This window comes from Salvelinus alpinus, chromosome 3 (assembly GCF_045679555.1).
Source record: "Salvelinus alpinus chromosome 3, SLU_Salpinus.1, whole genome shotgun sequence".
Taxonomy (NCBI): Eukaryota; Metazoa; Chordata; class Actinopteri; order Salmoniformes; family Salmonidae; genus Salvelinus; species Salvelinus alpinus.
Window position 1 is genome coordinate 46,892,436 of NC_092088.1, and position 143,650 is coordinate 47,036,085.

The 143,650-nt window shown below is 43.0% G+C and overlaps 8 protein-coding genes across 14 annotated transcripts in view; 3 read left to right on the plus strand and 5 right to left on the minus strand.

Annotated features, from left to right (window-relative positions):
* Window positions 1–7,317: 7,317 nt before the first annotated feature.
* LOC139570830 (sphingolipid delta(4)-desaturase DES1-like) lies at window positions 7,318–17,257 on the minus strand. Its single transcript, XM_071393040.1, has 3 exons — window positions 16,991–17,257; window positions 11,356–12,098; window positions 7,318–9,658 (listed from the first exon to the last, which is right to left on the minus strand). The coding sequence occupies exons 1-3, from the start codon at window positions 17,070–17,072 to the stop codon at window positions 9,512–9,514; spliced, it is 972 nt and encodes a 323-aa protein (XP_071249141.1). The 5' UTR covers window positions 17,073–17,257; the 3' UTR covers window positions 7,318–9,511.
* A 6,546-nt stretch (window positions 17,258–23,803) lies between these two features.
* LOC139570831 (F-box only protein 28-like) lies at window positions 23,804–37,839 on the minus strand. Of its 3 annotated transcripts, XM_071393044.1 has the most exons (6): window positions 37,461–37,635; window positions 36,531–36,577; window positions 33,560–33,669; window positions 27,044–27,182; window positions 26,457–26,652; window positions 23,804–26,287 (listed from the first exon to the last, which is right to left on the minus strand). In XM_071393044.1, the coding sequence occupies exons 3-6, from the start codon at window positions 33,655–33,657 to the stop codon at window positions 25,788–25,790; spliced, it is 933 nt and encodes a 310-aa protein (XP_071249145.1). In that variant the 5' UTR covers window positions 33,658–33,669; window positions 36,531–36,577; window positions 37,461–37,635; the 3' UTR covers window positions 23,804–25,787. The 3 variants fall into 3 exon arrangements, with proteins under 3 accessions (XP_071249145.1, XP_071249143.1, XP_071249144.1); XM_071393042.1 differs by lacking the exon at window positions 36,531–36,577 and having other exon boundaries at window positions 37,461–37,839; XM_071393043.1 differs by lacking the exons at window positions 36,531–36,577; window positions 37,461–37,635 and adding an exon at window positions 36,316–36,465.
* Window positions 37,840–39,214: 1,375 nt separating this feature from the next.
* LOC139570832 (DNA-directed RNA polymerases I and III subunit RPAC1-like) lies at window positions 39,215–44,326 on the minus strand. The gene is made up of 9 exons (XM_071393045.1): window positions 44,007–44,326; window positions 43,653–43,724; window positions 43,430–43,537; window positions 43,177–43,309; window positions 42,933–43,052; window positions 42,309–42,461; window positions 41,825–41,974; window positions 41,599–41,715; window positions 39,215–39,665 (listed from the first exon to the last, which is right to left on the minus strand). The coding sequence occupies exons 1-9, from the start codon at window positions 44,094–44,096 to the stop codon at window positions 39,547–39,549; spliced, it is 1,062 nt and encodes a 353-aa protein (XP_071249146.1). The 5' UTR covers window positions 44,097–44,326; the 3' UTR covers window positions 39,215–39,546.
* Window positions 44,327–44,481: 155 nt separating this feature from the next.
* On the plus strand, window positions 44,482–45,708 carry LOC139570833 (dual specificity protein phosphatase 13A-like). Its single transcript, XM_071393046.1, has 3 exons — window positions 44,482–44,835; window positions 45,055–45,269; window positions 45,380–45,708. The coding sequence occupies exons 1-3, from the start codon at window positions 44,612–44,614 to the stop codon at window positions 45,577–45,579; spliced, it is 639 nt and encodes a 212-aa protein (XP_071249147.1). The 5' UTR covers window positions 44,482–44,611; the 3' UTR covers window positions 45,580–45,708.
* A 9,990-nt stretch (window positions 45,709–55,698) lies between these two features.
* Window positions 55,699–77,453, minus strand: LOC139570838 (GRIN2-like protein). 3 transcript variants are annotated; one of them, XM_071393068.1, is made up of 3 exons: window positions 77,292–77,453; window positions 60,958–61,559; window positions 55,699–58,938 (listed from the first exon to the last, which is right to left on the minus strand). In XM_071393068.1, the coding sequence occupies exon 3, from the start codon at window positions 58,744–58,746 to the stop codon at window positions 57,451–57,453; it is 1,296 nt and encodes a 431-aa protein (XP_071249169.1). In that variant the 5' UTR covers window positions 58,747–58,938; window positions 60,958–61,559; window positions 77,292–77,453; the 3' UTR covers window positions 55,699–57,450. The 3 variants fall into 3 exon arrangements, with proteins under 3 accessions (XP_071249169.1, XP_071249167.1, XP_071249168.1); XM_071393066.1 differs by having other exon boundaries at window positions 55,699–59,049; XM_071393067.1 differs by lacking the exon at window positions 77,292–77,453 and having other exon boundaries at window positions 55,699–59,049; window positions 60,958–61,665.
* Window positions 77,454–82,972: 5,519 nt separating this feature from the next.
* On the minus strand, window positions 82,973–106,738 carry LOC139570834 (rap1 GTPase-GDP dissociation stimulator 1-like). 3 transcript variants are annotated; one of them, XM_071393048.1, is made up of 14 exons: window positions 106,583–106,738; window positions 104,418–104,522; window positions 102,423–102,545; window positions 101,211–101,336; window positions 100,833–100,961; window positions 100,505–100,630; window positions 100,217–100,360; window positions 88,909–89,040; window positions 88,547–88,681; window positions 88,113–88,238; window positions 85,935–86,074; window positions 85,686–85,812; window positions 84,736–84,864; window positions 82,973–84,556 (listed from the first exon to the last, which is right to left on the minus strand). In XM_071393048.1, exons 1-14 carry the CDS (start codon window positions 106,593–106,595, stop codon window positions 84,429–84,431), a joined length of 1,683 nt encoding a protein of 560 aa, XP_071249149.1. In that variant the 5' UTR covers window positions 106,596–106,738; the 3' UTR covers window positions 82,973–84,428. The 3 variants fall into 3 exon arrangements, with proteins under 3 accessions (XP_071249149.1, XP_071249148.1, XP_071249150.1); XM_071393047.1 differs by having other exon boundaries at window positions 84,295–84,556; window positions 104,322–104,522; window positions 106,583–106,724; XM_071393049.1 differs by lacking the exon at window positions 102,423–102,545 and having other exon boundaries at window positions 84,295–84,556; window positions 106,583–106,724.
* A 19,310-nt stretch (window positions 106,739–126,048) lies between these two features.
* On the plus strand, window positions 126,049–132,778 carry LOC139569738 (small ribosomal subunit protein mS37-like). Its single transcript, XM_071391120.1, has 3 exons — window positions 126,049–126,185; window positions 132,070–132,184; window positions 132,686–132,778. The coding sequence occupies exons 1-3, from the start codon at window positions 126,049–126,051 to the stop codon at window positions 132,776–132,778; spliced, it is 345 nt and encodes a 114-aa protein (XP_071247221.1).
* Window positions 132,779–138,975: 6,197 nt separating this feature from the next.
* LOC139570835 (neurotrypsin-like) overlaps window positions 138,976–143,650 on the plus strand; it is a 19,569-nt gene continuing 14,894 nt past the window's right edge. Inside the window, exons 1-2 of the mRNA XM_071393050.1 lie at window positions 138,976–139,414; window positions 141,729–141,771. Coding sequence (XP_071249151.1) covers window positions 139,337–139,414; window positions 141,729–141,771 — 121 coding nt within the window. The 5' untranslated portion in view covers window positions 138,976–139,336. The remainder of the gene's footprint in view (window positions 139,415–141,728; window positions 141,772–143,650) is intronic.

Here is a 143,650-nt window from a genome sequence, read left to right on the forward strand (position 1 = left end):
TTGCCCAAAAGTCTTTAGGCCAACCTATAGAAAAACAAACAATAAACAACTAGGCATCCCTGCCCAGTCTGGCAAGAGTGTCCCGAAGGGTGTTTAGCATCCCCAGTGGTTCTGCAAACACAGAGAGGGTATTCTCTACTGCTGGCCTGCTCTCCAGGCACCATCACGTGCCTGAAGCTGTACTCTGGCCAAACTCATGTTACTAAAAATGAATTCACAGGCACTTTAGACTGATTTTTTGTTTAATTTGTATTTAATTCTAAGTAAGTCACAGCCTATATGCGCAATTTATAAACTATAATGATTTAATACAACTAAATGTTGTTTAAATGCTGAGCGCTTTATGTCCCAGCCAGTCTACTGTGTCGCACTCGCAAATGCTTCAGAATGTATTTCTTTGTAGGCTATAGTTTTGAAACAATTTAAATAATATAACCTAAATAATAATGTTCGATCCTTCTTCGGCTACCTGTCTGGCTCCTGACCTATTTAGTGTTTATTTTGCTGTTTAATATAGCCCATATAGTCACCTTTTCCTGTTTATTAAAATACCTTTCATTCAAATCATATGGTTTGGTTGTAATACTTCAAAACCAAATGGTAGGTCAACGTAGTCACAAAAATAGATGGGTGTTGGTTAAATTGTAATTTTAATGAATGGAGCTAATTTGGAGCGGCAGTTTTGTTTTCTTTTTGATCGAGGAGCGTTTTTTAGCTGAGCGGTTAGAAAGGACGTGTGCAAGCATGTCTTTCCGACCGCTCACATACTCTGACGCCAACAGCATCATTAAGTTTGCAGATGACACAACGGTGGTAGGACTGATCACCGACAACGATGAGACCGCCTATAGGGAGGAGATGGCAGTGTGGTGCCAGGACAACAACCTCTCCCTCAATGTGGGCAAGAAAAAGGAGTATATCGTGGACTATAGGAAACAGAGGGCCGAACACGCCCCCATTCACATCGATGGCGATGGGCCCTTAGATCCTCAAAAAGTCTACAGCTGCACCATTGAGAGCATCTTGTCTGGCTGCATCACCACTTCATATGGCAATTTCTAAACAACCAACTGCAAGGCTCTGCAGAGGGTAGTGCGTACGGCTCAGTTCATCACTGGGGCCGAACTCCCTGCCATCCAGGACCTCTTTACCAGGCGGTGTCAGAGGAAAGCATTAAAAATTGTCAAAGACTCCTGCCACCCAAGTCATTGAGTGTTCTCTCTCCTACCGCATGTCAAGTGGTACCGGAGTGTTGAGTCTGGTACCAAAAGGCACCTGAACAGCTTCTACCCCCAAACCATGAGACTCAACAGTTAATCAAATGGCTACCTGGACAATTTACATTTACCTCCTTTAATATTTATTTACAGTTGAAGTCGGATGTTTACATACACCTTAGCCAAATACATTTCAACTCAGTTTTTCACAATTCCTGACTTAATCCTTGTTAAAATTCCCTGTCTTAGGTCAGTTAGGATCACCACTTTATTTTAAGAATGTGAAATGTCAGAATAATAGTAGAGAGAATGATTTATTTCTTATTTCTTTCATCACATTCCCAGTGGGTCAGAAGTTTACATATACTAAATTAGTATTTGGTAGCATTGCCTTTAAATTGTTTAACTTGGGTCAAACGTTTCGGGTAGCCTTCCACAAGCTTCCCACAATACATTTTCTATAGGATTGAGGTCTGGGCTTTGTAATGGCCACTCCAATACCATGACTTTGTTATCCTTAAGCCATTTTTCCACAACTTTGGAAGTATGCCTGGGGTCATTGTACATTTGGAAGACCCATTTGCAACCAAGCTTTAACTTCCTGACTGATGTCTTGAGATGTTGCTTCAATATATCCACATAGTTTTCCTACCTCATGATGCCATCTATTTTGTGAAGTGCACCAGTCCCTCCTGCAGCAATGCACCGCCACAACATGATGCTGCCACCCCCGTGCTTCAAGGTTGGGATGGTGTTCTTCGGCTTGCAAGCATCCCCCTTTGTCCTCCAAACACAACAATGGTCATTATGGCCAAACAGTTCTATTTTTGTTTCATCAGACCAGAGGACATTTCTCCAAAAAGTACGATCTTTGTCCACATGTGCAGTTGCAAATCGTAGTCTGGTCTTTTTATGGCGGTTTTGGAGCAGTGGCTTCCTGGCTGAGCGGCAGGTTATGTCAATGTGGGACTAGTTTTACTGTGGATATAGATACTTTTGTACCTGTTTCCTCCAGCATCTTCACAAGGTCCTTTGCTGTTGTTCTGGGATAAAAAAAAAAATCGCACCAAAGTACGTTCATCTCTTGGAGATAGATAGCGTCTCCTTCCTGAGCGGTATGACGGCTGCGTGGTCCCATGGTGTTTATACTTGCGTACTATTGTTTGTACAGATAAACGTGGTACCATCAGGCTTTTGGAAATTGCTCCCAAGGATGAACCAGACTTGTGGAGGTCTACAATTGTTTTTCTGAGTTCTTGGCTGATTTCTTTTGATTTTCCCATGTCAAGCAGAGGCACTGAATTTGAAGGTAGGCCTTGAAATACATCCACAGGTACACCTCCAATTGACTCAAATTATGTCAATTAGCCTATCAGAAGCCTCTAAAGCTATGACATAATTTTCTGGAATTTTCCAAGTTGTTTAAAGGCACAGTCAACTTAGTGTATGTAAACTTCTGACCCACTGGAATTATAAGTGAAATAATCTGTCTGTAAACAATTGTTAGAAGAATTACTTGTGTCATGCACAAAGTAGATGTCCTAACCGACTTGCCAAAACTATAGTTTGTTAACAAGACATTTGTGGAGTGGTTGATAAAAAAGTTTTAATGACTCCAACCTAAGTGTATGTAAACTTCCAACTTCACTGTATCTTGCACTCCAACATACAGTGCATTCGGAAAGTATTCAGACCCCTTCCCTTTTTCCACATTCTGTTTTCCTCATCAGTCTACACACAATACCCTATACTGACAAAGTGAAAACAGGTTTTTAGAAATGTTTGCAAATGTATATTTAAAAAAATAAATGGAAATACCTAATCTACATAAGTATTCAGACCCTTTGCTATGAGACTCGAAATTGAGCTCAGGTGCATCCTGTTTCCATTGATAAGTCGCTCTGGATAAGAGCGTCTGCTAAATTACTTAAATGTAAATGTAAAATTGATCATCCTTGAGATGTTTCTACAACTTGGAGCCCACCTGTGGTAAATTCAATTGATTGGCCATGATTTGGAAAGGCACACACCTGTCTATATAAAAGTTCCCACAGTTGACAGTGCAAGTCAGAGCAAAAACCAAGCCATGAGGTTGAAGGAATTGTCCATAGAGCTCCGAGACAGGATTGTGTGGAGGCACAAATCTGGGGAAGGGTACCAAAAAATGCCTGCAGCATTGAAGGTCCCCAAGAACACAGTGGCCTCCGTCATTCTTAAATGGAAGAAGTTTGGAACCACCAAGACTCTTCCTAGAGCTGGCCGCCCGGCCAAACTGAGCAATTGGGGGAGAAGGGCCTTTGTCAGGGAGGTGACCAAGAACCCGATGGTCATTTTGACAGAGCTCCAGTGTTCCTCTGTGGAGATGGGAGAACCTTCCAGAAGGACAACCATCTCTGCAGCACTCCACCAATCAGGCCTTGATGGTAGAGTGGCCAGACGGAAGCCACACCTAAGTAAAAAGCACATGAGCCCACTTGGAGTTTGCCAAAAGGTACCTAAAGGACTCTCTGACCATGAGAAACAAAATTCTATGGCTGATGAAACTAAGATACCAAGATTGAACTCTTTTGCCTGAATGCCAAGCGTCACGTCTGGAGGAAACTTGGCACCATCTCTACGGTGAAGCATGGTGGTGGCAACATCATGCTGTGGGGATGTTTTTCAGTGGCAGGGACTGGGAGACTGGTCAGAATTGAGGGAAAGATGAACGGAGCAAAGTACAGAGAGATCCTTGATGAAAACCTCAGACTGGGGCAAGGTCCACCTTCCAACAGGACAACGACACAGCCAAGACAATGCAGGTGTGGCTTTAGGACAAGTCTCTGAATGTACTTGAGTGTCCCAGCCAGAGCTCGGATTGAACATCTCTGGAGAGAACTGAAAATAGCTGTGCTGCAACGCTCACTATCCAACCTGACAGGGCTTGAGAGGATCTGCAGAAAATAATGGGAGAAACTCCCCAAATACAGGTGTGCCAAGCTTGTAGCCTCATACCCAAGACTCGAGGCTGTAATTGCTGCCAAAGGTGCTTGAACAAAGTACAGAGTAAAGGGTCTGAATACTTTGGTAAATGTAATATAATTTTTTTTATATTTAATACATTTGCTTTGTCATTATGGGGTATTGTGTGTAGATTGATGAGGGGGAAAAAACTAATACATTTTAGAATAAGGCTGTAACGTAACAAGTCAAGGGGTCTGAATACTTTCCGAATGCACTGTGTGCACACGCACGCACGCACACGCACACACACACACAAGTCGCTGGTAGACTGTTTATTATACAGTATATCCCGATTGCCTAGTCACTTTAACCCCTAACCACATACGGTATTACCTCTTACCACTGCACATTGACTCAGTACTGGTACTCCTTGTATATAGCCTATTTATTGTTCCTTTTTATTTAGCAAACATTTTTCCTTACTTTTCTGACTGTGCACTGTTGGGAATGCACTCGTGGGTAAACATTTCACTGTAAAGTCTACACCTGTTGTATTTGGCACATGTGACCAATACAATTTTATATGAAAGTGAAAATCTGAGGCCAGCACCTGGACCTAACCCAATATAAAAAAATGGTTGTAGGCTACAGTCAGAGACGGCGGAAAGATTTTATGGCAGGGGGTACAGTATTTCTATGCCTGATTTAGATAGGCCATGTTTTTGCTCCTCATTTCTGACATTTTGGTAGGCTATTTGTTCGTCAACTTGTCGATAATTAAATGAACAAAAATATAAATGCAACATCTAGAGTGTTGGTCCCATGTTTCATGAGCTGAAATAAAAGATCCCAGAAATGTTCCATACGCACAAAAAGATTTTCTCACAAATTAGTTTACATCCATGTTAGTGAGCATTTTTCCTTTGCCAAGATAATCCATCCACCTGACAGGTGTGGCATATCAAGAAGCTGATTAAATGGCATGATCATTACACAGGTGCACCTTGTGCTGGGGACAATAAAAGGGCACTCTAAAATGTGCAGTTTTATCGCACAGCACAATGCCACAGATGTCTCAAATGTACCTGTTAATTGAAATGCATTCCAGGTGACTACCTCATGAAGCTGGTTGAGAGAATGCCAAGAGTGTGCAAAGATATCATCAAGGCAAAGGGTGGCTACTTTGAAGAATCTCAAATATAATTTGATTTGTTTTAACACTTTTCTGGTTACTACATGATTCCATGTGTTATTTTATAGTTTTGATGTCTTCACTATTATTCTACAATGTAGAAAATAGTAAAAATAAAGAAAAACCTTTGAACAAACCTACTCATTCAAACCTTTGTCTGGTACTGTAGAACGACGTGTACGACAGTGTGTTCCAGTTCCCACCAATATCTAGCAACTTTGCACAGCCATTGAAGAGGAGTGGGACAACATTCCACAGGCCACAATCAACAGCCTGATCAACTCTATGCGAAGGAGATGTGTCATGCAGCATGAGGCAAATGGCAGTCACACCAGATCCTGACTGCTTTTCTGATCCACGCCCCTACCTTTTTTAAAGGTATCTGTGACCAACAGATGCATATCTATATTCCTAGTCATGTGAAATCCATAGATTAGGGCCCAATTAATTTATTTCAATTGACTGATTTCCTTATATGAACTGTAACTCAGTAAAATCTTTTAAATTGTTCCATGTTGTGTTTATATTTTTGTTCAGTGTAGATGTTGCCCTAGAAGACTAAATAAACCATTGTTCACCAGAATAATGTCATAACTCAATAGAATCCGTAAAGATCTCGGTCATCTCTGCTTCTTCCGTAGAGCAAAGACGTTTAGGGACCGGGGAGAAAATGCAATGGGCCTAACTAAAAAAAACTGCAAAGATTTTCTGTGCAACATTTCCAAATAACATCAGTTTGACCAGTTGTAAGGAAATAGAAAGCTGTAAAACCAACCCAACATATTTCTGATAAGATTTCAGTTCGACTTAGATGCATATTTTATGTCATTGAAATACTATCAGCTTTTATGATGCTGATAAAGATAGAAAGTCTGTGGAGGTGCTAACTGCGCATTCTCTCAAGATGCTGAAAGAAAGAAATTATATTTCTCCACTCAAGATAGGTCTGTGGAGGTGCTAACTGCACATTCTCTCAAGATGCTGAAAGAAATTATATTTCTCCACTCCTGTTCTCTAGTCAAAATTGTACCAACATTTGGTGTACTATTTTACTGCAAGAAATGCTTAATTCTGCAAGAGTTAATATTATGGCTATGTGAGAGGTTTTAGACCTAGTCAGTGTCCAGATTTCAGTTCCCATTTAACCCATCTCAACAGTTGGCTACAGTTCCCTTGACGTGCCATAGGCCTATTTAAAGTCCCAGTCTAGTGACATTTGAATTTGTAAAGCGCCTTACAATCACACATAACATAAAAGGCACTGCTATCATCCTCTTTTACCACTTCACCAAATCTTTTCCCAACATTAATCGTCTTTATTTTTTACTCTTATTGAATTAAACTCCCAAACTCCCAATTTTTGCCTCTGTGGATCTATTTTTCTGCCCATTCCCAAAAGCATTTGGCATGTAAGCTATTTGGCAAGCTTACAGTGAAGCCCTAATGCTTAGGCTGCCAGATAGCCTAAAATGATTAAATAAAAACCTAAAATGATTAAATAAAAACCTCAATGTACCTTATAGATCTTATGGATATAAATTGTACAAGAATGATACATGTAAGGTATTGTTTTCTCTTTATTCAACCCGCCCTTCATCCACACAATATTTAATTACCCTAAACCCGCTGATATAACCGTAGGGATCGGCATCACTAGCGTACATGTCTCCCACACTCCCGCTGTAAGAAGTGTGGGAGACATCTCTTACAGACAGATTTGAATCTAGATCCATCTCTTTACACGACACAAGTATCTCGCCTGGACCAAGTTTGCGTCGTCAAAGTAGTGTAGTGTAAAGAGGCCCTTAATCAGGTGTTAAATGAGGTGAAAGGGAGATGGTGTTAGTCCTACTCCAATTACCAGTACAGCTCTAGCCTATATACCCAATAGATCTGACCTGCTACTCCATCTTATGACAGGACCTTATGGCTTAAAAATAAAGGAGAGCCGCACACTCTAGGAGCTCAGATGCAAACTTTTTATTACCAACGTTGCGGACCTTATGGCTGCCCAGCAAAAAGGATGACAATCAGACAAAACTCAATAATGCAAAAGGCATGTGTTACATAATGAGGGTGGAATCATGACTCCTCCCTTCCCATAGCGCTGAGGAGTATTCTACATTAAAGAACATGCTTGATTTAAGAAGATAAAGACTACTTTATATAATTCTTTCACCCTTAATCCAATAAGCCCAACTGTGAAATGGCCTCATGAGGTGCTATCCAGCATGAGATCAGCTTGTGTTTAATACAGATGTAGATGTAACAAACAGCTCCTTTACCCTGTTTTAGAAGCCATTGAATCCCAAATCAACCCCTAGCCACATCTATTTTAGATAAGTATAGGGGGTGGATTCAATCCGTATAGTGGAAGATCTGCGTTAAATATGTAAAGGTAATTTACGATTGAGCCGACATGAGGCGTCTACCATGAATGCAGTCTCTGCCAACACGGGAACATGGCCTTTAAAGATACATCTTCCATATTAGTTCTGCGGTACAGATTGAATCCAGCCCTAAGTCTACTCAATACTGCAAATCTCCCTCCAAGCCAATCAGATGGCAAGATGGAGCTATTACCATACTGCTAAGGTTCATTCCAGATCTACATGGAGTGTCTAGGGTTAAGGGTCAATTTGGGATTCAGCACCACTGTCAGCAAGCTTCCATTCTACTTTGGACAATATTCATCCACATCATGGTTTGCATAATGTGATGCATCAATTGGGTTTCACTCCCTCATTGGTAGCTACTTTAAAGTTAAACATTTGAGTGGCTTTCAGACTCTATAATTAAGGGGGCATTGCTCTGTTCTTGAGGTCAATCACTGCTAAAGAAAGCCATTTTGTTTTCTCTCACATTAATTAGGCTACTTACGGCATTGCATACTGCTTTGAAAAATGTTAAAGGTCACAATTGGAAATAATCAGACTTTCAGAATGAAGTGAAAGTGTATTATAAAAAAAAATTATAATATGAAAGCATACAGTATATGAACAAAAGGACATTTGGTTTAAATAAATTTGGCCTTCGATTGGGTTTCCATAAGAAACTCAATATAGCTATTGTCAAAAGACTTCACTAGTCTAAAATCTAAATTAGCTTTAACACGCATTATATTTCTAAGATTGAGTATTAATTATAGAAGGGGAACCCGTAAAATAAGTCCGGAAAAGTTGATGTTTGGAGCGTATACAAGCTCATCAGACAAAATATGAATGATTCTTCTCCATCACAGTAATTTACACATTTAAGGCCGCATTTGGTCTTTCCGTTAAAGCTCAACTAAACAAAACAAAGACAGCGTTTGACCTTGGCTGAGATTCAAATCTGCATTGTCTCCAACCCACGATCGATTGAATCCCGGCCCTCGTCTTACCTAACCTTGCTATGAACCATCTTTCTCCCCATTGTATCAAAAACGACATTTAGCGAAGAGCAAATGAACTTGGTGCTTCAGGCTATGTGGATCAGTTATTGGACTGAGGTGTTGGCAAAAGCACAAAACAAAATGGCACTTGGATCAAAATGAGCTAAACTAAAGCTCAGAACATAAGACAATATGTCCACACACACAGTCATGTGCTAAGTGCCGTCTACATGGAATGAAAGGGACCTTTTACGATTGAGTGAGGAGAGAAAACTAACTATCCACAGCAAATGCAGATCAGTAGCATTGAAATGGGTAACTGTATATTGCTATACAGACTCTTTCAAGAGACTAAATAAAACCGGAGTGATCATATAATAAACTATAAAAAACAGGATCTAATATATTCAACACATGCAGAAACCAGTGCAAAACCCAAATCTAAAGATGTCAATTATACATATAAATTAATTCTGGAATAAAATTTGACTGGAAAAAATTGTCCGCATTACAAGTTTCTAAAATGACCACAAGTGCAAAAAAATAGGTGAAATGACAACTGTAATTGTGTGTAATGACTAGTTGAACAAATTATTTTGTTTGTAAGGACTGACTTTGAACAAATTTTTACATACATGTCGCACATGTCCTGTCCACACATTCTCTTCACATTCAGTGCAAATGTGTATTAATATGCAAAAGCTGTAAAAAGTCTTGGTGGCGAGTTGGGGCTGGTGTCAGGTGCGTCAGTGTCGTTTTGTTCGAGAGTAGGAGAGCGGGAAGGATTTATTCCTGCTTGACATCTCCCTTCAGCCTCCTCTTCACACGAGAATAGGGGCTGAGCTGGTCGTCCATAATGAAGTCATACAGGACCTTCACCCACGATGTGTAGTGGGGCAAGTCATCATAGTACTCTGATGCTATTTTCTTCACCTAGGTTTAGCGGAAGAAAAAAACATTAGTCTAGTTTGCTACAATCAAAGATGATTATAACTAACCCAAGATAGGACATACGTTGTTGACATTGGGAACCAATTATACACAGTGGTCAGAACAAACAAGGAGGTGGGCAGAGCCAAGCACAAGCTAGCGAGATCCTGGCATGTTTTAACATGTATTTGCATATTTCCATTAGGGAACACATATTTCCATAAGTGCACACAGGCACATTTGCCTACTCAGAAGTGCAATAACTAAATTCACCCTTGCACTCCTTCTAAACAATATAATTTTTTTATACTTTGGCAAAGGGTCAATTCTACAAAACTTAGTGCACTCATAACAGATTCTTGTTTAGGGAACCAAAAACTGTAAGAGATTGGATGTTTAATCGATGATCAAATAAGCAGAACGTTAGCCCAGCTTCATCTTCCCCCTCTGCCTGCCACTGGACTTCCACTCATCACCATATTTGGTAGGGCTATGACAATACCAGTATCTCATTATTTTTTCCATGTCAAAAAAGATAACACAAAACAGGCTAAACTTTTTGATAATTTAAAAACCTGCTGTATGTAAAATATTGTATGCTAAAGCTTTTTTTTTTTTTTAATCTAGAAACGCAACATAATGTTTGTTTCCAACATTACGACTTTCCTAAAAAAGTTTCCTTGACACAAACGAGCGCCGCAATACTAGTATCGTCCCGGCCCTAATATTAGGTGTTGCGTGGAAGTTCTAACCGGAATCTTCAGGTTTTTCCCCCATGTGACATATCTGGGACTCCCCTTTCACCTCTCTGTACCAATCAGGTGCACTACAACAGATAAAGCGAAATCGCAGCAGTCCTGAATCATATAAGAATACTCATGATGCAACACCTTTCCCCATAAACCAACATGTAGACATTCTTTGCACAACGGTGTATCATCCTTTAAATCATTTACGTCTCCAAACACAGAATGTTCTGCGAAATAGAGCTTACGGTCAAAGTCTTCCTGTGTCTGAGGGAGTCAAATGCTTTTCTTATGAATGAGCCCGGACACAGTCTGCCTAAACATATTTGGAGGAATATGGTTGTATCTAAAAATATATATTTTTTAAAAGTATTACCCTCGTGTTGTATTACTTATCCTGTTTCATCGCGATAAGCAAGCAAATGCAAATAGTAAGTAAATAAAGATAATTATTAGCATTTCATTAGCAGGGTTTTTTTCTGAATCAAAAAGGGGCTTAGGTGGTAGGCGTGGCAATGGGTCAGCCAGTCGGCAGAGTTTAATTTTAGAGAAAAGTTTAGGGGCCCCCCATCTTGGCAGTGTTGAGAAATTGGGATTTTTAAGCAAATTTCCTGCAATTATACTAATTTCTCCTTGGAGCCGAGAGAAAATGTTGCAGTTTTATAGCTAATTTCCTACAATTCAATGCATTTTGCCATGGCTAATGCTGTGTCCTTTTGCTGAAACATAACAAAATCAATACTGCTAAATTGTTTTTGGAATTTTTAATTCTCCCTGACTGTCTAGCTTTTATTTTGGTGATTGTCAAAGATTATATTATTTAAAATATATAGGTCAATTATCTTTTCTACATACTTTATATATGTTTACTGGATGACAACAGTTATAATGCTACATTGGTTCCTCTTCCCTTTCCATACAGTCACCCCCCAATGTTGTTTTCAACATCCATACCATAGGTAGCCTACGTCCTGGGATGCTGGGGAAGTCGTGGTGCTCGTTGTGGTAGCCCACATTGAAGGTGAGCAGGTTGAGGGAGCCATAGTAGGAGTAGGTCTCATGGCCCTTGAGAAACATGTAGTGCTCGGCGATAAAGTGTCCAGAGATGGGGTGCAGGCCCATTCCCAGCAAGGAGCCCGCCATCATGTAGACCACAGGCTTGGCTCCACACAGCCAGTAGAGCGCCACATTGAAGGACAGCTGCACGGCCACGTTGGCCAGCTCCAGGCCGGTGATGGGCTTGGGGTTGATGCAGAGAGGGCGAATGGCGTAGAACAGAGGCTGGAGGATGATCCAGACAAATTTGCGGAAGCGTGTGCAGAAGAACCAGCCCTCAAAATCAGATGGGATGTCTACGTCTATACCGTCTCCTCCCAGGTAGCGGTGGTGGTCCAGGTGGTAGCGCTTAAAGGAGGCCGAATACGGCAGCCCAATGGGCAGGTTGGCAAACATGGCGAACCAGCGGTTCCACATGGCCCTGTTGTTGCCAAATGCTGTGTTGTGGGAAATCTCATGGATGGCCAGGGTCATAGAGTGGTTGATGCAGCTGCCAAAGGCATAAGTCCAGAACAGGACCCATTTCCAGTCTAGGTCTTTGACCAGGTAGAATGCTATGAACTGGATGATTACCATCATGCAAACAATCCACTTCAGCCTGGGATCAGGCCCCATTAGTGTCTTTATTTCTGGGTACTTCGCTGTTAGAGAAGAGAAAGAATACAAGTTTGGTTCATTTTCAAATTTGGCAAAGCACTAATCAAGACTTCATAAAACACTCATAAAACTACTTCAGTCAAATGGACCCTTAAAACCCAGACAGGGCAGGCCCAGAGATCCAAAACTGTCAACTACAAAACACAATTTTTAAAAGGTGCCTGCAGGAAGTCTGGCAAATGCAATTCAAAAATACACCAATTATACCAGTATCTTATTTGGCTAGCAGCCACACCAGGATATGAGACCACAATGATACAAGTACTTTCAAAGAATAAGGGCAATGCAAACAAGGTTACCAAATCCACCCTCCACTTGCAAATAAAGCTTATTGTCACAACTTACAATTTTGTGACAATGAAGTCATGTCATTGAGAATTAATCTTATCACTCCTGACTAAAAAGTAACCTAATGTGCACAAAGGGTGGTTTCAGATTAGGCCTACAACAACTAGGGCCCAGACGATGATTGACAAAAGCAAAGCACTGAGGGTATGGATTACTACAGCAGTGGTTACCAAACTGTTGGGTGAGCGGTCCACCCCCCACAAAAAAAAAAAAAGACCTGAAATACATTTAAATACATTTGAGAACAAACTATACAGGAGGTCAAGACTTGGACATGGGTGGTTACAGAGGGCAGAGGGTTTTAGATGCAGGCCTATTAGTTTACACCACATAACAGGTAAAGGGAAGCAACACCAAACATAAACTGACTTATCCTTATTGCCTTGATTTCACAGCTGATGGAGAATGGGTGAAATGTAGAACTTGAAGAACTCTCCACAAACACCAGTTTGAAAGGTTTTGGACAAAAACACATACATGTGAGTTATGTACAAAGGGAAATAGGGAAACCTTTTCAGCAGGTAGGGAGAAGTCATTTTAACGATGCATATGGTGATACTTCCTAATCCAACCACAATTTCTGGGACCTAAACAACATCACCAGCTTGTAGTAGCCTACTTTAAAACATTTTTTATTTTATTTATTTTTTTATGTTTAAGTGTTGGTAGCGCCTACTACTGTGGACAAAAGGTAAGATTATTTTGTGTGTATGTGTTGGCCTAGCCTACATTATCACATGGATTTATTTAACTAGGCAATAAACTACAAAGTGAAAGACGGGCCATGCTGACCTTGAGTTTACTGTGTTACTTTATAATGGATGTGTGGACAGACAGGACTTGTGTGGATGGACTGTTCAGCCTACTCACTGCAGTGCTTCTTGATTAATGAACTTTCAACTTCGTAACAATGGGGGATGGTGGTGTTTATCAAGGCAATGATATAACTAGTGATGGGGAGAAAAACTTGACAGTTACACATTGGGATATTATTTTTCACGATATATATCGTATCGTTTTGACAGGTTGTACCTGCACCAAAACTTCTCCTTCATAGCTTCTTTTCCATCTTTTTAAATAGGGACATCATTTCTTTTCAGCACTTATTTCCATGACTGTTCAAAACTTGTTTTCTCATGGCTCTCGCGTGTCCATCTGGTGAGCAATATGTTTGGAACATCAAATCGCAATAAAAATCACAGTATCGAACTGCAATACACATTGAATCATGAGAATTGCAATACATTTCGTATCGGCTCCTAAGTATAGTGCTAATATCATATTGTGAGGTCCCTGGCAATTCCCAGCCCTAGTTATAACCAAATCCTACTCAACAATTTAAGTAACATTGTTGGATTTCTGGGCAGTGTCCCATCACAGGGTAACACACTTCGGTTGGTTTCCTCAGTAGTACTGAATGATAAGGATGATAAAGGCTGACAGAGAGGATAAACTCAGGTGGAAGGAGGTGGGCTGGCTAGCTGACAATAGTCCAGTGATCCTATCTAATTTCACTTATCACTTTGTGGAGTGATCAAATTAATAATTTGATTTTGGTGTGATGTCTGGACTAATTATTCTAAAGGTCAGCTTTACCACTTCTGGGAACTTACAATTTCTCTGGGATGAGAGAATCTGTGAGAAGTCTTAGAATTCAGAGAAGTCTCCAACACATAACAGCGCCACCTTTGCATAATGGTTTTCAAAATATTTACCTTACTTGCTGACCACGTCGCCCGCGTTGCGTGTGCGAGCGTTGCAAAATAAATGTAGACATGCATCTTATTCAATCATTTCATCCAAACTGCTTGCGCACGTCAACGAGCGTCTGCGTAGCCAGGCACTGAAATAGAATTTGGTTCTATTTTTGATGCTTGATGCACTGCAAGTCCCATCTCTCCCATCTCCTCATTGGTTTTTAGGAGCATATACCCACATGGGTGTTTGAAAGATGAACTGAGGTCCACACGCCAGTCCAGTTGGTGGTGGTAATGCACCTTAAAGTTGGTTGCCAATCGCCATATGAAGTCCACAGAAGAAGACTGAAGGAGAGATACTAGAAACTAAGTAAGATTCCCCTTTTATCTGTGGATTAATTACTGGAGTAGAGAACACACGATTGTGTGTGACTGAAAATTCTAAAAAGATACAGAAAAAAGGACCGTGTCCATTTCAGGTCAAATAACACCCCAATGTTTATATCCAAGGACAAATTAGCTAGCAACAGCAAGCTACCTAGCTAAATGGCCATGAATGTTTCATGCGTTTCGACCTGTCTGCAAATTAATACAGTTGTTTCAGAGTTCGTTTTGATATTTCAACCTGTGTGTCCTTATCGCGTCTGGTGTGGATGGACAAAAGCAACATGTGCGCGATGGTGCACGCCCCATCTCGTTAGGGCCATTTTTACCAGTGCCAGGAAGCACAGTTTAATTTTCACTATTAAGAAACCATACTGTTCCCGACAAAAGTTAGACTTAACCTAGTCCCCATTAATACAATACGTTGAGAGCCTGTCTTTTACTTAGTGTAACTTGCATATTTTGGTGAGCTGTTCTAGTGGCCATTTGTGCTGATAAGAACCAGCACAATCAGAACTTGTCCTCCCCCCATTGTTTTTGTTTCTATTACTTTTAGTTTCTTTCCTATTTAATTTACTTTTATAGATGCCTTGGTGGGTGGGTGGAGGGTGGGAGTGGAAGAATGAGCTGTTGGGGGTTGTACTGTTTTTGTTGTTATATCTGAAAATCTAGAAATAAAGTTGTAAATAGTAATTTTTTTTAAATCAGTGTTTTTATTCATATTTCAAGAGTACTTATGTTTTTTTTTTTTGTTTAATAGGCTACTTAGAAAGAGAGGCCATGATGATTGCAGTTAAGTCTAGGGGACAAGTCCATGCAAAGAAATGCCACTTCCTGTGTAGGCTACATTGTTCTGTGTTGCGTCAAGGGGCTGTGTGGTGGGAGAAGCCTGAGGCATGTGTGATCACTGATCATGTGATTAATATAAGCCTTTACATGCTTGATTCAATGTGATGAGCTCAGAAAGGGTCTAAATACCTTACATGGGCTGTCCTACAGTAAACTACACTGAGATAAAAAGTTAAAAGCAATCACCAGACTGAAATACTAGCCCGTAGCCACCCTGTTTCTATGATGGAAACTATCAGTGTCCCTCTGTGCCTCCTGGTGCTGCTGTACTCCCAGGGCATACAATGAATTATTCAGACAGGATATGTTAACTTTTTCAATGAGTTCTTTATGACATCAACAGAGCCCGAAGTCAGCACAAAGGGATGTTTTACAAGTCAGCAATCAAGTTTCAAAATACAGTAATACTGCTGGTATAATGCACTTAGCATCATATGAAATATAGCCAGTATGAAATACTGTATTTTTGTATTTCTAAAGTTATTGAAAACTTGATTGCTGACATGCAAAACATGTTGGGACTATATCAACATTGGACCCTCAGAAAGCCCACTCAACCCCAATCATCCATGACAAGACCATGCATACAAAAGACCACCTAGTGCTCATTACAGGTGTCCTCTTCGCCTCAAAAGAAGGCCACAGTAATTATGGCCAAGGGACTACAGGTACCACACCCACAAGGCTTTGGCTGCCACACTAGCCCTAGAGATCAGCTGTGCCAGTGCCTCTGGCTTACCTCTAGCTACAGTACTTTTGTAATTGTACATGCTGCCGCCGCCCCTTTGTTCTCAGTTACAGTTGTGTCACTCCAATCCCATGACAATGTTCAATGGGCGAGTTGGCAAACAATAATACATATCATTATTTGTAACTAGCCAACTAGTTTCATGATTTTATCATTTACTAGCTTACGCCAACGGTATTTTTATCCTGAATCTTTTCCATCGTGTAATCTCCAAATAGCTTAACGTTACAGGCTGACTAGTTAACTGTTCACTTTCAGGGAGTGGCGCAGTCAGTGAGTCTAGGGCCCGGGTCATGGCAGGGACTTTGTTGTAACGGTTTCCAGTTTGTGCTTAATTGGAGAAATGGCTAACTAGGCAATATTTAGCAAAACCACACCTGTACACAGAAAAATTCACACCGAATAATTGGCCTGGCTAGCTAACGTTAGACGACGAAAAATGTTAGCTACTTGTTGGCAACAGTTATTGTTGAAACTAGATCAGCTGCTAGCTAACACTCCTCTCCCTGTCTGGCTAACAAGGTAAGTAACTAGCCAATGTTCGCTAACTAGCTAATTTACTAACGCTAACTAATTAGCTAACCATGAATCCGTGGCTGCAATGACCTACTGCTAGCTACATAGCTAGCATACACAGAAGAAGAGGGTTGCCGTTAGTTACTTGTAGTTAGTAGCCAGCTAGCTGTGATGCAAGACAAGATAAACATGAGCTAAATGATTGATTCATGAGCTTGCTAAGCGAACAACATGTGGTTTCTACATTAGCAAGTTAGATATCAGGTCTAGTTGTTTAAAAAATACACAAGCTAATGTTAGCTTCTAACGTTACTGGGGTGTGGGGATTGCTCACCCAAAATGTCTTTCCTCCTGTCGGCATGTGGCTGATCTGTATAAACCCATTCGTAATCCTCACGAGCGACACGGTTGCCCATATCTTTTTGTTGGTGTAAGTAACAGAAAACGAACGTCTCAAAACATTTGCTTTACTAAAAGTGTCAAATTGACTCCCTGGTTACCTAACGGACTCACACCACCCTCTCCGGCCCTGTGGGACTGCGCAGTAATGACGATTGGTCGTTCGCGAATGAACGGCTCTTTTTGGTGAACGTCGGGAACCGAATCGCATCTGTGAATGACTCACTGAAAAGACTCCGAATGCAGATCACGCAGTGCGCCGTTCTTCTTCTTTGAGAGTGGTTTGGCGGATCGCATCCAACTTTTAAGATGCATACACCGCCACCTACTGTACTGGAGTGTGAGGCCAGTCACGGCCTACCTACATTCAATTATCTTCATTAGTCCTGTTCCTCTAAGAAGGCAAAATAGAGCCCTAGACACCACTTCCTACCCCAACCCTGTCCAGCCTCCTAACCCTTTCACACAATCTCTCCCTCTACATCATACAGCGCAGTGCACGGTTTCTGGTCATTTAGCCTATTTGATTGAGGGCTGGGACTTGCTTGCCTGCCCACTTTTTCTTTCTTTCAATAAAAAATTCAGTTTACACGCCTCCAACTTGAGAAGGGTGCAATTGGGTCGCCTTTGAGAGGCGGGTGGAGAAGAGGACCGGGGGAAGGTTGTTTAATTGGAGAGTCGGAAAGTTGCAGCGAGTAGTGCGGATGAAATGGAGGAAATTCAGAAAAAGTTGGTGAAGCAAAAGCTGTGCTGTAATGTGAATAATATGTGTGTCAGTTCTGATGGTATGGGAGGATGAGGGGCAAGGACTGGAATGGTCAGTAGTGGAAAGACATAGGAGGAAGAAGAGAGATCATAATACAGAAAGCAATGGAGCGTCTAGTAAAGAAAGCATAAAGAGGGCCAATGTAGGAAGCAAGAGTAATAATGTGTTGGAGTAGAAAGTGGTGATTGTATTTGAGTCCACAGGGCCTCATTTACACCCTATCCGACTAACCAACGCTGTAGAGAAAGAGGTAGATGAAGTCAAATTAGCTTGGTTCATTGGAAATGGTAGATTGCTCATATGTTGTAGTAGCCAGGCTCAGCAAGAGAAGATTCTGAAAATGGAAAAGCTTAATGGGAAGAAGATTAAAAGCCATGTCCCTGGTGCTTACACTAGATTGAGGGGAGTCATCACTGGGGTCCCAATATCTATGTCCACAGTAGATATTAAAGAAAATTTGAAGGGAGGAAGAATGATGATATCATAGAAGAAGAAGGGTGTAATTGCGGGATCAGAAGTGTCCGGTGTGAGAGCGGCAGGTTGAAGTGGTCAGAGTAGTGCAGAAGGTGTCGTATGCCGAGTCAGTGAAGAAAGTAGAGGATGGTTCAAGCATGAGGGATCCTGAGATGATCCCAATGAGTAGGAGATTTGTGCATTGTCATGCTGGAGGGTCATGTCAGGATGAGCCTGCAGGAAGGGTACTACATGAGGGAGGAGGATGTCTTCCCTGTAACGCACAGCATTGAGATTGCCTGCAATGACAACAAGCTCAGTCCGATGATGCTGTGACACACCGCCCCAGACCATGACGGACCCTCCACCTCCAAATAGATCCCGCTCTAGAGCACTGGCCTTGGTGTAACGCTCATTCCGTCAATGATAAACGCAAATCCGACTATCACCCCTGGTGAGACAAAACCGCAACTCGTCAGTGAAGAGCACTTTTTGCCAGTCCTGTCTGGTCCAGCAACGGTGGGTTTGTGCCCATAGCCGACGTTGTTGCCGGTGATGTTACAACAGGCCTACAAGCCCTCAGTCCAGCCTCTTTCAGCTTATTGCGGACAGTCTGAACACTGATGGAGGGATTGTGCGTTCCTGGTGTAACTCAGGCAGTTGTTGTTGCCTTCCTGTACCTGTCCCGCAGGTGTGATGTTCAGATGTACCGATCCTGTGCAGGTGTTGTTACACTTGGTCTGCCACTTCGAGGATGATCAGCTGTCCGTCCTGTCTCCCTGTAGCGCTGTCTTAGGCGTCTCACAGTACAGACATTGCAATGTATTGCCCTGGCTACATCTGCAGTCCTCATGCCTCCTTGCAGCATGGCTAAGGCACGTTCACGCACATGAGCAAGGACCCTGGGCATCTTTCTTTTGGTGTTTTTCAGAGTCAGTAGAAAGGCCTCTTTAGTGTCCTAAGTTTTCATAACTGTGACCTTAATTGCCTACTGTCTGTAAGCTGTTAGTGTCTTAACGACCGTTCCACAGGTGCATGTTCATTAATTGTTTATGGTTCATTGAACAAGCATGGGAAACAGTGTTTAAACCCTTTACAACGAAGATCTGTGAAGTTATTTGGATTTTTACAAATGATCGTTTTAAGACAGGGTCCTGAAAAAGGGACGTTTCTTTTCTTGCTGAGTTTATATATATGTATGTGTGTGTATACACTGAGTATACAAAACATGAAAAACACTTGCTCTTTCCATGACAGACTGATGAAAGATATGATCCCTTATCGATGTCAATGGCCTACGCACAATGTCCAAGTGGAATTATGTTTTTACAAATGAATAAAAAATGAAAAGCTGAAATGTCTTGAGTCAATAAGTATTCCATTCCTTTGTTATGGCAAGCCTAAATAAGTTCAAAACATTTGCTTAACAAGTCACAATAAGTTGCATGGACTCACTGTGTGCAAAACTAGTGTTTAACAGGATTTTTGAATAACTACCTCACCTCTGTACCACACATATACAATTATCTGTAATGGACCTCAGTCGAGCAGTAAATTTCAAACACAGATTCAACCACAAAGACCATGGAGATTTTCCAATGCCTCGTAAAGAAGAGCACTGATTGGTAGATGGATAAAAAATAAATATGCAGACATTCAATATTCATTTGAGCATGGTGAAGTTATTAATTACACTTTGGATGGTGTATCAATGCACCCAGTCACTACAAATATACAGGCGTCCTTCCCATGAGGCCAATGGTGACTTTAAAACAATTACAGAGTTTAATGGCTGTGACAGGAGAAAACTGAGGATGGATCAACAACATTGTAGTTACTCCACAATACTAACCAAATTAAAGAGGGAAAAGAAGGAACCCTGTACAGAATAAAATATTCCAAAACATGCATCCTGTTTGCAACAAGGCACTAAAGTAGTACTGCAAAAAATATGGCAAGACAGTGGGAGATGAATTCATCTTTCAGCAGAACAATAACCTAAAACACAAGGCCAAATCTACACTGGAGATGCTTACCAAGAAGACAGTGAGTGGCCGAGTTACAGTTTTGACTTAAATATACTTGAACATCTATGGTAAGACCTGAAAATGTTTGTCTAGCAATGATCAACAACCAATTTGACAGATCTTGAAGAATTTTGAAAAGACTAATGGGCTAATGTTGCACAGTCCAGGTATGGAAAACGCTTAGACGTACCTAGAAAAACTCACAGCTGTAATTGCTGACAGAGGTGCTTCTACAAAGTATTGACTCAGGGGTCAATGTACATTGGTAATTTTTATTTATTTAATCTTTATTTAACTAGGCAAGTCAGTTCAGAACAAATTCTTATTTACAATGACGGCCTATCCCAGACGATGCTGGGGCAATTGTGCGCTGCACTATGGGACTCCCAATTGCTGTCAGATGTGATACAGCCTGGATTCGAACCAGGGACTGTAGTGACACCTCTTTCACTGAGATGCAGTTTCTTAGACCGCTGCGCAACTCGGTAAATGCAATATTTCTGTAATAATTTTCAATATATTTGCTAAAATTTATAGAAACATGTTTTCACTTTGTCATTAAGGGGTATTGCGTGTAGATCAAATCAAATCAAAGTTTATTTGTCACGTGCGTCGAATACAACAGGTGTAGACCTTACAGTGAAATGCTTACTTACAGGCTCTAACCAATAGTGCAAAAAAAGGTATTAGGTGAACAATAGGTATGGGTGATGGGTGAGAAAAATATATATTTAATCAATTTTGAATTCAGGCTGTAACACAACAAAATGTGGAATAAGTCAAGGGGTATGAGCACAGTATATAGTCTTGTGAGTGTGCATCGAGTCAGTGCAAGATAGGGTCAGTGCAGATAGTCCATTTAATTACCTATTTAGTATCTTATGGCTATTTAGCCATCTTATTTCTTGTGGGTAGAAGCTGTCTTGGAGTCTTTTGTTCCGAAAGCCGATGCTCTGGTACCGTTTTTGCTGGACGGAACAGTCTATGGCTTGGGTGGCTGGAGTCTTTCTCTGTCACCGCCTGATATTGAGGTCCTGGATGGCTGGGAGCTTGGCTCCAGTGACTGGGCTGTACACACCACCTTCTGTAGCGCTTTGCGGTCGAAGGCGGTACATTTTCTATACCAAGCTGTGATGCAGCCAGTCAAGATGCTGTTGATGGTGCAGCTGTAGAACTTTGTGGATCTGAGTGCTAGTGGTTGGCCTGATTACTAACAACGACGAGACAGCCTACAGTGAGGAGGTTAGAGCCCTGGCAAAATGGTGCCAGGAAAAGAACCTCTCCCTCAATGTCAACAAAACAAAGGAGCTTATCGTGGACTACAGGAGACAGAAGAGAGCATGCCCCCTTCCTCATTGCCAGGGCCACAGTGGATAGGGTCAGAAGCTTCAAGTTCATACAGCACCTGGTGTCAAAGGAAGGCCATGAAGATCATTAAGGAATCCGAGCCACGGACTGTTCACTTGGCTACTGTCCGACAGATGGAGTCAGTACAGGTGCATCAGTGCCAAGACCGAGACTAAAAAACTGCTTCTATTACCAGGCCATCAGACAGTTGAACAGCCATCACTAGCCATGTACCAGGTGATGAACACTCACTCACTCAAACATACACACAAGCTATCACACACACACCTTACACTAACGAACACACACACACAACCAACACTGCTCATAATATTTCTACTACTGTACATTGTATTTTAGTTACACTGTTTATACACACTGCATATTTATTCTTGACATGCCTCACTCGAATACGTATAGATTGCATTTGATTACTGCTACAATGCTATTTGGGTTGATAATCAGATTAGTTTTGCCGTTCTTGATTTCTTGTTTGACATTTTACTGCATTGTTAGGAGCTAGTAACATAAGCATTTTCCTGCAGCCGTTATAACACCTGCCAAACTGTGTACGAAATCAATAACTTTGATTTGATTTTAAGTTCCAAACCTCTGCCAATAGAGCTCGCCAGTTTGTCAGTTAACATGACCTTTATTAATTATGAAGCGTTTTTGTAATTTTCTGACTACATAAATGCTTCAAAATTCACAAGTGATGTTAGCTGATGATTATCTCAGAACAAATGTTTAAGATCTAAGCCTGTTTACTAGACTTTATTTTTTACCGTTTAGCCAAAAACCATACAAAAACTTCATTCATTTCCCCATTGGCTTTGTCCAACGAAGTTAGTGTCATTACTATTGCGGTCTTTAACAGCAAATTTCCCCTCCTCACTCACAGTCCTAGCTAAATTATTTGCTTGAGAAATAGCCCGTTGCCAAGAAGCAATTTTTTTTGCATTTTAATTGAAAACAATCACAGTAAGGTACTTTGTTAGCCAGAAATCATAAATATATATTTTGTAGGCTGCATTGAACATTTAAAGTATGCCAAAATGGTGGCAATAGCGTTTTATTTTTTATTACAACAATTGAATAGTGGTCGATACAAATGTTTAAACCTAGCGCAAGTAAATACAGAATGATGAATTCACAAAATGCTCACAGCATGCATCACATAAGTGAATATAAAAACTAATATGCACTGCAGTGGCTAGCTGCTGTTCTTAATGATCATGTTCTTCTTCCGGACGTAATCCAGTCTGCCATCGAAGGACTCACTTTTGCAGTATGGAAGCAACATTTCCTGTTTTATCCAAAAGGAAACTGAGGATACATGTGACCAAATATAATTAAGATACCGGTAAGCAAATACCTACAGGGTTGCTAAACCAACATACAGCATTTGTTCTTATCGCAATGTAAATTCCTTCGAATTCTGTAACAGGAACTTGCTCTGGCATGTAAATTAATCTATGTCGCTGTTACACCAGGCTCTATAGTAGTTGCACTGCAGAGTTTAAAATAGCAAAGTGCAGAAGACCATGTCCTCTTGAAACAATCCACTGATCAGCTACGGTAAAAAGGTTAAACATTGGCATTCTAATACAGACAAAGTATGTATTATGAAAGCTAATCTGTTAAACAATAAATACATAATCAGCCAAGGCATTTCAAGTTTTGTGAAATTGTTCCTCAATCATACCCACAGCAGGACAGACATCTCCTTTCATGCAGTCTTTTGTATTGATGAAACTGTTCTGAAGTTCAGCTGAGTCACTGTTGGGAGGGAGGGTACAGTAATGACTGACTTGAGTTCCACCTGTTGCAGTGGGCTTGTATGTGGGGTTCTAACTCATTTTCAGAGCATGGCATATATGGTGCAGGACTACCCAGGTAAGAGTTTAGTACCTGTAGATAATATCTGATCAGACGTGGAATGGAAACAAGCCAGACCAATACATCAAGTAAAAGGCCTGATACGAGATCTCATACTACAGCTACCTTTTATGAAAAGGTTTTGGATAGGAGGAGCCATACTGGAGGAATAGGTCACACATGTTCCGCATATGGATCAGGCTTGGTCATGTATTGTCAAATTTTACAGTAAAAAAAAAAAAAAAGTTATGCAAAACTATTCAAACACACACCGATATCTCAATATGTTAACATCTTTTAATGCGTCATTTGTACTTGTAACGGTAAAGTGCGCAACCCATACAGTTTGGCCAATTTACACTCTTATACATACATTATAATCCACAATCTACACTTAAAGTACATGAAGTTTACAGTACACTCATTTCTAAACTGCAGTCTCAAATTAAGCCACTAGATAACATTGTTTCCTGCCCTGCCCAGTCTGTTTAGAATACACGCTTGAGTCCACTCAGTTGTGAACTGCGTTTCCCAGTATGCCACACAGAGATTTCATGCCACAAGTAGTTGAGGTCATTTTTACATTTCCAGCCGCATTATGGGCTCAAGCTGAAAAGAGAACTGTGTGCTGAGATCTTGAAATGGGAAGGGTGCTGTTGTGCAAGAGTGTTTATAGCAAATCAGGGAGAATCCTAAGACTTAAAAACCTTGTCACTTTTAGTAGAACGCCTTCCACAATGTATCTTCAGTAGGTCTTACATTGGTAGACAGACTACTGTAGTTGCACGACAGTCATTTGGCAAATCTGAATATTTCTTGAACAGATGAACTTTGTGTTACATGGGACTAAACTTTGTGTACAAAGACAGCGTAACAATAAGATCAGTAGGTCTAGATGACAACTGACTAAATACACTGGAGTGGAGACATTTTCTAAATGGCAAATTTATCTTTGACCTCAGAATTACCAGTCTGGTCAATCAATACAGAGGGTCATTTCTACCTCGTCGATAAAGCTTGATTAATCTTCCCCAAAAACAGCAGATACTTGACTGCATATAAATCCCATTTTACACAGACTAGTATTTGATCAATGACAAGCATTGGCAAAACGTATAGATAACGGTGGAGCAGAAATACTCTAGCCCTGAAGGAAGATTTCATGGTGTCCGAGAACTATTTTCAGAAATGATTGATCTCTGAAAACTATAAGTCTTTAGTGGGATCCTATAGCTGTCCTTCCATTGCTGAATGTAAAGACTCCCTTAATTTCCCCAGGCACCATGGCTTTAGACGCGCCCTTGGCTACATGATAAATAGCCACATTAGCCTGCCTGTCTTCAACGCAACATGGAGTGCCAGACTGCATCTTCATGTGGAACACAGAAATGCATTTAAAATCAATTGTGTCATTTCACTAATGCTAGCTGAACACTGTTCCATTACAACAGGAACCCTCAAACTGTCCTTTTCATGAAGATGTGTGATCTCCCAAGACCTGGCTAAAATAAACACATTTCTATTTTTTGGAAATAAGAGACTAACTTCCTTTAATTTTATTGCGCCACATTTGGGATATAATCCTCTCGATGCAGGAATCAAATACTTTAAATTTAGCCCTTCTCAGAAAATGAAGAATATTGCGCAAGGATATTTTTCAAGCAATCCCACCTGGCCAACAGACAGAACAATAAGAAAATGACATCTTAAAACTAAGTGGTATTTGCATCAATAAGAACAAAATTGTCTCAGAGGCAGAATTTAAACATCCTTTATCCTGAGTGGTCTCGTCTAGCCAATATTTCAAATGCATTTTTAACCAACCAAAGTCAACCTCTTCAGTAGTTAAGCGATGCATATTAGAAAGCTCTCATTACTTCTTGCCTCACTGCAAAGACTCTCTACCAACTAGGAGCCAACAACCTAATGTGGATTGACTTTTGTTGATGGACAAGAAAGAGTGAACACCAAAATTGGTGTTTGACTTTTCAAACTAACCCTAACCTTGTCAACTAGTGTGCAAATTCTTAGTGGCTTTAAGAGTCAGTGGTTAAACTGTGGAGACTACTGGCACTCTTGCCAAAATATGCTGGCCAAATCAGCATGACAAAGGGAACTCAACGCAAGGGAAACAGAGCAACTCCGGACTCCTTTACCATGACCCCCCCCTCTCCTAAAGACATTCCAAACAATGAAAATTAAAATAAATGTCACAGGACATGGTGGGATGTGCAATCAGGCAAAACAAAAAACATTGTGTCCTATTTCTTGCTGCGCAGGCGTTTGGACTGGCGCGGGAGGTCTGAGCTCTTCCTGGTGCGTTTCAAGGGCGGGCTACCCATCATCTCCACCGCTGCGGCCATGGCACTGGATGCCGTGGCGACGGCAGCAGAAGACGTCGTGGCGACGGCAGAAGAGCCCGTCAAGGAAGAAGCTGCTGTGGTGGAGGCGGCTACGGCCGGCCTGGAACCTCCCCCCACCGCACTGTCCATCAGTTCCCTGAGCTTGTGCTCCAGCTCAGCCAGCCGGGCGTTCTGCTCCCCGATAACCTGAGTCTGCTCCAGCAGCTTCTGCTCCTGGTCCTGCAGCTGCTTTTGCTGCTCCAGCTGCTTGACGCGCACCTCCTGATTCTCCCGCCGCAGCACCGTCATAGACGCCCCGTTCACCTTTACCTGCTGCTGCACCTTGGTCATCTCAGAGCGTGACGGTGTGTTCTTGGCCAGCAGGGACATGGTGGTCAGGGAGGTGGAGGGGCCAGCCACTGGGGTAGGCAGAGAGAATAGGGAGGGTGATGATCTTAGGTTCAATCTTAAATGGGTAGCGAAGTTGAACAATAAATATCGTCATGTTAAATTGTATTCATATTAAGTAACATGGGCATCTGTAGAATCTTTATTGGCCATAGAAAGATCAGTGTAGTTGTCCATTACCTGGGGCAGATCCGATGAGGCGACCTGACAGGTCAGCCCCGGGAAGCCTCTTTTTCAGGATGGGGACGATCTTCTCATCAAAGTACTCCATGGCCATGGAAGAGATGTCCCGCAGCTCTTGCAGCACCTCATGAGCCCGCTGGGGCGCACGTGTAGAGTTCACATAGCGCAGCACACGGTAGATCTCATCAATCACCTCAGGGAAAGACACAGTCACATGCCGGGAACCTTAAGCTTAGAATAAATTGTACGCCTGGGCATAGAATGTTAAGAATCTGATCCTGGTGTGTGTGTGTAATGTTGTTGAGGCCAAGACTATCCAAGTTAATGGAAGTAGCTAGCATGTTCATTTTGGGATGGAACTGGTCTTCCACTTTAAAAAAAATTATGCTTTGATCATTTAATCAAATAATTTTTCTAAACTATAGTCAATCTAAGAACAGGAGTGCCATCTTGTGGCCAAACGGGAGAAGCTCTAAAGTTGGTCGATGTAAAAGAACACCATTAAAAAAAAGAAATTAGGATCTAATGTACAGATGTGGCAGGTCGTTAGTGGGTGGTAGGTTAAAGAGGATGAATCTAGGCACCTTGCCAGGGATGAAGCAGCAAAGACCGGAGTCCACATATTTCATGAAGGTCATGTTGAGTAGCGAGAGGCGCGTTTCTACAGCAGCCAGGATGTCAGCGTGACGGGCCAGTGAGTGGTTCCTCCGCTCCGACTCCCGCCTGCCACAAGACAAAGCACAAAATATATTTTATCCCCAATTTCGTGGTTTTCAATTCCAATTACAGTCTTGTCTCATCGCTGCAACTCCCGTACGGACTCAGGAAAGGCGCAGGTCGAGAGACGTGCGCCCTCTGAAACACAAACCAATCAAGCCGCGCTGCTTCTTGACACAATGCCCACTTAACCTGGAAGCCAGCTAGAGGAAGCGCCATATACCTGGCAACCGTGTCAGCATGCCCAGAGCCTGGATTCGAACCCAGAAGCTCGTGGCACAGCTAGCACTGCAGTACGTTAGACCACTGCGCCACTCGGGAGGCCTAAGCACACCAAATATATACATTGGACAAGATGACAGAACTTTATGATACAAGTAACATTATCACGATTGAATGCAAACTTGAGGGATCATCAAAAAGTGAAGTTGCTGAATGGTTTGGAATAAAAGTATAGCCATAGAAAAAAATTGCCTCGATGCATGAGGTAAATCACTTTTGTAATGCACTGGTGGTGCTGCTGACACTGGGGTGAGTAGGCTATCATTTTAGGCTAGTCATGCACAAGTTTATGGTCAAATTATTCATTTAATCTAATTATCCACAATGCATCTTTCTTATTGTAACAAGGAAAACATGGACCTCCTTCCATGAACGATTCGATCTAGAATTGCAACGCTCCAATACGTTTTAGTTTAAAGTGATTCATTTTGAGTAGGGGCACAAATTGATATATATATTTAAAAAAGTGTCAATAAAGATGATTTTCCATTTAATTTAATTAATATCTGCTGCTGAGGGGGGATCTCAGAAGCTGGGCCTCTGAGCTGGATCTGTCTGAGAGGACTTTATGCCAAGTAGCCCTCTGCTAGTGTGCACGCGCGTCTGTCAATGTTGTGTGTGGGCACTTGAGCCATTGGGCAGACTGAGCTCCACCCGACTATCAGATTAGGGGTGTGGGAAATTTGATTTATCTTTTTTGAAAGTCAGAAATCACTCACACCCATTGATTAACTTAATTTGTTGAGCTAGCACCATGTCAATATTTATATTTAGAAAGCATGGAATTTAGCCCATTAGGCAGGATTAGGAGTTCACCTACGGCGGCAGATTAACGAGGGCGGCATTGTCAAAGCTTAACTGACCAAGACACACCAACATCAAAACCTCACATAATTATGCCCAAAAACAGTAACAAGCTCTTGGCTTGCATTAGCAAATGGCTTAGAGATAATAATAAGCTATCTCTGCACTTAGGGAAAACTGAAGCAATTATTTTTGGATCCAGACCTAGATAATTGTGTAGGTCGTCTGAAATCAGAGTGGAGTTGGGGGGTGAGGCGCTGACTACTAAAACCTCTGTTAGCTACTTGGGATGTATCCTAGATGGAAGCTTGGGAGGTGTGAGCATGGCCAATAAGGTGCTAGGGAAGGTTAATGCCAGGACTAAGTTTTTGGCTAGAAAGTCCAAGCTGCTTGATAAGGACTCCATGAAAGTGCTAGCTACTGCCCTCATTTAATGTCATTTTGACTATGCTAGTATTTCCTGGTTTGGGGGCTTATCTAAACTTATGAATGGGAAGCTCCAGATAGCCCAGAATAAGCTGATCATGGTAGTATTGAAGGTGAGTCCACGTACTCACATAGGCAGGAGCTGCTTTCAGCAACTAAACTGGCTGCCTGTTGAGGCTAGGGTGTTCCAGATTTGACTAGGTTTGGTTTACAGGAGTATTTATGGTCCTGCGCCCAGATATCTAAATGATTACTTTCCTTGTGTTAGGGATGCACACAATCACAGCACCAGATCAGGTGATGCTGATGTGTGCTTACACAGGTTCAGGAGTAATTCTGGGAAAGGTACTTTCTTGTATACTGGAGCCTCAGAATGGAATGAGTTGCCTCTGCCCATAAAAACAACATCCTCTCTGGGCAGCTTTAAAAATAAAGTAAAAATATGTTTGATGTCTTCTATGCCCATATGAATAACCCCTATGATGTAACTGGAATGATGAGATAGTTGTTCTTCTGTTTTTGTTTTATTATTTCACTGCCATACTGTGTTCGATCTTGTCTCAAGAGGACCACAATGGAAATAAGTCTTTATTGTGTGTTATCCTCAATGATTTTATACATGTGCATGTATGGCTTTTTCAAGGTGTGCTTGTTTTAAAAAAATTGGTCAAATTAATAAACTAAACCTTAACCTGTGGAATATGGTATTTTTAGGCGAGCGCTGATGCCGAACCTGTGATATGCATTTCCCGCTCTGTAAACACATTGCAAATAGTCTCAGGATAACCCCTGATAAAGTTAAGTAGCTGATATTCAGAGCTCAAATAGGCAAATTGATTAGTCACAGGAATCAGGACTAATAAAGCCAATGAAACTGCCTGTTTTACAAACAGTAGGGCTGCCACATTGATGGGCATTTCTAAAATTCCATTGCAGCAGACACTGTAGGCCACACCCCAGTAAGCATGGACCGATGCCAACATTTTTTGGACGTATTGTTTTTGGTCCCATTGTATTTTTGTGCAGTCGGGACCAGCGTTAAACCAAATCACCATCATTAAACCAAGTCTGTTTGGTCCAGTCCAGCCTTGATTTGGCCCCAACTTTGATGTCCATGTTAAATGCAGATTTGGTGCGGTCTGATCAGCCTTGATTTGTAGGCACCTTTTTTAAAATTGAGTTTTTATTGATGTAGTGCTGTCCTTGAGCTATTGTCTATTAAATGTTCTGTATTATGTAATGTTGGTCGGCACAAGAAAAGCTCTCCATAATATTCCAAACCATTCGCTTTCGAGACTGGGGTAAAATCCAAAGCTGCATTATATTAAATTGGCCATTTTGATACCCTAAGCAAGGCAAATAAATTGATGCCCTCCTATAACCCACAAATCTAGAGTAGACCCAGTAATCAAAAATTTTGAAAAGTTGTCTAAAATCCCTATGTCCCCAGACATTGAAGTTATATTCAACTTTCATTCAGAACCTAAGTCTCTTATAGACGTCTATTTTTGGACCAAATCAAGGCCGGTCCAGTCAAAATCATGGACGTCTGATTGGTTCAGATTTATTCCAGACCAAAAATCTACATCCGTAGACATTGAAATTTGGTATTTTATTAGGATCCCATTAGATGTTGCAAAAGCAGCAGCTACTCTTCCTGGTGTCCACAAAACATGACATAATACAGAGCATTAACAGCTCAAAAGACAGAACTACAAAAAATGTAGCATGTAGCCTACAAATCAAGGCCGGTCCGACCGCACCAAATCTGAACCTAACATGGACATCAAAGTTGGGGCCAAATTAAGGCTGGTCCTGAATGGTCCAAACAGACATCTAATTGGTTCAAGGCCGATCCGGACCAGCCTCTCGAAAGCGAATGGTTTAGACCGTTTGGAATTTTACAGAGAGCGAGCTTCTCTCGTGCCGACCAATGAATGCGAAACATTGGCCGTTACCAATTTATTTTTTGTGAACTCCGCCTTTATTGCTCCTGTATGAGCAAACAAAAACACTAAACGCGCACACTACATACCTTTTCTGCGATTTATTTGATTCATTCTTCTTTCACTTGATCTATTCAGCTCTCCAGAGATCAACCAAGTGCTATTCACCATTTCATTTTTAAACCTCCATTCTAGCATATTTCCATCTACATGCTTTTATTTAGGTTTCTATGCAAACTACAGTCCCAGTCAAAAGTTGACACCTACTTATTCAAAGGTTTTTCTTTATTTTTACTATTTTCTACATTGTAGAATAGTTAAGAATGAAATAACAAATGGAATCATGTAGTAACCAAGTGTTAAAATATATTTTAGATTCCTCAAAGTAGCCACCCTTTGCACACTTGGCATTCTCTCAACCAGCTTCACCTGGAATGCTTTTCCAACAGTGTTGAAGGAGTTCCCACATATGCTGAGCACTTGTTGGTGCTTTTCCTTTACTCTGCGCTCCAACTCATCCCAAACCATCTCAATTGAGTTGAGGTGGGGTGATTGTGGAGGCCAGGTCATCTGATGCAGCACTCCATCACTCCTTCTTGGTCAAATATCCCTTACACAGCCTGGAGGTGTGTTGAGTCATTGTTTGTTGAAAAACAAATGATAGTTCCACTAAGCGCAAACATGCGGAGATCATCTGTTCACCAACTCTGTCTCAAAGACACGACAAAAATCTCAAATTTTGACCAAAAGGACAGATTTCCACCGGTCTAATGTCCATTGCTCGTGTTTCTTGGCCCAAGCAAGTCGTCTTCTTATTGGTGTCCTTTAGTAGGAGTTTTTTGCAGCAATTCGACCATGAAGGCCTGATTCATGCAGTCTCCTCTGAACAGTTGATGTTGAGATGGGTCTGTTACTTGAACTCTGTGAAGCATTTATTTGGGCTGCAATTTCAGAGGCAGTCAAGCCAAATGAACTTACCCTCTGCAGCAGAGGTAACTCTGGGTCTTCCTTTCCTGTGGCGGTCCTCACGAGCCGGTTTGATCATAGAGCTTGATGGTTTTAGCAACTGCACTTGAAGAAACTTTGAAAGTTCTTGAAATGTTCCGGATTGACTGACCTTCATGTCTTAAAGTAATGATGGTCTGTCATTTCTCTTTGCTTATTTGAGCTGTTCTTGCCATAATATGGACTTGGTATTTTACCAAATAGGGCTATTTTCTGTATACCACCCCTACCTTGTCACAACACAACTGATTGGCTCAAACGCATTGAGGAAAGAAATTCCACAAATTAGCTTTTAACAAGGCACACCTGTTAATTGAAATGCATTCCAGGTGACTTCCTCATGAAGCTGGTTGTGAGAATGCCAAGAGTGTGCAAAGCTGTGATCAAGGCAAAAGGTGTCTACTTTGAAGAAACTAAATTAAAATATATTTTGATTTGTTTAACACATGATTCCAAGTGTCATTTCATAGTTGTCTTCACTATTATTCTACAATGTAGAAAACAGTAAAATTAATTAAAAACCCTCAAATGAGTAGGTGTCCAAACTTGACTGGCACTGTATATTCCCTCATATACAGTGCCAGTCAAGTTTGGACACCTACTCATTTGAGGGTTTTTCATTTTTAAGCCTGCAGCTAGTTACTTGAAAATGAGACAAAACATGATTCAACAATTGAATTCACTAAGAGAAAACACAAATGGACATTTAAAATAGCTGGCTAAGGGGCCTCCCGGGTGGCGCAGTGGTCTAAGGCACTGCATCGCTGTGCCTTAGACCACTTAAATCACTTAGCTGTGCCAAATTCTGGATTCTGGGTTCGAGCCCAGGCTCTGTCGCAGCCGGCCGCGACCGGGAGGTCCATGGGGCGACACACAATTGGCCCAGGGTCGTCCAGGTTAGGGAGGGTTTGGCCGGCAGGGATATCCTTGTCTCATCGCGAACTAGCGACTCCTGTTGCGGGCCAGGCGCAGTGCACGCCGACCAGGTCACCAGGTATTTCCTCCGACACATTGGTGCGGCTTGCTTCCGGGTTGGATGTGCATTGTGTCAAGAAGCAGTGCGGTTTGGTTGGGTCTTCCGGGTTGGATGTGCATTGTGTCAAGAAGCAGTGCGGTTTGGTTGGGTCTTCCGGGTTGGATGTGCATTGTGTCAAGAAGCAGTGCGGCTTGGTTGGGTTGTGTTTCGGAGGATGCATGGCTCTCGACCTTCGCCTCTCCCGAGTCCGTACGGGAGTTGCAGCGATGAGACAAGACTAACTAGTCAATCACCACCTTCCGGAGACACCTGAAACCCCACCTCTTTAAGGAATACCTAGGATAGGATAAAGTAATCCTTCTACCCCCCCCCCCCCCTTAAAAGAGTTAGATGCACTATTGTAAAGTGGTTGTTCCACTGGATATCATAAGGTGAATGCACCAATTTGTAAGTCGCTCTGGATAAGAGCGTCTGCTAAATGACTTAAATGTAAATGTAACTACTACCAATTGGATACCACAAAATTGGGGAGAGTGTTGGGGAGAAATTGGGGAGGAAAAAAGGGTTAAAAAAATAAATAAATAGGTGGCTAGTCTAATATCGGCTAGCTTTTTTTAATTAGCAAAATGAGTAAAGCAAGCTCAGTTTAGTTGAGCTTAGTTGATTTATAAAATATGGTGTTTATAGCTTAGTTGATTTATAAAATATGGTGTTTATATGGAAAAATACACATTTTAAGATGTTTACCAATCAATTGGTCGAAAGAACAAGACTGCCCTAGTTCCTACAGAGCTCAAGCACTTCTGATTTAATTTCCTGAATTGCAATAGACCAACTTTTACTCATTGATTTGCTACTGGACATAGGCCAAGCAAAAACATGTATATTCAAATAGCATACACATCAAATACTATAGAATTCCCTCCAGTGGTGTTGAGACTGACCTTGGAAGCTGGGCTTTAACCTGCCTCTGGCACAGGCTGTGGTAACGCTCCACCTTGAGGAAGCCTTGGTTCAGCATGCGCTGATTGATCATGTCCATGCGCTTGCATACCTGGGAAAAGAACAGAGTCGGGAAGGTATGGTTGAGGAGCATGTCTTTTACCGTTCCTCCAACATCTCCATGACCTTGCATGACACATACAGCCTGTGATACTCAAACTAAAGTGACAGTTTGCACTGCAGGGTGCACCAGTGGGGTGATGGTACGGCCACAAAGTTCCTAAACCCAGAAACAACGTCGCAAGACTTCCGGGAATGCTTGCGAAACAGACCCAGGTGTGAGAAATCTGGCCGTGTTCGAGAGCATCAAAACCGTGATGAATCATGAGTAAATTGTGACTGACTTACAAATAACGAGTCGTTATTTATGACGCAAGGTGATTTGTAGATCAGTCAGCAGTCACCTGCACTGTCGGGTGCAATGTTGAACAAGCCCAATGAGTAGTTCATTCTAAATCGAAAAAGTCAATCTAGATTCCAGCCAATGTTATTACTCTAACCTGGTGAAAGTGACATACTGACACGTTAAAAACTGTCGAAAGAGTGCACAGCCTGCACAGGTGCAGTTCGGCGCAAGACGACCATTAGAAACATGTCATCAGGTCTACACATGAGCCTAGCTAGCCAATGTCGCCATGACATCGACTACAAGTGTGATCGGGGATTTCTATTTGAGAAGCAGTTTCTGCCCGTCATACTGTACTGTCTTCAGTATACTCATACTAAGAATTCATTCCCCTTGACCACGCCCACAAATTGGGGAAAAGAAAAAAGAGCTAACTTCGTTATGGATTTTTTGTTATACAGAAATAACAAAACATGCCGAAAAGCTGCTGTGTTGTTCAATGTACATGTAACCAGGTCAAAAATGCTGCAATACACCCATGTAGGGAAATCGAGCATGTGAGAAGAGCCATATGGCTTCAGGCTATTCAGCATGGGAGAGTGGGAAATGTGCGGACCCGGTGTCTAAGTAGGCTGCACGTAGGCGTAGCCATGCGTGTGGAAATAAATACAAACATCACAGGTAAGACTTAACTTGTTTAGTATAGTCCGTTTGTAACACCACTCTACGTGTAGCTGAATAATCTATTTATTTGCGTTGGCCTTTGCTAGCCCACCTGGTCTCAGACTACACGTAACATAGTAAATGTAAATCCGGGACACTCAAATGAGTTTAATGTTACATTTGATATGGTTGGAAATGTATCATATACACACATCAAATGTAACATTAAACACACATACATGACAGGTTACTTAAGGCAAAAAAACAAAAGTAGGGCGGATGGGTGAGCATATAAACATCTAGCAACCAAAAGGTTGCATGTTTGAATCTCACCACAGACAACTTTAGCATGTCAACTAACCCTGTCCCTAACCCAACTAGCGTTAGCCACCACAAATTCCAATTTAACACTTTGTACGAAATGGATGATTGACATCCATAAATGAATACATAGCATACACTAATTGGAGTGTCCCGTATTTACAATCACATCTACCTGAGTCCAGTTGGGCTAGCTTAATGTTGAGTAGCTAGCACTCACATGGCTGCTCGCAGTCATGAAAAGGGGCATAAGGGAAGCCCTTATGCAATGTTTTAAAGTACTCTTAAGACATGTACTTTTCTTTAATGTAGTTTTGTAATGACTGAACCAAGCAGACAAGAAAAATTGCATTTGAACCTAGGTAACCACAGGTTGTGTTCCCACAGATGTGCGGGGCAGTGACCTATCTAAAGGCTAGGAAAACGAGTGTGCTTGCATACTCTTAAGAAATCTGACATTAATTTTGACGGTTTTGCCAAGGAGATGATAGTCACGCAATTTTACATCTAACAATGATAAAATGTGCATGAAAATGTTGTCATCTTTTGTTAAATGAAAGACCATTGAAGAATCCCTAAAGTAGACTGAACTTTGGCTGGCCTGAAAGTGGAACTGGCAGCTTTTTAACTACTTTGCAGATATGAAAGCGATATAAAACTCCCAGTTGATGCTACGAAACCAAATTTATAAACAGGTTCTATTTGACTCAACATTCCAAGACGTACACTAAGGCATTTTTGGTAGAATAGTTGGATGCAGTTCAATGCATGATTAATATAATTCCCCCAATTCATTTCTTGGTAGTCCCAAAAATATTGCTATTAGGTTGTAAATCACAGCTGGCCTGGTACATTGTTTGCTGCCTCCATTCAGGATGCACTGTTTCAGTTTCAATGACTCAATATCGCAGACAAAAACAGACAAATGTAACTAAGGCTGGGAATGTCACTACAATCAAACTAGCAAGGGCAATGATCACAAGTCAGTCATAACATGGCTAATAGGCTAGCTACCCATTTATGTAGCAAGCTTAAAACACAGAGACTAACGTTAGCTAGCTGCTAGGAGGATGTCATTGAGTGACCCCCCCCCCATATCTCATTTTCGGTGGCTATACACAGTTAAAGACGCTGGGGTCATTTGGTTTGCTAGCAAGAACTTGAAAGATTTATCCAGTTAGCATCTCTTGTGTTGGCAAATTTACTCTGGCTGTCTATGCCAATTTTAGAGCATTCCTCTGTGTGCCAGAGTGCAGAATAACTGATGAATTTACACAACACCTGCTGAATATGACCGGGGTCAGTAAGCTTCTTGCTCTGGCTAGCATTAGTTGTTGATCTTGTGCATAATTGAGGGAGAGAGCCTACCTTTTCATGGTTTGAGCAATAGGACTGCAAAGTTACCAAATGTAAGAACTCGTGGTATTGACATCTGCAGAAATCCATTCAGGTGTATTTGTGGCTTTTGGTGAATTCGTTCTATAGACCTAAAGTCATGCTGTTACAACTGCCTGTAAACACAGACCAGTTCAAAGTGAATGATGGCAAGCCTGTGGCAATTTCTTGTTTGCATAAAGACCTACTGTAGCTCTGATTGGCTATGGTGCACCGGTCTGCGTAGACTCCAGTCCTGGAGGAGACAGATGTTTGTATTTACTGCAGTGTCTATTAAATTGTCCAAACACATGGCCGCTTTCACACTATTATTACGATAACATTTTCACAAATGCCTTAGTAGACAATTCGCAAACATTGTACAAATTACCATATCTAAGTGAACATGTGTCAGGTATGTGTCATTACTGGGGGTGTATATGAACAGATTTGAATAAGATTTCATGTTGCTATAATGCTGTCAGTTCCACTTTAAAGCCGACTGGGACTCTACAATGGCCAGATCGAAAAGGGTTGAGGTAGAGCTGAAATAGCCTACTACTCCTCCCCAACACACACAAACATCTAGATGTCAATTGGCCTATTGCACCACTGTAAATTAAAGGGAAGTCTTACTGTACTTGGTGGAAAGCAGAAATAAAACCCAACTTTGAATGTTTAGCAAGCCAATTCAGTGTAGACATTTAGAATTACAGATTTTTTGCTAAATCTTGACAAACATACTAAGTAACTAGATAACGCATTTACTTTAGGTAGAAAAGTAGAGATTTAAACAAAACAGCCATTTGTTTGTTTGAATTTGACATGTTTGTCATGAGTTCCAGCCAGGACAGGGCCCTAGCTGGCTAAAGCAACTGGAAATGCAATTGAAATAAAAGCCGATGCAAATAAACTAAACTAGCTTAACTAGTTGTCTATATGTTGGTACCCTTAGCTATTATTATTATTAAAAGTGGGAAAGACATCCACATTTAACATATAAACAGTGACTTATCGAAAGTTAAACACACTAGTACTACTACTACTAGCTTTCGTTAAATAGCTAACGTTGGCAGGAGCTAGATTAGCCAGACGCTGCATTGGTATTTGCTTCATGGTTTGTTTTTGTTTTCTCTCACCAAGCGTAGGAGACTGATTTCGTCGTAAGACAGGAAATTGAGAATAGTCTCAATCGCTACAATGGGAAGTCCTAAGAGCGGGTTGTTCTGGTGTGGTTGATCCGGTGGTGGTGTAGACAATCTCGGTAACGCCGAGTCGCAATCCAGGGCTCCAAAACCTCCCTCGACTCTTTCTACCACGGCAGCCATCTTCAATTGCTAGATAGGGGGAAATGACGTTTCATAGGGAACATTCTCTGAACAACGCTCGAAAACGTCTCGCAAGACTGTACACAACTATTTCAATTCACTTGAGTAAACAAAGTAGCAAGATTTTGCATTAACCCACTCGTCCCTACAAACAGCTGTGTCCAGCCCTGGGCTATAGTGTCACAATTATAATGTACCTACCCTTCGTTCAATCTGATTTACACTTTAGTCATCTCATTGGCTACAACTGATATTGTTCAAGAAGCAATAATCAAGCTGCGTTACCCAATCTTTTTTCTGTATCTAGGTTGTGAAAATCTGCAAAAGTAATGAAAGCCTGCTGACAACAAAAGCTCATATGGACTAGCGCATGTCATATCTACACTGCAAAAAATACAGTTGTTTTACTATTGCTCCTTAATTATTTGTTATATTTCTATATTTTTTCTTCTTAAAACTGCATTGTTGGTTAAGGGCTTGTAAGTAAGCATTTCACTGTAAGGTCTACTACACCTGTTGTATTCTTCGCATGTGACAAATAACATTTGATTTGATAAACGCAACATTTAAAGTGTTGGTCCCATGTTTCATGAGCTGAAATAAAACATCCCAGAAATGTTCCATATGCACAAAAAGCTTGTTTCTCTAAAATGTTGTGCACACATTTGTTTACATCCCTGTTAGTGAGCATTTCTCTTTTGCCAAGATAATCCATCCACCTGACAGACAGGTGTGGTATATAAAGAATCTGATTAAACGGCTTGATCATTACACACAAAAAAAGCCACTCAAATGTGCAGTTTTGACACACAACACAATGATACAGATGTTTTGAGGGAGTGCGCATTTGGCATGCAGGAATGTCCACCAGAGCTGTTGCTAGAAAATGTAATGTTAATTTCTCTACCATAAGCCTCCTCCAACATCGTTTTAGAGAATTTGGCAGTAGGTCCAACCGGCCGCACAACCACATTGTGTGCGGTTTGCTGATGTCAACGTTGTGAACAGTGTCCCATTGTGGCGGTGGGGTTATACTATGGGCAAGCATAATCTACGGACGAGCACAATTGCATTTTATCGATGGCAATTTGAATGCACAAAAATACCGTGACCCATTGAGGCCCATTTTGTTTAAGGTACCTGTGACCCACAGATGCAAATCTGTATTCCCAGTCATGTGAAATCCATAGATAAGGCCTACGGAATTTATTTAAATTGACAGATTTCCTCATATGAACTGTAACTCAGTGAATTCCATGAAATTGTTGCACGTTGCGTTTATATTTTTGTTCAGTATAGGTTCAAGATATTGTACCTTTAAATAACAAACTCACTGTGGAATAGCACTGGAGGGGGGAACGTATAGGCAGGTAGCCTAGCACTTAAGAGCGCAGGGCCAGTAACCGAAAGTTCGCTGGTTCAACTTCCCAAGCCGACTAGGTAAAAAAATAAAAATCTGTCAATGTTCCCTTGGGCAAGGCACTTAACCCCAATTGGTCCTGTAATTGATCTAGATAAGAGCATCCGTAAAATCTAAAGTATGCACAGATGTTGCAACATCAGTATTTAGAGTAATATGCTTTACCTTTATTGTTTCATGAAACAAGTTCATACAGAACACAACACATAACTGTGCACCTGGCTGAGAAGAGCCAATCCCGCCATTGACAAATTAGTTCTAAATCCCTCTTCATTCAGGAAAGACCTCAACCTATTTTTCTTGTATACCCAAAAGGACAAAATAAAAAATAAAAGAAATCCTCAGGATTCACACATTGTTCTGCTATTCCAACTGGTGTTGTATTCTACTGTCCAAAGCATGTTGCACACCGGCTCATCACACACATATATCCAACCCCTGTAGTGGGTATTTACATCTGGTCCAACTTAATAGCTCTTATTCCATCTCTGTGGAATCGAGTTCACTGAGGAATCTCTGACACTTGGTCATGAGAACTTTGATGGCCTCTGTGACCAGGACATCAGGTGCCAGGATGCCAGTGGATTCTACAGAAACTGTATGGGAAAGAGGAAAGACAGGATTGATGACAGTGTTCATGCACAGAATGCCAAACTATACTAAACGAACAAAGTACTAGAATCACTTGAGGAAAAACAATTAGCTTCTACAGTGCAAAACAATATGGGCCACTACAACAAAATATTGAACAGGGAAAAAAATATAGCTATGCTAATGATCGGTCTTCTGATAGATGGAAAGGCTTTCCCAAAAACCTTCAATTAAATGTTAACTAGCTACAAAGTAACCTATTCCTATCTACCTGGCAGAATGCTATCATTATTATTTGCATCAATCCAGTGGGCATTTGTTTTGCAAATGCCCACTGAGCTACAAAAAAGGACTGATTGTGTGAAAACCTAAAATAAAAATGTAACAAAACTTAAAGCCTTAATTCCCCCAACCCCCTTCCCACAACCCTTGCAAAAATATTCTAGTGAAAACACTATGGGCTATGTACTAAACTTAGCAAAAAAAGAAACGTCCTCTAACGTTCAACTGCATTTATTTTCAGCAAACCTAACATGTGTAAATATTTGTATGAACATAAGATTCAACAACAGACATAAACTGAACAAGTTCCACAGACATGTGACTAACAGAAATCGAATAATGTGTGTCCCCGAACAAAAAGGGGGGGGGGGTCAAAATCAAATTTAACAGTCAGTGTCTGGTGTGGCCACCAGCTGCATTAAGTACTGAAGTGCATCTCCTCCTCATGGACTGCACCAGATTTGCCAGTTCTTGCTCTGAGATGTTACCCCACTCTTCCACCAAGGCACCTGCAAGTTCCCAGACATTTTTTGGGGGGGAATGGCCCTAGCCCTCACACTCAGATCCAACAGGTCCCAGACGCGCTCAATGGGATTGAGATCCGGGCTCGTTGCTGGCCATGGCAGAACACTGACATTCCTGTCTTGCAGGAAATCACGCACAGAACGAGCAATATGGCTGGTGACATTGTCATGCTGGAGGGTCATGTCAGGATGAGCCTGCAGGAAGGGTACCACATGAGGGAGGAGGATGTCTTCCCTGTAACCCACACCGTCCCAGACCATGACAGACCCTCCACCTCCAAATCGATCCCGCTCCAGAGTACAGGCCACGGTGTAACGCTCATTCCTTCGACGATAAACGTGAATCCGACCATCACCCTGGTGAGACAAAACTGCGACTTGTCAGTGAAGAGCACTTTTTGCCGGTAATGTCTGGTAAGGACCTGCCTTACAACAGGCCTACAAGCCCTCAGTCCAGCCTCTCTCAGCCTATTGCGGACAGTCTGAGCACTGGAGGGATTGTGCTTTCCTGGTGTAACTCGGGCAGTTGTTGTTGCCATCCTGTACCTATCCCGCAGGTGTGATGTACCGATCCTGTGCAGGTGTTGTTACATGTGGTCTGCCACTGCGAGGCAGACCACATGTATTAGCTGTCCGTCCTGTATCCCTGTAGCGCTGTCTTAGGCATCTCACAGTACGGACATTGCAATGTATTGCCCTGGCCACATCTGCAGTCCTCATGCCCCCTTGCAGCATGCCTAAGGCACGTTCACGCAGATGAGCAAGGACCCTGGGCATCTTTCTTTTGGTGTTTTTCAGAGTCAGTAGAAAGGCCTCTTCAGTGTCCTAAGTTTTCATAACTGTGACCTTAATTGCCTACCGTCTGTAAGCTGTTAGTGTCTTAACGACCGTTCCACAGGTGCATGTTCATTAATTGTTTATGGTTCATTGAACAAGCATGGGAAACAGGGCTTACACCCTTTACAATGAAGACCTGTGAAGTTATTTGGATTTTTACAAATTATCTTTGAAAGACAGGGTCCTGAAAAAGGGACGTTTGTTTTTATGCTGAGTTTACTAGACATTATGACTGTACATTTCACAAATTCACGAAACAGCAACATAGTCATTTCTAAATTCACTGGATACCTACAGATAAAATGGTCCCGCACTCTTGCAAGTTTCACAGCATTCTTGAGGTCGTCATGTCGGAGAACCTCCCTACTGCAGGTATCTAAGCGGCTGTTCACCACCTTGGCAACAACCTTTCCTGAGACGGACAGAGAATTAACTACATGGAACCTAAATAGCTACAGTAAAAGTACAATTTCAGTATGTGCAAAGGACAAGGCTTCAAAATGTTATAGCTACTGTTTTACCCCCATGGTTCTCCACTTCAATGACTCCAGGTGAGAAGCAGCGTTTTAGTCGCTCCGCTTTCTCCCCCTCCACTGTTTCCATTAGTGTGATCTCAGGAAGGAGTCTGTAACTGGCTGTAGCCACAGGTGAAAACTTGGCGTGGTCTTGACCTGGAAACATAGAGCATAGGATTAAGCCATCAGAACAGCTAAGAAAGATCACTAACTTCAACAGAATATGACGGAGATCTGTAGCGACAGGCAATGGTGTAGCGAGGGTAAATTAACGTAAAGTATTTTTATTTGGACGAGTGTTTACCCACCCATTGCTAAAAATGCATTGAAAATACAGGGAGCATCAACTTATTCAGACAAATATCAGCATTTACCCACGTTATTTAAATTGTATACTACATCACTGGTTACAGGGCTTGAGAAAGGTTAAACTGTAGTGAGATTGCCATTGTGCAGACATTATAACATTTTGCAGAGAAAGTCCTCTCACCAATGCCTTTCACACAGTGCATGACTATATCCAGCTCCTGTCCAGGCCGGAGCTGCGCCAGAAGGATGTCCCCATGTACTGGACCGATGTTGGCATCTGCAAACACATCAGCTTGGTTCCCAATAGGGGCCCACTTCATGTCCTTAGAGTACACTGAGGAAAAACATTATAAAAAAACGTAATACAATTCTACTCATTTTACCATGGGACAGAGACATTTTTGCAGTTTTAAAGCAAATCTCCTACACTTCTACAAATTTTTCCATGACTTATGCCATGTTGAGAGTGACTAAAATCAATAGAGGCCCCCTGAAGGTCAGGGGCCCTGGGCACGTGCCCTGCATGCCTGGTCGGTATTCAACAACGATTACGACAAGTTTAGATAACTGGCTAGACTAACTTAACAATCTAAAAATTGTTAGCTGACATGGCTAATTGAGTGACTGTCAGTGACTGACATAAAAACTACTGACACACAACCAAATTTCAAACTTGCACCATGTGCATTCTACTATTCTAACTCTCAACAGTAAGTTGAGACTCCCACCGACTTCCTAATGGGGCCCCTGAGCGTCCAGTGACCACTTATGCTTGGAGCTGGCCCTAGTCCACGGCCTTACCTACCCATGTGATTCAAGTAAAGTTCCCGGGGGTCAGCGGAGTCTTTGGTGGCTCTGGGGTTCCTGGTGCATTTGATCTTCAGTTGAAGTTGAATTGTGTCGATTTCTGTGCCTTCCTCGTCCCCTGAGAAAAGCACAAATGCCTTAAAACTGATGTAGTTGGCAGTGACCCTCTACAAGACAAGTCTTGGAACTTTCTGTTAACATTGTCAGAGGAAGGGGAGACAAGGTATGCAGCATAAATGTACCTGCGTTTCTGTACTCGAACAGTCGTGGGTCAGCCTTGATAGGGATCAAGCCCAGCCTGTGGGCAAGGATCTCATCCTGAATGATAGATGTGTTGTTGTAAATAAGCACCTTCTCGACAGCCATAGTGGGGACCTAGGAGAGGGCGGATTAATACACGTCATGTTGCTATGTACCATATAAAAACATAATAAACATGGACACCACTAATTATTATATATTTTTATTGTCAGGGCGCATTTGAGTAGTAGCTACCTCTGCTAGCAATATCCTTCGAAAGGCATTGGCGAGAGCAGCATCTATGCCCACCATGTCGAACTCCAGAAAAGTCTCATCCATTTGCACCACGTCGATTCTGAAATTCTGCAATATATACATAATATTGACGTAAAGGGTATTTTTGGCATTCCACTCAACAGACCTGAATGTAAAATTAGACCAGCATGATAATAGTTAGCTAACTAGCTAAGTTAGATACCTTTTGAAATTTCTGCAAGTTCCATGTGTCATCGTAGCCTGGATAATTGCCAGGGTAATCTGTTGTATGAACCTGGAAACATTTGAACAGTTTTAAAGTACTTATACGTCGCAGATCAACTCATGTATTGGCGTATTAAACACAGTACATATATTTCATGACAAATATGCTGTGTGCGAACTGTGTTGTTTTTTCTACCGTACTAACGTTAGCTAGCTAACGCGTTAGCTGCACATTATGTTTAGCCAGCAAATGTTGGCTACCCGTTAATTCCAATAAGATCTGCACATATATTTCAGACACAAGCAGTATCTTAATTTATCTGATTTTATTGTATAATCTTAAATCACTTACATTTTTTATATCAAATTCACCTAATATCACTCTATCCCGAATTTCATCCACGTTGCTCATGGTCGCTGCCATTTTAGCCAATGTTTTCATTGACGTCACAAGCTTCGCTCTACTTATTGTGGCGCTCTCAAGCGTCAGATAAAATGAAAACTGACAACAAAGACAAAAAGGAAAACTAGTTATCAGTATATTTGCTGACAAACCTAAATGCGTTTTAGACTGTCACTCTTCATTCAAGAACCCCGAAATGGGTGGATCTGTGAATCATGCTGTATGCTGCTGTATGCAGCCAGAGATGTAGTAGGGTTGTAATAGCATTCTTCCTTTTTTCAACCCTGCAGACATTTAAGCCATTGGGCTTCAATGTCCACTAGAGGGGGTATAAAGTTGGAGTTATACATTTTGTCAACACCGCTAACTGTTCCATCTGTTCATGTCAGTCACTTGCTGTCATAACGCAAGCTTGAAAACTCTTCCTACCTGGCACACCAGGCAAGCAAAAACAAGTGTGCCTAGTGAGAGTTTGCAGTACAGAGGCAATGGTCTGTTTATGTTCGAGACCTGTATGAGCTGAGGACTGTCACTGTTTATGTTTCGGCTTTACAATGGCCAGTGAGGGAGTTTCAAGTACAGTGTCCAGCAAGACAGGTGAGCTACTGGGTTGTGTGTCAGGTGTCTCAGGCTCATGTGACTCTGGGCAGAGGTGTGAATGTGAGCCAGATATGTGTGAGCCTCCATCTCTGGAGGAGCTGGAAGAGGTGCTACATTCAGCCCAGAGCTCCTGTAGGCATGGAGACGAGGTGTGGCCCAACCTATACCTGGGGGATATGTGAGTACACCTGCTTTTCCAGTCGTAATTACACAGACACACACATGTGCATGCACACACCTATACTTACACATCACGTATGTTTGGAGATGGTGTGTTGTTGTGTGTCTCAGCTACATGTCTCATGATATGTATGGGCTGAATCAGTATGTTCTGTTGGCGTGTGTGTGCGTGATGGTGCGTGTTATTGTGGTGATATCTCTACGTTGTTTCTCCTAGGTATATGTCTCATAACAAGTATGAGCTGTGGAGGTTGGGCATCACTCATGTTCTGAATGCAGCCCATGGTAAGATGTGTTGTAAAGGCAGTGATGATTACTACGGTACCACAGTCAGCTATTACGGTGTTCCTGCCAATGACCTACCCACCTTTGACCTCTCACCTTTCTTTTACCCTGCTGCTCAGTACATCCACCAGGCATTAAAGTCAGGAGGTAAGCCACGACCCATACAGTGCGCTGGTGTGTGTGTTGTCTGTGTGTGAGTGTGTGCGTGAGTGTGAGTGACTGATGCGTGACTGTATATATGTTATTGTCTTCCCTAGGCAAGGTGTTAGTGCACTGTGCTGTAGGAGTGAGTCGGTCGGCTGCGTTGGTCCTAGCCTTCCTCATGATCCATCATCATCATCCTCTGCTGGCAGCCATCCGGCTGGTGCAGCAAAAACGATGGGTGTTCCCCAACAGAGGATTCCTAATGCAGCTTATTAACCTGGACTACACTCTTCACAGAGAGAGAAGGGACTGAATACACACACACCAGACCTGGGATAACTATAGTTTTGAATGTTATTTGTGGAAAGTAACTATACCTGTGACTATAGATCCCAAAATGACTACTTTTTAAATACAGATCTCAGAAAGTAACCACTTATTTTTTTAACGATTGGATGCCTTTAACTAATGGTAGGGTTGTATCTGGAACATAAACTATTGGATTAGCTACCTTCAACTAAAGGCATGGCTGTATCAGGAAATGCATGTTGCAGATAGAAATAGAATGAATAGAGCAAACACAATTTCCTATACTATTCAAATCTATCTTGCAGTCGATCATATTTGATGTACATAATGCATTTATATCTGAACATTCTGTACATTTCCAATCTCCTGAACAGGCCCCAGGTGTAGAAAATCAAGTCAAACCAATGATATTTTGTACAGATAAGTATAAATAAGTTGTGATGCTCAACTACATATCCTCTGGCGTGTTGATGTTAATGTGTTGATGTTCTCTTTATCCATAGACAGAATGATTTTGCAGTGCATGGTGATCAAACAGGTTTCCTGTTATATTCAGAGGTGTAGGGAGGGGGAAGTTTATGAATAAAAAAAAATTGTAATTATACAGATATTATACAAAACATGCACACAACAGTATTCATACCTTGTTTTAGTTTTTTAGAGTGTATGACTCTTTAAAACAGAACTGGAACGGTCAAAAGCTGTAATTAATTTTATGATAGCAGAAAATACTTCAGAGAAATTCAAAGCCATTTGTAAACATTGCAAACGGGAAGTTGGATGCTCAGAAAAAACTATTTTGAACCTCTTTGTCCATCTGAGAGTTCTTGTTTCAAACACACACTACACAACATATCCCCGAAATATATAATATGTAGTGTGCAACTCTTTGTATTTAAAAAAAAATATCAAACACACACTATCTTTAAAGGGATAGTTTACTCAGAATACAAATGAACATGATTTTCAACCTAGCTTGTCTGTAGTTGATTCAAGAAGGCAGTTTAGGGATATTTAGTTCCCTTAGACAATTAACTGACTTATTTTAGCAGTTACTGTTAGCATTCTCAGTAACATTAAATGATCATACTAGATATTTACACCAGTCGCCAACTCATCGATCTTCAAGTCATTATTAGTCGATCACTAAACATTTCGTTTTTTATTCGCGGTGCAATTGATTTAGAAGCCCTGCGCACCGGGTAAACAAAGTGTTCCCATTTTGAACAATTTAATTTGTCTGAAAAACAAACTCCGCCTTTCCCAGGGGACAGGGGCATCTGTGGATCGTGCGAATGTGCCTACTGCGCTGGCCAATCGGATAGCTCAAATCACCGTACCTACAGCGCTTCCAAGACCTCCGCCACAGCATATATTGATATTAGCCTACGTAAGATTTAATAACTTTTAAAACCATGGCCACTGAGAGACTGTCAAAGAATACAGCAAATAGCTGCTGTTTTTACGAATGAGTTCATGATTAACTTTTTATTCAGCACTGTCAACACTATTACAAAACATAAAATGCGCTTGAGTGGCCTAGCCAAGTGTATCGACAGCCCTGCGTTTTTATTATTATTAGCAGCTCGTAATGTCTATTTTAATATGAGGAATATTTAACTTTCTCTGGTCATAGGAACAACATGAATTTGTGCATGGCAGATGCGGTGCGACTAGAGTTTCGCCATCAGGTGGGAAACAGATGCAGCATTCAAAACAACTCGGAACTGGGAACTCGGAAATCTCTGGCTTCCGAATTCAGTGTATTCAAGACAACTGGGAACTTGAAAAAAACGAGCTCCAACTGGGATTTTTTTTGAACGGTCATCCAACTCGGAATTCCAAATCAGGAACTCGGGCATCTTTCTAGAGCTTCAACTTTCCGACCTGAAGATCTATGACGTTATGATTTGACATCGGTTTTTTTTCTTCAGAGTTCCCAGTTGTCCCAGCACCATTACCACAAGATGCTTGTACCATCAGTCCAGTAAAATAAAAAAGCGAATTATTTAAATTAATGCTCAGCAGTAACTCTCAAGCTCTACACCCACCGATCTATTTTGTTATCAAAGATTGAGTTTTGAAATAGCCTGTAATATGGTCTGAGAATAACATTATTGTCAGGCCAGACATATAGCCAATATGCTGTGATAATGTAGCAGGCCTACTGCCCAGCCTCTTTCCTACAGAACAGTTTTTATTAGGTTAATGTAAAAAAAAATGTAAGTCATGCTTAAAAAAAACTGAGTGGTAGATCTCGGCTTGATTTTTTACTGAGGAAGTGATCTTGACTCAGAAAAGGTTGGTGACCACTGATTTAGACTAATTAAACAAACTGTTGTAGTTTATGTTTCTTCATCAAATATTTGGCAGCCATCAAATATATATATTTTTGTTTTCAAATAACTTGCATATGTTCAAATACCTTCAAATATTATTTGTTTTTCTGAGAGATATTCAAAATACTTTCAAATATGATTTGTTTTTCTGAAACATGTATTTGAATGCCAAAGGAAATGATTTGTTTTTCTGAAACATGTATTTGAATGCCAAAGGAAATAATTACTTTTTGTGTATTTAACTAATAATTGCCTATATTCAACTGCCTTGAGTATTTTTAAAGTTGGTATTTTCAAATAAACTACAAATACAACAATTGTCTTCCCAGGTCTGACACACACGCTCGTTCTGATATGTCTTAATTTCTTATTTTTTTTTGGGGGGGGAGGGTTATGTGTGTATTATTATTGTATTGCTGCATTTTTTATTTTATTTTATTTTTATTTCACCTTTATTTAACCAGGTAGGCTAGTTGAGAACAAGTTCTCATTTGCAACTGCGACCTGGCCAAGATAAAGCATAGCAGTGTGAACAGACAACACATAGTTACACATGGAGTAAACAATAAACAAGTCAATAACATGGTAGAAAAAAAGAGAATCTATATACAATGTGTGCAAAAGGCATGAGGTAGGCAATAAATCGAATAATTACAATTTAGCAGATTAACACTGGAGTGATAAATCATCAGATGATCATGTGCAAGAAGAGATACTGGTGTGCAAAAGAGCAGAAAAGTAAATAAATAAAAGCAGTATGGGGGGTGAGGTAGGTAAATTGGGTGGGTAGTTTACAGATGGACTATGTACAGCTGCAGCGATCGGTTAGCTGCTCGGATAGCAGATTTTTAAAGTTGTTGAGGGAGATAAAAGTCTCCAACTTCAGAGATTTTTGCAATTCGTTCCAGTCGCAGGCAGCAGAGAACTGGAAGGAAAGGCGTCCAAATGAGGTTTTGGCTTTAGGGATGATCAGTGAGATACATCTGCTGGAGCGCGTGCTGCGGGTGGGTGTAGCCATCGTGACCAGTGAACTGAGATAAGGCGGCACTTTACCTAGCATAGCCTTGTAGATGACCTGGAGCCAGTGGGTCTGACGACGAACATGTAGCGAGGGCCAGCCGACTAGGGCATACAGGTCGCAGTGGTGGGTCGTATAAGGTGCATTGTTGGAGCTAGAAACATAAGTATTTCGCTGCACCTGCAATAACATCTGCAAAACTGTGTACGCAACCAATACATTTTGACACACACACATGATAAACACGCATACACAGTACACACACACACCCCTCCATTCCTCCCTCCTGTCATCTGGTGACCTCAGCTGTGACATAATGCCTGTTACATGACTCTCTTTCTTTCTCTGCTCTTTCTCTCTCTCTTTCCCCTTCTCTCTCCATTTCCATCTCTCATTTATCAACCCTGTATTGTAACCCTCTCTCTCTGATGGATACAGTGCCTTCGGAATGTATTCAGACCCCTTGACTTTTTCCACATTTTGTTACGTTACAGCCTTTTTCTAAAATATATTACATTTAAAAAATCTATCTACATACAATACCCCATAATGACAAATCGAAAACAGGCTTTTATAAATTTTAGCAAATTTATACATAAATAAAAAAATAAAAAAATGTATTTACATAAGTATTCAGACCCTTTGGTATGAGACTCGAAATTGAGCTCAGGTGCATCCTGTTTCCTTTGATCATCCTTGAGATCTTTCTACAACTTGATTGGAGTCTCCTTTGGTAAATTCAATTGATTGGAAATGATTTGGAAAGGCACACACCTGTCTATATAATGTCACACAGTTGACAGTGCAGTTCAGAGCAAAAACCAAGTCACGAGGTCAAAGGAATTGTCCGTAGAACTCCGAGACAGGATTGTGTTGAGGCACAGATCTGGGGAAGGGTACCAAAACATTTCTGCAGCATTGAAGGTCCTCTAGAACATAGTTGCCTCCATCATTCTTAAATGAAAGATGTTTGGAACCACGAAGACTCTTCCTAGAGATGGCCGCCCAGCCAAACTGAGCAATCGGGGGAGAAGGGCCTCGGTTAGGGAGGTGACGAAGAACCCGATGGTCACTCTGACAGAGCTCCAGAGTTCATCTGTGGAGGTGGGAGAACCTTCCAGAAGGACAACCATCTCTGCAGTACTCCACCAATCAGGCCTTTGTGGTAGAGTGGCCAGACGGAAGCCACTCCTCAGTAAAAGAAAGGCACATGACAATCAATGCTCACTGTCATGTTGAGCTGTGACTTGTGCAGCTGAGCGTTGTCTCCTGGGAATCTATCAGTTGAAACATTAATAATGAGATTACACAATTTAAAAGGTACTTTTTTCTCTCAGATTGGTATCTATTATATTATATTAGGAACTATAAATCCTTTACATTATGAATAGTGTCATCTGTCTAGTAAATTCTGGAGGATGCTTTCATCACTGGTGAGGAGGTATAGAATTGCAGAATGCTAAAAATGGAAGCTAACTGCAGGGGTGTGTGTGTGCGTGTGTGTGTGTGAATGCGTGCGTGCGTGCGTGTGCATGTGCGTGTGTGTGAATGAAGAGGAGCAGACCCGGTAAGAGGAGGGACTGTGCTGCCTGTTAAAGGTAAGTTGACTTGGATCAGATGGGAAATAGGTTTTGTTTGATTGTTGTTGACCAGACTGTTTTCTGCTCCGCTTAGGTTTATCTGTCTCTGTAACTAACACACACCTCCTCTCCAGACGGTGTCAGTATGTCTCTAAAGAAGCGGTGCTATGAACCTCCATCTGTCTCTGAGCTGCTGGAGTTCCTGTTAGTCCACTGACGGACCACAAGCCATCCCTTTCTCCTCTCATCCCTCGCTTCTCTCACCTCATCCCTATCTTCTCTTATCCATCTATCCATCTCACACACACACACACACACACACACACACACACACACACACACACACACACACACACACACACACACACACACACACACACACACACACACACACACACACACACACACACACACACACACACACACACACACACACACACACACACACACACACAAGGCAAGGTGTTTGTTCACTGTGCCATGGACATCCAATGTTCTGGCCCTGGGGTATCTGATGGTCTACAAGAGCCTTTCTCTATCTGAACAGATCCATCGGACCAAACTCTGGCTTCCTGGAGCAACTCATACAGCTGGACCTCCTCAGGCAGCAGAGGACAGAGACAGAAACATGAATGAGAACACACATACACACACACACACCATTCTGTATACATCTGGCCCTTCTTTAAACACTGTGTTAACAAACCTCCAAACGAGCTTCAACACCATACAACACTCCTTCCGTGGCTTCCAACTGCTCTTAAACGCTAGTAAAACTAAATGCATGCTTTTCAACCGATCGCTGCCCGCACCTGCCCGCCCGACTAGCATCACTACTCTGGACGGTTCTGACTTAGAATATGTGGACAACTACAAATACCTAGGTGTCTGGCTAGACTGTAAACTCTCCTTCCAGACTCATATTAAACATCTCTAATCCAAAATTAAATCTAGAATCGGCTTCCTATTTCGCAACAAAGCCTGCTTCACTCACGCCGCCAAACATACCCTCGTAAAACTGACTATCCTACTGATCCTCGACTTCGGCGATGTCATGTACAAAATAGCCTCCAACACTCTACTCAGCAAACTATATGCAGTCTATCACAGTGCCATCATTTTTGTCACCAAAGCCCCATAAACTACCCACCACAGCGACCTGTATGATCTCGTTGGCTGGCCCTCGCTACATATTCGTCGCCAGACCCACTGGCTCCAGGTCATCTATGTCTTTGCTAGGTAAAGCTCCACCTTATCTCAGCTCACTGTTCACGATAACAACACACACCCGTAGCACACGCTCCAGCAGGTATATCTCGCTGGTCATCCCCAAAGCCAACACCTCCTTTGGGTGCCTTTCCTTCCAGTTCTCTACTGCCAATGACTGGAACGAATTGCAAAAGCAGCTAACAGATCGCTGCAGCTGTACATAGTCCATCTGTAAATAGCCCATCCAATCTACCTACCTCATCCCCATATTGTTTTTATTTACTTTTTGCTCTTTTGCACACCAGTACTTCTACTTGCACATCATCATCTGCACATCTATCACTCCAGTGTTAATTTGTTAAATTGTAATTACTTCGCTACTATGGCCTATTCATTGCCTTACCTTCTCACGCCATTTGCACACACTGTATATAGACTTTTTTCAATTGTGTTATTGACTGTACACTTGTTTATTCCATGTGTAACTCTCTGTTGTTGTTTGTGTCGCACTGCTTTGCTTTATCTTGGCCAGGTCGCAGCTGTAAATGAGAACTTGTTCTCAACTGGCCTACCTGGTTGAATAAAGGTGAAATGTTTTTTTCATTAAACACACCTTGCAGTTTTATTTAAAGGGGCAATCTCCATTAGTACATACGTTTTTTAAAACGTTGAAATTAATTATATATACCCATTGATTCTTAAATACCTCGTGAGCTTAGTTCAACTGTCATACCCGATCATATTCCAAAAGATAAGCTTGTTTTACTCCCTTGATCATAAACAAAAACTGTGTCGCCTCAGAACATGGTTACATTTCTCAAGCTCTCAACTGCAGGTTGAACCTTCCGTAGGTGAAAAATATTTAGCATTTTGTGAATTATCCGCTCCAGTGACGTTGTTTTTGATAGCTTTACAGCAAGGTAGACAGTGAGACACAACATATTTAAATTCTTTGTAGTGACTTCACTGTAGTGAATTACAGTGTGACATTCTAAATACCTGACATCAGTGTCACCAGAGGCTAGTTTAACCTCAATAATACAAAGGGGGGAAACAGTTTCCTAGATGCTACCACCACTTCAGACTTCATCTAAGAGACTTTATTGCCAGCATCAACAGTAGCCTAGAATGCATTATCTGAGACATACACTTTATTAGGTAACACCACCCCGTTCACGAAAATACATCGCTCCTATAGACAATGAGTCACGTGGCCGTGGCTTGTTATATAAATCTGTCAGACAGGTATCGAGGCATTCAGTTACTGTTCGATTTAATGTTAGAATGGGTAAAACCAGTGACCTAAGCGACTTTGAGCGTGGTATTTTACACACGAAAGTGTCTAGGGTTTTCCGAGAATAGTACGACGAACAAAGAACATCCAGTCAGCGGCAGTCCTGTGGTCGAAAACAGCTCATTGATGAGAGAGGTCGAAGGAGAATGGCAAGAATGGTGCAGGCTAACCGGCGTGCCACAAAAAGACAAATTACGGTGCAGTACAACAGTGGTGTGCAGAGCTGCATCTCGGAACGCACAACTCATCGAGAAGCTCCAGTGGGCACGCCATCACCAACACTGGACAATTGAAGAGTTGAAAAACATTGCCCGGAACATGAAAGTGAGTTCAGTTAACTTGAGGGGCCTGCGCAGTCCCCAGACCTCAACCCTATAGAGCATCTTTGGGATGAGATGGAACGGGCTGTTCGCAGCATGAATGTACCACCGTCCAATCTGCAGCAACTGCGTGATGCCATCACATCAGCATGGACCAACATCCCTGTGGAAAGTTTACCTTGTAGATTGCCCCGAAGAACTCAAGCTGCTCTGGAGGCAAAGGGGGGGGGGGGGGGGGGGGGGTTCAACCTGGTACTAGCTGGGTATACCTAATAAACTGGTTATGTCCTAATATACATCAGTAGAGGCTGCGTAAGGGAGGACGGCTCATAATAATGGCTGGAATGGAGTGAATGGAATGGTAGCAAACACGTTTGATACCATTCCATTTAATCCATTCCAGACAATATTTTGAGCAATCCTCCCTTCAGCAACCTCCACTGATATACATTAGACATAACCATTAATACAGGTTACTAAAGACCTGATAACAGCAGTAATATTCTACTGATAAGGACTGCTATTAACGTATCATCACTGTAACGGTTGTCTGTTGAAGAAGAGGTGGACCAAAGCGCAGCGTGATAAGTGTTCATGCTTTTATTTCAACTGAACACTAAATACAAAAATAACAAAGAGAAGGAACGAAACAGTCCTGTCAGGTGCAGAAACAGAAAACAGAAAATAACTACCCACAAAAACCATGTGGGAAAAAGCTACCTAAGTATGGTTCTCAATCAGAGACAACGATAGACAGCTGCCTCTGAGAACCACACCCGGCCAAACAAAGAAATACAAAACATAGAAAATGAACATAGAATGCCCACCCAAATCACACCCTGACCAAACCAAAATAGAGACATAAAAAGCTCTCTACGGTCAGGGCGTGACAGTACCCCCCCCCCCCCCCCCCCCAAAGGTGCGGACTCCGGCCGCAAAACCTGAACCTATAGGGGAGGGTCTGGGTGGGCATTTCACCGCAGTGGCGGCTCTGGTGCGGAACGTAGACCCCGCTCCACCTCTGGCTTGGCCCACTTAGGTGGCGCCTCTAGAGCGGGGACCCCCGCTGCCGACCCCGGACTGGGGACCCTCGTAGCGGGGGCCCGGCTGGAGGGCGACTCTGGAGGCTCCGGGCTGGAGGGCGACTCTGGAGGCTCCGGGCTGGAGGGCGTCTCTGGAGGCTCCGGGCTGGAGGCCGTCTCTGGAGGCTCCGGGTTGGAGGCCGTCTCTGGAGGCTCCGGGCTGGAGGCCGTCTCTGGAGGCTTCTTGCCATGGATCATCACTGGAGGCTTCGTGCCATGGATCATCACTGGAGGCTTCGTGCCGTGGATCACCATTGGAGGCTTCTTGCCATGGATCACCATTGGAGGCTTCGTGCCATGGATCATCACTGGAGGTTTCGTGCCATGGATCATCACTGGAGGCTTCGTGCCATGGATCATCACTGGAGGCTTCGTGCCATGGATCACCATTGGAGGCTTCTTGCCATGGATCACCATTGGAGGCTTCGTGCCATGGATCATCACTGGAGGCTTCTTGCCATGGATCACTGGAGGCTTCGTGCCATGGATCACCACTGGAGTGGAGAGACACACAGGAGGCCTGGCTCTGGGAGCAGGCATAGGACTCACCAGGCTGGGGAGACATGCAGGAGGAATAGTTCCTAGCACAGGCACAGGACTCACCAGGCTGGGGAGACATGCAGGAGGCCTTGTCCTTGGCCGAGGCACCGGATACACTGGGCCGTGGAGGCGCACTGGCGGTCTCGAGCGCAGAGCTAGCACAACTCGTCCTGGCTGGATACCCCCTGTAGCCCGGCAAGTATGGGGAGCTGGAACAGACCGCACTGGGCTGTGCTGGCGAACCGGGGACACCGTGCGTAGGGCTGGCACAGGATAACCCGAGCCGAGGAGACGCACTGGAGACCAGATGCGCTGAGCTGGCACCATCCCTCCTGGCTCGATGCCCACTCTAGCCCGGCCGATGCGAGGAGCTGCGATGTAGCGTACCGGGCTGTGAACGTGCACTGGAGACACCGTGCGCTCCACCGCATAACACGGTGCCTGACCAGTACGACGCCCCACTCAGTAAGCACGGGGAGTTGGCTCAGGTCTACAATCTGACTGAGCCAAACTCCTCGTGTGCCCCCTCCCAAAAATGTTGGGGGCTGCCTCTCGTGCCTGCTCCGCTGTGCCACCTCCTCAGGACGGCGATGTTCTCTCGTCTGTCCCCAGGGTCCCTTGCCTTCCAGGATTTCCTCCCATGTCCAACTCTCCAGGTAACCACGCTGCTTGGTCCTCTTTTGGTGGGTAGTTCTGTAACGGTCGTCTGTTGAAGAAGAGGTGAATCAAAGCGCAGCGTGGTAAGTGTTCATGCTTTTATTTCAACTGAACACTAAATACAAAAATAACAAAGAGAAGGAACGAAACAGTCCTGTCAGATGCAGAAACACAAAACAGAAAATAACTACCCACAAAAACCATGTGGGAAAAAGCTACCTAAGTATGGTTCTCAATCAGAGACAACGATAGACAGCTGCCTCTGATTGAGAACCACACCCGGCCAAACAACAAAGAAATACAAAACATAGAAAATGAACATAGAATGCCCACCCAAATCACACCCTAACCAAACCAAAATAGAGACATAAAAAGCTCTCTACGGTCAGGGTGTGACAATCACGCCCTCCACTACAAACCCAACAATGATGAACAGCCTGTGCTGTGACCTGAAATGGCAAAATATGATAAAGGAATTGTATTCAAATTATACTGTAAAGAACAAAAGAGCCCTTTAATGCCAAGCTTGGTAATGATTTAATACACAAGAATAACTTTCTTAAACATTATATTACTGATTTAATGATAAAACAGTTATTCCTGCATTGTAGCAACAGTAAAAGCTACTTTAAATCTGGTTATAATTGATTGAGCAAAATCTCTTTCAAACGCAATATGGAAATGACATACTTGAAAGGTTTATCAAACTGACCGGCTAGTTGTAACTCATCCATTTTACAATAGGCCTACCACTGCAGTACATTTTTATGGCACAGTAAATTGATAAGATACTGTTACAGTGGTGCTAGTTAAACTTTAACCCTCTGGTTAGATACAGTACATGACTAAAACATTGGCTGTAGTTTTGAGACAATCATCATGCAGAACATATAACACATTAGATCCTTTACCCATAATGTTTTAGAGACATATTAAAGTACAGGGTCAAATGCAATAAATGTTCATATGACAAAGTTGAAAAATTGAAAGAAAATATTATTCACAAATATGCTATTTGGCCTATTGTTATGTGCATTAATATATTGAATGATATCTGATGAGATTTCAGCTTTCTTGATCAACGTTTTCCAGTCTGTTAACCCTTTCTCTATGTCACGGTATTCTCAGCTGCATCACAGTGTCGGATGAATCATCTGAGATCACAGAATTTGAGGTTAGTTAAAGACTTATTTTATGCCAGTCAAGTGAAGTACTGCTAAATCAGGATTGTGATAACTTTTCTAGATTTTCAATGTGAATATGGGGCAGTAGAAATAATGTGAAAAGAAATGCAAAAACAAAAACTACTGTATGCTTCAAACATTCACACAGAATTTGATTAAATCCTAGCATTAGAAATGAGAGGAAGATAGACATATATTTCTAGCCATTGTGATTAGAAGTCTATGGTGTATTGATGCTTTCTTTTCCCACTCTGTGTTGTTAATAACCTTTAGCTTGTCTATTTACAGAAACCCCTAGTTATTCCCCCCATGTAAATAAATCAACTCTAAATGATAAAGAAATAATTGTATCCCTTTGTTTGACTGTTGTGGCAGCGCTCTGTTCTATCACTGGGCATCTATGCTGATGATGAAGGTACAATTACGAATGAATTCCATCCAAATACAACCTTTCACTCTCTGTCCATTCACCTCTTTAATCAATATGATGGTAGGTTCTTGTACACATGCCAATATTCTGACTGACACACAGATGATCTTATTCACTACGTGAGGCTGGTCACACTGTCTCTGGTGTTTTGGGGTCACATTTGATGCATAATAAAGCTGCAGCCATCTTGACCACTAAGCACAGTGTTCAGGTCTCCCCCTGTCAGTCCACAGCCGTGCTGGAGCTTGCGCAGCAGGCTGGGGTCCTGATTGAGCCCATCACCCCTCCCCTCTTCTTCCTGCCGCCGGCGCCACTACTGCTCTTCCTGGACGTGGCCGTATCCTGGCAGGAAAGGTTAGCAGCGCGGCCAGCCGTCTCCTTGATCTGCAGCTCCAGGTGCTTTTGGATGGCCAGACCCAGCTCCTCAGGGTCCACAGACGCCCCGTACACCTCCCACGTCATCCCTTCCGCGTCCCACTTCACCTCCTTCACTGGGGACTTCTGGGATGTATCCGTCTCATTCCCGCTCTCGTTCCCATTCTCGTTCCTGTTCTTCTCCACCAGGCAGACCTGGGGGAACATATGGGCCAGGCGTGCCTCGTGGATCTGCCCAGTCTGCACCCCCACGTCCCTGAGCTCCCTGTGGGATGTCATAGTCCCTGTGTTCCTGGTGGCTCTATTGTTGCTGCTAGGACAGCTATACTCCTGCAGGGCTCCACTAGGGGGCAGAGTGTTGGCCCAGGAGCAGTTGAGGTTGCAATTGAGGTTGCAGCATTGCAACAGGCGCTTGGCATCCAGTCCTGTCTCACTGACGGAGGACATGAGGCAAGGGAGAGAGATGAGGGTATGCGCCGGGTGAGGTGGCAGCACCCTCTGGTCCCTGAACTTAGCTTCGGTGCCTGGAAAGCGTGGCAGCAGCTGGGCAGGGGCGAGGATGGGCTGGGGGTGGCAGTACGCCGCAAACGTGTCCTCCAACGCCCCGTGGTGGTGGACAAAAGCGCAATAGCAGATGGCCTCCTCACATGAATGTTGTTGTTGGGTCTCATCGCCGACCTCATCGGCTGTGTTAGAGGGGCCAGGGGCACCGACCCTGACACTCCCGGCCTGAGGCTGCTGTGTGGGGCTGCCTCCTCCACCATTTCCCCCTCTGCAGGTGGTGTTGACAGGGTTGCAGTTCTGGACCTGCATGGGCTGCTTGGGCTGCTTGCAGGCAAACCTGGAGAAGGCCTGAGGAGAGGCATCCTGGAAAAGGTAGTCTCTCCCTGGATACAAAGGGCAGCTGGTCTCACTGCGGGGTGGGGGGGCAGGGACCTCCCTGAGCATGTGGAGGGTATCTGAGTGACTCCTCTGGACAGGCAGCCTGGACAGATCGAGTCCTCTCAGGTCTTTCTGGGATGATGACGAGGGGTAGGGCTCCTGGCTCTCTCCGAAGGCTGATAACACGTCCCCGCTGGCTTGGTGACCATAGCTGGTGATGCCCTCTTCATGGCGATGGGCTGTGTATGATGACTCAGCCATACTGTGAGGGCGAACAGCAGTCCTGGGGTCCACATGGTCAGGTGTGTGTTGTTGGATGGTGTGCTGGACAGCCTGAGTAGGCCCCTGGCTGTAATTTTTTCTGTCTCTGTTAGAGCATAGAGCTGTATGCTCGCTGGAGCTCTTCCTGAGTTCCTCCTGCCTCGGGGGACCTGTCAGCCCGTCTGTGGAGCTCTGGGAGAGGGGTAGAAAGGGGTCGGTAATGAGGGCAGAGTCAAGGGAAACACTGCCCTCTGGTGGGTATAACTCAGACACAGGACGCTCACTCTCTGCCATGGGAAAGCCCTGGAACACAATGGAAACAGACAGAGCATCAACAATATGGCTCAGGGATATAAGCTCTTATTGTATGATACGGAGAGCTAACACAGTTTATGCATGAGGACGCCCTGATGAAACCAGTCATCTGGTACCATGCTAATTGCTTCATTATGAGATGAGTCATCATCCGGCTGGGAGTAGTCTAGTGTAACGCCAGACTTGACAGCTAGAATTTCACAGTGTTTTTTTTACATTTTTATAATTGAAGTTGAGTCTAGTCCCAAGTGTTTTCAAAGTGTTAGTGTAGTTGTTTTGTTGCTTTACAAGAGAGACACAGACACAACCATTTGGTCTCTGCAGCTTAAACGTTAAGGCCTTGATTATCTCTTGTACACAGATTGTGGTGCCAGCCGAAACCAGAGGGTCATTGGTTTTGTCCACTACAGAAGGGGGCATGCCATGAGCAAACTGGTCAGGTATCTCTCACTCACAGTGGCAGAGATTAGGCCGTTCAGATTAGGTCTGGATCAGCCCCTCACTGATCCATAAGATTACAAGAGAAACACAGGATTGTCTATGTCTTCTTTGAGAGCATTAGGGGGTGTCTTCAATGTAGGCTCTCTAAAGCTTTGGTAGTGGATGTGTTAACTTGTGACATGGCGTGATGATACGATGTCGGCTAGAGTGCTGAACCTCAATCACATAACCTTTAAGTCAAATACCCTTATATTATATACACACAATACATAAATGATCATGTACCTTCTATGGGCTTTTGAAAAATGTGCATTTAATTGTCCATTGATGTTTTGTTATTCTACTTTACATATGAGGCCTCTAGGGGCAGTTTAAAAAGCATCACCAATGAGTCTGCTCTACCCTTGGAGCCAAATACCCCATGGTGGCTCTCCATCCCACCCCAGTCCCATGGTACACCTCCTCGTTATTTACATGTAGGGTCTCTGTGAGGGGCTCTACAGGCTGAATATGAATATTATAATGAATAATGAATATCAGTTACAGTCCTTTTGGGATAACATGCATGATAAAGACCATGTTGGTCTCTGTGCCTTATTCAGTGTACTTATTGAAGGAATCTGTGTTGACAGCTCACAAGCTGAATGTTTCCATAGTGAATTACAACATATGTAAATCCTATTGTCTACAGACAAGACAAACCCATTCAATTCTATGTTTACAATGTTGACAGATAACAGCAAGTCATTTAATGTTGTGCAGTGAAATCACTGTATAGCCTGGTGTCAGTGGGCAAAGTGTTAGCATGCCTCTCTTTAATACTGACTGACTAGCCGCATGTTCCCCACAGCTAACAAGCTGCTGTTGATCCGAAGCACGGAGTTGTCTTTCTCCTGTAAATTGGCTACATCTAAGCTGGTTTGAAGCAAAGGTCACTTCTGACAATAGACAGAACAGGCAGATGATATGCCATAAAGTGTAGGAACATGCGGCCACTCAGTAAAAGATAATGGTGTGCTAACACTTTGCCCACTGACACGAGAACAAAACATCTGATCTGTGGTAGTCTGAAAATAGAGATGTGAGAAGTCAAATGAATGAATCCGTGGCCTTTTTTCTTTTTACAATAATGTTTCTTTTTACAATAATATTTCAGAATATACCTCCTCACACAATGCAACAAATGGATATTCTTTCTGCTATGCTATACACACATCTAAATAATAATAATACCTCAACTATCTGAACTTTGTATGAGACTAGGGCCAGATTGTGACTGACTGCATGTATTGACTCACTCAAGGGCCTACATCAATCCCCCCCCCCCCCACCCTACACACACATGCATGCAGTACATACACACGCGCACACATGCAAGCCACGCATGCACACACACCCACACACAGAGATTTAACCATTTCATCCTGAAAAGTCTCTGTTGTAACCCCTGCTTACCTTTCAGGAAGAATATGAGATCCGTGCCTTATGTTCCTTTTCTCTCCTCCTCCTCTCCCTCTCTTCCTCAATCACTCTGTGTCAGAGTCCAGTTATCCCCCAGGATCCCAGGAGAACCCCTGTTAGTCCAGGATGTTGGAAAGGAAAAGGAAAGCGCTTCTCCTTCCCTCAAATCCACAGGTGACCCCCCCTCTCTCACCACGCACCATTCACAGCGCCCTCCCTTCCACTAGTCTCCTCCTCTTCCTTCTCCCTCCCTCCCTCTATCCTGGCTGTGAACAAGATGGAGGAAACCTTGAGATAATCCTCTCTTTCATCTGATTACAAATGAGAGGCTGCGAATCTTTAAATCCCTTTCCAGGAGACAAGAGTAGTGTGTGTGCGAATGTGTGTGTGTCTATATGTGTGTGTCTATATGTGTGTGTGACGTTGTTAGAGATGGGTGGTGGTGGTTGTTTGGCTTTGTGTGTGGTGTACAGGGGGGTGGTAGATAGGACTAGGGGATTGGATGGAGAGAGGGGGAGAGGGGGAGGGGGGGGGGGAATGATAATGAGGAGATGCACAGATAGTCAGGCAGACAGCGTCATTGTCACTCCATCCACCTGGGAGAAAAAAAAGAGACAGAAAAATGCATGAATGGGTGTTATCGAATAGAAGGTTTCACGGCGAAAAAACAGCCGCCCCTCACACAGACAGTCAGTCTCTGTCTCTCTCGCATCCTCTTCTCTCTCTCTCTCTCTCTCTCTCTCTCTCTCTCTCTCTCTCCCACTCATCCTCCTCTCTCTGTCTCTCTCTCACACACACACACACATATGCACACACCCACGCACACACACATTGTTTCGACTCCTACCTCACCTACTCCTTTACACACTCCCCATCACTCTCGCCCACTCTCCATCACTCTGTCCCCGTTGCTATGGAAACTGCAATACTCAATGGGACTCTGATGAATGTTCATTTTCTATGTTGCTGTGAGGCGACAGACAGCAAAAACATGTCAGCCGGGAAACGACAGTGCTCATGGTTGTCTAGTAACAAGAGAACAATGTGATTTTATGTCAATTGTTTTGTGCATGGATGTCACATGCCATGGTATGTCCGTGTTTTGCATGACGATTAATTAAAAAGCAGGAATGTCATTTGCTTGAGAAGTCACATTAAGATGGGAAGTAATGGGAGTATAAAACAGTATTTCTTGTAGTTAATACGGCTATGGGTAGAAGTTGCCCTTAAGCACAGATCTAGGATCAGCTTACCCTTCCCAAATCAAACCTTAACCATTAGGGGGAACAATGAAAAACTGACCTTAGATTATTATCCAGGGTCAACTTACTGTATCCTGCTTTGCTAACATGCTAGCCAGACAAACCTGGCTAATTTACAGATGTGTGAGTGAGAGTCTGTTGGCTGTACAAGAGGGTAAAGACCGGGGGATGGGGACCCACAGTAAAGGACCACTCCTCACCGCAGTAACAGGTGGAAAATAAAAACAGACAGGGGGTTTGAGTGTAAGACAGAAAATGTGTGATCAAACATAAGGCAGTCATAACAAAGCCTGTCAGACATATCACATCCTTGTTTGGGTTATTGTAATTGTACATCTGTAGAAGCTCAAATGGAAGAATGATATGTATCTGGCAGAAGGAACACAAGTAACCTTTGATCTTGGTAATTAGCGGTGCTTAGTGCATGCTGCTATGATGAAAATATAGTTTTTTTGCATTGTTAACCGAGGTGAGGGTAGGGGTTGTGTGTGATTGGATGGGCTACACTTGTGCGTCGGTATTTCAAGTACAGGGGTTGGGATTGTTGTAGTAGAAGTTCTGGGGGGAGGGGAGGGAGGTAGTGTTAGTATTAGGAGCAAAAGTCTCATTACGGCAGACTGAACATCTGGAGGAGGGCAGTGCCAGGGATAGACGTGTGGGGATTAAAGGTCAGATTTCAAAGAGAGAGTCAGCGAGGGATGGAGGATTGTGGAAGATCCTGCTGGCCAACAGCCTTCACAGCTAAGAACAATGTCAGGGAGGGCACCTGTACCAATTACAGTAACAGTTTTAGGACCTAAATAGTATCAGGCGTAAGGAAGGGTAAGGAGACAGATTGAGACAAATTTCATTCGTCAGTGAGTTTCTCCAGCTGGCAAACCATATTGTTGCAAACTGAAATTAAATGAGATCCACTATCATACAACCCTGATAGTATCTCAGCAACAGCAATGCCCTAGCATGGCCGTGATATCTTTCCCGGCATTGTTGTGACAGGAAAGCCTTAGCTGCATGCATTCAGATATAATTCAGATACAACATGGCTGATACACCCGGCTCACTGAATAGATCCCTTACTACTCCCTGCACACACAAACAACTCCCCAATTCTTTGTGCAAACTATCCATGATCATTTGAATAAGCGTTACAAAAACACCTTTTATCAGCAGTTCCAGCTAGCACATAACTTTCTCAGAACCATGTGTTATTTTGCGTACAACCTTCCCACAACTTTCTGGGAATGGTGAAGGATAGTTGCTTGGCTTTGATACAGTCTCAGCACATTTAAGGAACTTGACAACAAAAACATTATTTTCTTGGTATTACAAAAAGACACATTGGTTTCCTTACCCTGTAAGTAGTCTGTGGACAAGGTATGACAGCAATCCATGCTTTGGTTTAGGTTCCCTGGCACTGTTTCCACATGTTCATGTTTTAACATGTGTGGCATAAATCCTTTTCAAGTCATGGGACCGATATAAGCATTTTTTTGTGCTTCATGTCCAAATCATCCAAAAGTATCAAAAATTGATTGTGAAGCTCAACAAAGTCACTCATAGATGTTTTGAGAATTGCGTGAAAAATGTTAATATCGGTTCCATTACTTGAATGGGATTTGGCTACAAATGCTAAAACATTAGCATGTGGAAACAGTGCCATGGAAACTAAACCAATGCATGGATTGCTGTCATACCTTGTCCATAGACTGCTTACAGGGTAAGGAAACTAATATGTCATTTTGTAATTTGGGTGAACTATCCCTTTAAGAAAACATTCCATAAAAAAACAGAAGAAATCTTTTGTAACATTCAGAGAAAGTTCTAAGAATGTTATTTAAAAACATACATTCCTTTCTCAGAGCGTTAAGAAAACGTTCCATAAAAAACACAAGAAAACTGAAGTAATGGTCAGAGTACGTTCAAAGAATGTTATTTAAAAACATTAATTCCATTATCAGCATCAGCAAAACTCTCTATCTTGTTAAGTGTGTTGAAGTGTTTTTGCCGTGCCCATTAATTGGTCACAATTGATCTTAATGAGTGCCTTTTCCATTTACATTTACATTTAAGTCATTTAGCAGACGCTCTTATCCAGAGCGACTTACAAATTGGTGCATTCACCTTATGATATCCAGTGGAACAACCACTTTACAATAGTGCATCTAACTCTTTTAAGGGGGGGGGGTTAGAAGGATTACTTTATCCTATCCTAGGTATTCCTTAAAGAGGTGGGGTTTCAGGTGTCTCCGGAAGGTGGTGATTGACTCCGCTGACCTGGCGTCGTGAGGGAGTTTGTTCCACCATTGGGGTGCCAGAGCAGCGAACAGTTTTGACTGGGCTGAGCGGGAACTGTACTTCCTCAGAGGTAGGGAGGCGAGCAGGCCAGAGGTGGATGAACGCAGTGCCCTTGTTTGGGTGTAGGGCCTGATCAGAGCCTGAAGGTACGGAGGTGCCGTTCCCCTCACAGCTCCGTAGGCAAGCACCATGGTCTTGTAGCGGATGCGAGCTTCAACTGGAAGCCAGTGGAGAGAGCGGAGGAGCGGGGTGACGTGAGAGAACTTGGGAAAGTTGAACACCAGACGGGCTGCGGCGTTCTGGATGAGTTGTAGGGGTTTAATGGCACAGGCAGGGAGCCCAGCCAACAGCGAGTTGCAGTAATCCAGACGGGAGATGACAAGTGCCTGGATTAGGACCTGCGCCGCTTCCTGCGTGAGGCAGGGTCGTACTCTGCGAATGTTGTAGAGCATGAACCTACAGGAACGGGTCACCGCCTTGATGTTAGTTGAGAACGACAGGGTGTTGTCCAGGATCACGCCAAGGTTCTTAGCACTCTGGGAGGAGGACACAATGGAGTTGTCAACCGTGATGGCGAGATCATGGAACGGGCAGTCCTTCCCCGGGAGGAAGAGCAGCTCCGTCTTGCCGAGGTTCAGCTTGAGGTGGTGATCCGTCATCCACACTGATATGTCTGCCAGACATGCAGAGATGCGATTCACCACCTGGTTATCAGAGGGGGGGAAAGGAGAAGATTAATTGTGTGTCGTCTGCATAGCAATGATAGGAGAGACCATGTGAGGATATGACAGAGCCAAGTGACTTGGTGTATAGCGAGAATAGGAGAGGGCCTAGAACAGAGCCCTGGGGGACACCAGTGGTGAGAGCACGTGGTGCGGAGACAGATTCTCGCCACGCCACCTGGTAGGAGCGACCTGTCAGGTAGGACGCAATCCAAGCGTGGGCCGCGCCGGAGATGCCCAGCTCGGAGAGGGTGGAGAGGAGGATCTGATGGTTCACAGTATCAAAGGCAGCCGATAGGTCTAGAAGGATGAGAGCAGAGGAGAGAGAGTTAGCTTTAGCAGTGCGGAGCGCCTCCGTGACACAGAGAAGAGCAGTCTCAGTTGAATGACTAGTCTTGAAACCTGACTGATTTGGATCAAGAAGGTCATTCTGAGAGAGATAGCAGGAGAGCTGGCCAAGGACGGCACGTTCAAGAGTTTTGGAGAGAAAAGAAAGAAGGGATACTGGTCTGTAGTTGTTGACATCGGAGGGATCGAGTGTAGGTTTTTTCAGAAGGGGTGCAACTCTCGCTCTCTTGAAGACGGAAGGGACGTAGCCAGCGGTCAAGGATGAGTTGATGAGCGAGGTGAGGTAAGGGAGAAGGTCTCCGGAAATGGTCTGGAGAAGAGAGGAGGGGATAGGGTCAAGCGGGCAGGTTGTTGGGCGGCCGGCCGTCACAAGACGCGAGATTTCATCTGGAGAGAGAGGGGAGAAAGAGGTCAAAGCACAGGGTAGGGCAGTGTGAGCAGAACCAGCGGTGTCGTTTGACTTAGCAAACGAGGATCGGATGTCGTCGACCTTCTTTTCAAAATGGTTGACGAAGTCATCAGCAGAGAGGGAGGAGGGGGGAGGAGGAGGAGGAGGATTCAGGAGGGAGGAGAAGGTGGCAAAGAGCTTCCTAGGGTTAGAGGCAGATGCTTGGAATTTAGAGTGGTAGAAATTGGCTTTAGCAGCAGAGACAGAAGAGGAGAATGTAGAGAGGAGGGAGTGAAAGGATGCCAGGTCCGCAGGGAGGCGAGTTTTTCTCCATTTCCGCTCGGCTGCCCGGAGCCCTGTTCTGTGAGCTCGCAATGAGTCGTCGAGCCACGGAGCAGGAGGGGAGGACCGAGCCGGCCTGGAGGATAGGGGACATAGAGAGTCAAAGGATGCAGAAAGGGAGGAGAGGAGGGTTGAGGAGGCAGAATCAGGAGATAGGTTGGAGAAGGTTTGAGCAGAGGGAAGAGATGATAGGATGGAAGAGGAGAGAGTAGCGGGGGAGAGAGAGCGAAGGTTGGGACGGCGCGATACCATCCGAGTAGGGGCAGTGTGGGAAGTGTTGGATGAGAGCGAGAGGGAAAAGGATACAAGGTAGTGGTCGGAGACTTGGAGGGGAGTTGCAATGAGATTAGTGGAAGAACAGCATCTAGTAAAGATGAGGTCAAGCGTATTGCCTGCCTTGTGAGTAGGGGGGGAAGGTGAGAGGGTGAGGTCAAAAGAGGAGAGGAGTGGAAAGAAGGAGGCAGAGAGGAATGAGTCAAAGGTAGACGTGGGGAGGTTAAAGTCACCCAGAACTGTGAGAGGTGAGCCATCCTCAGGAAAGGAACTTATCAGGGCGTCAAGCTCATTGATGAACTCTCCAAGGGAACCTGGAGGGCGATAAATGATAAGGATGTTAAGCTTGAAAGGGCTGGTAACTGTGACAGCATGGAATTCAAAGGAGGCGATAGACAGATGGGTCAGGGGAGAAAGAGAGAATGTCCACTTGGGAGAGATGAGGATCCCAGTGCCACCACCCCGCTGACCAGAAGCTCTCGGGGTGTGCGAGAACACGTGGGCAGACGAGGAGAGAGCAGTAGGAGTAGCAGTGTTATCAGTGGTAATCCATGTTTCCGTCAGTGCCAAGAAGTCGAGGGACTGGAGGGAAGCATAGGCTGAGATGAACTCTGCCTTGTTGGCCGCAGATCGGCAGTTCCAGAGGCTGCCTGAGACCTGGAACTCCACGTGGGTCGTGCGCGCTGGGACCACCAGGTTAGAGTAGCAGCGGCCACGCGGTGTGAAGCGTTTGTATGGTCTGTGCAGAGAGGAGAGAACAGGGATAGACAGACACATAGTTGACAGGCTACAGAAGAGGCTACGCTAATGCAAAGGAGATTGGAATGACAAGTGGACTACACGTCTCGAATGTTCAGAAAGTTAAGCTTACGTTGCAAAAAATCTTATTGACTAAAATGATATAGTACTGCTGGCTGGTGAAATAGGCTAGCTAGCAGTGGCTGCGTTGTTGACTTTGTTTGAAAGTGTAGCTGGCTAGGTAACCTCTAACTGGCTAGGTAACCTCGACAATTACTCTAGACTACACAATTATCTTGGATACAAAGACGGCTATGTAGCCAGCTAAGATCAAACAAATCAAACTGTTGTACTGTAATGAAATGAAATGTAATACTACCTGTAATACTACCTGTGGAGCAAAGCGGAATGCAACTACTCGCTCCAAACCAAACCGGAAGTGCGTATCGTAGAGGGAGAGGCAATAGAAGTGTTGTTTCTTGTATTATTGTCTTTTGTGTCTTTAGAGGACTGCTTCACCTTAATGTCCCCTTTCCCTTTTCTTCTGTCCTTATTTTGTCCCACTTTGTCCCTTCTTTGTCCCTTCTTCTCTTCTGCCAACTAGACACTCCTTGTTAGCTAGCTAGCTTCTTTCAGGAATGTCCCTAGCAACTGCCTAGCAACAGGTAAACAACTTAGCTAGCTAAGAAAACGGTATAATTTTATGAAAAATTGTTACTTTTTCAAAAGCCTTTCTTCTTTGTTTGCTGCTTGTTTGGTCTCCTATTCAGTTTGCAGTTTTCTTTTGATTTTTTTTCGATGTACTTTACTCTAAAAAAACATTTAAATTTCAATATTTGTAGGAGCTCATCTTTTCAGCTGCTGCTGCTTAATTTGGAACTCCGGAAATCCAATTTTCCAATCAATTTTCCCTTTGAAATGGGGTCTGTTTGAATAGATTAAAATGAACTGCTTTGTATGTGTAAAAAAATATTGCATGCTAGCTCCATTCTGGTGGCGCAGTGGACTAATTCCATGGATGGAGAATAGATAATTATAGGTTTGAATTTCACTGATGCCATCTCACAATAAAAAATACATGTGTTTGCATGATTAATGCCTATGGAAATTCATTTCCATGTGTCCTATCTGTGCTTGGAGTTCAAAAAAGTTAATCCAAAATTAGCTAGCAGTGTTATTAAAAGTCTTATTTTAACATTCAGTGAAATGTTTAAAGAAATTATTCAAAAACCTCAAAATAACCTATAATTTACATTCTCACAGCATTAATAAAACCTACCAGGAAAACTTGAAAGGAACCAGAATAAAACATTCTCAGAACCTCTCTGCAACCTAAAAATAAATGTTCCTAGAACAGGCAAAATGTTCATTTCTGTTCTGAGAATGTTTAAAAAACGTTCAGTTTTACCGGTCAGGAAACGTATGGCTTCATTCCAACAACCAATGTGAAACCAAAAACAAACGTTCCCTCAACTTCCAAGGAACCAAATGTGCTAGCTGGGATGGCAATGTATAAATAAACTTTGGAGCAGGCATTGATATCCTGTCAATGCTGTATTTGAGTATGCCCCAACAAAGACCGTCATAGATAAAGATACACCATCTCCTCAGAGTTCCATTGGGCTGAAGCAAACACATAGGAGGAGCAGTAGCAGTAAAACATCTATGGTTTGAGAAACTACCAGACAGTTAATATAGTAAGACTAGAATCTTCATAGCACAATTCAAGCGTCAACTATAGGCTAAACCTTTTCTCTTGAAAAGAGAAAACTACTAGTGTGATACTAGCACCATCACATATCTGTGCCTTGAATCTCTGACATTATCCATCACAATAAGTAATTCTCCTAGGTCAAGTTTCATGTTACATTTTGTATATTCAGGCAAACTGTTTTCCCCTTGGGGACAGATTCATCTGCAGGCCTGACCTGCACTCTATGACCCAGCAGTTGTCACCTAAGGGCTCACAGTCACCTTCTCAGGACACTGACTCAGCCGCACCCACACAAGTGTATGATGAGACTGTGACATAGGCTACTCACATGCCTACACCGGAGTTAACGCCACAGTCAAGAGACATTGTTGCAGGTTGGCAAGCCGTTACCCTATGAGAGATAGGCGGGCACCAAGACGCTTGGACTTGTAAGGTTGTACATAATTGTTGTTCATAATGTGGACAATTTAAGTAGGTGGGGAGGAGATGTGGTGTATTGGGGTTATCCCATCAGAGCATCATGGGAGTTGGATGTTGGTAGATGATCACGTTCTAGATAAATGGTTGAACTAATTCCTGTCTCATCATTTAATCGTTATAAAGACGTGGTTATGAAACCCAAAAGACATAACAAAAGATTGGCGACGAGTAAGTCTGAACCTACAGGAACTATTTTGTCTGGAAGAAGTCGGTTTTTACAAGTTTAAAAATGTTATATCCCGTGGTACAGTCTAAGTTAATGTTAGCACAGCGTATTACTAACAGAGGCAAATGCAGAGTCTAGCTAGTTAAGAGAGAGGTTAGCATTGTCATGCATGGAAGAAAAGGATTCGGGATGGATGAAAAGCAGGAAAACAACGTGATTAAAAAGGGAGGAATATACCCAGCTAGTAATGAGGAGTCGGCCCAGAAGCGGCCCTCTTCCGAGGGGCCTGAACTGATTGAATCGGACCGGAATTGGTGTCGGACTCGGTACACCTGGTGACCATGTCAGCGGGCATGCGCCTGGCACGCCACAGGGGTCGCTACAGCGCGATGGGACAAGGACATCCCGGCCGGGCCAAACCCATGCGTCGCCTCATGAGTCTCCCGGTTGCGGCTGGCACTGGTATCAAACCAGCATCTGTAGCATCAATTCCGATCCGATTTGCACTGCCTTAGACTGCTGCGCCACTCGGGATGCCCCATCCAAGTTTTTTGTGCTTATCAATTGCCTTGCACAAAGTATCAAAATACTAAAATAGTACTTAAACAGGACTCTTAAATAATTTTATTTAAATGTTAATTTTATTTTTTGATCACAGAAACAATGAGAAAATATGGAAAAATAAATAATGAAATGTTAATTATATAAAGCAGCCCATGTAATCATCTGCCAAAGAGTAGCCATAATGGTCCCGAGCCCCAAGTAATACATTTGGGCTAGATAACTCACACCGGAATCGGCCCAAGCGCAATCCCCGCATCCTAGCAATAAGTGATACTGCCGAAGGAGGCCCAGACTCGTGCCACATGACGTCGGCCGAGTGCCCCGACTCTCAGATGGAATCGGCCCAGATCCACTGTGCTAGCTGGGTACAGTGAAGGAAAGGACATTTATTTGAAAAAAACTGCTAAATGAATGAACTTGAGGATGAAACGTCAGTGAGTGAAGATCACATGACTGAGGGAAATATTGCCTTGGTTAAGGACAATATTGAAGTGACCCATTGCCCACACACTGGTTGAATCAATGTTGTTTCCACATCATTTCAATTAAATTACGGTACACCAACGTGGAATAGAGTGACAATCAGGAGCCTATTGAGAAACAAAAAATGTATGGAGTTGTTGGAAACATTGGACCATTTAATGAAAGTATGGAGCAGTGGAGCGGATATACAGAACAGTTTTAACATTTTGTTTTTGCAAATGATATTAATGAGCACAAACTGAAAAGCTGCCACTCTATGTTGTGAAAGAAGACTATCCATCACTACTGGGATGTTCTTGGTTGGAGTAGATCACACTGGACTAGCCATCAGTGTGTACAATGACACATGGAAACACAGGCCTACCCACTATCTTAAAAACCTCGTACCTTTTCTATTTTTTTAGCCTAAAATGACCTACCCAAATCTAACTGCCTGTAGCTCAGGACCTGAAGCAACGATTTGCATATTCTTGATACCATTTGAAAGAAAACATTTTGAAGTTTGTGGAAATGTGAATTTAATGTAGGAGAATATAACACATTAGATATGGTAAAAGATAATACAACAACAACAAAAAACATGATGTAATTTGTTTTACTTTTTAAAATCATTTTGAAATGCAAGAGACTTTCAGATAGGAGTCTAGGTGTAATTTAGAGTTTGGCCACCAGATGTCAGCAGTGTGTGTGCAAAGTTTCAAACTGATCCTGTGAAGAATTAAATTACTGCACAATATTTTGTATCAAGTCTGTCAGGAGTTTGCCCAAATGTGCCGAATTGGTCAATTGATACATTGTCAAGTACATAACTATAGAGAACATACAAAAATGCTATATAATAGCTAATGCTAATTGGACACTGCAGTTAGATTAACAAGAATTTAAGCTTTCAGCCCATATAAGACATGTCTATGTCCCGGAAAGTTGGTTGTTGTATACAACGTCATTCTAGTCACATTAGCGCACGTTAGCAACAACCGTCTCAGTTTAGGGACACCCATCCTGTAGAGGTTAAAGAAATATGGAGAAATCTTTCATGGAAAGCTGGGTAGCATTAAAGACATTACAGTGAAGCTAAGCATTAAGTCAGACAGCAAACCAACATTTCTGAAAGCACAGCCCGTACCTTATGCTTTCAGACCAAAAGTCGAGGCTGACTTGGACACTTTAGTAAAAACAAAGAACTGTCAGCGTGAGTGAATGGGCAACACCCATCATACCAGTCCTTAAGAAGGATGGTGGAATCAGGATATGTGGAGACTTTAAAGTCACAGTTAACCCTGTGTGGTCCGCTGAGCAGTATCCGCTACCACACATAGACAACCTTTTTGAGGGTTTAGCTGACAATCAAAAGTTAAGCAAAATCGACCTCTGACAAGCCTGCTTGCAGATGCACGTGGATGAAAAGTCAAAGGACACAAAAGGGGCCTTTCAGGTACTGTCGATTACCGTTTCGATTCACAAGTGCGCCAGCGCTGTTCCAGAGGGCAATGTTCCAGATCTTGAGTGGATTGCCAGGAGTACAATGCTACTTGGATGACATCCTCTTTACTGGAAAGGATGAAGAGGACCATCTCCAGAACTTGGATGCGACCTTACAGAGATTAAAAGATTATGAACTGCAAGTTCGTAAGGACAAATGTCAATCATCAGTTGAATACCTCGGTCACGTCATCCATGCAACGGTCCTTCACAAGGCTCAATCCAAGGTCAACGCTATCTTGGACGCCCCAGCTCCTCAGAGCGTCAGCCAACTGCGTTCTTTCCTGGGGTTACTGAATAGACGCTTTATTCCGAGTTTAGCAACGAAACCGCTGAAACCGCTGCATCAGTTTCTTTGTCAGGACAAAACATGGAAATGGACAGAACAATGCTGACGAGCATCTTTGGACCGGATACCGGAATTCCGTCACTTTCTGCAAGCAGAATGCAAAGGTGGGCGTTGTTGTTGTCAGCACACACCTACGACATCAAGTACTGCAAGTTTGAACTGCAACGCAGATGGACTTTCCAGATTGCCACTAACTGTGGTTTAACCAGAGTCATGCCAAGTTGACATCTACTTCAGACAAGTGGAAAGTGGCACCAGTGTGGAGAAATGTGTTATCTTAAGTGATGGACATTATCATTAAAGGCAAACGAGATACCCCCGAAACTGAAACCTTACCTTTCCAAGAGAACTGAGCTGTCAGTACAGTCCAATTGTCTGCTGTGGGGGAGGAGAGTTATCATTCTGCCTTCACTGAGGAAACCACCCAGCTAGTACATTTAGTTCCTTGGAAGTTGTGGGAACATACATTTTTGGTTCCCCATTAGTTCTGGGAAGGAAGCCATACGTTTCCTGACTGGTAAAACGGAACGTTTTTTTAAATGTTCTGAGAACAGAAGTGAACATTTAGCCTGTTCTGGAAACATTTATTTTTAGGTTGCAGGGAGGTTCTGAGAATGTTTTAATCTGGTTCTTTGAAAGTTTCCTGGGAAGCTTAATTAACGCTCTGAGAACGGAAATTATAGGTTATTTAACTTCTTATGGCTGAAGGGGCAGTATTGAGTAGCTTGGATGAAAGGTGCCCATATCAAACAGCCTGCTCCTCAGTCATAGATGCTAATATTTGCATATTATTATTAGTATTGGATAGAAAACACTCTAAAGTTTCTAAAACTGTTTGAATTATGTCTGTGAGATTAACAGAACTCATATTGGCAGGCAAAATCCTGAGTTGAAATCAAAACAGGAAGTCAGAAATCTGAGCTTGTATGTTTTCACCAGTCCCCAATGAAATCCCCTTGAGATATGAATGATTGTGCACTGCCTAGGGGTTCCACTAGATGTCAACCATCAATAGAAATTATAATGAGACTTCTATGGTGTTGTGGGAGTGAATGATAGCAGAATCAGTCAGGTGTCCATCAAGCAGCCATTTTCTGATCATGCTTATTCCTCATGGTAGTCACTTGCGTTCCATTGCTCACGAAGACAAGAAAGAATACTCCGGTTGGAACTTTATTGAAGCTATATGTTAAAAACATCCTAATGATTGATTCTGTACTGATTGATTCTGTTTGAAATGTTTCTTCGACCGGTAATATCACTTTTTGAAGTTTTTGTCCGATATAACACTGACCAGAATTAGCATTTGGATATGTATACCAGACGCGCTAACAAAAGAAGGTATTTGGACATAAATAACGGATTTTTTCAAACAAAACAAACATTTATTGTGGACCTGGGATTCCTGGTGTGCTTTCTGATGTAGATCATCAAAGGTAAGGGAATATTTATCATGTATTTTCTTGTTTATGTTGACGCCATCTTTGCGGCTATGGTGTTTTACTTTTGAGCGCCGTCTCAGATTATAGCGTGGGTTTCTTTTTCCGTAAAGTTTTTTTTAAATCTGACACAGCGGTTGCATTAAGGAGAGGTATATCTATAATTCCATGTGTATAACTTGTATTATCATCTATATTTATGATGAGTATTTCTGTTGAAACGATGTGGCTATGCAAAGTCACTTTGTTTTAGCATCGATCCCGTTAATGGGACTGCAGCCATAAGAAGTTTTAAAACATTAAAAAAAAAAAATCTTTAAAAATGTACCTGAATGTTTCAATAAGACTTTTAATACACTGCTAGCTTATTTTGGGATAACCTTTTGGAACTCTAAGCACAGATAGGACACATGGAAATTATTTTCATTAAGAATTAATCATGTAATGGCATCAGTGAGATTCAAACCTATAATCTTCTGTTCTCTATCCATTAAATTAGTCCATTGCACCTCTTGGATGGAGCAGACATGCCATGATTTTTTATGCATACAAAGCTGTTCACTTTAGTCTATTCAAACAGACCCAATTTCAAAGGAAACAAGCACTCATTAAGATCAGGTGTGGCCAATTAGTGGACGCGTCCCACACACCTGAACACACTTAACACTTCTTACGGATACGTGGGACGGTAGCGTCCCACCTGGCCAACATCCGGTGAAATTGCAGAGAGCGAAATTCAAAAATACTAAATTCAAATATTTAACATTCTTGAAAATATATGTGTTATACATCAAAATAAAGCGTAACTTTTTGTTAATCCAGCCAAGGTGTCAGATTTCAAAAAGGCTTTACGGCGAAAGCAAACCATGCTATTATCTGAGGACAGCGCCCCGCATACAAATGCATGACAATCATATTTCAACCAGGCAGTTGCGACACGGAAGTCAGAAATAGCGATATAATATATGCCTTACCTTTGAAGATCTTCTTCTGTTGGCACTCCAAAAGGTCTCAGTTACATTACAAATGGTCCTTTTGTTCGATAATGTCCTTCTTTATATCCATAAAAACTCAGTTTAGCTGGCGCGCTTCAGTCAATAATCCACCGTTTTCCCTCTTTCAAAATGAATACAAAATGAATCCCAAACGTTACCAATAAACTTATCCAAACAAGTCAATCAACGTTTATAATCAAACCTTAGGTACCCTAATACGCGAATAAATGATCAAATTTAAGACGGAGAATCGTTATTGTCTTTACCGGAGATAAATAACAAAGAACGCGCTTTCCTCCACCCGCTTGGAAACACCACAGCCAAAATGGGAGCCATTTAGAAAAACTACAACTTCTCCCTAATTTTTCCAAAAACCAGCCTGAAACTCTTTCTAAAGACCGTTGACATCTAGTGGAAGCCCTAGGAACTGCAATCAGGGAGGATTTCACCCTATAATAAAAGTGCCAGCCATTGAAATCAGTGTTATGCTGAATTGTTTTGGGGGGGGATGGTTTGTCCTCGGGGTTTCGCCTGCCACTTCAGTTCTTTTGTACTCACAGACATTATTTTAACAGTTTTAGAAACTTTTGAGTGTTTTCTATCCAAATCTACCAATTATGGGCCTGAGTAGCAGGCAGTTTACTTTGGGCACGCTTTTCATCCGGACGTCAAAATACCGCCCCCTAGCCCAAAGAGGTTTAAAAAGATAGAGGATAAGGAGAGTTTTGTTGATGCTTAGAACTGAATGTTCTTTGAACATTACTAAAGTTTTCTGGTGTTTTTTCTGGAAAGTTTCCTTAACATTCTCAGAACAATTTGAGAACATGACTTGAAATAGAACGATGAGGACACCTGTAGGAAACGGTATGCTGAAGTACTTAAATTCCCACAGAAGAACATTGTTTCGTAACGTTCTCTGAACCAGTCTGAGAACGTTCCTAGAACATTACCAAAATTGAAATGAAATGTAACCATGTTTTAGGAAACGTACTGTTAAAGTAATGAAATACTAAGAAAATAATGTTTTTTTGTCAAGTTTCTTAAATGTGCTTAAATGTGTTCCTTAAACCGATCTGAACCGGCTGATAGCAATTGGCCAGAGGTTGCCATCATGAGGTCTACTACTGCAGAGAAGTCCATTGAGAATATTGGAGAAGTGTTTAGTCGGTTCAGATTTCCACTCCAACTCATTGGCGACAACGGACCACAGCTAGTGTTTCAAGAAATGGCTAATTTCCTACAGGTGAATGGCGTACAACTCATCAGGTCCACACCATATCATCCATCAACCAATGGGCTGGCGGAGAGGTTCGTACAGACCATGACACATCTCAGGGTCAAGGGACACTGCACCAACGTTAGAACAGCTTCCTGCTATCCTACAGGAACATGCCTCATGCAACCACGAGGAATTTGCCTGCATTGCTACTCATGAAGAGAGAGCTACGCACAAGTTTCGACCTACTCAAACATCCAAACTCAAAGGAGACAGTCCTACGTCAACAGGAGAGTCAAGTCAAACGTTGTGAACTGAGAGCAAAGGACAGAGCTTTCAATCCTGGAGAAACTGTCTTAGCTAGGAACTACCTCAACGGACCAAAGTGGGTTCCTGCTACAGTCATTGCTCAGACTGGTCCTGTGTCCTACATTGTCCAGACTGCAGAGGCCGTAGTCTGGAAAAGCCACACAGATCAGTTACTGTTGACAAAAGCAACACCGACAGAACCACAAGTCGTGAGTGGTCCAGAACTGTTACTAGGTGACACCCTGACCCAGCAGTCGTCACCTAGGGGTTTAAAGTCACCTTCTCAGGACTGTTGTTCATAGTGGGGACAATTAAAGTAGGTGGGGAGGAGATGTGGTGTATTGGGGTTGTGCCACAGAGCATCATGGGAGTTGGATGTTGTCATATTGTAGATAAATGGTTGATCTAATTCCTGTCTCCCGGGAAACCCACAAGACAAAATACTAATGTCCATGTTTATGTCCACGACAGCAAACAAAATTAAAGTGCCACATATGCTGCATTTGAGCCCCTGTGCTGTGTACATATAGGACATTCGTACGTGTGCATAAAGGAACAGGACCATATGGTACAACACAGCAAAACATTTTACCTATTGGACACTCTTTGAAACTCTTATCTGCATACAAACCCGTAACAATCTTATATAACCACCTGTCACCGACTGAATTAAGTTATAATACAAAGCCATGCATGTATGTGGTAATAGGAAGGATTGGAAGGCATAATAACTTGTCCTGTCCAATTTAATGTCTCTTATTACCTTCATAAAGGGTCAGGTCTGTGTTGTTCCAGTGCTCCTCTCTAGTTTCTTTGTTCTGTTGCTTTAGCTACCTCAGCGTTAGCCACAACACCGCTCTCATGCTGTGGAGCTCACACCTGTTCCTGTGAAAACTGTGGATTCGGTGTAACGCGTATTGGCAGTTCCAAAGTGCACTATTGTTCATTCGCAGGTGCTTTTTAAAGCTCAGTTCCTTTTTTCTGTCCCTGCAAACACGCCTACTCACGCAAATCTGAGACACACCTACTCTACATCTGCATATTCAGTTTCACACTCAGGCTCACACCTTGACCTAGATTGCATCCCAAGCCAATTTGTTTCTCCTATTCTGGCTTCACAGTTCACAGTCCCTGATAGAAGAATCTGCCTAGTATGCATAATTATCATCTGATGGCTTTCTATGATTTATGCAAAGCACTGTTTCATTTTGAAACCTAGGAGAACATTATGAGCTGAAATAAAGGAACTCATATCAAAAACTGGAACAAAATATTATAATGTAAGACACAGTTTGCAGAATCTACAAAGTGTGACTCCTCATCAACCATATATACTGGATGTGTTGTTATTGGGTTGCTTAGTCACACTTTATCCACACCCTTCACATTGACAGTAGAAGTTTTCAAAGCTTTCGGATCGTCAGCTATCAGATGCCATAGCCTGTAATCCACAGAGGTCAAAGGGCGAGGGTCAACCACCACCAATCGAAATTGAGATTAAGGCGATGGAGCTACAGTGCCTTTAGAAAGTATTCATACCCCTTGACTTATTTCACATTTTGTTGTGAATGGATTATAATAAGGGCTTGGAAGTAAGCATTTCAAGGTAAGGTCTAAACCTGTTGTATTTGGCGCATGTGACAAATAACATTTGATTTAATTTACAGTATTTTTTTTATTTATGAGGTTGAGTGATGCCCAGTGATGTGCACAGAAAGCTCTCTTCAGGTCATTGCACTGTCTCTCAGCAGCATCAGTTAACATTTGGAAAATGTTGACATGGACATTTTCTATTCTAAGGTACTAAGACTGGATTGATGTGGGCAACTTGACAGATAAGGTTAATGGGAAATGCACCTTGAAGACTGAAGTACTTGGAAAGAAACTACGTTTGTGACCCTCAAGGCTGTTCACATACTGATCAAACCTACAGATAAAACAACAACTCTTTGAGTCAACAGGGGGGTGTCATTCGCAGCATGATTTCCTGTCTTATCCCTTACCCAACAACATCCTCAAATCCTCTTCTCTGTACAAAAGCACTCTGGGGTGTATTGTGTAACCGTGAGACCCACTTAACAGAGACCAAGGACAAACCCTGTCACTTGAGACCTGTGTCACCTTGGAAACTAGTTATTGCCCTCCCAGTCATGTCAGAGGAGAGTGGAACTAAGGGATTCCTATCTATGCATCAAGATCTGCAAGACCTGCTTCCCACAGTAATGCTGAGTGGCCTGATGGTGGCTCTTATAGGGGGCTTAGCAAGCGGAAATCTACAGGTCAAAGGTCAAACAAAAGATACGTGTATGTGATCCCTCACCTCCTGTGGTATATAAAAATGCTGGGTTATCGTCTTTGTCCGCCATGGACACGTGTAGGATCGTACTTTGACAAGTATTGTCGCAGCAAAATAATCCTGCAGCAACAGAATTTGAACATTTAGTCCATTCACTCTTTTCTGCAGATGGCTACATGAAAGTGCAATACTGTTAATTTAACCATGTGTTAGTGCAGGTTTTCAGTGAATTTGTGTAAATCCTGTGGCGGAGGGAACATTCTCAGCGACAACAGAGTAATCAAATTAAGATCCCACTTCTGTATACTGTCTGCCTGTTGTACAGTGCCTTCAGAAAGTATTCACACAGCTTGACTTTTTCCATATTTTGTTGTGTTACAGCCTGAATTTAAAATTGATTAAACGTCGATTTTGTTTGTCACTGGCCTACACACAATACCGCATAATGTCAAAGTGGAATTATGTTTTTCAACATTTGTTAAAAATGGAAAGCTGAAATGTCTTGAGTCAATAAGTAGTCAACCCATTTGTTATGGCAAGCCTAAATAAGTTCAGGAGAAAGAATTTGCTTAAAAAGTCATATAATAATTTGAATGGACTAGTGTTTTTAATGACTATCTTGTCTCTGTACCCTACACATACAATTATTTGTAAGGTCCCTCAGTCGACCAGTGAATTTCAAACATAGATTCAACCAAAAAAAACAAGGAGGTTTTCCAATGCCTTGCAAAGAAGGGCACCTATTGGTAGATGGGTGAAAAATGTCTAAGCAGACATTGAATATCCCTTTGAGCATGTTGAAGTTGTTAACTACACTTTGGATGGTGTAGTAATACACCTGGTAACTATAAAGATACAGGCGTTCTTCCTAACTCAGTTGCCGGAGAGAAAGAAAACCACTCAGGGATTTCCCCATGAGGTCAATGGTGACTTTAAAACAGTTACAGCGTTTAATGGCTGTGATAGGAGAAAACTGAGGATGGATCAATAACATTGTAGTTACTCCACAATCATTTAAATTTAACTAGGCAAGTCAGTTAAGAACAAATTCTTATTTACAATGACAGCGGGTTAACTGCCTTGTTTGTTCTGGGGCAGAATAACAGATTTTTCCCTTGTCAGCTCAGGGATTTGATCTTGCAACCTTTTCAGTTACTGCCCCAATGCTCTAACCACTAGGCTACCTGCCACCCCAAATTCAATACTAACCTAATTGACAGAGTGAAAAGAAGGAAGCCTGTATAGAATAGAAATATAACAAAATGTGTATCCTGTTGGCAGCATGGCACTAAAGTAATACTGCAAAAAATGTGGCAGAACAAACTTTTTGTCCTGAATACAAAGTGTTATGTTTGGGGCAAATCCAATGCAAAACATTACTGAGAACCACTCTCCCTATTTTCAGGCATAGTGGTTTATGTATCATGTTATGGGTATGCTTGTAATCGTTAAGGACTGGGGAGTTTTTCAGAATAAAAAAATTACGGAATGGAGCTAAGCAGAGGCAAAATCCTAGAGGAAAACTTGGTTAAGTCTGCTTTCCACCAGACACTGGGAGACCTTTCAGCAGGTCAATAACCTAAAACACAAATCTGCACTGAAGTTGCTTACCAAGAAGACAGTGAATTTTCGGGAATGGCAGAGTTACAGTTTTGACTTAAATCTACTGGAAAGTCTATGGAAAGACCTGAAAATGGTTGCCTAGCAGTGATCAACAACCAATTTGACAGAGCTCGAAGAATTTTGAAAATAATAATGGGAAAATGTTGCACAATCCAGGTGTAGAAAGCTCTTAGAGACTTACCCAGAAAGACTCACAGCTGTAATTACTGCCAAAAGGTGATTCTAACATGTGTTGACTTAGGGGTGTGAATACTTACAGTATGTAAATGAGATATTTCTGTATTTAATTTTCAATACATTTGCAAAAAGGTCTAAAAACATGTTTTCACTTTGTCAGCTTGGGTTATTGTGTGTGAGTGGCGCAGCGGTTTAAGACACTGCATCTCAGTGCAAGAGCCATCACTGAAGTACCTGGTTCAAATCCAGGCTTCATCGCATCCAGCTGTGATTGTGAGTCCAATAGAACAGCACACAATTGGCCCAGCGTTGTCTGGGGTAGGCTGTCATTGTAAATAAGAATTTGTTCTTAACTCACTTGACTAGTTAAACAACGGTAAAAAAATGTAATTGGTGAGAAAATTCTGTTTAACATAGTTATAGTATTCACTGTAGTGTATTTGCGGACTAACGGCAAATTTTCCATAACCTGTAGGCAGGTCAGACTGGGGTCTGAACACATAGTTCAAAGCTTCTGCTCTTTTTTAGAAGCTGTGGGGAATGCTGTATCTGGTCTATACATGGCATGTAGGTTTCACACTTATGGGTTGCGCAAATTGGGATTTCGGGGAGGGGAATGGGCAGGTTATATGCAAATTAAATACGGTAGAGTTTATAATAGTTTAAAAAGTGTAGTGTTTTATAGAACTGTGTTTTTATTGCAGACATTACTTTAGTATTTAGTACAGTGTTTTGTGTGAATATAGTAGTATGTAGTATTCACTATAATAATCTACAGTATTCTACAACATTCTATAGTAAAGTACTACACACCATACTACAGTGTGTAGTATAATATTCTACAGTATACTACGGTTTACTACAGAGTTCTGTAGTAAGTACTGTAGTGTTCTATAGTAAACTGTAGTAGTTTTTCACGTGTGCTTCCTGTCTGTCTAGTGCTCAGAGTCTCTGGGGAAAGCTCTGCTAGAGTACAAAGAAGATGTAAGAGTCCGTGACATACGAATGACATTCAAATGTCATACGACTTGTACGCTTCCATAGATAACTTGGTATACTGTGATACACAGATCAAACATGGATGGCTCTTACAGACATCTATTTCTAGTGGTATGTGGTCCTAAATGTGTATCCCACACAGATGACTTGGTACATACTGCAATAGAAATGGAAGCCACTGACATGCCGGTCACGCTCCAGGTTCTAATTCCAATGGTGCGAGATGTGCAGTGCGACTCCAATAAAGACAACCTGGTATACAACCATGATGATTATAGAGGTGGTTATCTGATTAGCTCAGGGTGCAGAACTGGGGGCAGGTTGGCAGCAGTGTTAATGACACACTCAGGACTCAGCTGTGCTCTGCCTGGTGTGAGACACACGCAAATACACACACACACGCGCACACACACACACACATACACATACACACAAGAATACTGTCTGGGCCCGTGGCCCAGTATCCCACTCTCCTGCGGAGATCACCCATATGTTGGCCACTGTGCAATCTGTGAAAATCTGTCGCTACCCAATGATACACGTACAAGCATGTACTCACCCACATAGATCACACTCGAAAACACACACACACACACACACACACACACACACACACACACACACACACACACACACACACACACACACACACACACACACACACACACACACACACACACACACACACACACACACACACACACACACACACACAGACAGAGCGAGAGAGTACTGTAAGTGAAGTGTGTACATACTGGGACTCATTTCAATAAGGAGCCCTGGAGAAGCATCTACTGTACCCTAAAACCATGTTGCCACCTAGTGGTTAGAGTGGTTGTCTTCCTTTCTAATGTGCTACGTTGTTGTTTCCCTGTCCTTCTACAGGCGGGACATACAAGGGCTTTTTACACAGTATGTATGGTGTAAAGCACAGTACGGGCCTTTAAAATCCAACTAAAGCATTACCTCTCCTGTAACCACTGAGGCTTTACCACAACTCATTCTCCTCATAGGGAAAGAGCCTAAGGGAGTCTGTGTGAAACAATGTGTTAATCAGTGTTTTGAGTATGTTAGCAGAGTGAGAAGAGCAGCCATCATGTTCGGAAAATGACAAGTAGACAGCAGACCCAGTATTGAATTGTAGGGAAAAAAAGACCAGCAGCCCTCCTTGTCTCCTCCAGTTTTTTCACCTGTCCTATGGTCACCTGTCCTATGTCCACCTGTCCTATGTTTTCAGATCAGTGCAGATGAAGGAAAGGAGACAAGGACAGGAAGTCTTTTAGAGAACTGAAACACACCCACAGTCATTCCTATATACTCCAATGAACAGAAAAGAGTCACAGGCCATGGCCATTTATATATTTTTTATTTCCAGTTGTTTCTGTAAGCCACCCTTTTTAAAACACCAAAATAGTTATATTTCAAAGATAAATTCAATAACAACAACTCAGCTCCCATTGAGTAGCCTATTAGGTACTATTAAGGACAGACAGAGGGACGGAGTGCTGTTTTCAGTTGATATTCACGATATAAATGCTTTCGAAATAGCCATCCAGTCTCCGTTGGGCTCTAGACACCTTAACAAATTGGTCTGAAAAGGAGTTGGATGAATCAGGGCTCTGAGTGCAACATTAAAGCTCCCTTCATCACGAGCCCTTTGCTGCCCCAGCATTCTCACAACATATTGATCTCTTTTAATCAGAATGTTGGAGCTGGCACCCAGTGGGAAAGCTGCCTGACACTCTCACAGCTCTGTAATGATTACCCTGCCCAGTGCCCACCCACCTGGGCTCTTAGATAACTAGGACTGAGCTAGATGTTATTTTTGGGATAAATGTCTGGAGATATTCCCTCTGACAACATGGGATAAAAACCTCTTAGGTCTACAGTTACTGTTATCTTCCTGGTACCTGGATGACAATCAAAGAATACTTTGGAATAAACTCCAAACAATTGTTAATCAGATTAGATTTCTTACTTCCTTACGCACAGTTTTAACAATTAGAATGTACTTTGGTAAAAGATCCTGATTGAGATATTGACTTTGAATGCTTTTCTTGTCCTGTACACTGTAGATATTGCCAAGAGGATCTCACTAAACGGGATCCACAGAGAAGAGACAGGCATGGTCATATTCTTGGAACATTTACATCCATATACATTGGTCAATACAGAGCATAGATAGAACATCACATTAATAAACAGTGTCAGATGTTTGTTTTATGTTTTCCATTGAGGGTTAACACATTAGATGCTATGAAATAGTAGCCATCATTAACTCTATGGCGCATACATACACAAACAATTTCCTTTGACAATATACACTGGTCCCTACAGGAAATCTACATAGTGTACATTCAACTGATTGGTGTACTGATTAGAATAGCTATTTCACACATACAGTAAACACTCTTTCTACAGATGGTCATGATGAGTGAACCGGGGATGTTGTGCTTCGTGTGCGTTTTACATGGGTTGGCTCATTCAGCTTGTGCTTCGAACATCGGCTATCACCTTGTTACCTCTCTGTCAGATTGGGTTGGTCAGTCCTAGCATATCTCTGTCCAACTGTGTTCTCCATAGGCCAGGTGAATGAAAACCCAGCTTTGGAAGACTGTCAATATGTGCGTCTTTTCAAACCCTCCACCTCTTTTCCCCTTTCAGAGCGAGGGATGGGTTGTTCTCTGGTGAAGTGCGGTTGATGGGTAGGATGGTGTGGTCACGGTAGTAGGGGTGATTGTGGTGGCACGTGGTGCGGAGAGTCTATGATCACATTGACCAGGGCAGTGGTCCGGTCAGGACAGTCTAGCTGGTTTCAGAGAGCATGGCCAGCACTGTGTCGGCCTGTGTGGCTAGCTTGGTGCTGGAGTGACCAGAGAGCTTGGTGAGCGTCTCCTTCAGGTTTAGAGATTCCATTTCTTCCTTCATCATGCCTGAGAGAGTGAGAAAGAAGTAGAGAGAGGACATGCCTGAGAGAGTGAGAAAGAAGTAGAGAGAGGACATGTGTGTGTGTGTGTGTGTGTGTGTGTGTGTGTGTGTGTGTGTGTGTGTGTGTGTGTGTGTGTGTGTGTGTGTGTGTGTGTGTGTGTGTGTGTGTGTGTGGGGTACCTACTGGAGTTTGCCAGGCTACAGATGAGGCCTAGGGCGCTGAACTTGACCTCCACTGCCCCCACTGGGTCTTCCAGCATCTTCTGCAGTGTAGGCAAGAGCTCTGCCTCCTGGAATGATTCCTGCATGGAGTCTGTAGAACAGCAGGACACACACGCACACACACACGCAAAGAGTGTGTGTTAGTCTCTCATTTACAGTAAGTACATTACGGTATATGTACATTGGTATGCGGGGGAATTAGTATAAACTAAAATAAGCTTACAGTAATTCACCATTGTAAAATATGAGCTGATATTATTACATTAGCAGTATATTATTACATACTGATATAATATATACTGACATTATTACAAATATACACTTAGTATACCAAACTTTAGGAACACCTTCCTAATATTGCCCTCAGAACACCTCCCTTTCGCCCTCAGAACAGCCTCAATTCGTCGGGGCATGGACTCGACAAGGTTGTGTCAAGTTGGCTGAATGTATTTTTGGTGGTAGACCATTCTTGATACACACAGGAAACTGTTGAGCGTGAAAAACCCAGCAGCATTGCAGTTCTTGACACAAACCGGTGCGCCTGGCACTTACTACCATACCCCGTTCAAAGGCACTTAAATCTTCTGTCTTGCCCATTGACCCTCTGAATGGCACATATACACAATCCATGTCTCAATTGTCTCAAGGCTTAAAAATCCTTCTTTAACCTGTCTCCTCCCCTTCATCTACACTGATTGAAGTGGATTTAACAAGTGACATCAATAAAGGATCATAGCTTACACCTGGATTCACCTGGTCAGTCTATGTCTTCATGTTTTGTATACTCAGTGTATTAGTTCTGGTTACTGTCAGTAAACCTGTATCTAGTTATATTATGCTAGTCCAAATGGTAGCTTTAGATGTATTGGTCTTCCCCTCTGAATGCTCTCAAAGGATAGTAGAATCCCTCACCAATGTCAATGGCAGATGCAATCGCCAGGGCAACCAGGGCTTCATTCTGCATGATGACGTGTTCACTGGTTGCCATGGAGATGAGGTGACGCACCCCATCTGCTTTGGTTACAGCGTTGATGACTTCCTGTCAAAGTCAGGAGGGAGAGAATCAGCCTCTAGAAGCGATGGGGTTTACGTACTGTATGTATGGTGTGTGTGCGTGCGTGGGTCTGTGTGTGTGTGCACGTGCATGTGTGTGTGTCTCACCGGAGCACGACTGTGTCTAATAAGGGCAGCCAGGAGGCGGTTTGCCTCTCCCCTGACCCCTGCATGGTCCCTTGCCTCACACCACTCCATGACCCTCGCCAACAGAACCTCATCTTTGCCCAGCACTGTAGCTGCCTCCTCTGACAGAGGTCGAAAGGAAGGAGCGGAGGAAGAGAGAGTAGGAGATAGAGAGAGGGTGTGAGAGATTGAGTGAAGGGAGAGAGTAGAGATGAGAGAAATATGTTGGGTAGAAAGGGATGATTGAAAGAGAGGGATATAGAGGAGAGAGACAAAAAGAGAAGGGAGGAAAATTAACAACAGAAAGGATCAGAGAGGGTGAGGACATTAGAAGTGTCAAGGAACAGGAGATTGAAGAAGTTAGAAAGAGAACCACAGAGACGAGCAAAGAAACAGAGAGTCAAGATTGAGGTGGGCTGGTGAGCAAAGAGAGCAGGAGTGAGAAAGCAGACTCAAGAGTGGTGATTCCCTTTAGACTAGTGTATTACCTCAGTAGACTCCAGTAAGCAAGGGGAGCCACAGTACCCTGCAATTTACCGTGACAGGTCATAGCAGTGCCTGTGGCGGCTTGGTATTTACTCTATTGTTTGGGGCTGAGAACTCCCACAGACAGTGTAAATAGGCTGTGATTCCAACAGTGCCGTTGGACATAGTATAACATTACAACATCTAATGGAGCTGAATTAACTATCAATTACAGGTGGTTGGTTGTGGGACCAACAGCCCTGTTTCGCACATTTATCACAAATAAAATGACTCCCACCACATACAGTTGCAGCCAAGTGTATTTGCACACTTGCACGTTTCTTACACAATTCCCTACTTGTTCAAAAAATACTTTGAAATTGAAAAAGGTCTGTCCTTGAGGTTTGATAATGCTGTGTGGTTGCTTTGCTGCCTCTGGCACTACGGGCCTTGAATGTGTGCAAGACATCGTGAAATCTGCATATTACAAAGGTGTCTTGGAGTGCAGCGTTCAACCCAGTGTCCAAAAACTGTGTCTCTTGAGGGTTGTGGGTTTCCCAGCAGGAGAAGAATCCCAAAACACACGTTAAAAAAATCACCCAGATATTGTTCAAGATGAAACGTTGCACAGTTCTGGAGTGGCCAACGATGAATCCAGATCTGAATCCCATCGAAAACCTATGGAGAGATCTGAAAACAGTTGGTGGAAGGCACACCTCAAACTTTAAAGAATTGGAGCAGTTTGCTGTTGAAGAGTGGGGCAAATTGCCAGTAGAAAGGTGCAGCAAGCTCATTGATGGCTACAAGAAGCGTTTGTCTGCAGTTATCTTGGCCAAAGGCTGTGCAACCAAGTACTAGCTCCGGGTGCCAATCAGTTTGTCAATGCCATTTGTTTTTATTTTCGGAATTAAAATTGTAAAAGTAACGGTGCTACACATAGGATTTTTTTGTAGAATTTTAGCATCGTAATTTCAGAAAATGTCCATAACATATCATTGTACCATCTAAATCACTGTGAAATATATTTTAAATAACAAAAAGTCGTGTTTTTACAGCTTCAAACAGCTGTAAAAACTATATTTTTTGTTATTGAAAATATATTTCACAGCGACTTAGACGGTACAATGACTCCCTACACTATTGTTTTCTCACATAAACTGAAGAATTTTACAGCCAGGAAATGAGTGCAATTTCCACTAGATGAAACAGCCAGAAAGTCAGAACAGTTTTCCCAGTTTATCAACAGATGCCACAAGGGCGGGAAAAATCAATAGGCAAATATCACAGCCAATCACAACACTGGCAGGTAAATAATACTCTGAAACATTATCATTCCACTGTTAGTGGCAGATATTATCAACATTTTCTGAAATTAAAATGCAAAGATTTGTGCAAATCCATTGTCTAGCACCTTTAATTCCCGAAAATAAATCGGTTGTGCAATGTTGAAAATATAATAACAATGTGTGGAGACCAAAAGTATTTTTCCTCAAATTTCTACATATTTTAAAAGAAATAGGGATTTTTTAAAGAAAAGTGCAAGGGTCCCAATATGTTTGGCTGCTACTGTACAATTACCTCTGTACCGGCTAAATGCATTTTGCCTTTATGATTTTAGCTTAATCAGATACAGTATAACCCACACATCTACACTGAGCACACACCCCTCCTCCACCATACACCTTTCCCACTCACCTTGGCCATCCACCATCATGCGCAGGGTGCCCAACAGTTTGAACTGCACTGGGGGCATGTCAGAGCGCAGCAAGGTCCTGATTCTCTCTGTCACCCCGTCCTTCAGCATCCTCACCTTATTAGTGGCTGAAACACCAGGGAGAAGAGGGATCAGAAAGGTCAGAGCTGACAGTCCTGAGAACAGCTTACAAGAGAATACCATTAGTGATTCATTTCACGGTGTCAGTTTGTAATTCAGTGGTGGGGTCAGTCGGGTCGGTGGGGTCAGTGTGAAATGAGTGCAATTTCCACTAGATAAAACAGTGTGTGTGTGTGTGTGTGTGTGTGTGTGTGTGTGTGTGTGTGTGTGTGTGTGTGTGTGTGTGTGTGTGTGTGTGTGTGTGTGTGTGTGCACGCATGCATGTGTGTATGTGGTTATTCATCCTACTATGCACCTGGGATGGCCAGGTTTCTGAGAGCGCTCAGTCCGGCATGCTGGACGGACACGTCGCCTTCGTCCACATGCTGCTCTAGCAGGGTCAGGATATGTGGAACCACCCCCAGCTCCAACATCTTCACACAGTTACTGTCTGAGAAGGTTGAGAGAGGAAGGGCGATAGAGACAGGGTAGAGAAAAGACAGTAATTGATGAGAAGAGACAGAGATAAGATACAGAGAGAGAAAGAGGCGATAAGGTAATCAAATATGAAGATAGACAGGGGCTTAGAACATCAGAGACTGGGGAGAATCCATTCTCATGTCAAAACCAAAGCAGGCAATGCAGATGTGTCAATCTGAAGGCATTTTGCCATCTTACCGTTCCTGGCAAAATTGGCGATGGCCAGGGCTCCAGACAGCTGCAGCTGAGTGTTGGAGGACTGCAGCCAGGAGAGCACGTCCTGGTACACCACCCCTGTGCCCTCGCCGAAACACTTCTGCATGGACTCATCTAATGCACCAAAACACAGCACACAGGGAAAGGCAGCACATCAGACTAGTCAACCACCAACCATAATTTTTTTGTGATCAATATTTCATTTTTAATTTTAATTTTATTTATTTCACCTTTATTTAACCAGGTAGGCTAGTTGAGAACAAGTTCTCATTTACAACTGCGACCTGGCCAAGATAAAGCAAAGCAGTGCGACACAAACAACAACACAGAGTTACACATGGAATAAACAAACATACAGTCAATAACACAATAGAAAAAAGTCTATGTACAGTGTGTGCAAATGAAGTAAGATAAGGGAGGTAAGGCAATAAATAGGCCATGGTGGCGAAATAATTACAATTTAGCAATTTAAACACTGGAGTGAAAGATGTGCAGAAGATGAACGTGCAAGTAGAGATACTGGGGTGCAAAGGAGCAAAAAAAATAAATAACAGTATGGGGATGAGGTAGTTGGATGGGCTATTTACAGATGAGCTATGTACAGGTGCAGTGTCCTGTGAGCTGCTCTGACAGCGGCGCTTAAAGTTAGTGAGGGAGATATGAGTCTATTTATCAAATAAATAGAAACAGATAGAAATCATCACATTTTTACTCATAAAAATCAGCTCATGCGATGTGTTGATTATGATGATATGTGTTTATATATATGTGTGTACAGTACCAGTCAAAAGTTTGGACACACCTACACATTCAAGAGTTTTTCTTTATTTTTTACTATTTTCTACATTGTAGAATAATACTGAAGACATCAAAACTATGAAAAAACACACATGGAATAATGTAGTAACCAAATCAAAATATTTTTTTTATTTGTGATTCTTCAAAGTAGCCACCCTTTGCCTTGATGACAGCTTTGCATACTCTTGGCATTCTCTCAACCAGCTTCACCTGGAATGCTTTTCCAACAGTCTTGAAGGAGTTCCCACGTATGCTGAGCACTTGTTGGCTGCTTTTCCTTCACTCTGCAGTCCAACTCATTCCAAACCATCTCAACTAGGCTGAGGTCAGGTGATTGTGGAGGCCAGGTCATCTGATGCAGCACTCCATCATTCTCCTTCTTGGTCAAATTGCCCTTACTCAGCCTGGAGGTGTGTTGGGTCATTGTCCTGTTGGTAAAACCAATGATAGTCCCACTAAGATGGTGCCATCCCAAACCAGATGGGATGGCGTATCGCTGCAGAATGCTGTGGCAGCCATGCTGGTTAAGTGTGCCTTGAATTCTAAGTAAATCACAGACAGTGTCACCAGCAAAGCACCCCCACACCATCACACCTCCTCCTCCATGCTTCACAGTGGGAACCACACACACAGAGATCATCCGTTCACCTACTCTGCGTCTCACAAAGACACGGCGGTTGGAAACAAAAATCTCAAATTTGGACACATCAGAACAAAGGACAGATTTCAACCGGTCAAATGTCCATTGCTTGTGTTTCTTGGCCCAAGAAAATCTCTTCTTATTATTGGTGTCCTTTAGTAGGGATTTATTTACAGCAATTCAACCATGAATGCCTGATCCACGCAGTCTCCTCTGAACAGTTGATGTTGAGATGTGTCTGTTACTTGAACTCTGTGAAGCTTTTATTTGGGCTGCAATCTCGGAGGCTGATAACTCTAATAAACTTATCCTCTGCAGCAGAGGTCCTCATGAGAGCCAGTTTAATCATAGCACTTGATGGACATTGCTTTAAGACCTTCATGTTTTAAAGCAATGATGGACTGTCGTTTCTCTTTGCTTGTTTGAGCTGTTCTTGCCATAATATGGACTTGGTCTTTTACCAAATAGGGCTATCTTCTTTATACCACTCCTATCTTGTCACAACACAACTGATTGGCTCAGACGCATTAATTAACTTTTAACAAGGCACACCTGTTAATTGAAACGCATTCCAGGTGACTAACTCATGAAGCTGGTTGAGAAATGCCAAGAGTGTGCAAAGCTGTCAAGGCAAACGGTGGCTACTTTGAAGAATCTCAAATATAAAATATATTTTGATTTGTTTAACACTATTATTCTACAATGTAGAAAATAGTAAAAGTAAAGAAAAACCCTTGAATGAGTAGGTGTGTCCAAACTTTTGACTGGTACTGTATATATAAACATGTATTATCATAATCAAAACATCGAATGGCCTGATGTTTGTTAGTAAAAATGTGATTCATAGTCAGAGTATCTTTGCTCAATTACATTCGGAATCAAACATCAATCAAATTTAGTAATGTTGTCACACCCTGATCTGTTTCACCTGTCTTGTGCTTGTCGCCACCCCCCACCAGGTGCCTCCTATTTTTCATACCTGCGTTTTCTGTTTGTCTGTTGCCAGTTCGTCTTGTCTCATTAAGTCATTAAGTTTTTGACTCTGCCTTGGACTACGAACCTCCGTCTGCCCATGACCTGCCCTTTTGCCTGCCCTTTTGTCATAATAAATATTTTGAGAACCGAACCATCCGCCTCCAATGTCTGCATCTGGGTCATATCCTGTGGTGTGATAGTACGAACTGGCCATGACTGACCGAGCAAACAGACCAGCTCCACAACGCTGTCTCCCTGCAAGGACCCACCATGAGGAGCTACTTCAGAACCTCCTTGAAGGAACGTCATGACCTCAGTAACCTCACTACTAGCGATGCTTCTCCCCAGCCTACCCCGGCTTCCCGAGAACCCCGCTTATGTCCTCCGGAGCGCTATTCTGGAGATCCTGGAACCTGCTGGGAGTTTCTCTCCCAGTGCTCCCTCATCTTTGAGCTACAGCCCTCTTCATTTCCTTCAGCTTGGTCGAAGACAGCGTATCTTATAACGCTGATGGTACTTCGCTACTTTAGTACTTTGCTACTTTGTCTGCGTCAAGACTACCGCAGTGTGGTAGACTTTTACACACTGGCCGCCAAGAGTGCCTGGAACCCGGAGTCCCTGTTCAACACCTTCCGTCATTACCCAGGGACCTCGACTCCCTCATAGCCTTGATGATAAGGATCGATGGGCGCCTACGGGAACGCAGGAGGAGGAGGGGGTCTGTTCTCAGCCATACTCGCTCGTCCACAGTTTCTCCCTCGCCTCCGAAGAACCCCGGAAGTCCCCGATGCCGGCATCCCCGAGAAAATCCGAAATCACCCGAGCCCCCTCTGGGATCATCGGGGACTGGTGTCTCGTCTCCTCCTGAGCCCATACAACTGGACAGGGCTAGATTGTCTCCTAGAGAATGTTTACGCAGGCTGCGCTGCAACAGTTGCCTGTGTAGTGGTACCACAGGACATAACATATCCACCTGTCCAGTAAAAGACCAGGCTCCTCAGTAGGTACGGGTATGCTGGTGGGCCATACAGGGAGTCTCTAAACTCCCATTACCCATAGTCCTCTCCACGCTATCCTGCTGTGGGGTGACAGGTCAAAATTTCTCCGGGTGCTCATTGACTCTGGGGCTGACGAGAGCTTCATGGACGCTACCCTGATATCTGAGCTGGGTATCTCTACTCAACTCCTCTCCATTCCCAAGGACGCCAGAGCTTAGGACGGACGCACCATTGGCAGGGTCACAGACAGTACGGTTTCCATTAACTTGTGAGTGTCGGGTAATCACAGAGAGTCCATACAGTTTCTACTAATTGGATCTCCTCATACACATGTCGTTTTGGGATTTTCATGGCTCCAGAGGCACAACCCCCTGATTGACTGGGCTACCGGAGCCCGTTTTGCCACACACATTGCCTTAAGGACGTCCTTCTGCGGGCTTGGGAAAAGCTTTGCATCTCTACGCCATTCCTGCTGAGTACCAGGACCTCCGGGAGGTTTTTAACAAGGCTCGCGCCACATCCCTTCCTCTGCATCGACCCTACGATTGCGCTATTGACCTCCTCCCGGGCACCACACCACCTCGGGGGCAGCCCAGAGACCAAGACCATGGAGGTATGTATACATTGAGGACTCTCTAACTGCCGGGATCATGTGTCCTTCTGCCTCCCCTGCCGGCGCAGGGTTTTTCTTTGTAGAAAAGAAGGACAAAACACTGCGCCGGTGTATCAGCTACCGGGGCCTTAATGACATTTCTGTAAAAAAAATTATACCGCAGCTTTATTCGGGGCTACAGCACCCTGGCCTCCCTCCTCTCTGCACTCACCTCTCCCCAGTTGCTGACCAGGCATTTCTTGATCTGAAGCACAGCCCCCATCCTCATCCATCCGGACCATCATCAGTTCGTGGTGGAGGTTGACGCCTCGGACATTGGAGTGGGGGCCGTCCTGTCCCAGCGTTCAGTCCAGGACCAAAAGCTGCATCCCTGCGCTTTCATCTCCCATTGTCTCAATGCTGGAGGATTGGAGGCACTAGCTTGAAGGGGCGGAACATCCATTCTTAGTGTGGACTGGCCATAAAAATGTGTAATATCTCGGCACCGCCGAGCGCCTCAACTCAAGGCAGGCTCGTTGGAGTCTGTTATTCACTCAATAAAATTTTACCATTGCCTAACCGGATGTTCGTTCCTGATTCGGCCTGGTCCCCGGTCCTGGAATGGGCCTGTCATAACAAATAGTGTCCCCCTGACAAAAAGTGTCCCCCCCTGCATCACAATAGGATTCAATGATTTCTAGCTTCTGTTGCTAGGGTTGTTGCTAGAAATTGCAAAATTCTGACCGGATTACGTAATGAATCAAAGCGTCCGTTGCTATGCTGGTTGGTTGGCTCTATTTTACCTCGTAGTGGTCGCGAAGGAAGGAGGAGGCGAGCAGTTCTAGTTCTATTTCACCTCATAAGCGCTCGCTCAGTCAGCGCAAAATTATTACCTCATAATATCTTTCCAAGAACGATGGTTTTGACTGTGACAACCTGCTGACTACATGCTGCTTCAGAGGACCAAAAAGACTGGAAAGAGAACACTCTTTCCTTACCATATATTTGTCTTTATATAAGAAAATATTGTTAATAGGAAGAAATAATTTAAGCTGTTTTTAGATTGATGTTGCTAGCTACTGTACTTATTTACCTCAGCCTGCCTAGTCAGCTAGCCAGCTACAGTAACTGTTATTGTAGCTTTCTGTTTGTTGCTACCATGTTGTTGTCATGTTGTGTTGCTACCATGCTGTGTTGTCATGTGTTGCTGCCTTGCTATGTTGTTGTTTTAGGTCTCTCTTTGTTTAGTGTTGTGTTGTCTCTCTTGTTGTGATGTGTGTTTTGTCCTATATTTATATTTTGTAACTTTTTCATTTTTAATCCCAGCCCCCGTCCCTGCCTTTTTCCTTTTGGTAGGCCATCATTGTAAATAACAATTTGTTCTTAACTGACTTGCCTAGTTAAATAAAGTTTAAATAAAAAAAATTGTATGTAGCTTGCACTTCAATGTCATCCCTCAAAGAGATGTTATGTTATCTTTCCAACCAGGCGAAGTACAATGAAGGCACCACTGATCTCACAAGAGGCGCAAAAGAGAAGGGAAGAAAGTTAGAAAGAAAGGATGAAAGGGAGAGAGAGGTGGGAAGAGAGTGGAAGACGGACAGAAAGAGAGATGGAAAGAGAGAAACAGAGAGCGAAAGACAGCAGTGCAAATGTACTTAAACTTCAGTATTTCAGCAACTCTTCTCCTCCAACTTGTTAGGCAATCAAATGTACCTACGGGGGAAGGATGGCCAGCCACACAGGTGGGTGATTTTTTACTAAAGTGGAGAAAGAGGCCATGCTAACCGAGATTGGTGCTGGCCATTTCGGAGTGAAGTGCAACATCGACCTATACTCTGACTCGGTGAGTGAGTTTATAAAGAAGTGCATTGGAGATGTTGTACCCACTGTGACTATTAAAACCTACCCTAACCAGAAACCGTGGATGGATGGTGGCATTCGCGCAAAACTGAAAGCGAGAACCATGGAAAGAGGTCTGGAAATATGGCTGAATATCAACAGTGTAGTTATTCCCTCCGCAAGGCAATCAAACAAGCAAAATGCCGGTACACGGACAAGGTGGAGTCGCAATTCAATGGCTCAGACACGAGACGTCTACAGGAAATCTCAGACTACAAAAAGAAAACCAGCCACGTCACGGACACTGACGTCACGCTTCCAGACAAACTAAACACCTTCTTTGCCCGCTTTGAGGATTATACAGTGCCACCGTCGCGGCTCGCTAACACGGACTGCGCCCCACCCCCCTCCTTCTCCGTGGCCGAAATGAGTAAAACGTTTAAATGTGTTAACCCTCGAAAGGCTGCTGGGCCAGTCAGCATCCCTAGCCGCGTCCTCAGAGCATGCACAGACCAGATGGCTGGTGTGTTTACGGACATATTCAATCACCCCCTATCCCAGTTTGTTGTCCCCACATGCTTCAAGATGGCTACCATTGTTCATGTACCCAAGAAGGCAAAGATAACAGAACTAAATGACTACCGCCCCATAGCACTCACTTCTGTCATCATGAAGTGCTTTGAAAGACAGTCAAGGATCATATCACCTACACCTTACCGGTCACCCTAGACCCACTTCAGTTTGCATACCGCCCCAACAGGTCCACAGACGACGCAATCGCCATCACACTGCACAATGCTCTATCCCATCTGGACAAAAATAATACCTATGTAAGAACGCTGTTCATTGACTACAGCTCAGCATTCAACACCATACTACCCTCCAAGCTCATCATCAAGCTGGAGGCCCTGGGTCTCAACCCCGCCCTGTGCAATTGGGTCCTGGACTTTCTGATGGGCCGCCCCCAGGTGGTGAAGGTAGGAAACAACATCACCACTTTGCTGACCCTTAACACTGGGGCCCCACAAGGGTGCGTTCTCAGCCCTCTCCTGTACTCCCTGTTCACCCACGACCGCATGGCCATGCACGCCTCCAACTCAATCATCAAGTTTGCAGACGACACAACAGTAGTGGGCTTGATTACCAACAACGATGAGACAGCCTACAGGGAGGAGGTGAGGGCACTCGGAGTGTGGTGTCAGGAAAACAACCTCTCACTCAACGACAACAAAACAAAGGAGATGATTGTGGACATCAGGAAACAGCAGAGGGAGCACCCCCCTATCCACATCGATGGGACAGCAGTGGAGAAGGTGGAAAGTTTTAAGTTCTTATGAGTACACATCACAGACAAAACAGCTTCTATCTCAAGGCCATCATACTGCTAAACAGCAATCACTAACTCAGAGAGGCTGCTGCCTACATTGAGACCCAATCACTGGCCACTTTAATAAATTGATCACTCGTCACTTTAAACAATGTCACTTTAAATAATGCCACTTTAATAATGTTTACATATCTTACATTACTCATATCACATGTTGTCACGACTCCTACCGAAAGTGGCTCCCCTTCCTGTTCGGGTGGCGCTCGGCGGTCGTCGTCACCGGCCTACTAGCTGCCACTGATCTTTTCCTCCCCCTCCTTGTCTGTTTATTAGTTACACCTGTTTTTAGTTAGGTTATTAATTAGTTGGGCTTTATTATCCAGCCGGCCCGCCTGCTGGGTGTGCGGGATTGTTTTATGTGTACTCGTGTACACGCCTGTAAGTCACGGTTGTTCGTGTACGTGAGTTATTTTCGGGACTGTTTAGTTCCACTGTGTTGTTTTGAGTGGCGTCGTTTTCACCTGTGTGGTGAATAAAGGAGTAGCGCTACTCTGAACTCTCTGTCTCCTGCGTCTGACTTCTTCCTCCACTACACCCCGGGCATTACACATGTACAGTACATACTGTATTTTATACCATCTATTGCACCTTGCTTATGTCGCTCGGGCCATCGCTCATCCATATACTTATGTACATACTCTTATGTACATACTCTCATTTACCCCTTTAGATTTGTGTGTATTAACATCTGCTAACCATGTGTATGTGACCAATAAAATAAAATTTTATTTGATTGCCTAAATCAACCTACGTTTTTTCTGACGGGGAATTGCCAAGGAGGTGGACAGCTGGGCAAGTGAAATAACCTTTTGTTTATCAATCACATTCTATTATATCTGAAATTATTATGACTTCAATTAATGTCATCAGAGAGCACGCAATGTTTCAAATTGTCACTTTATGCTTAAAGGTTAGTACCCTGTCTAGCCTGACAGAAGTTTGAGAGGGTGAAGACTTTGGCGCCGGAGTTGAAGCCCATCAAAGTTGTTTCATCATGGCACTTGATCGGTAAGCGTCCCAATTCAAATCTTGTTCTGATAAGTTGTTTTGTATTGGTTTCTTTATTTGACCACAGCAGAGTTCAGTATTATAGAATGTGTGTATGTGTGTCTCAGTATCCTTACAAATATGAAAATCTGCATACTGTATGACACAGATACAGGTAAGCATAAAGTAATCTTCTCTCTAACACTTTAAATGTTTGGGGTGGACCTCATCGGACCCTTCACGAAATCCAGGAAATGTCAACAACTGGTGTCTGACGGCGACCGATCACTTTACCAAGTGGGTGGAGGCAATAACCATTAAGGTCAGTAAAGGAAGAGTACGCGCTTAACTCTAAATTCCCTTCTGTAACCGATTAAAAAGGGTGTTTGTAACCAAAAATAGATTTTAGTTTTGTATGATACCCATCAAGAACGAGACTGGCGAGGCCACCTCCAAGGCGATGAAGGACATCTTCAACACCCACGTTTCTCCTGAGGTCATCTTGAGTGACCGAGGTCATGAACACTGGAACAAGGTACGGATGTTATTGGTTGTATTCTGCCACTAATGGTTTGTTTTATTTATTTTTTACAATTTGTTTTTGTTTTTCCATGGTACATAATCAAACATATTTTAATATCTTACATTGTCAATAGATATCACTTTCCTACCCCCTCCTCCAGGTTTGGTGAATGGACCAACCAGACCCTTAAGACTGCCATGGGCAAGTCCCTTGGTGGGAGAAAGGTGGGAGAACAACCTGAAGGTAATTCTCTTTGCACACAACAGCAGCACACAGGCCTACACCGAGTACGGACGGGAGCTGCAGCTGTTGACTGAGGTAAACAATGCAATTGTATATACAATTATTGCATATACTGTAGTCTTTCAAATTTGTGTTTGTCTATTGCTATTTTTGTATAACGTACTTTAAGATCACTGAAACCCCACTTGATGTAGTGGAAGTTGTCGAAACAGATCAGAACGCCTTCGAGGACCACCTTCAGGCACGGACTGAGAAGGATGTGGAGGTTCTTGACCGGGTAAAATTATTGTCCGCTGTTGATTTATTTTCTGGCCCTCCAAGAGATATGTAAGAAATGTATTTGTAATATGAAATATAATTGCATTTATTCCTGTTAACATCGACAAGGCGCAGGATAAACAGAAGGAGTGCTACAGAAGCAGAATCAAGAAGGGGACCAAGTGCTACGACAACCGGCCGAATTACTTGGTTTGGAAGAAGGTACGAAAGGAAGGCGAGACCTAGGAAACCTCGCTGCTTTTTCGGTCCTAGCTGGTCACACCATCTGTTAAGGTGAATATAAAAAATTACAGATAATAACTATGTGCATTTGCATACAAAATAACCCGAAGCTAGTTTTAGTTTCCCTAACACTGATCTTTTTCTCTTTGTCTTCCTAGGGTTACCTTGGTGGAAGCCAATAATCTTTTCCGGTTGAACAGTCGACCACTGAAAGCACTGATGCACTAGACTTCGGTGAAGCCCAATAGACAAAGTATGTTAAGCTTTGGTTGACATTTGCGAAAGCAAGAAATGGTAGTTATGCTGAGCTTATCAAAATGTACCTCTTCAATTTACCTCTCCAAATGACCTTGGGACCATCGTCTGTCATTAGGTCATCACAATGTTGATATAGCAACGGACGTTTATTGAATCCCATTGTGACGCAGAGGGGGACACTTTTTGGCCGGGGGACATTATTTGGCATGACAGGCCCATTCCTCAAAACTCACCTGTCATCCCGGCTCAAGTCGGACCCTGGCTTTCATCCGCCAACGTTTTTGGTGGCCCATCATGGTTCCGGACATCTCTGTATTCGTCGCCGCCTGCACTGTGTGCGCACAGAACAAGACTCCGCAGCAAGCTCTGGCTGGCCTCCTTCAACCACTCCCTGTTCCTCATTGCCCCTGGTCCCATATATCCCTGGACTTTGTCACCGGTCTCCCTCCGTCAGATGGCAACCCCACTGTGGTAGATAGGTTTTCCAAAACTGCACATTTGATTCCCCTTCCCAAGTTACCCTCAGCCAAGGAGACGGCCAAGCTTATGGTGCAGCATGTCTTCCCGGATCCATAGACTTCCGGTCGACATTGTCTCCGATCGGGGTCCTAAGTTCTCGTCCAGGTTCTGGAAGGCATTCTGCACCCTCATTGGGTCATCGGCCAGCCTGTCCTCCGGGTTTTATCCTCAGTCCAACCAACGGCCAATCGGAGCGAGCCAATCAGTACCTGGAGACTACTCTTCCCTGCCTCGTCTCTGCCAACCCCACCACCTGGAGTACACCCGCAACTCCCTTCCCTGCTCGGCCACTGGACTCTCGCCCTTCGAGCATTCCTTGGGCTACCAGCCCGTGCTCTTCCCTGAGAAAGAGGTCAGCTGTCCGTGTACCTGGAAGAGAGCCTGGTCCACTCTTCTTAAGACCACCTCTAGGTATCGGCGACAGGAGGATCGCCACCGGACCCCAGCTCACCGCTATCGGCCCAGACAGAGGGTATGGCTGTCGTCCCGTGATTGCCCCTACGGGTGGAGTCTGGAAAACTTTTCCCTCTGCTGTTTGTCTTCTGTTGCCCCGTACCCTCTGTATACATCCCACTTTCCATGGGTCTAAGATTAAACCTTTGTCTCACAGCCCTTTGTCTCCTGTTTCCAGTTCGTCTTGTCTTGTCTCTTCAAATGTCCCAGCATGTTTTCCATATGTTACCTTCTCTCTTGTTCTTGTTTTATAGTCTTCCTGGTTCTGACCTTTCTGCCTGCCCTGACCCTGACCCTGAGCCTGCCTGCCGCTCTGTCCCTTTTTGACTCTGCTTTGGACTACGAATCTCTGCCTGCCCTTTTGCCTGCCCCTTTGTCATAATAAATATTTTGAGAACTAAACCATCCACCTCCTGTGTCTGCATCTGGGTCATATTCTGAGTCGTGAGAGATGTGAGCTGATAGACAGTGAAATGGTGTGGTTGTGTGAGTGAGGCATGGACACAGAGGGTTAGGTTGAAGGGGAGGATAGTAAAGGGGTTCTGGTGCCTTCAGGTCAGGTTGAGTTCCTTACCTCCCAGCAGGAGAGACACGATGAGGTTGGAGCCGATCTTGATGCTGCAGAGATCATGGGGGTCAGAGCCACCCTGTAGACCTCGAATCATCTCAGACAGAGCCTTAGGCACCCCCGACTCCACAAACTGCAGCTTTAGCACGTCTGACAACAGCAGCACAGGAGGGGTGTGTTAGTCTGAGCACACATTCTTTCAACCCTTCATGTGAAAAGCATAAACCCCATACAGCCTATTTCATCTCACGTGTCTCTGTATAAATTATATTTCAGGCCCTTGTCCAGACTCACCACTCTCTCCCAGTGATCCCAGAACCTCCAGTATGATGTGTCTTCTCTCTGCGTCAGGAGCCCGTTTCAGCTGGGCTGTCAGCACCTCGGCCACGCCCACCTCTACCAGCGCCTCCCGCGCCGTGTCTGCAGGGATCAGAGGCCAAACGTTTTTGTCTAAACCTTTATCTAACCAGGTCTTTCTGTTATGAAACAATTCTCATTCACAGATAAGATGTGAGGAACACAATATCAACTGGTTCAAGTCAGTATACAGTGTACAGTCTCCAAAACAAATGAGTCATTCCTCGTCTCTGTGACCCTCTAAAGTTCCTCTGGTGGTCCTCACCCATGTCGGCCAGGTTACAGAGGGCCAGCAGACACACGTTGACCAGTGGGTCATTCTCTGGATACTCCCTCATGATGGCCACCAGCCTGGGGATCACCCCACTCTGCACCAGCTGATCCTGCTGGGCCGCTGAGAGAGGGAGGAGGAGAGAGAATAGAGGAAGGGAAAGAAGGAGGGAAAGTCTAATGGATTGAGACTGAGATAAATAGAAATAGAGAGGTGGAGGCACACACATCCACACACACGGAATTCACCAGGACAAGCATTGCGTGCTAAGATTGCAGATGAATTTAATAGGGTAAAATTCATCCTGTCACTGCAGGTAGAGCCTGATTCCCTGTGGGAAGGCCCCGGCCTGCTAGAGTCAGTCCCACTCACTGTTGTCGAAGCAGATGCGTCCGATGGCTCTTCCAGTGTGGAGCAACAGTTCCTCATCTGCACTGTTCAGCAGGGGCACCAGAACCTTCACTATCCCCGCCTCAATGCATGTGTCCCTCACGGCCGCTTTAACACAGGGACAGAATTTCATCAATCTCTGATTCTACCCACAGTGAGCCTATGGCATTGGACTGGATTTTGGCAGATGTAAATGAAAAGTACTCTAAGCGCTGTCAATGAGTGATAACCAAAACCACCCCCTCGTTTTTGGTTTAGGGGGTGGTTAGTACTGAATGCAAATAACTGAGTGGCAGAGGTGCTTTAAGCATAGCACAGAATAATGCATAGAATAAATAACAATGTATAGTGAAAGAAGGACAGGCCACATCAGTAACAGATATTATGCATCGATCCAGTATCATCTACATAAAGTTAGAATGTGTCAACATCAAATGTGTCAACATCCATAGCAAAATCAACTTATTTTATTTTAATCAGTGAGTCTTTCTAACACAGTATGAGTCAGAGTAGTAGTGATTAAGGCCTTGGTTCTCTACATTAAACTCAGATTTCAGGCTGGTCTCAGACTAGACGTAACATAGTAAATGAAAATCTGTGACACTAAAATTAGTATGATATGTTACGTTTGGTATGGTTACATAAAACAGAAGGTTACTTAAGGCAAAAACTAAAGTAGCGTTGTTGGTCGGGGTGGGTGTATAACGCAAACGTCTAGCAACCCGAAGGTTGCGTCTTCTAATCTCATCACGGACAACTTTAGCATTTTAGCTACTTAGCATGTTAACTAAGCCTAACCTTAACCCTTTAACCTAACTCCCAACTCTAACCTTAACCCTAACCTTAACCCTAACCCCTAACGTTAGCGTTAGCCACCTAGCCACCTAGCTAATGTTAGCCACAACAAATTGGAATTTGTAACATATCATACGTATTGCAAATTCGTAACTATTGTACAAATTGCAGTTTGTATCATATCATATGAATTGTAATACGTAACATATCATACGAAATGGATGATGGACATCGACAAATTAATGCATACCATACCAAACCTAACATACAGTACCATACTAATTCGAGTTTTCCGTTTACTATGTTACGTTTACCCCTGAGTCCAGGTTGCAGATTGGTATTCATGCGCCATACCCCCTGTCCCTTTGTCTACAGTAGTAAGGGGGCATCTAATCTCACCTTCCCTGGCCATTTCTGCCACCACCAGTGCCACCTGGTTGGTGAGGAGACTCTTCTTCCTGAGGGACTGGGCCAGGATGGGAACGATACCACTGGAGGCAATCTCCACTGCGGCACCCTTCTCTGGGGACAGATAACACATACTTATATGGCAACTACCCATGGGCATGGATATAGAATAGAATGGAATATAACTGAGGATGGAAAATTACCATTGGCTCCATAGTAACATAAATATCTTTATTGACCTATAGACAACTTGCTAATTGTTAACCAGAAATTAGTTCTGACACAAAACTCTTGCTAATGTACTGTAAGTGTCCCTGCAGTAGATATAATTCAATTTCCTGTCAATCTTCTCTGTGTTGAGATTGATCAGGATCACTGGGTGCAGAGGTTGTCTTAGGCCTTCCTCTTTCTACTCCTGTTTCCGATTAACAGTGACTCTAACCCCTCTGTAATGTCAGGAGACCAGAGAGAGAAACTAAAATAGAATCCTCCTCTGTTGAGCTTGGGAGGCAGATTCATTGTCATTAAAGCAGCAACGTGCAATAGACACAGAGGAAGACCTGATATTAGCATTTCCCCTTTCAAAGAATGACACAACAGCCAAGGAGGCAGGTCAGGTTGTCAGGCTACGCTGCGCTGCTATGGTAACGTCCCCTTGCCCGTTTTTGAGGGGAACCAAATTTAGCTGCCCGTGCACAGTGCAACCTCAGATAAACTGGATATTTGCTGGAGCAGAGAGAGAGAGAGAGCTGGAGAATAACCTGAACTGTCCCTATCACCTGAACTGTCCTGACCCCCCCCCCCCCCCCCCCACAGCACTGTGATATTTTAGCCTGGTCTCATAGACTAGACGTAACATAGTAAAAGTACATTCGGGACACTCAAGTTAGTATGATATGTTATGTTTGGTATGGTTACATAAGACCAAAGGTTACTTAAGGCAAAAAAGAAAGTAGGGTGGTTGGTTGTGGTGGATGGGTAGGTGTATAATGCAAACATCTATCAACCCAAAGGTTGCATGTTCGAATCTCATCACGGACAACTTTAGCATTTTAGCTAATTATCAACTTTGCATCTACTTGCTACTTTTTAGCTACTTGGCAACTAATTAGCATGTTAACTAACCCTTCCACTAATCCTAACCTTCCACTTTAATTTAACGTTAACCCCTAGCTAACGTTTGCCACCTAGCTAACGTTAGTGTTAGTCACCTAGCCACCTAGCTAACGTTAGTGTTAGTCACGTTAGTTACAACAAATTGGAATTCATAACATATACATTTAGCAAATTCTTAACATAGTGTACACATTTTTATTCATTACATATTGTACGAATTGCAATTTGTAACATATCATACGAATTGTAATTTATAACACATCATAGGAAATTGATGATGGATATCCACAAATTAATACATACCATACGAAACGTAACATACAAAACGTAACATATCATACGAAATGGAGTGTCCTGGATTTATGTTTACTATGTTAAGTCTACCCCTGAGTCCAGGTTGGATACAGAGGAGAAACAGCAGAGGTGTTCTGAACACTCCTGCAACACTCTCACATTGAAGCAGTCTTTTAAAAGCTGAAGATTTGGGCTAAGACCACGACAGGCATCCAAAATCTGAATAAAAGAGAAACTTTGCGCCTCAACCCAGTAACTCAAAAAAGGGGGGAAGAACAGATTCCAAAACAACCTGATGAATAACGTTGAGATAATTTAAGCTGAGACGATAGATCCGCATTGCTACTGTAGTTTCTAGAAGCTATGGCCTTGCTTGCCATGGCCAAAGCAATGCCATAAAATCTGACTGATGGGAACGGGCAGGAGTGAGATTGATGAATCAGAGGTCAGTGTCTACTGCAAATGTGTGTGTAGACTCACTCTTCTCCAGTAGCACAGCCAGCAGGGTTAGGGTTAGGGTCAGGGTTAGGGTTAGGGTTAACCCTAAGCCTACTGTAGATGTGTGTGTAGACTCACTCTTCTCCAGTAGTACAGCCAGCAGGGTGTCCAGATGAGGCTTCAGCTCCTGCTCTATCAACTCGGTGCTCACACTGATGGCATTCAGTGCCTCAGTCAGGGAGTCTGCAACATACACAGACACAACACACACATACACACATGCACCAAGTGCACACACGCACAAGCACACAACAAGCACGCACACACACACACACACACACACACACACACACACACACACACACACACACACACACACACACACACGCACACACACGCACACACACACACACACACACACACACACACACACACACACACACACACACACACACACACACACACACACACACACACACACACACACACACACACACACACACACACACACACACACACACATCATGTATTAGTCATATCCTCCTGTAGAACAACTACCTTGGTCACATATACAACAAAATATTCATGTACAAATAATACATGCTGGTAACCGTACATCCATGTATACACATCCACACTGCAACTCCTCATGAACCTTCAGGATCTTTCAATTTCATAGTGGCTTGCCAATGCACATACATGTCAAATGTATTGCACTTGTCAATGTTGGTGCAATTAATCCAAGCCAAATACATTGGCACATAGAGTATAGGACCAGAGTGATATGAATATATGAATACACAGGCAAAGAGGTCAAGTTGCATCATGGATTATACATCAGAGACAGCGAAGGGGTGGCTGGCAATGGTATCCCCCATGCCAGAGGCTAGGAGTAGAAGGGAGAGAGGTGGGGAATGTGTGTGCGTACATCATTTCCGTAACATGCCTCTGTCCCCTCCAGCTAGCAAATATCGGACTGCTTGGTGCGTGACGCTGTCTTGTCACATCCCACACTTTCCTGCTTGATGATGTTGTTGTGACAGGGGACACTGTGTGCGTGTGTGAGTGCATGCGTGTTTGGGGGGCGGTCTCCCCGTTCAGGCTCTCCATTGGTCTCCCTCCATATAGACAAATGAAAGAGTTATCATACAGTATATACATTACTTATATATATTAAAATATTTGATTGTGTAAGGAGCCAAGTATCTTATTGATCACTATAATCTTGGCCTTAAATTACTTTACAACCTCATTGAACCTATCTGAAAATAAAGCGATATGAACAAAAAAAGAGCAGAGAACCGTTGACTTGAGCGCAGAGAGAAAGAGAGAGTAAAGCAGAGCTTAGTCAATGTGTGGGTGTGACAGTTAGCTGTCCTCTGTGCTGTGTCGTCAACACATACTTTCTAAGCAGAGCCACAGACAGAGAGTAATCACCTTGGCTAATCCCTGGTAAGCAGTGGGAAAATAGAACCTACAGTAGGGGGCTATCAGGGTTATATATAGGCCCGGGACGATACCAGAATCGCAATACTCGTCATTATCGTGGCAAGGAAACTAAACTTATTTCGTAAAACAGCCCTAATGTTGGAAACAATCATCCAGAGTCCCATTTATTTAATTTCCAAGCTAGAGCACACAATATTTTACATACAGCAGGTTCTTAAAGGACCAAAGACTTTGGTCTGCTTCGTGTTTTTATTTTTGCCATGGAAAAAAACATGACGATACTGGTATCGTTACAGCGATACCTAGTAAATACACAGAGTCAAGTACCACACAGATCCCAATTTCACAGTTTCCGCTTGTCATTCAGTGTGTGTGTGCATGAGTGCGTGTGTGCATATGTGTGAGAGCGTCTAGGGAAATGCTGCGTACAGCAGAGTTAATCTGTTCCACTGAGATAGATATAGGGACCCCCCCATGGTCATTATTACCACTGACATACCACAAACGAGGTGCTTCCTTTAGGTATCTCCAGCCCTCCCATCTCTCTCTCTTTCTCCCCTCCTCTCCCTGTCTTCCAGGGTTGCTTCAGAGACATCCCGCTGTGCCCTGTCTCTGTCCCACAATGTTTACCTGGGCCTGTAATGTCAGCCCATATTACTATGACCTTTAAACACAAGACAGGGAACTAAAACAGACAGGCTGATTGTCTCTTGGAATCTGAGCTACATCCTTGTTGATTCCCACTGTACTGTACATCCCCTGCTCCAAATATTGGCAATGCCTCCACTGCTACACTCACTCATTGGCATGCACACGCTGTAACGGAGGTTTTCAGAAAGGGTTTTTCTACTCACCCACGTCGGCCATGGCTGCAGGTCGGCAGGCGCTCACTACTGTCTCCCTGGGATTTTATCCCGGCTCTCTGGCTTCCTTCCTCTGCCGATACTGTATGTGTATGTATGTGTGTGTGTGTGTGTGAGTGTGTGTGTTTGACTAAGTAATGAGAGAGCAGCAGCCCTGCTTCAGGCCAGGCGTGCCCTGTCTTCAGTCACTGCGCTTGCGTTCTCTCTCCCTCTCTCCCTCTCTGTCTTTATTTCCCTCTGTCTCACACACAGTAGACACTGTCTCTCTTCTCTGTACCACTCACTCCCTGCCTCTGTTTTTTAATTCTCTCTTGTCTTTCTCCTTCTAGTTCTGTCTCACACAATCCCTCCCCCACCCCGCCCTTCTGCCTCTTTTTCTCTCTCTTTCGCTCTCTCTCTCTCTCTCTCCCTCTTTCTCTCACTCCCTTCCATGCTCTCTCTATCTCCCTCCAGCCCTCCTTCTCGCTCCCTTTCTAATACGCTCTAAATCCTAAATCTCTCCAAAGCTCATCAGTCGACTATTAGCTCCTAGGAGACACTGAGACTGAAATACAAGAAGCCATAACAATGACGCAAAAACGGATTCCCTTTACTGGTCCAGCCTCCCTGTAAACCTTTAAAGATTACTTTAAAAAGGAACAATAACAACAAATCAAAAAGTAATGGTTTGATTGCTAAATAAAGGTCATGATGCAGTATAAAGTACAACAGAGAGGCTACTGTGATAGGACTATCACTAGTATATGACATCCTCTTATTACCTCTTATTACATAATATTTCCTTCCTATCAATAAGACTTACTGGGCCAACAGAGCATGAGACCTTAATTTCATAAGAAGTAGCAAAATGAGGCCACACCGGCGACACATAATGTAAAGTATTACAAATCCAGATAGAACCCATTACTGTAGTGGTGCCAGGAAATTCTGGGTCAGATTAAGAGGCTCTGTGAGCAAGTTGATCAATACTGGTAGATCACAAACTTCTATGTGGGCAGTGTTAACAACAAATTGATACCAAGAATAGTTTCATTACCATGTCCATGGTTGTGTATAGAAGTCACCAACAGAGGACGTTAAAGAGAAGTCCAGCTTAGAGCCACATGGATAGTTCCATTTCTGCTGCCTTGGTTTTGAACAGCAGGTGGCAGTTTAAGACAGCTCATTAAACTAGAGTTTCTTCCCCCAAGGTTGGCGATTCAATTTTGTTTCTCCAACTTGACATCCTTGTGCTGCCAATCCATCACCATCTGGAAATGCAGATACCGGTCAGACAATGGAACGCAATTAATTCAGCCCTTTTATCACTATTCGTGACAGTTACGTTATCTACTGAAAAACTGTCATGCAAAAATGACAACGCCATTGTACAAAGCTTTAGTGTCGTGTTTGATCCCTCCACTCAATACTAATAACGTGGACAAAATATCAAGGCCTATTCTTTGTATATGAGTCATGTCCCACTCGGGATGAAGAGGACTAAGTAAGTAAGTCAGTAAATAGTCGCCCTCTTATTGGCTTTCAAAATGGCTATCTGCTTCTAACCCCATGAACGAAATCCATCATGACCCGACAAGACATGTTAGCACAAGACAATCATAGGATAACCATGGAGAATGTGGGGAAACCCAGGTCTTTCTGACCAGCTTGGCCTCAAAGATGGCTGCTCTGACACAATTTAACAGGGATTTTCCCCCCAGACAAGTCAGCCTAATGTATTAGAGGGTCTGAATAGGGCCCAGAAGGTCATGTTAGCTGGGTTACTGGCCACTGAGGGACTAATTAGCCTCATAGAGTCCGGCCTATGGTAAGGCTTCAGCGTTATTAGAGAGATAGATCTTACTCAGTGATACGTCCATCCCAGACCCAGATAAAGTGAATTACATGGATAAGTGCATCGTTGTATGTTAAATGCGCCATACATACACAGGGAATCATATTTAGTTAGACTGACACAACAAAACCATGAACTTCTATTCACAGCATGAGGAGTGTTTTCTTTGAGTGCTCCTGCCACAGAGGCAACACGTAACCAAACGACCTACCAGACAATCTGATTGGAGTTACAGTTCAGATAACTGTTTAATGGACAGAGCAAGTTAAGATCAGCCTCTGGGGTATTTTAAGAGAAGACTCCAGGAGCACTTCTGAAGCGCATCAGCTCTCACGGCAGAGAAGCACGGATTCGTATTCACACAGGTTCCTTCCTCATGTCATGCCTTATAACAGAGACATTATTCACACTAATGCACAAGAGCATAAGGGCAGCTTTGTGATTCATTGTGCCTTTCCGGATTATGTCAAAATCAGTGCATCAGGCATACTCTAAATTCCCTTATGTAAATGTCTGTGAAGTAGGGCTGTAGTTCATGTTGTAGTTCTTGCGTCAGAAAACCACATCTGGTCCAGACTGAATGAATCTATTTCACAGCCTTTACGTATGGTACGTGACAATGATAGTGGATGCTGTAGTGCTGTCAGCAATGCCCTCCCTCCCTCCCTCCCTCCCTCCCTCCCTCCCTCCCTCCCTCCCTCCCTCCCTCCCTCCCTCCCTCCCTCGCTCACTCACTCACTCACTCACTCACTCACTCACTCACTCACTCACTCACTCCCTCCACTGGTCACAGGAATCCAGTTGTGAGGTAAGGAAGGTAATTTCTGGGAGAGGTGCTGTTGTCTTCCCCAGACAGCCTTCATTAGCTAATGGCCTTGTCCACAACTAATCAATTCAGTCTCCCAGACATCCATCTTCCAACCTAGACAGTACGCAGAGTCACATTATGTGCTCTCTTTTTTTTCACTCTCTCCCACCCTCCTTCCTTCCCTCCTTCCCTCCCTGTTTCTCTGTTTTCTCCTCATTCCATCCCTCCCACCCACTCAGAAACCCTGTTTTATTTCTGTCTGTCTTTTACCCTCAGCAGTGACATTGGAGATACTGTACGTGCTCATGCATTTCCCTGTTCAACTGCCCAGGGGGCCTGTCATGACGCAGTGTGATTTTACTACAGTCTCCTCGAAATAACTACCAACTAAATGATAAGATTTATTCAAATAAAAACTATTATCTGTGGAGTCGTATAGGACATGAGGGCCATTCAAGAAAAACGGTTGGCAGTTTATCAGTGGGTGGGGGTGTTCTTCTCTCTCTCTCTCTCTCTCTCTCTCTCTGACAGCTGGGGCGGTGGACCAAGGCTCTATGGGGGGGTCAGGGGTGTTACCCCCTGTGCCAGCTGAGACAGCTCCCAGACCTTACGCCCTCATCAAATATTGAACAGCACGAACACACAGGGATCCCCTCCATCCCCTGGAGAGTACCCACGTCGCGCAAATCATTTGAAGCATAATGACGACCCTACAGTACACTCACAACTGCATATTTAAAGACTATATGGAGGGAGACGCGCACCCCTTGACCTGGGGCAAGAATACAAAATGAAGGATCCAGAGTGAAGATACACCACGCACATCTAATCACACATGTGCTCTCTCGCTTTTCTTAATTTGCTCACATGTGGAGTGTAGAGATTTTACAGTGCCAGAGGCTCTTAGATAACTACTTCAAGCTCGCTTTTATAGATGCCGCCACTGTGTGTTGTTTTGCCAGATGAAGCTGTAAACTGATCAATCAGAGAGATTTGACATATACTGATGAATTCCTCAAAGCCATCCTGGACCATTATGCCAAAACTCTCAAAGCCTGAGCTATCTACACTCAGACTCAAATCCCAAAGCTCTCATATGGCTTATAATAACACACATGATCCTGTTTTGATTTTCCTTAAAAAAAATAAAGCTTGCTACAATGTGGAAAAACATCAATTTCTGCAGTAGTTCTGTTAATCTCTTTGCCTGGTATGGTCCCATGTGCTAAACATCTACCCCGTACAGTGTTACAGTAAGTATTAAACTGTAAAGCCAAGACAGAACTTGTATAGGTGCAAAAATAGACTTTGGACAAAAAATAGATGTAATTTTGGAAAGGTTATTTTACTGTGGATTTTCTGTGACCCATCATTGCCCCTTGCAAATTACTTTAAAATCTCTGACAGTGCACTGCCCCCTTCCTCTAGGCCTGCTTAAACTCTGATCCTCAAATCCTTAAGCGTCATGAATCCTACCCAAGGAGAATCCATTAATTCACTCCTCTCTCCTTCATGATAATTCAGTTTCATGCTGGTTTCCCGCTTCTTCACTCTCCCCCACCTCTCCACTTACATCCAATATTCCATAACTCCTCACTATTTAGAGTGTAAAACACGCCCACTCTGACACAAGCAAAGGAGGTGAGGGCAATCTCTTGAGGCATAAATTCTCATTAACTGTACAGCACTGTAACAATTTAAATGAATAGGGGGTTTATTTCGTCTACATGTGTAGAACATCTCTCATTATAAGTATGCGAACATCCTGAAGGAGAAAGAACAGCAGAGGAAGGTAGAGGGACTCATGGTTCAATATTTAGCATGTACCGTATATTAATCAGACAGTTAGCTGAGCCAGACTTGCATTAAATCATCTGTCTCAATGGAGCTGGAACATTGTCAATTAGATCATAACACCCTGCATTCATTAAAATCCCGTGCGTCAATCGAATTAACATAATAAAACAATCTGTCAGTTTAAGCTAGAGATTCATTCGGAAAGTATTCATACCCCTTGACTTTTCCCACATTTTGTTACATTACAGCGTTATTCTAAAATGGATTAAATGAAATTTTTCCTCATCCATCTACACACAACACCCCATGATGACAAAGTGAAAACAGGTTTTTAGAAATGTTTGCAAATGTATGAAAATAAAAACAGAAATACCTTATTTCCATAAGTATTCAGAGTGTTGTTACTATGATCTGTTATTATTATCAATATTTTTGCTTTTATATTTAGTATTTCTATAAAAAAAAATATATATAAATGTTCTATTTATTTATATATATATATATATATACAGTATATATTTATATTTTGTATCTCACTTGGTCTCTCTCTTCTTTCTTTCTTTCTTTATTTTCAGTCACTCCGAAGGACAGTATGGCAAAGAACGTTGTGGAATCTTTCATGCCCAAATCATTTCAAAGTGTCTGAAACTGATTGTATAGCTCATTAAAGTTACTTGGCCATATGGCTAGTGTTGACAACAGCTATTGAATATGCTTGCGTAGAGAAGATAACAGGTGAAACTGTGGATTAGACTATGATGCATTTTCAGTGACACCTAAGCACATTTTGGTTGGGGGCCCATCTCACAGGCAAAACATTTTAGTGGCCCTCCTCTTGAAAAATATATTTTATTTTGTTTTAAAAATGCATTTCCTGAAATTTTACACATTTTACCATGAGGCGTAGAGAAAATGATTCAGTTTTAAAGCAAGATCGCGTCGCTATTCAAAGAGGTGGCACTCATTTTAATGCTATATTTATAGTTACATAAAATATACGCAACGCATCTTCCACCAACAGGTTTCTGTGCCAATGCACCACATAACCAATAAGCAAAGTATAACTTCTACATACTGATTAGCCTACCGACTTTGATCGAATCAACATTATGGTTTGCATTTTCAACATTCAAATAGATTAGGCTAATGTCAATCTTGACCAACATCAATTACATCCATCCCTCCCTACCTTATACCCATTATAGTTGGCTTGGTTATAGGCTTACTCTAATACCCAATATTTTGATCATCATTATGAAGAGTAGCATGGCCTAGTCTCCCTAGGCAGATGGGCTGTCAAAATTTCAAATATTTATTAAAGTTTCTTTACCCTGTCACCAGTCTATGAACAAGGTATGACAGCAATCCATGCTGGTTTAGTTTCCCTTGGCACTGTTTCCAAATACTAATGTTCTAGTATTTGTGGCACAAATCCCATTCAAGTCACGGACCGATATTAGTATTTTCGTCCATCATGTCCAAATCATCCAAAAAGTTTCTGAAATTGACTGTAAAGCTCACCACTTAAAATTATTTTAAAAATATGGGCGAAAAATGCTCATATCGGTCCTATGACTTGAATAGGATTTGTGCTACAAATGCTAAAAGGTTAGCATTTGAAAACAGTGCCAGCCATTGCCAGGGAAACTAACCCAAAGCATGGATTTCTGTCATACCTTGTACATAGACTGCTTACAGGGTAAGGAAACTAATGTGTCATGTTGTAATTTGGGTGAAGTATCCCTTTAAAGTGTTAGGTTCTATTTGGGGAGAGGAGACAGAGCGCAGGAGGCAGAGCGCATGGTAAGCGTTCCTGAATATTTAGCAAGGAAGAGCATGTCTCGAACATTAATATTGTATATTCTGAGAACATGGTAACCATGTTCTGTGTAGGTTTGGTGGAACATTGATGGAATATTATCCTAACGCTCAGAAAACTGGACACATTAAGTTCTTGCAACGTTCTTGCAACGTCCCATAGTACATTAATGTTATATATTCTATGAATATTGTAACCATGTTCTAGATAAGTTCTGCTTGACATTAAAAGGAATGTTCTCCTAACTTTAACAACAAAACATGCTAAAAATGTTCTCTGAAGGTTTTTGCTAACATACAGTACCAGTCAAAAGTTTGGACACACCTACTCAATCAAGGGTTTTTCTTTATTTTTACTATTTTCAAATTGTAGAATAATAGTGAAGACATCAAAATGTAGTCACCTGGAATGCTTTTCCAACAGCCTTGAAGGAGTTTCCACATACAGTATGCTGAGCACTTGTTGGCTGCTTTTCCTTCACTCTGCAGTCCAACTCATCCCAAACCATCTCAATTGGGTTGAGGTCAGGTGATTGTAGAGGCCAGGTCATCTGATGCAGCACTCCATCACTCCCCTTCTTGGTCAAATATCCCTTACACAGCCTGGAGGTGTGTTGGGTCATTGTCCTGTTGAAAAACAAACGATAGTCCCACTAAGCGCAAACCAGATGGGATGGCGTATCGTTGCAGAATGCTGTGGAAGCCATACTGGTTAAGTGTGCCTTGACTTATAAATAGATCTCTGACTGTGTCACCAGCAAAGCACCCCCACACCATCACACCTCCTCCATGCATCACGGTGGGAACCACACATGCAGAGGTCATCCGTTCACCTACAGTACTCTGCGTCTCACAAAGACACAGCGGTTGGAACCAAAAATCTCAAATTTGGACTCATCAGACCAAAGGACAGATTTCTACCGCTCTAATGTCCATTGCTGGTGTTTCTTGATCCAAGAAAGTCTCTTCTTATTATTGGTGTACTTTAGTAGTAATTCAACCATGAATGCCTGATTCACGCAGTCTCCTCTGAACAGTTGATGTTGAGATGTGTCTGTTACTTGAACTCTGTGAAGCATTTATTTGGGATGCAATCTGAGGTGCTGTTAATTGTCGATTTATGAGGCTGGTAACTCTAATAAACGTATCCTCTGCAGCAGAGGTAACTCTTGATCTTCCTTTCCTGTGGCGGTCCTCATGAGAGCCAGTTTCATCATGATTTTTGCGACTGCACTTGAAGAAACTTTTAAAGTTCTTGAAATTTTCCAGATTGACTGACCTTCATGTCTTAAAGTAATAATGGACTGTCGTTCTCTTTGCTTATTTGAGCTGTTCTTGCCATAATATGAACTTGAACTTTTACCAAGTAGGGCTATCATCTGTATACCAACCCTACCTTGTCACAACACAACTGATTGGCGCAAACGCATAAAGAAGGAGAGAAATGCCACAAATTAACTTTTAACATGCACACCTGTTAATTGAAATGCATTCCAGGTGATTACCTCATGAAGCTGGTTAAGAGAATGCCAACAGTGTGCAAAGCTGTCATCAAGGCCAAAGGTGGCTACTTCGAAGAATCTCCAATATAAAATACATTTTGATTAGTTAAAAAAAAAATGTTTTACTACATGATGTTATTTCATAGTTGTGATGTATTCACTGTTATTCTAATAGTAAAAAATTAAGAAAACCCTGGAATGAGTAGGTGTGTACAAACTTTTGACTGGTACTGCAGATAGAATGATCCCCTAACTAAGGGAAAACTGGAACCTTAAACATTAGGGAAACATTTCGGGTCATATTACAAAAACCTTTTGTGTCCCTAAAATTGTTAGCTGAGTGGCTAGGATAAAAATACGCACCTATGCTAAGCTGCTAAAACAGCCTTGATTAAGGCTTATGCTTGTTTTTTAATTAAATTAAATTAAATGGGGGCGTACCAAATTCAAGATCAACCAGCACAAAAGGCACATACAGTGCATTCGGAAAGTATTTAGACCCCATTACCTTTTCCACATTTTGTTACGCTACAGCCTTTTTCTAACATGGATAAAAAATATATACATTCTTCTCATCAATCTACACACAATACCCGATCAAGACAAAGCAAAAACAGGTTTTTAGAAATTTTTATTTATAAAAAAAGAAAAACTGAAATATCAGTTTATACTTTGTTTAAGTACCTTTGGCAGAGATTACAGCCTAGAGTCTTCTTGGGTATGACGCTACAAGCTTGGCACACCTGTCTTTGGGGAGTTTCTCCCATTCTTCTCTGCAGATCCTCTCAAGCTCTATCAGGTTGGATGGGGAGCATCGCTGCACAGATATTTTCAGGTCTCTCCAGAGATGTTCGGGTTTAAGTCCGGGCTCTGGCTGGGCTACTCAAGGACATTCAGAGAGTTGTCCCGAAGTCAGTCCTGCGTTGTCTTGGCTGTGTGCTTAGGGTCATGATCCTGTTGGAAGGTGAACCTTTGCCTTAGTCTGAGGTCCTGAACGCTCTGGAGAAGGTTGTCATCAAGGATCTCTCCGTACTTTGCACCGTTCATCTTTGCCTCGATCCTGACTAGTCTCCCAGTTCTTGCCGCTGAAAAACATCCCCAAAGCATGATGCTGCCACCACCATGCTTCACCGTAGGGATGGTGCCAGGTTTCCTCCAGAAGTGACTTTGGCATCTAGGCCAAAGTGTTCAATTTTGGATTCATCAGACCAGAAAATCTTGTATCGCATGGTCTGAGATTCCTTTAGATGCCTTTTGGCAAACTCCAAGCGGGCTGTCATGTGCCTTTTACTGAGGAGTGGCTTACGTCTGGCCACTCTACCATAAAGGCCTGATTGGTGGAGTGCTGCAGAGATGGTTGTCCTTCTGGAAGGTTCTCCTATCTCCACAGAGGAACTCTGGAGCTCTGTCAGAGTGACCATCGGGTTGTTGGTCACCTCCCTGACGAAGGCCCTTCTACCCTGATTGCACAGTTTGGCTGGACGGCCAGCTCTAGGTAGAGTCTTCGTTGTTCCAAACTTCTTCCATTTAAAAATGATGGAGGCCACTGTGTTCTTGGGACCTTCAATGGTGCAGACATTTTTTGGTACCCTTCTCCAGATCTCTGCCTTGACACAATCCTGTCTCAGAGCTCTACGGACAATTAATTCGACGTCATAGCTTGGTTTTTGCTCACATGCTCTGTCAACTATGGGACCTTACATAGACAGGTGTGTGCCCTTCCAAATCATGTCCAATCAATTGAATATACCACAGGTGGACTCCAATCAAGTTGTAGAAACATCTCAAGGATGTTTATTGGAAACAAGATGCACGTGAGTCTCATAGCAAAGGGTCTGAATACTTATGTAAATAAGATATTTCTGCTTTTATTCGTAATAAAAAAAAATTAAATTCAAAATAATCTGTTTATGCTTTGTCATTATGGGGTATTGTGTGTAGATTGATGAGGAAAAAATGTATTTAATATATTTTGGAGTAAGGCTGAAACAAAATGTGGAGAAAGTCAAGGGGTCTGAATACTTTCCAGATGCACAGTAAGTCGTTCCATGGCCACTGTGCGTCATGACTGGATAGGCTGCGCTTCCACTCTCAAAATCCATGCCATTATCAACTGCGTTACCTTTAACACATGCTTTTTGTGGGTCTAAACTTCCCATTAGCGCTGCATGAAATTTACACTTTTGCGCTTGTTTTTAAGGAAACCCCTCATATTGCCACCCCTCCCACCTCAGCGCAAGCCAGCTAATGTTAGACAGGTAAACTGCCGAACCTGACGTAAAAAATGCCAGTGCGCCAGTTTTTGTGTTGAGGATAGAAGTTTTACTCGGACTAGGTGAAAGTTAGTTGAACCTTTTGACAAATATGTTTCAAATGGAAATGTTGATCTTCGTTTTGACCTATATGTGTAAGTAGACACATATAAGTCCAACATAAAAATCTAATAAAAGAGGCTATATTCATACCAGTGATCATCAACTAGAGGCTAGCCTATATACTGTATCAGAAAATGCGGAGGAAGAGGACTTCAAGTTCTCCACAGTTTATAAACAGGGTTTGTATAGCCTAATGATGGGGAAGTAAGATAGACATACAGACCGTGCATGTTTTGTTATTCCTTTGTCTGTAGCCAGTGAACCCGTCTCTCAGGCGCACTAGAGAGGTGAGAGGCTGAGAAAGCAGAGTTGACCTTAGCAGCAGCCAGCTACCCCCTCCCCACAAGGTCACTAGTAAATATGCAGATTCACAGAGCGCTTCAGAGTGATTCAGAAGTCCCTGGGCGCAAAGCTGAACAAGACAGGACAGGTCAAAGCTGTAGAGGCAGCACCATCCTCCTGACAAACACACACTTTCCTTCAATTAACAGACAGTATACATAAACATTATGTAAACTAACATTTCCCACTGTTAGTACATCTGCAAATGGTTAGCACCTAAAACATCACTGCATCTTTATTGGGGCTTTGACAGGAGAATGGGGCAACAACTCCATGAGGGCTCCGGTTGACCAATTTACCAGTTAAGGGGTTGACTTTCTGAGAGCTGTTTCCATACCAACAGTCCTGTAATTGACAGGCCAGCCCAGTTCTGCTCCATTTGGTAGGCAGGAGGTTGTGGTTGGTGAACATTGACAACATTGTGGAGGACAGGCTCTTGACACTGAGTTTGACAGCAATACCGGGAAGCCTCAAGCAATAAACATTCCATTGTTCATCAACATTTTCATTTCATCATCTTAATCCATTGTACTCTTTGTTGTTCCATTGGTTGACCACACCATGCTCATATTGAGGGTGATGAAACACACAGGATATTGGTTGTCACCATTAGTACACAAACAATGTCATATATTTGCCAAATGCTGTGGTTCACAAAGGCATCATCTACATCAAGCTGTCAAAGGCCCGATGCCTGTTATGCTTAAACAAGGCATTTTTTTCATGACAGCCATATATTGTACCACATGACAAGTGTTCCCTGTGCCGATTTAGCTTAACTAAATGATCTCATTGTCATACAGCAATTACACTAAAATGTTGGGGTTCTGTTACAGCTTGACTTATCACTGGCACGGGTGATACTGATAATAACCTCAGGTTAAAGTCAAGAGCTCTGGAATTTAACAAAAAGATCAACCTTTTCCCATATGGTGACATGCAGATATGTGAGAAAAAAAGAAGAAACCAGCACACTGCTCTTGCTAGTATCACTGCTCTTTATTAAGCTTTACGTATCCGCCGCAGGGCCTTTGTCAGGGCCTTTGTCAGGGCTTTTTGGCTCTGATTAAGGCCTTGAGGCCAATACGTAAAGCTTAATAAAGAGCAGTGATATTAGCAAGAGCAGTGTGCTGGTTTCTTCTTTTTTCTCCCATGTTATTCAATTGTTACTATGCACCTGCAACAAAGATAGCTTCGACGTACGTGCGAGTGCCTTTGGAATTTTGACATGCAGATATGCAAAAAATAATGTGATAACTTGTGTTTGTAAAGAGAGGCGGGGGAAGAAGGGTAAATTGCTAAGCCAACAAATCAGTAAAGAATGCTCAAATAGAAAGTGTCAGATTGATTTACGATTAAAATCCTCACAAAAGGAGGAACTTCACAAACCTTTCTGAGAGTGTCTTTCTTTGTGAGTGTGTGCATGTGTGTGTGTGTGCATGTGTGTGTGTGTGTGTGCGTGCGTGCGTGCGTGCGTGCGTGCGTGCGTGCGTGTGTGCGTGTGTGTGTGTGTGTGTGTGTGTGTGTGTGTGTGTGTGAGAGAGCGTGATATAGACAGAGACAGAGAGAGAGAGACAGAGAGTGAGAATGAGTTAGCGAGCGAGTGATTAAGTGTGTATTTGCCATGTAGTGCTGCTCAGTCAAGCGAGTGTCTGGAAGGTTCAGGGTTTAAAGTTCAGCAGGGGCCACTTAATGTCTCCATAGCATTGTCCATCCCAAGAGTTTCCGCCTGCACATTCATCATCAATATGATGATCCAAGATGGCGTAGCAGTCGGACGTGTGTTTGTATTGTCCTGTATTGTCCTGTCGCGTGTAAATAGTAAATAGTAAATAGTCTTCGTATTTTTCGTATACATTTCGTATATATTTTAATTTCACTTTCCATCTAGGAACTGAATATACATTCCTACATTCCGCCTCACCCAATGTGGTACGGACCTGCTATTTTTTTATACTTTAGAACCGTAACCCCAAGCAGAAGCTAGCCAGATAACTAGCTACTAGCTAGTAGTCAGTTAGCCACTGCTGCGGTCTTCACCCTCAACTCGGACACAGCCAGCTTCAATACCGGGCCAATACCTGCCAGTCTGCAAGCGCGATATCAACCCAGAGCATATAGGACTGCTTTTTCTCTACCACATCACCGGATTCCTGACGCAAGCTTTGGACAATTACACCGTATCATCACAGCTAGCTAGCTGCAACCGAGTGGCTACTACTGGCTAACACCTCTGTCCCGAAGCAAGCACCAGTTAGCCTTGAGCTAGCCTCGAGCTAGGCCCATCTGCCGGCTAGCTGCAAGCGCGATATCAACCCAGAGCATATAGGACTGCTTCTTCTCTACCACATCACCGGATTCCTGACGCAAGCTCTGGACAATTACACCGTATCATCACAGCTAGCTAGCTGCAACCGAGTGGCTACTACTGGCTAACACCTCTGTCCCGAAGCAAGCACCAGTTAGCCTTGAGCTAGCCTCGAGCTAGGCCCATCTGCCGGCTAGCTGCAAGCGCGATATCAACCCAGAGCATATAGGACTGCTTTTTCTCTACCACATCACCGGATTCCTGACGCAAGCTCTGGACAATTACACCGTATCATCACAGCTAGCTAGCTGCAACCGAGTGGCTACTACTGGCTAACATCTCTGTCCCGAAGCAAGCACCAGTTAGCCTTGAGCTAGCCTCGAGCTAGGCCCATCTGCCGGCTAGCTGAAGAGCTAGCGCCACTGCCACTGCCACGAAGCTAGCACCAGTTAGCAAACACAATTCTACAATTCACAACCTCTCTTTCGCCATCGCCATCTGGCTTGGATTCTCTGTCGACACAACCACGTCTGAGAAGACCCCCTCCGTCTGAGCAGACCACCCCCCGGGCTACTAACTTTAAACGCCGCGTGCTAGCTTAGTGGAGGCCTCCTCTGCTCCATCTACGGCTGCCCCCTGGACACTATGATCACTTGGCTACATAGCTGATGCATGCTTGACTGTCCATTAATTCACGGTACTCCATTCTGTTTATTTGTGTTTTATCTGTCGGCTCTGTGCTTTAACTCAGGATCTGTGTGTAGTTAATCCGACCCTCTCTGCCTAGTCGTCGCCATTTTTACCTGTTGTTGCTGTGTTAGACTAGCACCCTGTTATTGCTGCTGTTATCTTACCTGTTGTTTTAGCTAGCTCTCCCAATCAAGACCTGCAATCACTTTATGCCTTATTGTATGTCTCTCTCAAATATCAATATGCCTTGCATACTGTTGTTCAGGCTAGTTTTCATTATCATTGTTTTGGTTTGCAATGGACCCTGTAGTTCCACTCTCCGTACCTCTGATACCCCCTTTGTCCCACCCCCCACACATGCGGTGACCTCACCCATTGAGACCAGCATGTCCAGAGATACAACCTCTCTTATCATCACCCAGTGCCTGGGCTTGCCTCCGCTGTACCCGCGCCCCTCCATACCCCTGTCTGCACATTATGCCCAGAATCTATTCTACCACGCCCATAAATCTGCTCCTTTTATTCTTTGTCCCCAACGCTCTAGGCGACCAGTTTTGATAGCCTTTAGCCGCACCCTCATCCTACTACTCCTCTGTTCCTCGGGTGATGTGGAGGTAAACCCAGGCCCTGCATGTCCCCAGTCACCCTCATTTGCTGACTTCTGCGATCGAAAAAGCCTTGGCCTCATGCATGTCAACATCAGAAGCCTCCTCCCTAAGTTTGCCTTACTCACCGCTTTAGCACACTCTGCCAATCCTGATGTCCTTGCCGTGTCCGAATCCTGGCTTAGGAAGGCCACCAAAAATTCTGAGATTTCCATACCCAACTATAACACTTTCCGTCAAGATAGAACTGCCAAAGGGGGAGGAGTTGCAATCTACTGCAGAGATAGCCTGCAAAGTTCTGTCATACTTTCCAGGTCTATGCCCAAACAGTTCGAACTTCTAATTTTAAAAATTAATCTCTCCAGAAATAAGTCTCTCACTGTTGCCGCCTGCTACCGACCCCCCTCAGCTCCCAGCTGTGCCCTGGACACCATCTGTGAATTGATCGCTCCCCATCTAGCTTCAGAGTTTGTTCTGTTAGGTGACCTAAACTGGGATATGCTTAACACCCCGGCAGTCCTACAATCCAAGCTTGATGCCCTCAATCTCACACAAATCATCAAGGAACCCACCAGGTACAACCCTAAATCCGTAAACATGGGCACCCTAATAGACATTATCCTGACCAACCTGCCCTCCAAATACACCTCTGCTGTCTTCAATCAAGATCTCAGCGATCACTGCCTCATTGCCTGTATCCGCCACGGGTCCGCGGTCAAACGACCACCCCTCATCACTGTCAAACGCTCCCTAAAACACTTCTGCGAGCAGGCCTTTCTAATCGACCTGGCCCGGGTACCCTGGAAGGATATTGACCTCATCCCGTCAGTTGAGGATGCCTGGTCATTCTTTAAATGTTACTTCCTCACCATATTAGACAAGCATGCTCCGTTCAAAAAATGCAGAACCAAGAACAGATATAGCCCTTGGTTCACTCCAGACCTGACTGCCCTCGACCAGCACAAAAACATCCTGTGGCGAACTGCAATAGCATCGAAGAGCCCCCGCGATATGCAACTGTTCAGGGAAGTCAGGAACCAATACACGCAGTCAGTCAGGAAAGCAAAGGCCAGCTTTTTCAAGCAGAAATTCGCATCCTGTAGCTCTAACTCCAAAAAGTTCTGGGATACTGTAAAGTCCATGGAGAACAAGAGCACCTCCTCCCAGCTGCCCACTGCACTGAGGCTAGGTAACACGGTCACCACCGATAAATCCGTGATAATCGAAGACTTCAACAAGCATTTCTCAATGGCTGGCCATGCCTTCCTCCTGGCGACTCCAACCTTGGCCAACAGCCCCGCCCCCCCCGCTGCTACTCGCCCAAGCCTCCCCAGCTTCTCCTTTACCCAAATCCAGATAGCAGATGTTCTGAAAGAGCTGGAAAACCTGGACCCATACAAATCAGCTGGGCTTGACAATCTGGACCCCCTATTTCTGAAACTGTCCGCCGCCATTGTCGCACCCCCTATTACCAGCCTGTTCAACCTCTCCTTCGTATCATCTGAGATCCCCAAGGATTGGAAAGCTGCCGCGGTCATCCCCCTCTTCAAAGGGGGAGACACCCTGGACCCAAACTGTTACAGACCTATATCCATCCTGCCCTGCCTATCTAAGGTCTTCGAAAGCCAAGTCAACAAACAGATCACTGACCATCTCGAATCCCACCGTACCTTCTCCGCTGTGCAATCCGGTTTCCGAGCCGGTCACGGGTGCACCTCAGCCACGCTCAAGGTACTAAACGACATCATAACCGCCATCGATAAAAGACATTACTGTGCAGCCGTCTTCATCGACCTGGCCAAGGCTTTCGACTCTGTCAATCACCATATTCTTATCGGCAGACTCAGTAGCCTCGGTTTTTCTAATGACTGCCTTGCCTGGTTCACCAACTACTTTGCAGACAGAGTTCAGTGTGTCAAATCGGAGGGCATGTTGTCCGGTCCTCTGGCAGTCTCTATGGGGGTACCACAGGGTTCAATTCTCGGGCCGACTCTTTTCTCTGTATACATCAATGATGTTGCTCTTGCTGCGGGCGATTCCCTGATCCACCTCTACGCAGACGACACCATTCTATATACTTCCGGCCCTTCCTTGGACACTGTGCTATCTAACCTCCAAACGAGCTTCAATGCCATACAACACTCCTTCCGTGGCCTCCAACTGCTCTTAAACGCTAGTAAAACCAAATGCATGCTTTTCAACCGTTCGCTGCCTGCACCCGCACGCCCGACTAGCATCACCACCCTGGACGGTTCCGACCTAGAATATGTGGACATCTATAAGTACCTAGGTGTCTGGCTAGACTGCAAACTCTCCTTCCAGACTCATATCAAACATCTCCAATCCAAAATCAAATCAAGAATCGGCTTTCTATTCCGCAACAAAGCCTCCTTCACTCACGCCGCCAAACTTACCCTAGTAAAACTGACTATCCTACCGATCCTCGACTTCGGCGATGTCATCTACAAAATAGCTTCCAACACTCTACTCAGCAAACTGGATGCAGTTTATCACAGTGCCATTCGTTTTGTTACTAAAGCACCTTATACGACCCACCACTGCGACCTGTATGCCCTAGTCGGCTGGCCCTCGCTACATGTTCGTCGTCAGACCCACTGGCTCCAGGTCATCTACAAGGCTATGCTAGGTAAAGTGCCGCCTTATCTCAGTTCACTGGTCACGATGGCTACACCCACCCGCAGCACGCGCTCCAGCAGGTGTATCTCACTGATCATCCCTAAAGCTAAAACCTCATTTGGACGCCTTTCCTTCCAGTTCTCTGCTGCCTGCGACTGGAACGAATTGCAAAAATCTCTGAAGTTGGAGACTTTTATCTCCCTCAACAACTTTAAAAATCTGCTATCCGAGCAGCTAACCGATCGCTGCAGCTGTACATAGTCCATCTGTAAACTACCCACCCAATTTACCTACCTCACCCCCCATACTGCTTTTATTTATTTACTTTTCTGCTCTTTTGCACACCAGTATCTCTTCTTGCACATGATCATCTGATGATTTATCACTCCAGTGTTAATCTGCTAAATTGTAATTATTCGATTTATTGCCTACCTCATGCCTTTTGCACACATTGTATATAGATTCTCTTTTTTTCTACCATGTTATTGACTTGTTTATTGTTTACTCCATGTGTAACTCTGTGTTGTCTGTTCACACTGCTATGCTTTATCTTGGCCAGGTCGCAGTTGCAAATGAGAACTTGTTCTCAACTAGCCTACCTGGTTAAATAAAGGTGAAAAAAAAATAAAAAAAATAAATAAAAATATCTAATTTGCATTTCCCCTGTCAAATTACCAGGATATAGCTTTGTTGAATATGGACTACATTCCCTGATCTGTAGATACTATAAGGTGATTGTCTCTTTCCAACTATATGTATAATTGAGCCCTAAACCTTTGGATGTCCAAGCTATACCTAATTGACTGCGGTTAGATTAGGCTCCTGAGGAGCAACTGATGCTGGCTGCACATCAAATATTTTATCAAGTGCTCTTATGCAAGTTTCCTCCAGGTATAAGCGTGCAGAGACAGAGTGAATACCAGAAACGTTGGGTCCAGGAGGCGGTGAATCAATGGAATGTGCCAGTGTGAATATCCTGGAGCCCATCTGCTGAAATATTACACCATTACAACATTAAACCTGACTAGGAAGGAAAGCAAACATAATCAGTAAACATATTAAGTGATAAATATTATTCTACTAAGAGCCCTAACTAGCCTTGTGTTGTTCCCTGAGGATCCAGCATACCTCTGAGCAGCTTCGATGTCAGGAAACACGATAGCAAACTGAATCACTGCAACACACACACACACGCACACACACACACACAGGAAAACGTTCATCATGCTGGTTTTATCCACGCCACATGATAAAAAAAGTAGGAGAACATGACTTTGCCCACCTACTACACTGTAACTCTATCTGGGTTTGCAGTTAAGTGCAGCAGTCATGTGGTCCGACTTTAATGGTCTTAGAAGGATGCTGGATGAAATGTTGTGCAGTTGTTTATGGCCGTCTCCATGGTGCATGGCCTAGTCACTGCCACATTTCAGTGGAAATGGCACCCAGTAAAAACACGAAAGAATGGATTAGACAATTTCCTATAGGCAATGTAAATAGTGTATTACTCTTTTATCGATTTAGCAAGTCCACTACCCAAAACCATCTGTTTATTTCATAACTATCGATTTATTTCAAGTGATTCACCTATTTATAAAAATGTTATACTATTATACTGCCATTAACGTCCCTTAGATTTGTGCGTCATCTCTTGAAGATCCCCTTTTGTGTATTGGGAGTTGGGCGGTGAACTCACCTGACAGAACTATCAACACTAACATCTGCTGAGTTTGCAGCCCCCACACAACGTGCCCCAAGAGGTGGGCCAATGTTTTGACTTGCCCTATATTATAACAAAAATGTCACACTGCCGTATTGGAGAGTCAACATATTTCTCTTTGCATGCTTACCTTTCCACTGGAAACTCCAGGTATCCTTGAGACAGAATGTGTCTCATTTAGAATGTGCCAATGCCAGTGAATTATTGCAGCCCATGGGCAAGAACGCATAAACTCAAGAAAGGCTCTTAAAATTGGTCATCTATAAATGGGACACGCAAGTTATGTAACGCCTTTGATACAATATGAATTGACAAAAATAATGGCGTTATTAAAGGGGGAAACTTCAGTTCAAACAATAACAAAATGGTCACTGTTTTGGTAAAGAGCTGAAGGATGGGGATGGAGAAATGTAACCACTCTCAAATTCATAGACAGAGCTATGGATGCATGACTGACCATCCATGATATCAAAACGATAGTTTTAACCATGTTGTGGGGCTATAATTACATCGTTTACAAATGGCGTAAAACAAGCTTATATTTGGGGTTCTGATGGGGTATGACAGTTGAACTAAGTTAAACTAAGTTAAATTCTTCAAGAATCAATTCTTCAAGAATCAAAAGAATCAAATATCATTAATTTAAAGTTTAAAAAAAATGGAAGTACCAATCGCAGATTGCCGCTTTAAATACATTTCAGAGGTGCAGCCGAAGATATCATATTAAAGTATTCTAATTCCTAATTATTTGGGTGCAGCTCATTATTCGACAGAAAACTACAAATGGTGTACGTTAATATTTTGTAACGCATGGTCGTAACTTAGTCATTACCACAGTAACAGCAAAATACGATCAAAGATTGCGCTCCACGTTTGTCTCTAGTGGAAAAGTTGTTAGAGAAAATATCACGAATACACGTATAGCCTGTTATGTTTGCCATAATTTATTTGCGAAAGCAATATATTACTTTCTTATTTTCGCTATTTAGCTACATGTTATAATTGTATTGTGCACGCCGCAATGGCGATGCAAGGTGGGACTGCACTTCAGGAGGAGGTCATTCGGATGTTGAGCAGAAAGCAGAAAAAGCTAGTTCTGAAACCCAACAAGCCGCTGTCTCTGAAAGATGAGGTTGCCAACAGGAAAATTAAGAAAGGGGCTAGGCAGTGGTGGAAAAAGTACCCAATTGTCATACTTGAGTAAAAGTATAGATAACTTAATCAAATAAAATACAATTTTATTGGTCACATACACATGGTTAGCAGATGTTATTGCGAGTGTAGCGAAATGCTTATGCTTCTAGATCTGACAGTGCAGCAGTATCTAACAGGTAATATCTAACAATTCCACAACAAAACCTAATATCTAACAAATTCCACAACAAACCTAATACACACAATCTAGTAAAGGAATGGGATGAGAATATATAAGTATAAAACATATGGATGAGCAGTGACAGAGAGCCTAAGCTGCAATAGATAGTAAATAATAGATAGTGAGGATACAGTATACAGTATATACATATGAGATGACTAATGCGAGATGTGACTAGTGTTCCATTTATTAAAGTGGCCAACGATATCAAGTTTGCAGGTAGGTAGCCGCCTCCCTGTGCTAGTGGTGGCTGTTTAACAATCTGATGGCCTTGAGATAGAAGCTGTTTTTAAATCTCTCTGTCCCAGCTTTGATGCACCTGTACTGACCTCGCCTTCTAGATGGAAGCGGGGTGAACAGGCAGTGGCTGGGGTGGTTATTGTCCATGATGATCTTATTTTGCCTGCCTGTCACATCGGGGGTTGTAGATGTCCTGGAGGCCAGGTAGGTTGCCCCCGGTGATGCGTTGTGCAGACCGCACCACCCTCTGGAGAGCCCTGCGGTTGTGGGCGGTGCAGTTGCCGTACCAGGCGGTGATACAGGCTAAGAGGATGCTCTCAATTGTGCACCTGTAAAAGTTAGTGAGGGTTTTCGGTGACAACCCTAATATTGTCAGCCTCCTGAGGTTGAAGAGGCGCTGTTGCGCCTTCTTCACCACACTGTCTCTGTGTGTGGACCATTTCAGTTTGTTGGTGATATGTACGCCCGAGGAACTTTCCACCTTCTCCACTGCTGTCCCGTCGATGTGGATAGGGGGGTCCTCCCTTTGCTGTTTCCTGAAGTCCACGATCATCTATTTTGTTATGCTGACATTGAGTGAGAGGTTGTTTTCCTGAGACCACACTCCGAGGGCCCTCACCTCCTCCCTGTAGGCTGTCTCGTCATTGTTGATAATCAAGCCCACCACTGTTGTGTTGTCTGCAAACTTGATGATTGAGTTGGAGGCGTGCATGGCCACGCAGTCGTGGGTGAACAGGGAGTACAGGAGGGGGCTGAGAACGCACCCTTGTGGGGCCCCAGTGTTGAGGATCAGTGAAGTGGAGATGTTGTTTCCTACCTTCACCACCTGGGGGGCGGTCCGTCAGGAAGTCTAGGACCCAGTTGTAGAGGGCGGGGTCTTGACCCAGGGTCTCAAGCTTAATGATGAGTTTGGAGGGTACTATGATGTTGAATGCTGAGCTGCAGTCAATGAACAGCATTCTTACATTGGTATTCCTCTTGTTCAGATGGGATAGTGTGCAGTGTGATGGCGATTGCATCGTCTGTGGACCTATTGAGGCGGTAAGCAAATTGGAGTGGGTCTAGGGTGACAGGTACGGTGGAGGTGATATGATCCTTGACTAGTCTCTCAAAGCACTTCATGATGACAGAAGTGAGTGCTACGGGGCGATAGTCATTTAGTTCAGTTACCTTAGCTTTCTTGGGAAAAGGAACAATGGTGGCCATCTTGAAGCATGTGGGGACAGCAGACTGGGATAGGGATTGATTGAATATGTCCGTAAACACACCAGCCAGCTGGTCTGCGCATGCTCTGAGGACGCGGCCAGGGATGGTGTCTGGGCCAGCAGCCTTGCGAGGGTTGTGTGATTTGGGTGGGCAGTCTATGTTCATTTTTCTATGTTTTGTATTTCTTTGTTTTGGCTGGGTGTGGTTCTCAATCAGGGACAGCTGTCTATCGTTGTCTCTGATTGGGAACCATACTTAGGTAGCTTTTTCTCCCACCGTTCTTTGTGGGAAGTTGACTTTGTTTAGGGCACATAGCCTTTGAGCTTCACAGTTTGTTTTTGTAGTGTTTATTGTTTTCGTTCGGCGTCTTTTCATTTAATAAAGAAAATGTACGCTCACGACGCTGCACCTTGGTCCTCTCCTTTTAACAGCCGTGACAGTTTTACTCACCTCATTCAAGGAGAAGGAGAGCCTAGAGTCGTTGGTAGCGGCCACGTCGGTGGAACTGTATTGTCCTCAAAGCGCTCAAAGAAGACATTCTGAAACCAAGACATCGATGTCCGCGACAGGGCTGATTTCTTTTTCTAATCCATGATTGTCTGTTTATTTTATTTATTTTACCGTTATTTTACCAGGTAAGTTGACTGAGAACATGTTCTCATTTGCAGCAACGACCTGGGGAATAGTTACAGGGGAGAGGAGGGGGATGAAAGAGCCAATTGTAAACTGGGGATTATTAGGTGACCGTGATGGTCAGATTGGGAATTTAGCCAGGACACCGGGGTTAACACCCCTACTCTTACGATAAGTGCCATGGGATCTTTAATGACCTCAGAGAGTCAGGACACCCGTTTTAACGTCCCATCCGAAAGACGGCACCCTACACAGAGCAGTGTCCCCAATCACTGCCCTGGGGCATTGGGATCTTTGTTTAGACCAGAGGAAAGAGTGCCTCCTACTGGCCCTCCAACACCACTTCCAGCAGCACCTGGTCTCCCATCCAGGGACTGACCAGGACCAACCCTGCTTAGCTTCAGAAGCAAGCCAGCAGTGGTATGCAGGGTGGTATGCTGCAGGCTGTAGACCCTGCCACATACAGTTGAAGTCGGAAGTTTACATACACCTGAGAAAAATACATTTTACCTCAGTTTTTCACAATTCCTGACATTAAATCCTTGTAAACATTCCCTGTTTAAGGTCAGTTAGGATCACCACTTCAATTTAAGAATGTGAAATGTCAGAATAATAGTAGAGAGAATGATTTATTTCAGCTTTTATTTCTTTCATCACATTCCCAGTGGGTCAGAAGTTTACATACACTCAATTAGTATTTGGTAGCATTGCCTTTAAATTGTTTAACTTGGGTCAAACGTTTTGGGTAGCTTCCCACAATAAGTTGGGTGAATTTTTTCCCATTCCTCCTGACAGAGCTGGTGTAACTGAGTCAGGTTTGTAGGCCTCCTTGCTCGCACACGCTTTTTCAGTTCTGCCCACAAATTTTCTATAGGATTGAGGTCAGGGCTTTGTGATGGCCACTACAATACCTTGACTTTGTTGTCCTTAAGCCATTTTACCACAACTTTGGGGTCATTGTCCATTTGGGAGACCCATTTTACATTTACATTACATTTAAGTCATTTAGCAGACGCTCTTATCCAGAGCGACTTACAAATTGGTGCATTCACCTTATGATATCCAGTGGAACAACCACTTTACAATAGTGCATCTAACTCTTTTAAGGGGGGGGGGGTTAGAAGGATTACTTTATCCTATCCTAGGTATTCCTTAAAGAGGTGGGGTTTCAGGTGTCTCCGGAAGGTGGTGATTGACTCCGCTGACCTGGCGTCGTGAGGGAGTTTGTTCCACCATTGGGGTGCCAGAGCAGCGAACAGTTTTGACTGGGCTGAGCGGGAACTGTACTTCCTCAGAGGTAGGGAGGCGAGCAGGCCAGAGGTGGATGAACGCAGTGCCCTTGTTTGGGTGTAGGGCCTGATCAGAGCCTGAAGGTACGGAGGTGCCGTTCCCCTCACAGCTCCGTAGGCAAGCACCATGGTCTTATTTTATGACCAAGCTTTAACTTCATGACTGATGTCTTCAGATGTTGCTTCAATATAGCCACATAATTTTCATACCTTATGATGCCATCTATTTTGTGAAGTGCACCAGTCCTTCCTGCAGCAAAGCACCCCCACAACATGATGCTGCCACCCCGTGCTTCACGGTTGGGATGGTGTTCTTCGGCTTGCAAGCTTCCCCCTTTTTACTCCAAACATAATGATGGTCATTATGTCCAAACAGTTCTATTTTTGTTTCATCAGACCAGATGGCATTTCTCCAAAAAGTACGATCTTTGTCCCCATGTGCAGTTGCAAATCGTAGTCTGGCTTTTTTTATGGCGGTTTTGGAGCAGTGGCTTCTTCCTTGCTGAGCGGCCTTTCAGGTTATGTCGATATAGGACTCGTTTTACTGTGGATATAGATACTTTTGTACCTGTTTCCTCCAGCATCTTCACAAGGTCATTTGCTGTGATTCTGGGATTGATTTGCACTTTTTGCACCAAAGTACGTTCATCTCTAGGAGACAGAATGCGTCTCCTTCCTGAGCGGTATGATGACTGCGTGGTCACATGGTGTTTATACTTGCGTACTATTGTTTGTACAGATGAACGTGGTACCTTCAGGCATTTGTAAATTGCTCCCAAGGATGAACCAGACTTGAGGTCTTGGCTGATTTCTTTTGATTGTCCCATGATGTCATGAAAAGAAGCACTGTGTTTGAAGGTAGGCCTTGAAATACATCCACAGGTACACCTGCAATTGACTCAAATGATGTCAATTAGCCTATCAAAAGCTTCTAAAGCCTTGACATAATTTTCTGGAATTTTCCAAGCTGTTTAAAAGCACCGTCAACTTAGTGTATGTAAACTTCTGACTCCCTGGAATTGTGATACAGTGAATTATAAGTGAAATAATCTGTTTGTAAACAATTGTTGGAAAAATTACTTGTGTCATGCACAAAGTAGATGTCCTAACCGACTTGCTAAAACTATAGTTTGTTAACAAGAAATTTGTGGAGTGGTTGAAAAATTTGTTTTAATGACTCCAACCTAAGTGTATGTAAACTTCCGACTTCAACTGTATATATATATTTTTTTTACACACAATTATATGGGGGATTGGAAATGATGCAGAGAATTACATTGATGGAAGCTACAATCTATCTGCAATATTAAAGATGATCTACCCCCTAAAAAATAAAATAAAATAATCTCCCTTAACGTTCTCGCCTCCCCCTACACTGCTTCCCTTTGGACTGCTCCAACAGACATCTACCCTCCCCCCACCCCAATGGACATTAATATCATGCTGAATAGCCACCACTACTCCCACCCCCTGCTCAAGGCTCCCGAGTTGTGCAGCGGTCTAAGGAACTGCGTCTCAGTGCTAGAGGCGTCACTACAGACACCCTGTTTCAAATCCAGGCTGTATCACAACCGGCCGTGATTGGGAGTCCCATAGGGCGGCGCACAATTGGCCCAGCGTCTTCCGGGTTTGGCCGGTGTAGGCCATCATTGTAAATAAGAATTTATTCTTAACTGACTTGCCTAGTTAAATAAAGGTTAAATAAAAATAATAACTAAATGTGGAAAAGTCAAGGGGTCGGAATACTTTCCGAAGGCACTGTATATAGATACTCATACAGACGAGGGACAGGTTGAGGGAGAGGTTGTTTACCTGGAACCACACCGTCAGAGTGCCAACCTCATCCCTGTAGAGGATTGAGTGTGTCTGGGAGGGAGGAGGTGATGTACTGAAGTCTTTGACTAGCCTCTCGCAGCACTTCATGATGACTGATGTGAGTGCTACGGGTCGGTAGTCATTCAGTTACTTTCCCTTTATTGGGCCCTCTGGGCCACCATAATCACAATGTTCTTCAACTGGTCGTTCAGTACAGTAGGCTACCGTTTCAGTTGAATTAAACGTTGCACCATGTTCTGTCTACTAAAACGCCCTCAGCACTCTATGATATGATTGGTCAGCCATGTTGCCTGTTACACCTCTTTTTACTGCAGTGTGCATAAATTATACACTCTCTTTTGAAATCAATGTAGATCAGCATGCTGAGTTAGTAGTACCTTAAAATTCAGTGTTTTATTCAACACATTCATCTTTTTGGTGACAATGACAACAACACTGGAAAGTGATTACACTGTTTCCCCACAGAGGCCATGTGTATCACTGAGATGTCTATGATGATGGCATGCTGGAAGCAGAACAACTTTGCCGATGCCCTGTGTTCCAATGAAATGCAGTCCTTCTACAAGTGTGTTGAGAAGCCCAGATACGGTGCTGCTTCTCACAGTGTACCGGAAATCCTTGCTCCAGGCTTATTACACACACACCCCCCCCCACTCTCCCGATCCCCTGTTGTTTTAATCTAGGTCAGCATTGTTATATTAAACATTTTATTAGGAGACAAGGTAATCAGGCAGCATGGTTAATATGGTTTTCTTTGGCGTTTCCTGGCTTGGGAGGAGTCATAACAAAAAATCTACCCCAGGCCTTGAAGGTCTTCCCTCCTGTTTTGCTTTTGTTTTCCATTCTTCCACAATTTCCCTTCCTCAGCTGAGGTGCCCAGCTACCGCATGCTACTATAGCACTGCATGGATGGATGACAAGTCTTTGGCTAAATTACGCTTTCAGTTTAGTGTCAACAAGGAAGTACAACATTATTTACAAATGTGACTAAATAGCTCAAAGCCGTTATGCTTTCAATTTAATTAGTATTGAATGAGGCAATGCATTTTCTTTAACAGTTTTTGTCAAAATGTATTTCCTCACAGATTGCAGTGAAAGCCATATCAGAGCAACACATCATTGGCCAAGGGGGATGCCTTCAACCAAAACAAGCCACTACCCTGCTGAAGTGACACCCCAAATTACACAAATAAATCTAGTACTACCACCAGCCCTACTACTAAGATGTGTTCATTGACTCAGGTTGTTGGCCAAAGACTATTTATATATATATGTCATACACTACCGGTCAAAACTTTTAAAAGACCTACTCATTCAAGGGTTTTTCTTTATTTTTACTATTTTCTACATTGTAGAACAATAGTGAAGACATCAAAACTATGAAATAACACATATGTAGTAACCAAAAAAGTGTTAAACAAATCAAAATATATTTTACATTTGAGATTCTTCAAATAGCCACCCTTTGCCTTGATGACAGCTTTGCACACTCTATGCATTCTCTCAACCAGCTTCACCTGGAATGCTTTTCCAACTGTCTTGAAGGAGTTCCCACATATGCTGAGCACTTGTTGGCTGCTTTTCCTTTACTCTGTGGTCCGACTCATCCCAAAACATCTCAATTTGGTTGAGGTCGGGTGATTGTGGAGGCCAGGTCATCTGATGCAGCACTCCATCACTCACCTTGGTAAAATAGCCCTTACACACAGCCTGGAGGTGTGTTGGGTCATTGTCCGATTGAAAAACAAATGATAGTCACACAAACCCCAAACCAGATGGGATGGCGTATCGCCGCAGAATGCTGTTGTAGGCTGTTGCTTCCATTCCTGTGGCGGTCCTCATGAGAGCCAGTTTCATCATAGTGCTGGATGGTTTTTGCAACTGCACTTTTTTTCATCGTATTTCCGTATTGTCTGACCTTCATGTCTTAAAGTAATGATGGACTGTCGTTTCTCATTGCTTATTTGAGCTGTTCTTGCCATAATATGGACTTGGTATTTTACCAAATACGGCTCTCTTCTGTATACCCCCCCTACCTTGTCACAACACAACTGATTGGCAAGAAATTCCAGAAATTAACTTTTAAGAAGGCACACCTGTTAATTGAAATGCATTCCAGGTTACTACCTCATGAAGCTGGTTGAGAGAATGCCAAGATTGTGCAAAGCTGTCATCAAGGCAAAGGGTGCCTATTTGAAGAATCTCAAATATAAAATATTTTTTGATTTGTTTAACACTTTTTATTTCATAGTTTTGATGTCTTCACTATTGTTCTACAATGTGGAAAATAGTAAAAATAAAGAAAAACCCTTGAATGAGTAAGTATTCTAAAACTTTTGACCCCCCCACACAGAAACATCAAGTTCCACCGATGCCAGACGTGATTAATCAACAAACTGGGCTGCAGATACACTTCTTGTGATTGCTATGTTTAATTGAGTATGCTGTTATAGATAATCTAAAACAGTACAAAATGGCTTCAGTCACAAAAGAAGGTTCCTACGAATATAACTTCACTCACTGTCTGTAATATTTTGAAAAGCATTTTCATTAGGCTTTCAGTTATTGCTATATTATTACATGACTATATTAATATTACATGTATTACTACTTTACTTTTTATGATGCGCTACCAATTCACATTTCTCATAACAATCAAGGACATTTGTTTTCGTAACTTACTTGACATGATATTGGGTGTGACATGGATGAAATACTGTGACTGACTGTTAACCCAGTATCTTGAGTTGACTCCCATAAAAATGATCGCAATAATTCCATACTGTACAGTGGTTGCTAATGATATAAAGATATTATTAGTGACCTGTGCAGTATTGAATTATTGTTCTTTTGTTGCTCATCTTCTCTGGCGTGCACTATAACTCGATGATCACCTCAATAGAATACCTACTTTGAGTTTCCAATGGATCACTCAAATGTAATTTGAAACACTCCTGATATAGTTGAACATTCTAGCTATTCTGCATTATTGGCCAATTTGCCAGATAGGATTACATGCCGGGAAGTAAAGCCCATTGCAGGTCATAGTCACACAGGTATTGAAAATTGCATTAAGATGACTGGGGTGCCAAGAAAATATCTCATTGGCTGACTAACGTCTACTGTAGTTTCAGCTCCAGCTGCATTACCTTATAACTCATACATTGTTTCCGTTTTCTAATCTTAAAACCCTCCCTTAGTCCTTTTGATTCAGGCACTTTTTTCTATATTACGCTAATGATGTTTGAAGTCAGCATTAGGATGTTGGATGCACTTATGCTTTGTCTGCCGTCCAGGAAACGGCTAAATCCGATGTCAGATTTGGGTATTTTAAGTATTTCCATATTAGGCTGCCCCTCATTATGAAGAGAACCATTGCCATCCTGCCCCACCATTTCCTCACCCTCCTTGTAATTTCCTGCTAAACGCCTAGACTGAAAAATAAATGCTGTCCTTTGCCATTAGCAGTGCAGATGGGTTTGATCACACTACCACAAAATAACAATTCACTATATATACAGTGAACAAAAATATAAATGCAACATGCAACAATTTATAAGATTTTACTGAGTTACAGTTCATATAAGGAAATCAGTCAACTGAAATAAATTGATTAGGCCCTAATCTATGGATTTCACATGACTGGGAACACAGATATGCATCTGTTGGGCACAGATACCTTTAAAAAAATGGCCCTACAATGGGCCTCAGGATCTCGTCATGGTATCTCTGTGCATTCAAATTGCCGTCGATAAGATGCAATTGGGTTCGTTGTCCGTTGCTTATTCCTGCCCATACCATAATCCCACCGCCACCATGGGGCACTCTGTTCACAACATTGACATCAGCAAACCGCTCGCTCACATGACACCGATGTTCTGCTAAATTCTCTAAAACGTTGGAGGCGGCTTATGGTAGAGAAATTAACATTAAATTCACTTGCAACAACTCTCAACAACATTCCTGCAGTCAGCATGGCAATTGCACGCTCCTTCAACTTGAGACATCTGTGACATTGTGTTGTGTGACAACTGCACATTTTAGAGTTGCCTTTTATTGTCGCCAGCACAAGGTGCACCAGTGTAATTATAATGCTGTTTAATCAGCTTATTGATATGCCACACCCATCAGGTGGATGGATTATCTTGGCAAAGGAGAAATGCTCACTAACAGGGATGTAAACAAATTTGTGAACAACATTTTGAGAGAAATAAGCTTATTGTGCTTAGGGTACATTTCTGGGATTTATTTTTTCAGCTCATGAAACATGGGACCAACACCTAACATGTTGCATTTATATTTTTGTTCAGTGTATTTATGTTATAACTATGAAACAGTACAGGACTGGATTGCTTTCCTTTATTTCTATATTTCTGTACTTAGACTGGCAGTCATTTTAAGTTATAGTATTGAAGCATGGAAAAGGATCAAGGCCACCTATCACAACATGCTGACCTTGGCTTAGACATTACGAGAATATTGTAGACCAGTTACAAAAGTTGACCTTTCTCCTGTTCTTAGACTGTGTGTTGCCTGGTATCCAAATCTATATTCATAAAAATGTGACTATATTTACTTTAGACTGACACCCCGAAAATAATGAACAGTCCAAGTCCAAGAGGCAACTCAATAGGTCCTTTGAAGATCATATCAGAATCTAAAAGGCCTTTCCCCTTTTGTTTGGCCCGCTTTGATTCCTTGTTAAGACCAGAATAGAACTTCAGAAAATAATCAGCTGTTTCAATAGGATATAAGAAAAAAATGGGCTATCTTTGACATCTCTTAAAAGATTGCCAGCAGAGCATCACAGACTCCCAAGTTGCACAGAAATATTTAAAAAATCCTTTGAGGAGATGTTGATTTTATCATGCTCATGTTGTGTACCCGTCTGAATATTTATGTTGGAATGCCAGAGAAAACAGTGGTGCCCCTTAAGTAGGACTAATCACGCCTTGGTCAGTGAGAAACAAATTCTAAATCCTTTAAAGCCATGTTTGAAAATAGCCTATAGGCCTATACTAGAAGTACATCTCATGATCTATTATTTGTTATAATAATGATAATTTTCTTACTAATGGTGAGAAGGTCAGTTGTGGTTGGTTTTTAAAGATCTGTATTAAAAACATGTTTCTATTAAGTATGCTGTAGGTCAATGGCAGTCAGTGCCGTTTAAGATGAGGGAGGACAATTTGTTTTTCAGGAGCATGGCCTTATTTCTATTACAGTATATTGGATGACTCATTCGTATTCCATTCACCCATACAACCTAGCCTATGAATTAAAGTTTACAAGGTAGGTGCACACAGATCGAGAGACACATTTGAGGTGACAGACAGTGACATTCAATACCGCCTAGCAACACTCTTGCCTGTATCTAGCTGATATAGGGTGTAATCATTATTCCAACAGTTGCAAACAAGAGTTTCTATTGGACAAATTCAGGTATGTTTATCCCCATTTTGTTCCGTTTGCTTCCATTTAAGAAACGTTTTTCAACAGAATTGGCAGAATGAATACACCCCTGATGAAGAGTAAACAGTTCACTTTCATAGCAGCCACGTTGTATTCCTTCTCACATCTATGCGCTCTCCTCTCACCTCTTCCCTTCGCATGTGGACTTCAATGCACAACACTTCAGCTCTATGTGACCCGCCAAACCGCTACACACAGCCTACATCGTTGTCACCATATTAGCTAAAATAACATCATAGTCAGCATAGCTAATAGAGCTAACGCGTTAGTACGTCCGCTACAATCATGCAGTAACGTTACAGTGTACAGTCAGTTAGCAGTTACACCGGCAGGCCCGGTGGCAAAAAATGTGTAATACCAAAAGCTTACCTTGACTTGGAAGAGTTCCAGTGTCGTGTTGGAAAGTCATAGCCAGCTAGCTAACATAGCATCCCTCTGTTTGAGCAGAATGTTTCAGTAGACTGTACTAACTATCTGCATTTGCTAGCTAAGTAAGTGAAACTGAAAGTTTAAAAAAAATGATAATCTCTCTATTTCTCTCTTGCTTCTTCATTTTGGAATAAATTAATTTGTTCAAAACTGGTGAACTATTGTCTTTTTCTTTTTGAGTCAACCACTCACCACATATTATAGACTGCAGTGCTAGCAGTCTGTAGCTTATGCTTTCATTACTAGATTCATTCTCTAAACCTTTGATTGGTCGGACAACATGTCAGTTCATGCTGCAAGAGCTCTGGTAGGCTGGAGGACGTCCTCCCAAAGTTGTCATAATTACTGTGTAAGTCTATAGAAGGGGGTGAGAACCATGAGCCTCCTAAGTTTTGTGTTGAAGTCACTGTACCTAGAGGAGGACGGAAGCTAGCTGTCCTCCGGCTACACCATGGTGCTACCCTCCAGAGTGCTGCTGAGGCTACTGTAGACCTTTGCAAAATAGTGTTTTAATCAATGATTTAGTGACGTGATTATATTTAGTATAATTTTATCTAAAAATTATAACTTTTTAAATGTTTTACCATTTACATTTTATGAAATGTCCTCCTCTGAGGAGTCTCCACTGCTGTAGGTGTAGGTCACACTACCACACAGAAGGAAAAAAAATATCATACTTTATCAAATTCGGACACACCTTTAACAGTTACTGATAAAACATAGCCAAAAGGCGTAGTCTATTTCAAACTCTAAAATTAGTCCAGAGCTAACAAATTCAAAATAATCTGTAGTTGACAAGCAGGCATATACAGTATATGGGTCCAACATATCAGACAACCTGGCTTTTAAGTAAGCTCTGTGCATTAGGCTATACTGTTGCTGCCAACATGTGTTCATATGGCTTCAAAGTCTCATAAAATGTTCCCACTGTTGCCTCGGGTTGTGAGCAGTAGCCTAGCTTAGTCTACTCCTGGAACGAATTTAGTGGGAGAATGACTAGTACTAGCCTATTGCCAATTACATATCTGGAGATCTCCATTAGCCAAGTATGGCACAATACCCTTGCCTAAATGAGAGTGCCACAGTGTCATGATCTATGTTATAGAATGTGTTTAGGTCTCGTTACTGCAAGGCAATATACATTTAATTGATCTTCGAGTTTATTTAACTTTCCATGCTATGAAAGCATAATTTGGAGATTAGTAATTTTATGTTTTTTGCGTTTTGGTGACTGGTTGAAATGACCGTCTACATAAAATCCAGGTGGAACATGTGTCATTAAATTCAGGCATATTCTTGATTTAATATCCAACAGCAATATTAAGTTAGGGGCCTACTCAGCTCAATCAATTATTCATTAATAAAACATGAAACCCTCACTCACCTACCTATCCTCTGAGCGCAGCAACGCCCCTTTACGCAAGTGCAATAGGCCTACAACTAAACCGCGTTGAGCTTGCTGTGTTGTTTATTGTCGACATATCGGCATATGTGGGCCGCGCAGAAGGCGAGAGAGGCGACAGCGTGTTTCTCTCACCGGTGTCTCCTTTCAGTGACACTTCCTCACTAGGGGGTTCGTCATTTATAGTCGAAGCTTGGAGCACAGCTGGTACCCCAGGGTGTGTAATGTCACATAGGAGTTTCGATTATTTAAAGAATATTTTTCCAGACAGAAAAAACAAGCACATCGTCTCATTGTCCCCAGCCTAACTTTGGACGCTCAGTAGCGGGCTCTCTCTGGTCAGTGTCGCTTGCACTCGGGGGCTGGCTGCTTGTTTTGGATATGGGTGAAATCTGCTCAAGGTGCGGGCAATGACACATATAACAGGATGATGGACAAGGACGCTTTAAAAGGAATCTTCACTCTGTCATTTGCATGGTGTTTTCTGGTTTCAGTTTCTGGAGAGGTATGTGTCTATCTTTCATCGTCACTGTGCGTTTTCTGTTTGCGATGGGATATGAATTGACAACAGAAAGGTAAACAGGTGACCATAGATAACCAAATTCTTTACGATTTACATTCATTGGGAATATGTAGGTAGGCTGTAGACTTCGCGTAGTCTATTGGCTATATACTTCGCGTAGCCTGTTGGCTATGTAACATAAACCTATGTGTAATTGCAAAAGGTATGCTGTGCGTGGCACCTTCTCGTGTGCCAGTAAACCCGAATTCTGAGGTTAAACCATCCAAATTGGGCCACACATATTCACCTGAATATTCACTTGAATGTATCATATTAGGCCTGCTCTACTGCTGCAGTGCATCATTACTGAGCTTTCGCTTTTATTTTTCTTCCAATTATTTTATAGTGCCCTATGTAGGCTACATTTTTTATTTCACTAAGGACTTTGCTCCCAAGAAGAAAACTTAAGAACGAGCAATAGCCTATAGCCTACCCTTATCAGTTTGTTTTATTGCCGGTGAAGGAAATAATTGGGACAGACTATCACCCTATCCTCAGCAATCAAACTTGGCTTGCTGTTGTCATAAGGTAACTCATCCTAAAATACAGTATCACTTCAGTATCACTTCAGATAAAACATTTCAGATAAATAAATGCTGAGCTTTCCTAAATGCATTTCTGAAGGCTGACTGTGTGTCCTAAAGCCTGCACAGTAAGCGCGCCCATCAGTTGGTAAATACAACGATACTCTAGTATAAATTCGGTTGAATAGGAACCAATAATTTTTATTCTCCGCCAGCGAATTCATTAGATGGCGAGAAATAGTTTTGTCAAACCGCGCCATCCCTTGCGGAGGTCGTGCGTCAGAGTTATCTCATCATGCGTTTTACAGTAGTTAAAGCCACGCACACTTATGTGTGCAATAGTGAACAACCAATAAAAATGTAAACACTGGGGCAAATGCATTCAATGATATGTTCAAACTTCCTTGCAAATAGCAATTGATTCATATAGCCAATGATATTCCTTGAGAGCAACATTTTTGTAAAACATGGTTCGAGGCTGTAGGCTACATCATTTTAAAGTGACAACAAAAGCACACAAAAAATGACTAAAGGCAACGGTTGTAGGTTACTTGCTTGCACTTTATAACTTTCAATGTTAAACGCTATAAATGCTTATGAACTGTAATGTTTATGAAATGCTTATGCATGTTTACAAATAATGAAATACTAATTTATGAATAATGTGTATAAGCTACTATTTATAAATAGTTTATTCATTCTCATTCATGTTATTATAAAGTGTTACCCATTGACAACAGTGAATTCATTTTTAAATAGGCTAAGGAACTACTCCTGTCCTTTTCCCCAAAGAATCCTTCTATGGAGAACTCCAGCTGCCCCTGTCTCCATTAGATTGACAGATGCAATTATTAGAGTTCAACTGATTACGGTGCAGCTGTTTCCCATGCGTGACAGTATTGATTTTAGTGGCCTGGGTGGGGATAGTGGTGCCACAAAGTAGAACCCTTTAACTTAACCCTTCAATAATTTAATTGCTTTCTGCATAGACATTCTAAGCGATGCCACCTGCTCCCGGCCTCAGTGGGAAAATAGAAAGTAATTGAAAACAGATAGCAGAAGAGAAGAGGGACGAACATGGTTAACACAGTGTAACAATGCTTTTCACAGATCTACAGTATAGCACAGATAGGTTGAGTAAAACCATATTTCTACAAGTAGGCTACAATATAATACTAGAGAGAGAAAAGGTTGTTCTGTATGAAGGCTGCAAACAATCCGACGGGCTACTTATGGGACATAAGGGGCTACTTATGAACTGGCTTCCAAAACCTAATGTGGAAAACTTGGTCTAAATTAAATAAGCCTGCAGGTTCATATTGTAACGGCTGTCTTCGGGTGAAAGAAAGGAGGACCAAAATGTAGCGTGATGATAATCCATATTTTAATTAAGATATTTAAACGACGAACAAAAACAACAAACTGACAGAAGGAACCGAAAACGATACAGTCCTGAACATGGGAACACAGAACAGATGAACACACGAACAGGAACAATCACCCACAAACAAACTGTGAAAACAGGCTACCTTAATATGGTTCCCAATCAGAGACAATGACAAACACCTGCCTCTGATTGAGAACCATATTAGGCCAAACAACAAACCCAACATAGAAATACGAAACATAGAATGCCCACCCAGCTCACGTCCTGACCAACTAAACAAAGACTAAACAAAGGAAATAAGGTCAGGAACGTGACACATATTCTGTTGTCTTTTTTGTTGTTGCAGGTCATCTCTCAAGATGGCTACCTAAATACTATGCAGAGTGCAGGTAGACACCTCTTTTCCTCTTCCTCTTATTACTAATAGGTCTTGATTTCATCCATCCATCATTGTGATTCTGCCAAGTCATCCAAGGACATGGATGAATGACTCAGCAGCACTAATTGAATAGCCTAAATCAGGGATGGGCAACTCCAGTCCACGGGGGCCAGACTGCTGTCACACTTTTGCTCCAGCTAACATAGCGGACTCCAATAATCAACTAATCATGATCTTCAGCTTAGAATGCAATTCATTTAATCAGCTGTGTTTGCTAGGGATGGAGAAAAGGTGTGACACCAGTCCGGCCACAGAAGACTGGGGTTGTTCATCCCTGGCCTAAATGAACAACCTAGTGGGATGATGTGGGATGATGTGGGGTGTAGATGTGAGATGGCAAGGTGTTGTTTCAGCAAAATTTCACAATTTCAGAACAAAAGCTTGAAAAAGCCCTCTATCAAAAAATCCTCCCTCCTCTGCTAAATACGCTATTAGCAAGTCATTTGATGTCACCAGCGCTGCTGACAATCAGATGGTGATTCTAATTGAGCCTCTGAAGGATGGGTTGATATTCAGACAACGCTCAACTCCCTCATCAGTCTCTCATTTGTTATTTCTCTCTCTCGCTCTCTCTTTCTGTCTCTCTCTCTCTTTCTGTTTAACAGTGGAGGAGGTCTGCTGGGAGTGTCGTTCTCTTTATCCACAGCCAAAAGACACATAACCAGCCCCCCCGCTCCCACCCCCAAGATTGTCTCATGTTTAGGCTTTCATTTATGGAAATGAGAGTGTCCCTGATTTAAGAGCCCTGACATCATCTCTGATCGACTCTCACTCTCCAACAACCAGATGCTGCATGTCTGGTCCTTGTCTTCGGTGAAGTTACTGTTATGTTATGGGGTCTCAGAAAGTCTGGGTCTTAAAGATGGTTGTTTCCGTTTGTGGCTCAGCTATAGACACCCATCGGGGATAGAATGCAAGCTATGTTAAGAGACTTTAGAGCTTAGTTAAACTGGGATGGACAGTGAGACAGATTTATGACACCAACGTGCATACTGAGTTTCTTGCTCTCAATACATGCATTTATATACTCACTCCCTATCTCATCCTCTGCATGGAAACAGATTATCCATGCATATACACATTTGATACAGCACATCTGCTTTCATGTGCTGGTGATGTTTTGGGGTTTTAGGTGTTTGTGTTTGGGTGTGTGCAGCGTAAGTTTGTTCACGTGTGTGTTTGAATCTGTATGTGAACTTGTGTGCATGTCTGTGGCGCGTGAGTGTGTGTGTGTTCCGGTAACCTTTCGTAATAACGCCATCCATAAAATGTCTGTCTCTGGCACACCTTCTTACTGTGTGAACTCTATCAAATATGTATCTCCTCTGAGTATGAGATCTGAAAGGATTAGATAGGTGTAAGAAAAATTCTAAACAAATCCACCTAATCTATCATAGAGCAAGGTGGAGCTATTACCATATTGCTCATACCTATCCAATCCTTTTAAGATCTACATGAAGTGACCACGGTTTGGGACAAGGTGTCAATCTGGAATTGAGCAGAGTACTGCTCCTTCGAGATGTCTTTTCTCTCAGGCATCAATCAGACACCCACTCCAGCCTTAAGTCACTAAGCCTGTGCGAATGTGGACCAGCAGTCCCTCAAACAAACACAGACAGGGGTTAGGCCACTCACTGGGCGGGTGTAGATTTGCGAGCGATCGCTCACAGCTGTGAATGTTTACCCAGCGACACCTCAAAGGACTTGCGGTCCTTAATCCACTGGTTTAGAGCGTTCAGGACGAGGAGTTTAGGTGCGTAAAGAGGATATCTTCCTTTCCTGGCTGGACCCCAGTGCCCATTTCCACTTCCCTCCAATCTCCTCAGGGT

What these genes read in the sequence shown, in the direction of transcription:
- LOC139570830 (XM_071393040.1), bottom strand. Translation starts at nt 17,072, where the DNA reads ATGGGCAACCGTGTCGCTCGTGAGGATTACGAATGGGTTTATACAGAT. An exon ending in CAGGAGGAAAGACATTTTGG is followed by an intron (nt 12,099 to 16,990) that starts GTGAGCAATCCC and finishes CTTCTCTAACAG; the next exon opens with CGAAGTACCCAGAAATAAAG. An exon ending in CAGGACGTAGGCTACCTATG is followed by an intron (nt 9,659 to 11,355) that starts GTATGGATGTTG and finishes CGCTAAACCTAG; the next exon opens with GTGAAGAAAATAGCATCAGA.
- LOC139570831 (XM_071393042.1), bottom strand. Translation starts at nt 37,649, where the DNA reads ATGGCTGCCGTGGTAGAAAGAGTCGAGGGAGGTTTTGGAGCCCTGGAT. An exon ending in AAATCAGTCTCCTACGCTTG is followed by an intron (nt 33,670 to 37,460) that starts GTGAGAGAAAAC and finishes TTCTTTTCCCAG; the next exon opens with GTATGCAAGCGCATGGACAT. An exon ending in GCTGCTTCATCCCTGGCAAG is followed by an intron (nt 26,653 to 27,043) that starts GTGCCTAGATTC and finishes TCTTTCCCTGAG; the next exon opens with GTGATTGATGAGATCTACCG.
- LOC139570832 (XM_071393045.1), bottom strand. Translation starts at nt 44,096, where the DNA reads ATGAAAACATTGGCTAAAATGGCAGCGACCATGAGCAACGTGGATGAA. An exon ending in GTTCGAGTACAGAAACGCAG is followed by an intron (nt 43,053 to 43,176) that starts GTACATTTATGC and finishes TGCTTTTCTCAG; the next exon opens with GGGACGAGGAAGGCACAGAA. An exon ending in AGTGCGGGACCATTTTATCT is followed by an intron (nt 39,666 to 41,598) that starts GTAGGTATCCAG and finishes TTTCCCATACAG; the next exon opens with TTTCTGTAGAATCCACTGGC.
- LOC139570833 (XM_071393046.1), top strand. Translation starts at nt 44,612, where the DNA reads ATGGCCAGTGAGGGAGTTTCAAGTACAGTGTCCAGCAAGACAGGTGAG. An exon ending in AACCTATACCTGGGGGATAT is followed by an intron (nt 44,836 to 45,054) that starts GTGAGTACACCT and finishes TGTTTCTCCTAG; the next exon opens with GTATATGTCTCATAACAAGT. An exon ending in CCAGGCATTAAAGTCAGGAG is followed by an intron (nt 45,270 to 45,379) that starts GTAAGCCACGAC and finishes TGTCTTCCCTAG; the next exon opens with GCAAGGTGTTAGTGCACTGT.
- LOC139570838 (XM_071393066.1), bottom strand. Translation starts at nt 59,040, where the DNA reads ATGGCAGAGAGTGAGCGTCCTGTGTCTGAGTTATACCCACCAGAGGGC.
- LOC139570834 (XM_071393047.1), bottom strand. An exon ending in GGCTGTGCTACTGGAGAAGA is followed by an intron (nt 102,546 to 104,321) that starts GTGAGTCTACAC and finishes ATCTGTCCCCAG; the next exon opens with AGAAGGGTGCCGCAGTGGAG. An exon ending in ACGCATCTGCTTCGACAACA is followed by an intron (nt 100,962 to 101,210) that starts GTGAGTGGGACT and finishes TCCCTCTCTCAG; the next exon opens with CGGCCCAGCAGGATCAGCTG.
- LOC139569738 (XM_071391120.1), top strand. Translation starts at nt 126,049, where the DNA reads ATGGCGATGCAAGGTGGGACTGCACTTCAGGAGGAGGTCATTCGGATG. An exon ending in AACAGGAAAATTAAGAAAGG is followed by an intron (nt 126,186 to 132,069) that starts GGCTAGGCAGTG and finishes CTGTTTCCCCAC; the next exon opens with AGAGGCCATGTGTATCACTG. An exon ending in TCTACAAGTGTGTTGAGAAG is followed by an intron (nt 132,185 to 132,685) that starts CCCAGATACGGT and finishes AAATGTATTTCC; the next exon opens with TCACAGATTGCAGTGAAAGC.